The 144,179-nt window shown below is 38.0% G+C and overlaps 2 protein-coding genes and 3 long non-coding RNA genes across 9 annotated transcripts; 1 reads left to right on the forward strand and 4 right to left on the reverse strand.

The window, feature by feature from the left end:
- Positions 1-24,303: 24,303 nt before the first annotated feature.
- mei4 (meiosis-specific, MEI4 homolog (S. cerevisiae)) lies at positions 24,304-87,661 on the reverse strand. Of its 4 annotated transcripts, none has more exons than XM_042390781.1 (6): positions 87,376-87,661; positions 87,179-87,244; positions 85,221-85,484; positions 80,965-81,494; positions 62,958-63,089; positions 24,304-24,943 (listed from the first exon to the last, which is right to left on the reverse strand). In XM_042390781.1, exons 2-6 carry the CDS (start codon positions 87,204-87,206, stop codon positions 24,698-24,700), a joined length of 1,200 nt encoding a protein of 399 aa, XP_042246715.1. In that variant the 5' UTR covers positions 87,207-87,244; positions 87,376-87,661; the 3' UTR covers positions 24,304-24,697. The 4 variants fall into 4 exon arrangements, with proteins under 4 accessions (XP_042246715.1, XP_042246714.1, XP_042246713.1 ...); XM_042390780.1 differs by having other exon boundaries at positions 87,367-87,661; XM_042390779.1 differs by having other exon boundaries at positions 87,179-87,661.
- Positions 87,662-94,216: 6,555 nt separating this feature from the next.
- Positions 94,217-95,110, reverse strand: LOC121882502. The gene is made up of 3 exons (XR_006092099.1): positions 95,021-95,110; positions 94,785-94,887; positions 94,217-94,494 (listed from the first exon to the last, which is right to left on the reverse strand). It is a non-coding gene; the product is annotated as an uncharacterized LOC121882502 (long non-coding RNA).
- Positions 95,111-98,919: 3,809 nt separating this feature from the next.
- Positions 98,920-101,129, forward strand: LOC121882501 (5-hydroxytryptamine receptor 1B-like). Its single transcript, XM_042390806.1, has one exon. It carries the CDS (start codon positions 99,076-99,078, stop codon positions 100,222-100,224), a length of 1,149 nt encoding a protein of 382 aa, XP_042246740.1. The 5' UTR covers positions 98,920-99,075; the 3' UTR covers positions 100,225-101,129.
- An 8,325-nt stretch (positions 101,130-109,454) lies between these two features.
- On the reverse strand, positions 109,455-112,468 carry LOC121882736. Its single transcript, XR_006092155.1, has 3 exons — positions 112,152-112,468; positions 111,777-111,852; positions 109,455-109,677 (listed from the first exon to the last, which is right to left on the reverse strand). It is a non-coding gene; the product is annotated as an uncharacterized LOC121882736 (long non-coding RNA).
- A 5,273-nt stretch (positions 112,469-117,741) lies between these two features.
- On the reverse strand, positions 117,742-137,018 carry LOC121881872. 2 transcript variants are annotated; one of them, XR_006091950.1, is made up of 5 exons: positions 126,730-126,787; positions 126,598-126,635; positions 122,033-122,150; positions 119,054-119,365; positions 117,742-117,843 (listed from the first exon to the last, which is right to left on the reverse strand). It is a non-coding gene; the product is annotated as an uncharacterized LOC121881872 (long non-coding RNA). The 2 variants fall into 2 exon arrangements; XR_006091951.1 differs by lacking the exons at positions 126,598-126,635; positions 126,730-126,787 and adding an exon at positions 134,368-137,018.
- Positions 137,019-144,179: the final 7,161 nt, after the last annotated feature.

A 144,179-nucleotide genomic window follows, 5' to 3' on the forward strand; every position in this document is an offset into this window, starting at 1 on the left:
TCAATCAGTCCCCGCTGAGATTTTTCCTGCTTCGGCAGTGACAGGCTGTTCAGACTGGTAGGCTGTAACGGGCTCAATAAGGGTCCACAGCACACAGTGGTCCAGATGGATGCACTAAAGGTAAACAAGATGCTGTCAATAACGTCCATAAAACAAGAGGATGACTGCTGACATTACTGGGTATCTGCATCCTTAAAAAAGGTCTGCAGACGCTAAACAACTGTTTTCCATCAACATAAAGCTGTTTTTTTTTAACCTTCTAGCTTCAACTAGTGATTATTTTTATTATCCATTCATTCTGCCCATTATGTTCTGGATGAACAGTTTTGTCTATGAAATGTCAGAAAATCATAATTTCCCAGAGCACAAGGTGACATCTACAAACTGTTTGTTTCGTCTGAACTACAGTTGAAAACCCAACAAGGATTTAAAGGAGAGAAATGAAGCAAATCCTCATATTTAAGAAGCTGATAACATAAATGTTTTAAATTTTTGCTTGAGAAGTGACTCAAATGATTAATGGATTGTCAAAATAGTTACAGTTGACAGAAAACTAAGAGAAAACTATTTTGAAATTAAATAAATGGATGTAAGTCAGTTGTTGAGGAAAAAGTCAAAGCATTTTCTGGTTCCAGCCACTCAAATATAAATATGTGCAGCTTTTCTCTGCTTTATATATCATTGTTAATTGAATGTATTTGGGTTTTGGACTTTTGGTTGGACAAAACAAGCAATTTGAACCATTTTCTGACATTTTATGGACTAAACAACCCCAAAGCTCTAAATCCTTTGAGAACATGTATTCCCACATGTAACTGTAAACAAAAAATAAACAGACAACCATTGGCTAGATGTAGCTGTTCCTCAATGAAAGTGCTGATTGCTGATCGATTGATTCGAAAGACGTCAAATTTGAATTCTTTTAAAATGCCAAGTTATTTAATATAAGCAGAGACTGCATGCAACATTTATTGGTGTACAAAAAAACCCCAAAACAAAACAAAAAAAAAGGACTAGAAGCAGCATTTGTAAGACAGGATATGTGCAAACACTCACCATGTGACAACAAACCTCACCTATTGTCCTTAAAACGACAAGTTAAGGTTGAGGTCTGTTTGTAAAGTGACATCCACATCAGATGTAACAGTTTTAAGTTGTAACGGGAGAAGTAGTAAACAGGAAATGCACAATCTGAATATTAACAACACTGAAAGTCTATAGTTACAAAACTGCTGAATGGATGAAAAATGTAACCTTCACTTTCAAAAAATACTTGGCAGGTGATTGGATGAACCAGCTGTCTATCACTGTCTTATTTTCTGAGGCAGCTGGGTTTGGGAGATCATGCGAGAATCCACATAAGATGCTGATTGGACACAAGCACATAACTTGAACCCTGAAAAGATGGATGCTTGCATGATGTTGTGAATCCAGCTGCCTTGCAAGGTAATGACAAATGGAGACAACAAGGTAAGAGGACAACTTATGGCCTGGAAGAAAATCCTTGAGTCTTGAGTTTAAGTTATCACATCAGTAAGCATCCATCCTGCTTAAGAGTCCTTGAACAAAACGCTGAATTCCCACCTGCTGCTCCCTGTAGCAGATAAGACAAAAAACACCACCTCAGAATGACGTTATCTCAGTTTGGATCATTTGTTTGAATTAAAGTGAATCAATGTGCATTGTTGGGAAAAACCCCCAAAACAAAACAAATAAAAAAAACATGATGAAGCTTCAGGGAGAACTGGGCATTTAAAGGTGACAAAATGCTGAAAATGCTGAGCATTTATAATATATTGAGAATAACAACATAGCAGCACTCAAAAGTTTGGACACACCTACTCATTCAAGGTTTTTTCTTTATTTTTACTCTTTTCTACATTGTAGAACAATAATGAAGACATCAAAACTATGAAATAACACATATGGAATTATGTAGTAAACAAAAAAGGTGTTAAACAAACCAAAATATCTTTCATATTTATAGCGACTGTTTGCCTTGATAGTAGCTTTGCACACAACCAGCTCCATGAGGTAGTCACCTGGAATGGTTTTCTATGAACCGGTGTGCCTTGTCAAAAGTTAACTGAACTCCTTCAAGACTAATTATAAAAGCATTCCAGGTTACTACCTCATGAAGATGGTTACCAATAGAGTGCAAAGCTGTTATCGAGGCAATCAGTGGCTAATTTTGACAAATCTAAAATATGAAACATACTTTGGTTCGTTTAACACTTTTTTGTTTACTACATGATGTTATTTTATTGTTTGGATGTCTTTAGTATTGTTCTACAATGTAGAAAATGGTAAAAAAGAGAAAAATAAAGAAAAACGCTTGAATGAGTAGGTGTGTCCAAACTTTTGACTGGTTCTGTATATATGCAGTTTTGTTTTTGCATGTTTTCTTTCACCTTCCTGAAAGTCCTCCACCTGTGGGATGAAACTCGTGGCCACTGGGTCCTTGACACTTGCTTAAACGCAAATTGCAGATTAAACATCCATGTCAAAAAGGAAATTAAGCACTATTCTGCCCTGATAAATGAACATTTTGATCTGTGTATGAGTCTCTGCTTCTCTTCCTGGCTTGTATCTCTTGTTGCTTGCAGGAGGTGCTGGCATGGCAGGTTTTTTTTTCCTTGGGAGTCAAGGGAGAGGGATGACTTTCTATCTCTCATTAGTCATGTTACACACATGAAATAGCCCTGCCATAATGAGGTACGGCTGCATGAAGACCACCGCCTAGCAGCCAAGAGAACAGACATTATGATTCAAACACTGTAAAGGAAAGCGAGACCCCGGCAGAGACGACGTGGGACAACCACAACGATCTGTCATGGTTCTTCTTCTTCTTCTTCTTCTTCTTCTACAGCTAATAATTTACTTTTATGTTTCTCCTGGTGGGAAAGGAGTGCAGAGATACTTCACTCTGCTCTCTACACTGAGAGTAAGCTGAATTAAAAGGTGCAATAAGTGCTATAAGCAATATTTGTATGACCCAAAAGCACACCATTTACTATAAATTTCCTTTGATCCCTCAGCTGTTTTCGCATGGTTTTCATTTCCTTTATTTATACTGTAGGATTTTGGCATTGTCTCTACATGTCATATAATAATTTCAGGATCAGTTAGGCTACTCAGAAATTTGGCATGTGGGTGCTATTATACATACTGTAGAATGCTTTTATGACAAAATATTATAGAGGTGTCAGATAGATCAGAACACTTGATATGTTGTTATGGAGTTTATGAACCAGCCACATATTGTTTGTTTAATTTAGAGGACTTACTGGCGATATGATTTGATTAATTTATCACACTTAGAGGATGAGGTGCTATTTTTGGTACTAAATTGCTCAGTGAGGTGCTCAAGCAGACAGGTTAAAGGATGGATTCACAATTTTTTAAGTGTGTCTTAAAACAACAGTCAGGAGCCCAAATGAACATTGAAACATGTTTTTTTCTTGCTGTAATCATTCCTCCTGTCCATACTGACCATTAGAAGATCCCTTCATAATGTACTTACAATGTAAATGATGGGGGACAAAATCCACAGTCTATATTATTTGTATTGTATTTTAAAGTTTATCTGAAGCTAATATGAAGCTTCAGTGTCCAAAATGAGTCAAATCAAGTAGATATCTTTCAACATTACAGTCTTTTTAGTGCCAATGTCCCTCTTTTTGTTACTATACTTCCACCACAGCTCAACAGGGAAACACTGTCTGAGGAAACACAAAGAGGGAACAGCTGGGGACACCTGACTGTTGTTTTAAGACACACTAATCTGAGGGGTCACAAGATGATTGATTGATGACTAGTTATTTCTCATGATATTTCTCTAACTTTTGCTTTTTTCTTGTGAAATATTTGATACTTTCACTTCTATGGGCCTCTTAAAGTCCTTCTAATGAAACAATGAAAGAAAAATCTTAACCCATAAGCTTTTTTTAAAGTGGTTACAAGCCAGAAAGGTTGGGAAACATTATGCTAAGGGTTAATCTCCTTTGACATATTCTGTTTCAGAGCAAACGCTTCCTTCCACGGGAGTTAAAAGACAATCTGAATCTGCCTGCCAGCTCAGATTTTCAACTAATCTTCTTCAACTACTGAATAATGGAGGACTTGAGTAGGAGTTCCTTCTCCTAGACTTAGAAAGGTCACATAATAGCCTGAAAGGGTAATTTGTTATCCTTGGTTACTCAGAGCAGCTGTGCTCTCTTGCTGTTTTGAATAAATGCTTTCACCAAAAATGACGTGTGATCAATTAGTTATCTGTGTATCATGAGCGTGGCCTGTGCGCTTTCATCCTGACGATCTGCTGCTCTGAAAAAAAAACAAAGACACACTGACGGTTTCAAAATAACTGCCATGTTGCCATGGTTTTTGGAAACGAGGTTGGATTTTAAAAACACAAATTGAATCCTCCTGCTATCACTGCTTGATACGTGCATCTAACAGATTGAGGCGGTGCTGATCTGAAGGTTAGTGAAGTGGGTTTGTAATTGGAAAGCATGTCGATTTAAATCCAGACCAGCTGGGAAACACTCTGGAGTATTTTAAAAGAAATATTAATTTTTAAACGAGTTTATACTTTCAGATAGACAACTGATGAGACACTGATATTGACAGGAGGGGTTCTCACTCCATATAACCTGAAAATTAAAGGTCCAAATCCAAGACTGACCAAAATAATCCTGGCAGGCGGTTTGATTGTAAACACTCTATCTTCCTTTCATTGCAACTGCTGACTACAGGGCTGGATATTGTTGAATTTTACCAACACAATGCCCGACTTTCAGTTCTGATAACCAGTGTTAATTTCGTCAGTGAAAACAGACAATAACATATGTCGACTAAATAATTGTATACTTTGAAAACAAGAACTATGTCTTTTTCCTTGAGAAATAAAGACTAAATAACAGGGAAGACAGATGAATAGACAGATGAATTAATTACAGTTTTGCTGCAAAGTCTTCTTCAATGAGCTTCATGCATCTGCAGAAACACACACTGTAGCTCCAATGACCAACAAGCTGTAAGTGTCTTTAGTCTTTGTTGAGTAAAACCAAACCTAAAATCAAACGACTAAAAACTGACAAACACTAATCAACATTTTCTTAAAAAGACTAAGAAAAAATTTAAATCAGATGCCAAAATTTACACAGCTGATAAAAAACATATGTTTTCATTACCTTACTCATTACTTATTTAACAGAAAAATGAATATTATACAGTCTAAAATTAGTAAGTTTATACGTAAGGGAAATCTAGATGTCTTTTATTTGAGTGGATTTATTCATATATTAAATCAATTTTAAGAGTATAAATCTAAAGACAAATAAAAACCAGAATTATCAAAAGTGAATAGCACTCAATCCATTACAAGAACTTTAAACTAGAGGTGCAACACTCAGTCAATAAATCAATCAATCAATCAATCAATTTTTATTTATATAGCGCCAAATCACAACAAAAGTCATCTCAGGGCACTTTTCACATAGAGCAGGTCTAGACCGTAATCTTTAATTTACAGAGACCCAACAATTCCCCCATGAGCAGCACTTGGCGACAGCGGTAAGGAAAAACTCCCCTTTAATGAGTAGAAACCTCAAGCAGAACCCGACTCTTGGTGGGCGGCCATCTGCTTTGACCGGTTGGGTTGCAGCGATTAGTTGATAGACTAGAATATTAATCACTAGCTACTTTGATAATCGATTGATTGTTTTGAGTCATTCCAGCTTCTTAAATGTGAATATTCTCTAGTTTCTTTACTCCTCTATGACAGTAAACTGAATATCTTTGGGTTGTGGACAAAATGAGACATTTGAGGACGTCATCTTGGGCTTTGGGAAACAGTTATTGATGTTTTTCACCATTTTCTGACACTTTATGGACCAAATTACTAATCGCTTAATGGAGTAAATAATCAACAGATTAACTGATAAAGAAAATAATCTAGTTAATTAGTTGCAGCCCTACAAAATCATATTGATGTTGGCAACAGCCTCAAAAATCGCTCTATTACACACTTTGTTTTTTCAGTGTAAACAGCCACATGGAACTTAATAATACAAAGGAAGCACAAAGTCTGTTCCCACAGGCCAAACTTTGGAAAGACTCTGCAGGTATTTACATTTTCTAATTCGAGATATAACTGAGACACCACTGGAACCACATTGGTCCCCATTGGCCTTTCACTAAATCCTAGAAGACCTTTTCTTCCTGCGCAGCTAAAAAAACTGAAAACCTTTAAAAAAGTAACACAAAAGGTGAATAAACTACTTTCTCTCCTCCCTGTTAAGTCAGATTTTTACTATCTGACAGCACAAAATAACTTTAATTATCACTGACTTGTAGGAAAGGAATTGATATTGCGCTTTCACCTCAACACGATTGGTTTGACAGATGTCTTACTCATCATGTAATCCATGTTCACATGCATAAGGAAATAAATTGGGTTGAGCGGTGCTGCAAAATGCCATTTGTTTTTAGACAAACAAACAGAGACAAACACTGACAGACAATGCTAACGGGCCTTCACCGAGGGAGGTGTTGTGACCAATTCTCAGAGAAGCCTTGTTGTACAAACGTCTCAATTAGCTGACAGCCTGTTCGCCGCGAAATGTCAAAGTATGATGGATTCTGTAATGAGCTGGTGAAACCGAAACACTTCAATAGAGAGGACAGATTCATCAAAACTGATGAGGAGGAGGAGGTGATTTCCAAAATGTCGAATGTGGGAAACTGACCCATGTAACACCTACCTGAACCCGACGTGCATGAATTAATTTTCAAAAAAAGAGAGCCCCTGTCCGAGCGGGACCTGAGGTTTATGAGACCTGATCGAAAAAATCCTGTTGACACAAACAGACCCAAACAGAGAGAGAACTGAAAAACACCGGCAGCAGCATGATGCACTATCAATTAATCAATTAATTAACAGACATAGAATAGAATGCTTTTAGAGTTGTTGCACATTTCCAGTACATTTACTTTGCAGCCCTGAAACAGTAACAAACTATACATCAAGGTATGAATATAAATGAGAAAAAAAGAAGAAGAAATATGCATAAATAAAAAAAGAAAAGAAGCAGTAACACATTGTACATTAGAAAGATATACGAAGAGTGTATAAAAAGCCTAAAAAGTCATTTGTAAACAGCAGACTTTGTACGTATGAGTATGGTGGTGGGTAAAAAGCAGCAATATAATAATGATAATAATAATAAGAATGAATGTAAAGTCACAGAAATGAAAATAATTTGTTGACATGCTTCAAGGACAAGTTCATATAAATAACTGGAAGTCCTATTCCACCGTCTGTGCCAACAAGAAAACCTTTAAAACTTAAATATTTGTGAATCAAATTCCAAAATATAGACGACTGATTTTTCTAAAATGAGTTTGGCTTCAGTTCCCTCGTCAGAACTTTTTTCCTCCTCTTTGTCGACTATTTGCATAAAACATGAGCAAACAGCTGAGCTCTCGGTTGGTTTTACCTCGTTTCATTTTCCTTTAACTTGTTCCTCACACTGACAAAGAACACCTCTCCTCTCACCTCTAAACACACCGTTTTCTCCCTCAGTGATTGTGACCACATGATCAGAGCTGATACCATGTACACTTTTATCATCTTTTATTATTTTTTATTATTTATTATTTATTTTCAGCACTCGTAGTTTTAATTTCCCTGTTGATCTAAGGGTATATACAAGTACACAATGTAAATCTCTCTCAGATCTTTGCTACTCTTTTTCAATTTAATTTTTTAACTTATTATAAATTTCTTTACTTTATTATAAATCTGACTGAGTGAACCGCACAAGAATGTTCAAATTACACTGAGTGTCAATCCAGACAAAATGCATCAAATATCACTGAGTCATTTTGAATTTTCTGATTTTCATCACTGCCAAAAGTGTCAGAGAGAAATCACGACTTGAATGACTAAGTGTGATGACTACACTGACTTTTGTGGCACATGTCAAAGAAATGATTAACACCTGGTTGTAGCTGACAATCCACTGAGCGTGTTTTCACCTTTAATGCTATGATGATTTTTATTGATACTGTGATAAGTGTTTTTATTACCCTAATTTTCTGATGATGTAACTGAGACAGCTTCACACCTCCACCTTGACGTCTTCATCAAGGGCAAAGGTAGAGCGTCACTCAAATAACTTTGTGTTAAAGTGATAAAAGAATTTGATCAATCAAATAATCGAATGACTGAAAATCTTTGACATTGTTTTCATAATTTTCTCCTTTTTCTCTGTTTTATATCATTGTTAATTGAGCATCTTTGTATCTTTTAGAACAAGCAATTCTAGACTAAAAGTAAGCAACAGCAACAAAAACTATGGGATTAGCTGAGTGAATAAAGGTTCCAACAATAAATGGTCACCAAATGAAATTTTCCCAGATTAATTATGAAGCCTACAAACCTGCAAAGACTGAAAATCATCATCATATAATATAAGATTGATCAGTTTGTTAGTCAAAACAATTACACTGGTTAATTCACTTTGCAACAACCTTTATATATACTGTATATATACACACAGTACCAGTAAAAAGTTTGGACACGACTTTTGACAGGTACTGAATATATTTTATCTTCTTTTTCCACATCCTTGTCTGTACATATTAGCTATATGTCTATGTCTGTTAGCCTACTGTAATTACTTAACTATACGTCTTCTCTGTCGGTACATCTTTTCGGTACATTGTATGTGAGCACATACAGAGCCACTGGGAACCAGTTAAATTCCTATTGTGTTCAAACATGCTTGGCCCATATTGCTGATTCTGATGTTCATTTCCCTGAAATAGATTCACTGGCAACAATGCTCTGTGTTTCTCTGTATAAAACCACTGAAACGTCAAGGAGACTGTCAGGCAGCATAGAGGAAATTATACATAAAAATAGACACAGGTTTAGAATAAGTCCTGAACCATCACAGGTCTGTTGATAGCTCAACAGACACGCTGTGATGACCCCGTGGGTGACTCGAGTGTCTGCGGTTAGTTCACATGTCTGTAATAACAGAGAGGACTGAATGTTGTAGAAAATCTAAAAAGTTGAAAAATGACAGAGGATTGTGTTGGTGAATTTTAAACATATGGACGAAACCAAGTTACGATGATTTTGATGAGTTTTTTTCTGTCCTCACAAAATAATCGTTGTTTAACTTATTAAAATCACAAAGGTTTCAACTTCTGATAGCAGCTGCTGTATTGAACCAATCTGTCCTAGAACATGACAGGTGAAATAATTTCTGAATGACAGATTGCACTTACAGCAACTAGACAGGAAGTGACATCATAACTTTAGCTTTCTATTGACCACTGGCAACCAAGCTCCCACGCCCACGTATGCTGCGCTTCTGCCTCGATTCATATAAACTATTAAACAGAAACAGATCTGCTCTGAGTACAATATAATTATGACATTTTCCCTCTCAGCTTTTATTTCTTACATCTGAGAAAGGAAACAGCTACAAACAATCTAATAAACACGCTCTGTTTTTCGCCAGTTCTGTATTTCCACACTAAACAAATGAGCTTTGGTGCAATTGCCAACCTCGTTTAGTGATTTCATGATCTCTGACCCCCTCCAGCAGGAACAGTCCCACTTGGTGTCACAGCGCTCTCACACATACTCGTGCGCTGCTCTCCCAAGCAGCTGTTTTTGTTCTCCAAGTCTAATTTATGTATCTGCGAACAATGTTGTTGCTCCGTCAGCCTCCAGGGTCACTGCAGACAATGTCAGGGAATACTAATAGCATGCAAATCATTTTAATTATACACTGTTTTTTCCTCTTTCCCTCAAGCTATAGTTTAATTGCAAAGTCTGTGTGTCCTCTTTAGTTGGCTGAGGAGCAGATCGAGAGGTACAGCGAAGCCTGGATCAGGCCGGATTGGACCACTGGTTCTGAATCCAAACAGGGTTTTCATGACATTGTGTTCAGTGCCGCAGGTGTTTTATACAACACAGATGTAATGGCAGAAACATGTTAAATTCTTCCTGTTCAGATCAGTCATTTATGTTTTGAGTTTTATAATAATTTCCACGAAAGCTGAAAAAGTAACTGTTAGGATATTCATATAAACTCAATTAATACTTCACCAGTACCATAAATTTCATCATCAATGCTAATAAAAACTTGTTAGTATTCTGCTTTACTTGTACATGAATGAATGAATAAATAAATAAAGAGTTTACAGTCATGTGTGACAAAGAAAAGCATTAAATCATCACATTTGAGAAGCTGAAAACAGCAAAGTTTTGTCATATTTGCTTAAAATATTACTAAAACAATTAATCGATTCAAAAAATAGTTGCTGATTAATTATAGGTGGTTCATCCAATGGGAGAAGTTGAAACTTTAACTTGAATAAAGACTTTAGATCAAACCTTTCCTCGCTGGGCTGTCAGTGTCTACAACGTGTCTTCACGTGCTTATAGGACAGGTTCACAATTTGTCTTCAAACAACAGTCAGGAGCCCAGGTGAACACTGAAATGGGTTTTTCTTGCTGTAATCATTCCTCCTGTTCATACTGGCTATTAAAAGATCTCCTTCAAATGTGCTTTCAGTGTAAGTAATGGATGCCAAAATCCATATTTTGTGCACAAATGCATTTAAAAGTTGATGTGAAACTTATATGAGGCTTCAGCAGTCTGAGTTAGTCATATCAAGTGGATATCTGACACATTTACAGTCTTTTTAGCATCAAATTCCCTCTTTGTGTTTTCCTGTTGAGCTGCGGTGGAAGTATAGTAACAAAAAGAGGAACTTTGGCACTAAAAAGACTGTAACGTTGAAAGATATCTTCTTGATTTGACTCATTCGGACGGCTGAAGCTGGACAGGAGGAATGATTATGGTAGGAAAAACATGTTTTAATGTTCATTTGGGCACCTGACTGTTGTTTTAAGCAAACTGAAAAACTGCTAAGTGTCTGAGGGAGGACTGTGACAGTGTGTGCAGGTATGAGACTCTGACGAATAACATGCCTGCTCAGCAAGTCTTCTCTGTGAAAATTAATGTCAAACGAGCAACCAGAGACAAAGCATTCACAATCTGCTGACTCAGGCTCTCTGCGTTACTGCTGACCTTGGTCTACGCAGGGGGAAAGGCCACTTTGCAGATCTCACCTGAAGAGATGAGATTAAGTTGCCAATACCCCCAAGCAATATCTACTAACAGCTTTTACACAAATGTGTCATGCACTTTGTATAGATATTATAACAGTTTTCTTGCTACAGCTGCAGCCACACTGAAATCTGCAAAGTTAGACAAATTAAACCTGTAAAATACCCATAACTTTGAGTCTACATGTGCTGTTTAAATTATTATGTCTGGTTTGGAATTCGTTTATTCCTCCTCCTGTACTTTCAAGGACAATTGTTCTAGTTCTTTTAAACCAAGGTTGAAGACTTTTCTGTTTGCTGCAAACTTTTATTAAGTTAAATTTGAGACTGTTTATTCATATCACACACTGCACTGTATTTTTAGTCTACTGTTTAATCTGTCTTATTCTATTTTAGCTTATTTTTATCCTCTATTTTATTTAACTCTCTTAAATCCCATTTAAGTGTCTTTTTGTAATGTGTTTCTTTTACATCTTAATGCCTCTTATGTTTTATGTAAAGCACATTGAACTGCCTTGTTGCTGAAAGGTGCTATACAAAAAAAACTTGCCTACTAAAAGCTGTTACCACATAATTTTACAAATATGAAAGAATACTATCACAAAATCACAATAAATGTTGATCGTTTAAGGCCTGATCAAGATTAATGACTCATATTTTCTGGTTTCTGCCTCTCAGTTGTGAAGATTTGCTGCTTTTCTCTGTTTTATATCATAAACTGAATATCTTCGGGTTCTGGGCTGCTGGTCGGACAAAACAAGACATTTGTAGATGTCGCCTTGAGCTCTGGGACAACTGTAATGCAGATGTTTTACATTTTTATGACATCTCATTGACTGAATTCATAAAAAAAAGTACTCTATTAGTCTATTATTAAAAAAAAGCCATTTGCTGCAGCCCTGGCTCATTTATGCCATCTTCAACAACTGAATAGCAGTGGCTGAAAGCTATAAAACACAAGTGACTCTAATCATCTGAATGCTAATAATGTTGCTATTGACAGAGCAACCATAGCAACCGTGTTCACACACAGTACATATGAGCTGTATCCAAGCATATTAATCTTCCCTCGGTGCTTACGGAGCAGAAAACATTTGCACGCTCACACATTAACCAACATCGTTTATAAGGAAAAGCAAACAACCTTCTCGTGTTGCATGTGAGTCGTTTTCCTGCGAAGCCTCGAGTAATTTAAGTCTGTGACACAGATTCAGTCTAGCAGTGATTCCTTAATTCATTAACAATCCAAACAAGGTGATTAACACCTTAATTTACACAAAGTTCTCCTGCCTCACATTTATATTGTTTCACTTTTCAGAAGAAAATGTCATAGTTGGAGGATCTTTATGTGCACAAGAGTAGAAAATTAACGCATCAGATTTTGCAATTATTGCCAATCAAACAGAAACCTATATTCAGTGTGAAAAGTTTAACTCTGCATTTAGAGACTAATTTATTTTCATCAGCAGGCAGCAGTGTGACAATAATAATAACAGTAATAATAAGTTTTTGTTTTTTTTGTTTCAGTTTTTATTTATGCCATAAAATTAATAAAAATGTCCATTTTCAACTGTATTTTAGCTGTGAACTTTTCCATAATAAACACCTCATTAACCTTTCTTGCAATTGTTCTGTTTTTTAACATCCAGGCCCGTAATAAATGCGAGGTCTCCTTGGTGGCCACAACCCCTCCATCATAATCCTGAAGAGTTTCCATATTTAGTTCTGAAATACCTGTTTTTGTACTTCCAGTTGAACTCCCTCCAATTTGGACTGTTTGTTAGCTTATGACCAGACAGAAATGTTTTCATTTGTTTTCAGAAATTTCAGTGTTCAATTCCAGTTCTCCATCTTTTTTCACTATCCAAATCTTTATTCTTAAAATGGTGTTGCAATGCTTTATATATAATCTTCAAATAATTTGTTTCTTCAACTTTTCATCACATTTTATGAAAAGTTGTTCTATATTAGAAGATTCCCTTAATATGTTTTCCTATTATTTATTTTTCTGCAGATAAAGACTTGACATGTATAATGACCCTGTGCAGGTAGGTTAAATTCTTGAATGAGTAAAATATTTTTACTATTCGTCCTTCAAAAATGGGCCCAAATACACCAACCCCCTGTCCCTCCATTTCTTAAAGCCACCAAACTCTATATTTATTGCAATTTTACTAAGTCTTGATATTGAGCTTGAAATATTTCACTTATTCCATATTTAAGACCAGTCTAAGAAGATGACTTCGGGGGAAAAAAGACAGATCTTTTACCACTGACAACTTTACATTTGTGAAATAAAAGTGTGAGTTGTTTTTGTTTTTTATGGACTGTGTATTTATGAGGTGAGCCCCAAGTTAGAATAGCAAAGTCTCTTAAAATTTGCATTCATTTAACTGTTTTGTTTTCTGGTGTATTAAGAGCTTTACAGCCTCAGGAGGCTGCTGGCATAGTTGACTGGACGCCGCAGAAGGTTTTAGACGGCAGAGATTACAACTAAAAAGTTTGGGAAGAAAATAACATAAGGAACACAAAGGAAAGCGTTAGTGAGTTTTATGGATATGAATGAAACTAATTATGATGATGCAAGTACCGCACCGCCGTGCTGGAAGTTGATATGTTCAACTTGTTAGCATACAGTTGTTTATTTCCACATCCAGCATTTACAGAGCAACATTATCAATCATTTGGAGTCGTGTTTCTGTCCACCTGGTGAATGTAAGTCCAATATTTACTCTCTTTTAGCTCTATTTGCTCTCTACCAACTCCTGAGGGAAATATCTGGCTCTTTAGCTGTTAAATGCTCCTCTATGTTCACCAGCTGGTCTACAGCTAATGGTGTCTGTTTGCTGTTTGGTGCCGAGCAGGTAGTGTACAGTGGCTTTTTAAGGCTTGTTATCTTAGAAAAGCTGCCTGCTGCGGCCAAATACGACTCTATGGGAGCATTGAGAGTGAGCCAGAACTGTAAAGTTACAGCTGGACAGCTAAACAATGAGCTGACATTCACTATAACGCTCCATAAAGTCGAGGGGAGCTGCACTACAAGCCAAGCACAATATACTGTACACTGTCAGCTCATATGTTGTTAAGATATCGATTATAGCCACTTTAAAATCACCAAGTGCTGTAGTGGAGCCAATCTACAAAAGCACATGGACATCTGCAGCATCCATACTGGACCATGATCATCAATTCTCCTACTGAGAGCAATGAATGAGGCAGCTTCTGTGTCTTTTTAAAGCTGATTTTGGCAAGATATTGTTTGACACGTCTCTTGTTGTAATGGTAAACATTTTAATCATCCGGCTCTATTTTTTTAAAACCAGCGAACCTCATCTTCTCGCAGTTTCCTCAACCAAGTCAGAGCTTTGCGAGGTGCTGCTCTGTTTGGCTGCCTATCCTGTCAGGTGAAAAGTGATCAATAAAGAACAACAAAAGATATAAAGGGGGTCAAACCCACAGTGATTGTATGGGGGCATGCACGCTCAGCTGCACTCTGGACAAAGACGATCAATCTAAGGAGCTCCTATTACTGCACGAGTATAGCTTACTATTTGTTGAATATTTTAGAGGTGCTGCATGGTGAAAGGAAGGTAATGAAAATTTCACTCTCAAGTGAATTAAGAAGAGCCTTACAGAAGTTAGATCAAACCAACCAGTAACACAAGAAAATGAGAGCCCACACCATTCACTTTGCTCCAACGGCTTAATAAGAAATCCCCACAGGGGTCGACACGCAAAGCAAAGGCCAAAATTGCCCTAGATATATAGAAACTGAACTTTAGCGTTACCTGACATGCTAAATTGGGAGAATCTAATTATCATCCTGGGTTGAGATAATTTATTGACACATCTGGAGTGAGTAAAAGTTATTTTGCATCAAAAGAAAGTAGAAAATACCGCTGAAAGTGAAGCAACCTTTAAAGTTAAACCAAAAAAAAATGTACATGCTTTGGATTACAAAATTAGTTCAGTTATAAAGAAAATACAGCAATAAAACAAGCACAACAGCAGCCAAATATACTGTAAATTGCACAGCAGTGTTTCCCCCACATTCATTCTGAGCACCGCTGATAAACTTTCTCTTGCTCCTTTTCCACATTCTTCAAAGGACATCTATGTGAAAGGTACCGTTATAAGAGTAGCGTAGCTCCGTTAAGGAACAGGGCAGTGCGTAATGTGTGTGCATAGCGAGTGTGTATTTGAGCGGGCGGCAGAAAAATGACAGTGAACGTGAGCGAAGCAGAGAGAAAGGTTAGCAGGCTACAGTGTGTCAGTTAATAAATGCTGCAGATTCTCAAGACCAAGAAAAGACACAAAGTTAGCCCTGAAGTTAGCGACAATGCATTAGCCTAACCTCACCAGGCTCACTTACAGTCTGTTTAAAGGAAAATAAAAGATTTCTTTTAAAACACATTATACATGTTAGACAATAATTGCTGAAAACGTGAAAAGAAATGTGAACCATGTTGTACTGAATTGTGGAGTTAGACTGTTAAACTGCTTTTCACCATCTCTGTGTTCAGGATTTTTTGGGTGGGCGTGAAATGGTGGATCCATGCCGTAGAGGGATGACTAGTATGACCCCTCGTCTAACACTATATAAGAACTAGAAGGCCTTAGCATCAGCCGAGTTCAGCATGAGTGATAAGTTCAGAGGCTCAGGTACTGTTCAGTTTGGCCGTTGGGCATTTCAGAGCTCAGCTTGTTTTTCCATGATTTTGAAACCTAGTTTTATATACCTGGTGATTTTTATAATCAGTCCAATTTGGCTTGGTGTTTAATTACACATTTTTCTGAGGTGTGAAAAACTCAGGAAATATATTCATTATTGCTTTACACAGACTTTAAGGTGGACTGACCTTTAAGATGGTCCAGCAATTCTCATTTTAGTGTCAATCTCAGCTGCTCTTAAACAGAGAACGGAGAAGCGTCTAGCTGCTGAGTGTCTTCCAAGTTTTTGATGAGTTCTGATCTGTTCATCAGTTCCGATCCGAGTCTAAATGAGGTCCAGGTGCACAGTGGAGTCGAGACAATAACAACCAGCTCGGTCTGTTTCATTTGGAAAAAGTCAGACGGCTCTTCGAGTCAATCATTCGCTTGTAGTCCTCACTTGAAAATGTCCGGATTGATGAAGAGGTCATTGGATGGGGAAGCTTTTTAACAAACATGGAGCACCGTTCCCTGCTGGCTGTGTTATTGACAATGTGCATCCATTACTGCTTGTGTTCTTGACAAATGAAGGTCATTAATGAGAAGCCAAGAGCACCTGGTACTGATGGTCACTATCAGCCGTTGGAAAGCCTGAACCGAAACAGCAGCCAGCGGGAAGCCCTGGAGGATGCAAGCTGGCAGTCAAATTAATGTGAATTAAAGATAAAATCATCCATTTACTGGACCGTCTAACCAGGCCGGATACATTCACACATGCAAATCAGTCAGCGGCACAAAGATGTAGTCCTCTTTGCTATTCTTTTTCCTATTTTGACACACAAAAAAAAAAAAAAATCTGTTATCAATGTTTGTAATTTTGAAAATAAACTTTTCCTCATAAAGTCAATAAGATTTCCATCATCTCCAGGTCACACGCTGATAAACAAGAGGAACTAGAGATGTGTGCAGTTTCGCTGGCAGAAATCCTAACAGCACTCTGGTATTGCTCAGTAGAGCGTGTATTGCTGAGAAAGGCTCTCATTTCGTATATTGAGATTGATGGACGCCGTCTCTTGTGTATTTCCACTGATACGCTGAGATGCAATGTGTCAACTGAACGTGGCTGAAGTGAAAATAATGCTGTCATCTCCCCGTGATACAAAAACCTGTAAAATTAAGATGAATAAACAGAAGTCATCCTTAATTTACAGCTTGCTTAACCAGATTATATTTATCAGCCTGAATGCGCACTCGGAGAGCAACCAAGTGGATGAAACAGGGCAATGACTGGCTGTTTGTCAGACTATGACAGGAGGTTATTGGGGGTAAGAACCATCAGAGGGGTGCACTAAACACTTTTTGTAACTGAAGGAACATCAACAAGGAAACTAGGACTGCAACTAATGATGATTTTCATTATGGCTTATTTTCTCGATTAGGCGTTTGATCCATATGTCAGAAAATGGTGAAAAATGTTGATTGTTTGTTTTCCCGAAGCCCATGATGCAGCCTAAAATGTCTTGTTTTGTCCCAAACGATGATCCACAACCCAAAAATATTGTGGAGGACTTAGGAAACCAGAAAATATTCATATTAAACAAGCTGAAAGCAGATCATTTTAGAGAGTTTTCTTTAAAAAAATGGAACAAAACAAGTGATTATCAAAATAGTTGGCGATTCATTTTCTGCCAATCAACTAATCAATAAATCGCTTAATCTTTGCAGAGCTTAAGTAAACATACAGCTCAAAACACTCATTTTAAAGACAACAGTAGCCCAATTCTTTGATATCCATAATACATGACAAGTATTCTGTTTTCAATTCCACATTTTATTTGGCTTTTGTCCAAACAGAGAGAGACAAAAGGTTATTGCGGCATCTTCTCATTTGAATAAACATTTCTCAGACCAGTTATGAATATCTTTTCCAATTTAGGGTACTAATTGCTCTCCGGTGGTTAAATCATTAGCTGCCGTAGCAGTTGACTTCTGAAACAGTGATGTAGAACATCAGAGACAAAGCATCTGGAAGTTCAATTAGTTCCCAGGTCAATAAAGTTCAAAAAAACCTCGAGAAGTCATTGTCATCAGCTCAAATGTCTCAAAAACCACCCAGTCCTGATAGATAAAGAGTAAACGCTTCATATTGCCTTTTGAACTCTCTTTACCCTCTTGAATTTAAAGTGATTCGACACAGAGAGGTTTAATCCTCTGCTCTCGCTGAAAGGCTTGTGACACATGTTTCTTTAAATCAATTCTCCCGCAAGTTCAAGCAAATACAATTCTCTTTCATACAGTCTATTTTGATGTCTTACTTTCAGACTCCTCCGTTAAATCCGTCATACAAAGGTTCCACCAAGCGGTAAAAATCTCTACTTTGAGCTTATTTGACTGCTAAACCCCCGTTTTTGTCATCCAATAATATACAGAGAGGATGAAGGGCATGCTGAGTTTATTAAACTATTTTTTTCTAATCCTATTCCAAAAACCTGCAAAACCTTAGAATGATCAAATGTGGATCACATTTCACATTTTAATAGATTATATTAACTTCAACAACTCCTGACAACTTTTAGGACCAGCTATCAAAAAATCTTTCATCTATAAACAGCAGGGACTGAACATATGGAAAATCAATTTTCATATCAATCAAGGCTGTGTGGATTTAAGGAGTCAGAGAGCTCATAAATCATCCACTCCTGATAGGGAAACTGTGACTATGCCTTAGTGAAGCATTATTTACACAATCTACCTATGGTTTCTGCAGGCTTTGCACACTAAGACACTTCAAAGCCCTGCTGGACACTCATTTCATCTTATAATGCTTTTTGTCACTGCTACAGTGTATTTGATGGTACAGTGGTTCAAAGCCCTGCTGGACACTCATTTCATCTTCTCTAAAACTATTCGCTTTTCCCAACTCAGAAACATTTACGAAATTGGAGGCTTTCTTTCCAAATCTGACTGCATTTGTCATGCACCGGGCTGGATTATTGCAATTTTCTGTTTATGGGTCATCCAAACAAAACAATCAGCCGCATGAGTTCTAACTGGGATAAAAAGATCAGACCATATATATAACTCCAGTCCTCTGAAACCTTCACTGGCTACCTGTTGTTGTTTTTAGAATACAATTCAAAATCCTCCTTTTTTGGTTTACAAAGCACTTGCTGGTCTGGCACCACAGTACATATCACACATAATGTCAGTTGTAACCCCAGCAGATCTCTCCAATCACAAGGTGGAAATCTCCTTTATGTGCCTATAGAGCACTTTCAAAGTCTGGTGAGATGTCTTTCAGTATTTACGCACCTAAGAATGGAAAGGTTTGTTGGCTGAACTCCAAACACTGTTCCTTCAAATCCAAACTAAAGACCTTCCTTGTCACTCGAGCATTTTCTTAAATGAACATGCCCTCTTTGTACAGTATGTTTGTTTGTGTTCATGTATATGTGTTTTTATGTATATGTATGCATGGATGTTTCTGTTTATTTGCACATTTTTGCTGTTTTATTTATTTATTAGTTTTTATGTAAAGCATTTTGAACTGCTTTTGTATGAGATGGTGCTGTACAAATAAATTTGAATTGAATTGAATCATATTTACATATAGTATACTGTATTTATTCCGATTTTTCTTTAAATTGTTAAATGTCCAATACATTAAATAAAGCCTGGTGCTATTTCATATTTCTCTTATGGCCAAAAAATCCCAGGAAAAGACCAAAATAAACAATGTGTTAATCCGTCTCTCAATACTTTCTGACTTCCCTATTCTGTCTGGGGCTTTTGGCTCCAGCCTATTTGTTCCTAATGAAGACATAAATATTTAAAAAGCTCACAAATATATACCGAGTTGGCCCAAATGTAAGATGTTTTATTTTCAACTTCAGTTTCAATTTCAATTTCAGTTTATATAAAGTACACCCAAAGAGTCTCTGCACACTTTACAAGTTAAAAAAACAAAATAAACAAAAAAACACATAACTAACATTAGACTGAGGTTAGTAATTTAAATATAGAGATCATATAACCAGAACAGGGTTGGGGTAACTACTTGACTACTGCTGGAGATATAATGTTATATAACAAGATATAACATGTGCCTGCATAGTTCATGTAAATAAGATGATTTTTCTTATTCATCGTGTTTAAGGAGGTCTTTTACGATGTGTTTATCGTGCATGTTCGTATCGTGACGACGATGAAAATACGACGATCGTTCAGCCATAATTGAGAAGTCGTCTTTATCAGCTCAAATGTCTCAAAAACCACCCGGTCCTGATAGATAAAGAGTAAACTCTTCATATTGCCTTTTCAACTCTCTTTACCCTCTTGAATTTAAAGTGATTCGACACAGAGAGGTTTAATCCTCTACTCTCGCTGAAAGCCTTGTGACATGTTTCTTTAAATCAATTCTCCCGCATATCAAGTATCAAATACGTTTCTCTTTGCTCCATGCAGTCTATTTTGTTGTCATACAAAGGTTCCACCAAGCGGTAAAATCTCTACTTTGAGCTTATTTGACTGCTGGTATTTGTCATCCAATAAAATACAGAGAGGATGAAGGGCATGCTGAATTTATTAAACTATTTTTAACCAGAACAGGGTTGGGGTAACTACTTGTCAAAGAGGGAAACAGTTAGTGATTTGAGTTCCCAGCCTTTGAATTAGGAGAGGCCAGAGCTCACAGAGAAAAGATGTGTTTTCAGCCTAGATTTGAAAGTCTCAACAGAGATTGCCTCTCGAATGTGGAGTGGTAGTCCAAGGAAGAGGAGGTTGGGGGGGCAAAGGCTTTACCACCAAAAGTAGAAGATCAGGGATCCTTTTTTTAAAGATGTTTTTGATTATTATTGGACAGTTGTAAGTGAAGTGGTAGACAGGAAATAAGGGGAGAGAGATGGGTATGACATGCCTACAATGGTCCCTGATTGGAATCGAACCATGGGTGTTGCAGTTATGTAGCATGCGTAGTAACCATTTGGCTACCTGGGCACTCTGGAGAGATCCTCCTTGAATGGAGATAGTACTACTGTAACAGTGGCTCCTACAGAGAGTGTTGCATTATGGGTTGTTTGTAGCATTAGGCAAGGGTTAGGGTTAGGGTTGTTTGTAGCATTAGACAAGGGTTAGGGTTAGGCGTTAGGGTTAGGGGTTAGGGGTTAGGGTTAAGGTTAGGGTTAGGGTTAGGGTTGGGGGTTAGGGTTAGGGTTGTTTGGGTTGTTTGTAGCATTAATGTTGCTTGGTTATCGAGTTTTTTCCAGTCTATTAGAGTCAGTGAGCACTAAACGTGTTTGGTTAGCTCAGTTTAACCCGCAAGAGTTTCTGAAAGCTCGTATGACATGTTTTTCTGCCACAAAAGAAAAAAATCATGACGAGTAAAAACGTCTTTACTGCAGAAACACGGCGTGAATGATCTGTCAAACAGCCAAGAATTACTGTCGTCATAGATGAGGAGATCAAAAACACAGACAGACAGTCTGAAAAAAGAAAATAATTTCAACACTTCCAACAGTCTGACAGGAGAGAGTTTGTGACTGATATACTAGCTACATAAATGTGGGATACACTGTATGCTCTACATAAGCGGTGCTAATAAGAGGCTAGGGGATTCTAAACTCCCCCCCCCCAAAATGATCATGGAAACATTATGCTGAAGCTTTTTGTGAATTAGTTGGCTTGCTGAGACCAAGTGGGAGAGACAGAAACTCTAGTTACTGATTATAACGACCAACACAAGCAGCACCCTGACTGCTTGCCTGAATATGTTTTGCCTGTCTGTGTATTTTGGTGTCAAGCACAGCAGGCATGGTGCACAGGTGGGAGGAGAGGAACAATTGGGGTGAGGGGGGTTATTCAGAAGAAGTAGTGCAAAGCAAGTTGTTGGTGTTACTGTGCTGAGAATCCTGTGTGTCGTGAAGTATCTCAGGGAAACTTTCCCATCCGGACGAGTTTGAAAGTGTATCTTCAAATGTCTTTTTCCAAAAAGAAGGTGGGTGTTGTCTTATATTTGGGCTGATACGGGTATTTCATTTTTATAAAAAGGCTCAGTAATTTCTTAAAAGAGCTGGTCATTGTAGTTTTTAGCAAGCAAACAGGAGGAAATAGTGCATTTGTTCGGGACTATTTTCAGCGGCAGATGAATCCACATTTGGTTGACAGCAGGATGGTGTGTGTGGGACTGAGTCAAAATAAACTCCAGTGTATGTACATGGTGATGAAGGAACATGTCACCCAGTGCAGCAGTGTGGCTTATTGATATGTTTTTAATAGGTTTTGGACCTATTAAAGCTCTACAGCACAGAGGAATAAGATATATCAAGCTTTGTATACACACACCACACTGAATATCCAGGCCTTTAAGCATCTAGACACTCTCTGATTATTGCTGCAGCAGTTTTTTCTTTTTTTTTTTCTTCATTACCAAAATGTTAATCTCCCCTACTGATGAAACCGCTCATAAACATATGCTAAAACTCTTATTGGGGCTCTCTGCTGATGATGCAACCAGCCATGTCTGCCCCTGTCAATCCCACGCACGGTGAGACAGATTCACTTCTCCACCGAGGCACATTAACCATCGGTGCACGTATGAGCAGTCCATTTTTATTTCTTAAAACGCGGGCCTATCCCTGCTTTGCCTCTCAACAGGATATGAAAGATGAGGAGATCACAGACGGAGAGGGGAAGAAACCCAAAGCAGACACAATAGGAGTGATGGCTATCAGCCCAGCCGGGACCCATGAGCCTTTAGTAATTCATGACATTTCAGGAAACTTATTTAGCTGTGCTCATGCATACACCAAATAACCAGCAGGGATGGAGATCAGTGCAGTCGGTGGCACTCAGTTCGTTGATGAGAGAGAAAGACTAACTAGCTCTGATTATCAGTGAACAGATGTAGACACAGAATCCATAAATAGCAAAATTATTTTCCATTTCAATATCCAGCACTTGTTAAATCACCTGTATTTTGATAATCAATTGATTTTTCATACAAAAATGCCAAAAAAGTAGTTCCACTAGGTCTTTGTCTTAGTACTGTATGAGGATTAGCTGAATGTCTTTTGACTGTTGGTTGGACATAATTAGACATTTCAAGACGTCACATTGGAATCTGGATGTTATTTTTTTTGGCATTTTGTAGACACAACGCTCTACATAAATACTGTATTGAAGGGAAATTATATATATATAAAACAAAAACAAATATAATTCATGGGGGGGGGGGGGGGTGATCCTATACTACTCTTGCATTCACCTCCCCCCTTTCATATCCAGTGACATCACGATGGGATCTAATCGCCAAAGACTTTTCCATCTTCATCTATCATGCTTGTTCAATAAATATAATTTACTTCATAAAGAAATTGAGTCTCTCATGATTGAAGTAAATCCAAACTGAAGTCCAGAAGATTGCGACTTTTCAAAATGGAACAACTCTTGTATAAAGTCAAAAACAAATTAACACCTCAAAATAGTTGTTTCATGTTTTAAATTTAAAAAATCTTATATGACCTGAGAGAAATTTGCATGTTAAAATAAACAAAGGGTAAAATACAAATACATATATATATATATTTCAGTTGACAGGATGAATTTATGGAATAGTTTGGGACAAAATGTGAAGAACACATTGTAAGTTAAAACAAATAGAAAACTGTATGATCAGTACGGCATGTTTGCATTATCATGGTGTGGTTTGCTGTTACTTTTGATGGCAATAGATTGTATATTGTAAGCAGGTTTGGTGGTTTTTGCAGGTTTCACAAAGTTAAATTTAAGACTTTTGAAGACCTTTTTAATACTGAACAGAAAGCAATTTATCACTTGTTTCATGATCATACCGACTAAAATTATAAAAGTATGATGGAAAACCAGCAGGGAAGATATGGCCTGAGATGAAAAATGAAAAATGATGAATTAATTTAAGCTCATTAAAGATTTTGCTAAAATCCAATATGATGAGGTCCCCAGCTACTGAAACTCCACAGAGAAGGATTAACATCTTTCATAACATATCAGAACAGTTTTATCATCTCATTCTGTAAAGTTTTAACACTTTTCTCCAAACAGTTAAAAAGATGGAAATGATCAAGATCCTTTTATTCACACTTCTGTAGCATTTCAAGACGTGCGTTGAACCTCTGCAGGAAATAGAAAACAAAAGACATTTACTCGACATCAGGGCCTCTGATATAATGTTAAGAGCCTCAGTGATCACTCATAAATAAAATACAATGGGCTCTCTTCATTGATCCATTACAAGAAAGCAATTCCTTTGAAAAGAAATCAAAACTACTGGTGCTTAACAGGAATTAATACTCATTTGATAGACTCAATTAGAAACAGCACTTCAATGTCAAACAAATCCATAAAATGATGAAGGGATAAAACTTTTAGGATCTTTTTTGTTGTTTTGCTGGCAATGAAAAACATCAGTTTGACTCAGTTACAGATGTAATGTTGCGTTGAATAAGTAAACAACTATCAGAAGGTATTAAAAAAAGGATTTATTTTTCCACTCGGTTGTGCAGCTATGCAATTCATAGCACTTAGCAGGATGAACGAATGACAACAATCATGGGACCAAAGTACAAACATTTCACACATTTCTTGATGATAACATTTTCCCTGCTGATATGGCAGCTACTGGAAACATAAATACCATTAAGCCTGTAAAAAGGATTGAAATCTTCATTAAATATGCATCTGTGCTGTTATTTATATTTACGTAAATACTACTTTCTGTTACAAATCTTCTTTTCTCTACTTATGTGGAAGTTGAGTCCTTTTTTTTCACTAATCGGTGGAAGAAGCTTTGATGTTCAGCTTTTGACAGAATCCCTTTTAATTCTCAGCATGTGTTACTTTTCTTGTACACGCGGGATCTTATCTGTCCGAGCACGTGAGGAGACTTCCTATCCTCCACATGTAGATAGAAAACAAGGGGAACTCATCTGACAACAGGAAGACGTGTTGTTCCAGGTGACTCAGGAAGCCCGTCTGCTCCGACCCCACCTCCACCCTGCATGGTACCTTTGATTTCCGCAGTAGCTCCTCCACGATCCAGAACAGGTGGCACGAGTTCTGATACTGGTCCACGGGGAACTTGTCCAGCCCTGAGCTCTCCTGCCCCTGAGAAGAAAGAAAACATTGACTTTAAAACCTTTACAACTACATCTTGTAAACTCGGCCGACAGTCCTTCTGCACAGCCTCCCCAGACTTGGCGAGACGGATTAACAGATGATGGTGCAACATGCTGCAAGCAAATAGTTACTGCAGGAGTTATTCAAAAGCGGATGACAGCGCCGAAATATAAAAGTGAGGCACAAGTGTGATTGTTTTCAGAGCGCATACTAATTCAAGTAAGGTATAAAAAACACACAAAACACTTCAAACCAAATGTTAATTATTCAAACAAACAGAAGCTGCTGGATTTCTTCCAGGTTGCGTCTCAGTGTGCCTTTGTAAATGTGTGTGTGTTAGTGTGTCTGAATCTTTAGGTGTGAATGTTTGTGTGTGTGTGTGTATGCACCTGTGTTTGTGTGTAACTGTGAGATGTCAAGGAGGAAAAACAACCACCAGATGGCTGTCAGGTATTCCTCCAGGCTAAAACCTTCAGAGAGTTGACAGAACGTGACAACAACACCCCTTAACCTGTAACACACACACACACACACACACACACACACACACACACACACACACACACACACACACACACACACACACACACACACACACACACACCTCATCAGCATCAGGTCATTTAGCACTTTGCTCTAGAAACATTTATATGTCACTTCTGTCTACTTGGAAACTCTTTAAGACAGATTTACACTGCTGACACAATGGTGGTTAATGACTAGTCTTTCTAGTGTCCCGACCGCTCAAAGCACTCTTTTCTACACCCCAACATTCACAAACACATTCGTACACTGATGGCAGAGGCTGCCATGTAAGGTGCCAACCTGCTCACCAGGAGGAGTTTCTAATCATTCACACACACAAACAGTGACGGCACAGCCTTCGGAAGCAATTTGGTGTTCAGTTTCTTGCTCAAGGACACTTTGACATGCAGACATGAACAGGATCAAGGAATCGGAAGTATTTTTTATTCTATTGGATCTTTGCACAAAATATTCTGAGTGTATTATTCATATCGTACCTCAATCGCTGCTGAAATTTCAAGTTTTACAAATACTCCCATCCTCCAAGCTCCCTGAACTAACCACCATGTGTAATGCATTTGGTTTCGCTTCTACAAAACCAGAGTGCATCAGTGCAAGAAGGTTGGTCCAGCATTTGAAGCAGAGCTGGTAGTATATTTGTTGTTTCACCAAATATCATGCAGGTTCTTATTTGAAGCATAAGATTAAGGCTGCAACTAATGATCAGTTTTATTAATCTGTTGATTATTTTCTCAATTAATTGTTTGGTCTATGAAATGTCAGAAAATGGTGAAAAATATTGATCACTGTTTACTGAAGCACCGGTCATTTTTTCCTTATCGATTATCAAAATAGCTGGTGATTGATTTTTTACATAAGGTAATTTCCTGTTGCTCATTATGACGTTTCTCTCATCAAAACAAATGTCATATTTTAGAATCCTGCAGGACAATTGTTTGTCAAATGCTCACAAATCAGCCACAGGTAAGCAACCTTTGATGTAGTTCACATTAGCCACATGAGCTGTTTTTTTTAATGCAAGACAGTGACCGTTAGCTGTCCGCAGTCATTCACTAACATTTCATCAACATCCAGTGACATCCAGGTAATTTTATCGTATTAGCTGTTTGTCAAAATAAATAGATGAAACTTAGAAAGTAGTTTGAGCTAACTTTATTCTTTAGTCCCAGTGAGAGCAGTGAGGCAGCACTTAGTGAATGGTTTCATACATGCTAATGTAAATCTTGTGCATTTACATTAGCATGTATATGCACAAAATTGTGCATTTACACAATAAAATAAAGGTTTGGTATACTGAGGTGGAATTTTTTCTTTGTCTACACCTGCGCAGAGTCAAACTTTAAAGAGCAAATACACACTAAATTCATTCATTCATGTTAATATTGGTGATTTTTCCAACAATACACATACTGTGGGCGTAAACTGCCTTTTTTGCTCAAAATTAGCTTATTTCTGTCAGTTTGGATTTTAAAAAATTCAGTTCAGCCGAATTCTCTGCCCCTACCTAATCGTGACATAATAAGCAAGATTCTGAGGTAGATTTCGTATATCAGCTGCCGCACCAAGTATAAATAGTAGAACGTTAACTGTGGCCTGAGTTTGTGCAGACAAAGCTGCTGGTGACGTTAGCAAGCCTTCATAAGCAATAGTGGAGAGAAAATGTTGTAGATGAACGAGAGATTTATCTGAACACACGTATCTTTCTTGTGCAGGTGCTGAGTCCAAAAAATTTATAGGTAATTTCTGCTTCCAAAGGACTCGAGAAAAAAGGACTTTTTCTAAAGAGTTGTGAGTCCTTGGGAAGCAGAAATCACCAATAGCCAAAGCTTAACAAGATATTCAAGGCTGACAAACAATAACGTGAACTTTACCACCAAGTATTACTGATATCTGAACCATGGGGGACTCTCCAAGAGCTTGCCACAAGATGAAATCTCTGCTTTGTCACACATATCTCTGCATGACAGTATATTGATTCAAAGCGTCCAATCTGTAGTTTCTCATAAATTTAAGCCATAATAACAGACTGCATACAGTACTACATACAGTGAGTTATATATGGAAAATAAGCATTTTTGGATTTCTTTGGAACATATTTCACTTCTGTGTGTTTTATCATTACTAATATGACCAAATCTTTGGCAGGGTTATGAAACATGCATTACTCAGATTTATGTAGCTGTCAGTCAATCTGAGTGTGACAACAGGCTCAAATCTTTCTGTTTGGACTGTGAATTTAGGGTTCTTATATATTTACACATATTTGGTGAAGATTGCCAGGCAGCCTGACACAGACGCCTCAGACATTCACGCTGTCTGCTGCAGCAACTGTCAACAAGATAGAAGGAATATATTTCATCTGCGTGAACACGGGGGGGGGGGGGGAGGCTACACTGTGAGGTGGCTCTGAAAACCAGCATTACAAAGATGATTATCTGAGCTCTATCCATGCACGGACATGGACAAAGAGTCTTCTTGGAAATCAGTGCTGACCGGTGTCCCTTTGAAACATAACAAACTGAAGAAAACATGAAATGAAATGAAGCTGCAAGTGTGTGGATGAAAGCACACTGCAGTTATTTCATGAATGATTTGCTACATGGAGTATTATGATTTATTTTAAACACTGTTTCAGTTTAATTGACTATGGTATCCAATGGTATTTACAGGCTTTGCTATTAATTACAGCAGCAGCTCTAAACATATTGTAGGGTTTTCAGCTTACAGGGCTCAACAGTAACAAGATTTGAAAACATTTCCTGCAGTCTGGTTGCTTCTGATGGCAAACACCTCACTGATGTAAGATCCAGGACTGCTACTACTGATTATTTTCATTAATTATGAATCTATTGATTGTTCGGTCAGTTAATCAATTGATTGTTTCATCTACAAAGAAAATAATAAACAAGTGTCCTTCACACTTTCCCACAGCTCCAAAAAGTTGTCTTTAAGTCACAACCAACAGACAAAAAACTCAAAAAAGGGTTAAAACCAGCAAAAAAGGTCATTGCTGAAAGCTCCAGAAAATGATTTAAAACTTTTATTGAATGTTAGAGCTTCAACGATGAACTGATTAATCAATTAGTCAATTGAAAGAAAATTCAATCAGGAACTATTTTGACAACTGAATAATCATTTTACTTATCTTTTAAGCAAAAATGCCGAATATTTGTTACTCGCTGCTTCTAAAATGTAAGAATATGATGCCTTTCAGTGTCATACATGATAGTAAACTGAATATCTTTGGATTCATGATCGTTGAACGGACAAAAGGGTTGCATCTTGGGCTTTGGGAAACAGTGATCAAGATTTTTCACAATTTTCTGACATTTTATGGACTAAATAATCGACAAATTAATCGATAAGGAATATAACTGTTGGTTGCAACCCTAATATTCTTGTTATTTATCAGCTGATAGATAGGCGGATTACAACAATAAGCTAATATCAGCTGACGTACCATTGACTTATTCATCAGGCTGTATTGCAGAGTGACAGAACATGGGGATCCTGAGATTCAACACTAACAGAAATATACAGCTACATGGTGGGTTTGTTGGGCTGCGGGGCCACCAGAACATCCAAAAGTGGAGAATTTCTGAAAAGTTTGACAGCAGGGTATCCTTTCATTTTTGAAAACATGAAACTATACCGAACAACCTGTGTAATACACACCTCCATCAGGAGAAAACAAGTTTGCTCATTCATTCGGGAATAAATCATTTAGAAGCACTGAGCCGGATAAGCACTCTGATTCAAAGCAAAACAAGATGTATCTAAAGAAATATGAGGAGGCACAGAGCGCCAGAACTGCCAGTACACATTGTCCTCCAAAAATACAGCCAGCCACAGAAAATGAGGCTGTCCTGGAAAAAGTTTTCAACACCCTTTACTACAGTTGAAAACTGAAATTGTTTGCTGCTTCTCCGGATCAAAGGCTGCTCTGCTCTGACACAATACGCAGAAATATTCAGATATAACACTTTTGAATTTTTAATTTGTTTGGTATATAGCCAGTGAAAACATTTGGTGCAATGATGCAGAAATCTGCACAAAACTACACACCTACTTTAAACTCATGTGTGTGGTGTGATTAAACAACGCTATACCATCAGTTTCATTCAACGACAACGTATAACAGCGTTCAGGAGGGAGAGGTGGAGTATGTCAGTTAGGCTGGTAAGAGGAAGCCCAAGACATTATACTTTAATCTCCAACCTGTCGAGCACTCACATGGCCAAGGGAATTTATGAAGCCATGGAGAGAGATTCCAAGGACAGCAAAAATCAATAACAGGAAACAAAAATCAAGTGGGAGGTGTAATGGAGCATCTCTGAAGAACATACACAAACAGAAATGGCCACTTAAGATAAAAAAAAAACAACCTTAAAACCACAGAGGACTTTCAGTCCAAGTTTCTGGTGAGAGTTGAAACAATGCTTTTAAGAATTTTGGTTGTTCTGAGTGCAAAACTGTACTTCAACTGAGATCACATTGAAACATCCCTCTTTGCAGTCAAAAATAATGTCAAAATGTATTTAAATGTATTGTTAATAGTTTTATATTACTGGAATGAGGTCAGAAATGCTACTTTTTGGCTGGCTAAAGGGGCGTGTCAGTGTCTGTGTTTGGATGGCAGCAGTTGGGGTGGCGTGTCGGTGTCTGTTTGATTGACAGCAGCTAGCAGGCTACATGTGTTACACCATATGAACTGCTGTAGCTACAAGTCATGGACAGACAGCATGTTAATAACGGGGATTTTGAAGAGCAACAAACAAACCAACATCTAACGGGTCCGAATTGAAAGTTGCAGGATGTTTACATGCTGTTTAATGTGCTGCAGCTAATTAGCTACCTAGCTGCTAACTGATGATAGAGGTGCACTTTCCCCCGGTGAATGTTTATTTGGTGGCTCGTTCAACAACCTAACATGCAGGACAAGACATGCTCATGTTTGTGAGTTAGATAAGAAGGAGACTTTAGCAGGAAAGCTAATGTGGATTGTTGTTCAGAGTCTGTGGCTCTTGTGTTGTGTAGCAGGATGCAATCAGGCTCAGTGTGACCGTTTGCTCTGCTTATGATAGAACAACACATTATCGCTTTATACAAGATTTGATTTGCTGCATCAAAATGAGGTCTGATTGGACAGAAGGACAAGTGATTTACAAAACAGATATGTTGCTGTAGTAGACCAAAAAAAGGCACTTTAATTTCAGCTGGACTTTAAAAAGAGGGCGCACACTCGATGTAACATGCCAGTCTGTATGAAGACAATATGAAATCAGCTGTTACAATGCTGCTCCAAAATGGGATTCAGAGGAGCCGTTGACAGTATTCTCATTTTCTTTCTTTCTATTCTGTTCTATTTCCCTGTCAGTGAAAATCACTGTTTCTGGCATGAAGGAAGAAAGAAACACAATACAGATTGACAGACTCATCAAGCATGAGCAGAATGAAAATCACCACATCTCGGACTGCTTCTTGAGAACAGAGATTCTTAGAGAGACAATTCAATGAAGTGTGGCTCATCCATTAGTGGGTGATTGTGATAAAATCCCCTGAGGCAATATCCCTCTTTTTCTACCCACGGGGCTATTTAATAAGCAAAGCATCCTATCTAAATAAATCATCACTTTCATAATATGATTGGAAACGTTTCTGCCAGCACAAGAATTGACAACAACAGTAAAATGAGAAATACAAAGCAGAGACAAAACATAAAATTCCCTTTTGTGTTCATTCAGCACAATCACTATAACAAATAACAGGAAATAATACTTTACTGCAGCGTTTAGAGGAGAAATAGTTTGGAAAAATTAAATTTCTCTTTTTTAACCCTTCAATTGATTCATAGCCGTATACTGTTAAGAGTGAAGACAACATAAAGTGAGTCGAAGAAACGCTAAGTTATCTTCTCTTTTTCAGTACCACACGTCATTCGTCATGGCAGCGGCACACTGTTGAATCTTTGCCTGATGAAGGTCTGAGGACCGAAACAGTGTTCATAAAGTGAGTACAAGTGATTGACAGTGTGCAGGATTTTTTTCTAATGATGTGAGCTAATAACAATCAGCAAAGGCAGAACTCATCTGCTCCCGAACGGTGTACAGTGCACACACGCTAGAGTTGTTGTGTAGTTCATTTTCTAAAGAAAGACAAGTATTTGGGTGCACTTTGGACTGAATAGCTTAATAATTAGCTTCGTAAGACAAAGGTGAAGTATTTAGTGAACATTAGTGAAGCACCAACTTCAGCACAATCAAACAAGAGCGGCTGACCGACGCACACTGCAGCACTTTACAAAACTTAAATCGACTCTGGTTGGGTGAAGGAAATAACTCGGTCCATAGTCTGTTTAATTTCTAAAACCTTGCACCCGTACAGCACTTTGGATAATGATGGGTTTCCTTGGTACTGACTGGAGACATAATGTTAATAACACAGCAGAGTGCTCTGCTTATTTGAGCTCTCTCTCCACTCCAAAACATGCACACAGACATTGAAGCAGTAATGTTGGTGAGTAAATGACACTTTAATACTCATTCTTCTCATACAGGAAGAAGATGCTTTGAAATAAATGCAGTTCACTTTATCAAATCAAAAACCTGCATACTCTTACACACTTTTCACTGCTTTTTTCTAAATACAGTAAATTGCCCCCTTCCAACTGAAAGTCAGTTCTGAATGGAGAATAAAATTGGTGACACCAAGAATCTATTTGGATGTAAACATGAGATTCCCAAAGAGTCCCAACCCTGCTGGCTACCCATGTTTATAGTACTATAGTATTGGTGGCAACATAACAACAAAGCTGCATCAGACTCAAGACTAGAATAGAAATAAAATACAATAAAATGTGACAAAAAGATTTGGAGATGAGAATATAAGGCCAATCTGCATGTAGCCTGACCAGACTCCTTTTCTAAGTGAGAGAATGAAAACAGCAGGATGGACTGATTGAGTTGTCTGTTGGCTGCTCGTTAACGCTCCTCAGGGATCCAGCAGGCCGCAGGCTGACAGTGACAGGATTTGTTTCCGCCTTTTAATAATCCTGATAAACTACCCTCTGCCTCTGTGCCAGTTACAGGACAGCTTTTCACTTCCATGCCAAACCACAAAGTCAAAATGAACTTTACCTTCAACATTTCTGATCCCATTGTGAGTGAGCTAAGCTGAGGGTCGGATGTGAGGGTTCAGGAGAGGCTGTGGTTAAGTTGAGGGTCATTTCGTGATCAGCCATCCAGGCAAAAATTGAGGAGTTGTGGCTTTGAAGCTTGGCAACAGGATACTGTTGGAGATTGCACCTGTAACACAGAGGCTTGCGCTCGACAGCTGATGAACACAATCAGCTGTGATTACGTGGTGCAACATGATCACGGCTGCAGTTCTGAGGATCCAACTTTGGATTTGAGTAGCCATTTTTGATATTTTCTAAACATTTACTTGATTGTAAAAGTTGTAACACATCTTGTGCTTCAACACAAACAATCATAATCTTATCTGATCTAATCTGAGTAACAAAGTTCTTCACATGGGAAATTCAAGATAAAACATTTCAGCACAATCAAATGAAAACATCAAAGTCAGGCCACTAAACGGACAGAGAACAAAATAGAGTAAAATAACCGACAAATAAAATCATATAAATCAGATATAAACCATGAAATAATCCAACAGATCAAACATAACAAACAGGTGACATTCATAAAAAGCTTTTTAAGATGCCATTAATTTTGCAGTAGGACAGTAACCAACAACAATTTGAACTAAAGCACTTTGTGTTGGCAGTGAAATTAATCCTTTATAACTGTTAGTGTAATAACAACATCAAATGTACCTAGCAGCTGAAGAGACAGATATTTTTTCTCAGAAGTTGGTGGAAACCAAACCAGAGCTAAAATAAGAGTGAATATTGGACTTACATTTATCAGGTAGACAGAAACACGACTCCAGTTGGGGGCCTTAAAAAGAAAGGAGCTAAAACGGCCGAACTGAGGGGCTGCATAGAGGGCCGGTGTAAGATAAGTAAGGAGTTTACAGTTGTAATTCATGCAAACTGTTTGAGGCAAACACTGTTAAAAATTTCCAATTTTTTACCAAAAAAACCCAAAAGAATACAAATTTATGCAGCACAAGTATGTTTTTTTTTACATTTCCCTGTCTCAGATTTATCTTGTGACCTTTTGGAGGGGCCCGATCCCAAGGTTGGGAACCACTCAACTACACTAGCTAAATGTATATAAAGTAGTTGAAACTAGCTCCACCTCCAGCAGCTACAACAGTAACATGCTACTTACACACTAATGCTTATTTAAAATGTGATGTACTTACTATTTTTAATACTTGGAGTAAATTTAGCTGATAATTCTTTTGTACTTTTACTTATTAGGATTTTGAATGCAGGACTTTTACTTGTTTTGTTTTATCAACTATTTTGATAATCAGTTCTTTTGAGTCATTTTTTTCAGAAATCTTTGGGTTGTGGACAAAAGACATTTTTCATCATTTGCTGGCAACTAATTGAGAAAATAATCGTCAAATTAAAATTGAAACTAGTCGTTAGTTGGAGCCCTAATTTTTACATGTATTGGTACTTTTATTTGAGGATCTGAGTACTTCTTACTGTTTTTGACGCTATAGGGTGAGGCCAAAGATAATTTTACACATGTACAACAGTTCCTTACTAACTAACAAAAAAACTACTTAACTAAATAAACTAATAATAAAACTAACTAAAACACCTCAATATTTGATAGTTTTGACAGATTTTTCTCCTTGTAGAGGCATCTGAAAAAAGTTCAGTCAGAAGAAACTTAATTCCCCTGCTGGTAACTTTATCTGTCCAAACCCACAAAGGAACCCCGTTAATAATCACCAGAGGGATTTGGAAATTTAAAGTCCTTTTGCACCGAGGTGGATGAGGAGCTCGACTGTGGTAAGGAGTCAACTCTGGATCTGGATCTGTATGCAGCAAGGGAGCCTGAAGCACTATGACCCAGATAACATCAGCAGCCCTGAGATTATAAAGCTGTCCCCTGAATGGGATTTAATCGTCTATTTGATTAGACCAGGAGCTCGTTACTGTTCGCACTGAGCCACAGGCGAGGAGGCGGCCTACAACTGATGGAGGAAGAGTCAGCTGGAGAGGTATGATTGAAAGTTTCTCAAGTGGAAGAAAATACAAGAAATGATGACAGAGAAGAAGAAGAAAGGTACAAGGGGCTGACGAAAACACTTCATGACAAGAATTTTAACTTCAAAGTAACTGAATCATCATCACTGAAAACACCTGCAACTAATGATTATTTTCACTATTAATAATATAATTTTCTTAAGAAATCGATTCATCATTTAGTCTATAAAGTGTCACAGATATTCACAATGAGAAGCAGCACATCCTCACATTTGAGAAGCAGGAACCAGAATATTGTTTCACATTTTGTGAGATACAAATATTTGCATTCTTGCCGTGAGTCATGTCCCAAAATGTCAAAATATTCCTTTCTAAGGTTGTTATGGAAAATGTATTGGTGTGTTAGCAAACAGTTGATTATTTCCACATCCAGCATTAACAGAGCAATATTATCATTCATTTGGAGTCATGTTTGTGTCCACCTGGTGAATGTAAATCCAATATTCACTCTCTTTTAGCTCTGTTTTTGCTCTCTACCAACTCCTGAGGGAAATATCTGGCTCTTTAGCTGCTAAATGCTCTACTATGTTCACCAGCTAGTCTACAGCTAACTGTATCTGTTTGAAGATGGTGTACAGTGGCTTTTTAGAGCTTTTTCTCTGAAAACAGCTGCCTACGGCTGTTGGTAACAGGGTTGATGGGAGATGTAAGACTGAACTAAACTGTAAATGTGCTTTAAAAACTAAAACTAAGAGCTAAAAGAGGCTAAAATGCTCCACAGAGTCAGGTACATCAGGAAATTACTTATACATTACACATCACCATTGTTAATATTAAACACATTCGCCTTTATAATCAAATAAGCAACAATTAAAGGAAAACTTTGGACAGAAACATCCTTAATTATTATTCATTAAGAGTTTAACTCAAAAACTCAATTGCTTTGCCTCATCAGGACTGTGTGGGTGTGATTTCATTCAAATGTTAAAGTCTGATTGGCAGAAAGAGGTAAGTGACGTCACTTTTTGATTTTCGTGCCATACCACGTGGGATTACATGACATGCAGTAATACGACCAATAAATAACAACTTCCAAAGACTGACATTCATGTTCAAAGGAAAATCAAATCAGGTCTGCAAACCATGAACTGAAATGTTTATATTAAAAAGCATTCAAATATGCTTAGGAAAGTAATCAATTATCTAATTGACCCTCTTAATACCTTCAGTATCTGGTGTTCCCAAGTTTGTATTTTTGTCATGGTTTTCCAGACTGTTTCACTCAGCACAAGAGATATTAATTGTGGCGGAGGGGGGGGCAGTTTTGGCACAGATGATGTGGCTCTTAAGCTCTGGGAGTTTCCTCGCTTTGCTTCGAGAACTCACATATCAAAGTGCTAATTGCCAGAACTCTCTTATAGCTGATAAATGCTGCTAATTAGCTTTCAAGCTCCTGTGACTCACCGCTCTACCGCTGTTTATAATTCTGATGAAGTTACAGAGTTCACGTCAACACCTTTTTCCAGTTGTCACTTTACTTTGCCTACACCGTGTACCTGCGTAGTTATTTAAAGACAGATAGATACAGAGAAAAAATAAGCTGGGGAGACAATTTAGAGAAAATGAGACATCGAGGTAAACGGAAGGAAAGTGATGGAGGAAATGCAAAAGGCAGAGAAAGAGACTCAGACAGGAAAAGACTGATAAAAAGAGAGTGAGACAGTGAAAGCAGAGAGTGAAGGAGAAGCTGACAAAGAGTACGTAATGAAGCTGTGCTCGGCTGAGAGAGTGAAGGGCAGTAATTTACTGATCAAGGACAGATATTGATTTGTCACCGGAGTGGAAAAGTAAGCCCACAGCACGAATGAGAAGCTTCAGCCCTACTCTGCTCAACAATACTGTCGGTAAGCTGTCACAGTATTACCATCTAGATGCACACACCACAGCTCCACCACGGTCTGCACGCAACAAATGTCACATCCAGTTAGAGGTAAAAGGAGAACTAGTTTTTCTAGTCTGGCTTCCAAGTCAGCAGCACACATGGCGATTCATTCACACACAGCTGCTCTGACTGAAACAGATCAGATTTCATACAATTTATTTTGAATTTAGTGAATTCCTGATATTTCTGATATCCTTTATAACCTTGTCCAAAAAATGCTCATGCTAAAGAAAACAATGCTTGTTTGATTGATTTGTTGAAGACAAAGTTAATAATGACACAAAAGTCATAATGTACAGCGTCTACTACAAGATCCAGCTTTCAAATTCAATTAGAAGAAACATACAAATGAGCTTGTTTCTCTTACAAATATAAGGATTTATGTCTAGCTGCAACAATCAGTTGAATAATCAACATTAGTTGATTGATGGACAATTAATCTGCAACTATTTTGATAATCAAATATGCAAAACATTTGTTGGTTCAAAGCTCTCAAATGTGTAATTTAGTTGCCTTTCTTGGTCTTAGATTACTGTAGATTTAATATTTTGGGCTGTTGGTTGGACAAAATGAGACATCTGAGGACGTCACCTTAGACTCCCGGATGTTGTGTTGGGTGTTTTTCACCATTTTCTAAAGTTTTTGATGTATTGACCAAATGAGTCATCAGTTCATTGTGAAAATAATCAGCAGATTAACATCTTCTCATCTGACATCATAATAGTTTAATTATTTCATTAATCTGAAAAAAAACAAAAACAAATTCGGAGCCAGTGAATTTTTGGCATTTTTGCTTTAAAAAACTGCTTTAGAGCTACAACGTTTAGTCGGTCAACAGGAAATTCCCAGCTATTTTGATAAAATCGTTTTAGGTAATTTTTTAAGAAAAAAAATCCAAAATTCTCTCTCCAGCTTCTCAAATGTGAGTATTTTCTTGTTTCTTCAGTCTTCTATGACAGTAAACTGAGCATCTTTGGGTTGTGGACTGTTGGTCGGGACAAAACAAGACATTTAAAGACGTTGTCTTGGGCTTTGGGAAACAATGATTGACATTGACACAACAGATTAAACGACAATGAAAATAATCATTAGTTGCAGCCCTAAACTGCTTAAAAAAATTATTTGGTTGATTAATTTATTTTAATTAATTTTCTGTCAATCAACTAATTGTTGCAGCTCTACAAACAACATTGAGGAAAATGAAGAAAATTTAGCAAAATAATCAATATTTTCTGTTAAATGGTTATTAAATATGAAAATAAATGTATTTACTGGTACTTACTATTGATGACAAAATGTTTTTGGCCCTGTAGCCTTCCCTCATACAGGCTTGTACAGGTAGTAGTCTTATGACGTTCATGGTACGACACTCCTTTGAAGTGCAGTGTATAAATAAATCTTGGTGGTCTTCTACTAAAATGAGTCAAGCTTCAGGCTTTTGCACAACATGACCGCACAAAACCTTCCCCACCAGTTATCCCAGAGCTGACAACAACTCTCAGGAATTGATTTTTTCCCTTTTTCCCCCCTTCCTCTGCCTTGTAGACGTGTCCTCTCGCAGTGTTTTATTTTTTCCACCCTCACCATCTCTTTCAAGGCGGTCGGCTGACAATCCACTGATTCAACTGACAGAAAATCAATCCAATCTCATCTAAGACGGCGTTCTCTGAGCTCATATCTTGACATCTTGACTGCCCGAGGAAGTGGAGGAACACAGGTTTGTCTGTTTGACACACATACGTAATACAAAAAAGTATTTTATCCCCTCATTCTCTGGATGTTTATCTCAGCATCAGCAAACCAAAAAAGATGTCAACTGGGTTGGAAGATTACTTTCTTTTTTGTCAAATGGTCTCATGAGACCATGACAGTTACAGACAGCGGGTCAGTTCTGCCACATCTGTCGGCTGAAGATGACTGATTCGACGGCAAAGTTCCCCCCAAAGATCAAACCACAGTATTTGCAGTGTTCATCCACTTGAACAGTTGAATTGAGCCAACAAAAGAGTTTTATCTTTGACCTCACAACTCAGAGTCCTTTTCCTCTTTTCTCTCACCAAGCAGTCTGATTTATGACGCCTACCTGCCACTCCTCCCATGTTCACTAAAGGTGCAGCTATATATCACTTACACTTGTGAATCCTAAAACTGCCAGCCTTCTTTTACTATTTCACTCAAACGATTGAAAAAAGTCTCACACCTGAATATCCTACAGGAAAGCATAACTTGGAATAAAAATGAGAAAAAGACACAATAAAAAGCTGCACCAGTCATCCAATCAGAGGACCATAGAAAGTACTTAAACTGATAAGTGTAACACCTTGAACTAACTCGCAGCATATACATCGCCATAAATGGTACAATCATATAATCATACATAAAATATTACAGCAACATCCATTCCCTAAACTATCCAAAGGTCAAAAGTAGAAAATGATAACAAATGAATTCAGGGCAAAAGTACTGACATATCATAAATCATACAATGTTATCATACATATTGCAGCAAAAACTGTATTACCTCAAACTATAAAAAACTTAAAAAAGGGAAAAGTAAATTATCTCTCTGTTCCATTTGGCTTAACCGCGGCTTAGCTGCCGGCTTATTTTTGTAGTTTTGGCAATCATTTTGATCAGTAAAAACATTGTTCTTGTGAGGTTAATATCTGAGATCTGGAAACACAATGAAATTGCTAAAAGAAGTCCAACACACAACGAGCAACTAGACGATCAGATAGCTGGGAAACAAACCATGATTATTTTGAATTAAGGGAAAGAAAAGCTTGACAAGCATTGTAAACAGTAACTTAAGGGTTTACAGAAAACTGTCAATCAAATCCTCATGTTAATTTACTGTCATTAAAAGGAGAACTCCGTTTTCCACCTCAGCATGTGTTTCCAGGTGTGTAAAAAAGTAGTATAAAGCATCTCCAGAGGGAGCGTTGTGATAAATTGCCTCAAGTGATGTCACTTGAGTCAGCGTCAGTTGGAGCTGAAGACTATGACTGTGAAAAGTAAAAAATCTGGGGGTGTGGAAGTTAGAAAGAAGTGAGGTTACCAGACCTCTGTAGCCTGCATCTCATCTCTGCTGGAGGCTAGCAGCTCCAAGCTACATTAGCCGCTACTAGCATAACACACCGCAATCTGTACAGCTGAGTGAATCAAGTCAAACGTCGGGTTTTGAGAAGGAAAAACATTTGGAATAAAAAAGAAATTATATATCTGGTTTTACTGTATCAAAGGATTGTGAAATTGTCCATCATAAGTCTAACAATGTTATAGGAGTGCAATGATAAATCAGTGCACTACTCTTTAAAAACACTATGTGACAGGATGAAATATATTAAAAGTAACTGTTTGCTACAGTAATAATAATCCAAACAGCACTATCCGTATTCCTACAGTCTTTCCTGAAATCTCTCAGGTGCGGCAGATTTTATGTTCAATAACATGTTATTGCAAAATGTTGTTTTTTTCTCCTATTTTGCACTGTTCCAGCTATTTGCTCTAAGCTTGTCTTGTCTGTTGTTTTCTGCTTTATATTCCATAAATCTATATGACACGCACTAGATGATCCTCTTTTCATTTCAAAGTGAACACTACAGGCAAGAAAGAAAGAAGAAAAAAAGAGAAAAAAAAAAAATCATATGTAATCACAGACAGCGGTGGTACCGAAAAGAAGTAAGATCAAACACTCCCAATGTCATCTTCATATCTCTACATATGTCGCTTTTCTCTGTAAGCTTTTCCATGTAGAAACCGACAAGTTAACAAAACTATAACCTTTTGACAGACAAAATCTTGTTTTACAAATACTAAAATATAGATTCAAATAGTGTTTTTTCATTCCCCTGAACAGAGAATGTTAAAAAGGTATTTTGTATGTCTGCAGTGTGTTTGTGCATTAATGCATGACTTGGATCATACAGGTTTGTTTGAGAGGCTCCCTGCTTTAGTTTTATAAAGTGACTTTGATCCACCAGTCTCATTTTCCTTCCTAGTTAGACCTCTAATGAGAACGGTGGGCTTTGAGGATAGAGGACGGCTTTGATCTTTAGCTAATTGTCCATCAATTTCTCTGCCACACCGAGAGCAGGTCAACTTACAGAGACCACGTCCGTCATCAGAAATGTGTTCAAGAATCCGTCTACAAACGTGTACATTGGGGGTTACAGAATCACTGATTTTTGTCTACTAATTATTACATATTTAATTGTGTAGAGAAAAAACAGAAAGAGACACATTATGAACATTTTTTACAGCTTAAACCTGCATTCACTGATTTTTTTGTCTACTAGTTTTCAGCAGAAACTAGTAGTAAACACAACACTGACATATCATCAGTTTTATCAGTTGATATGTTGAATTTGTTAGCAAACAGTTGTTTATTTCCACATCCAGCAGTTACAGAGCAACATTATCATTCATTTGGAGTCATGTTTCTGTCCACCTGGTGAATGTAAATCCAATATTCACTCTCTTTTTTCTCTCTACCAACTCCTGGGGGAAATATCTGGCTCTTTAGCTGCTTAATGCTCCACTATGTTCACCAGCTAATCTATAACTAACTGTGTCTGTTTGCAGTTTGGTGCTGAGCAGATAGTATACAGTGGGTTTTTAGAGCTTTTTCTCTGCAACAGCTGCCTGCTGCATCCGAAAATGATGCTATGAGAGCACTGAGAGTGAACCAGAACAGTAAAGGTGCAGTCAGACAGCTAAACAATGAGCTGAAACTCACTATAAAGCTCCGTAAAGCCGATGGGAGCTGCAGAGTTGCTGATAATTCTCTGTAGGCTAATCACTACAAGCCACGCACAACATATCAGACACTGTTATTATAAAAATATAGATTATAGCCAATTTAACTAATCAATATTCATTATATTAACAAAGGATCATAAAACTGATGTGAAAGTGCGACTCATAATGATGAGAGATTTGTAGCTAACTCTGCAGCTCTACTGAGCTTTTTAGCCTACTTTAGCTCAAAGTTTTGGTTTTACAGCATATTTGCTGTTTAGGTTCAGTCAGTGCTCATATCAACCTCGTTTTCAGCAAAAAAACTCTACAATCACTGTACAACACAACCTGCTCAGTACCAAACAGCTGGCCGACAATGGTAGCGACTAGGTAATGAAGAAAGTGGAACATTTATTAGCTAAAGAGGTATTTGTGGAGACCAAACCAGCTAAAAGAGGAGTGAATATTGTACAATACAATTTATCAGGAGGATACAAGCATGACTTGAGATGATAATATGGTCAAAGAAATTGTTTTTCAGCTTGTCATTGCAGAGTTTTTCTGCCCAAAAGTGGCCAAAAATAATAATTTACTGCAGATTTAAGATAAAAACAGCAGGTGTGTTTTGGTAGAGTGGTAGCAAAAGAAAAAAAAAAAAAAACTGCTTTAGTGATTTTATGTTTCAGTTTCAAATACATATTTTCAGAAGAACATTTACCAGTGAGAACACTATGTGTGTATATATATATATGAACATAATGTTTTTCAAATAAACAAATATGGTCATGATGATTTCATAGATGCCTATTAAGTAAAACCATCAAATAATTTTAGCCAAATAATTACATAATATGCTGAAAACAGCAAGGATCACGAGAAATAAGCCGAAGACATTGTTGACTGTGTCTCTCTGCTGCTGACATGAAGTGTATTTAAAGTTGTAAAAGCTACATCAGTGGATTTTGGCAACAAACTAGTATACAGAGTCTGTCTCTGCATAGTCATCGTTTGGATTCATGTTCAGGTTTCGGCAGTTCTGCCAAAATTAACTTTGTTCTGGGCAAAATTCCTGCTCCTTAAATGTACTTGGCAAAGAAGTAGATTGGTTTAAATATTGGCTCAATTAATTTTACATTTTCTCCGGCAATGTCAGCCAGAGTCTAGCTGTTTTGCAGACTTAATACAGCTGAAACCCACAGTTAGTACATGTCTCTCCAAAGTGCTAAACACGATATAAGTTAGCACTTAGTGGATTTGTAGGCCAGTCAGATAATGGCTCAACCTAACATGCCAAAGCCATAATGACTTTGACTGTAAAGTGCTGATAACCATTATTCAAGATGTCTAAGAATGCAATGGTTTGCATTTACATGGAGCACCTTCAACCAATAAAAGCTGACATTAAATAATGCTTCTGTCTAGTAAAAAGTCAGCGTAAAGAGAGGAAGAAAGAATATACTGCCACCGCCTGAAGTCTGCAGACATGAATCTCATCATGGTGATCATGAAAGCATGTAAAATCAGTGCTCTTCTAGCATGCATCTAAAGCTACAAAGAGTGAGGAGACTAGGGGGATGCAGTGGAGTATTTTAGTAATGGTGGAGACAAGCGAGCGCAGTGGGAGTGTGATGAAGATGACAGATAGAGATGAAGACATCTAGAGAGCCAAAGAATGATAATTAATTAAGCCATAAACACAGAGCTTATACACAAAAGGTGTTTTTTAAAAAATCCCCCCAAAAAATGCCTGAAAAATATGAACAAGTAAAGAGAAGTCTTTATTTTTACACCTTAACTCTTCCACGAAATAGTTTTAGACATAAATACTGCACCTGCTGCTTACTGCGGATGTGGAGACAGACAACATCAGTCATCATTTTAAAGGGCATCTTGATTTGTGAGCTTCAACAATGGCTGAGTATAACGCAGTTCATCTTCCATATTATTCAGCAGAAGTCACTACATCAAGTAAAATGCCACCACTACTACAGAAAATGACATAAAAACTACACGTACGCAATACTAAAGGGAAAGGGAAAGTGAAAGCCCTACAACTTGTACACCGACTAAAACCGAACCAAATCAATAATGGATGTGGAATCAAAACCAGTTCTGCTACACGACCCGGGTCGTTTTGTCCCATAAAGCTTTGGGCTCAGTTTGGGTTCAGGTTTGGTTACTTAAAAAATTAATTTGTTAATACATTTTTCTCTTAAACTGTGCCAGTCGTCTGTGTCCATTTGTGTCATGTGTTGCAAGTAGATACACAACGCCCAGTGGGGAAGCTAAAGAGACAGCTAATGTGTTGCATTAGCTCGGTGAACCAACGGTTATTAATTAATGAAATAAAGCGAAAATGTAGCTTCAGGTCTCGGGTCCAGTTTGGGTCTTAGATTTGACAGTGTGGGTTTGGTTCAGTTGGGTTGAGTCTTAAAAGAAGCCAGATTCAGGTATCAATTTTAGACCTGTAAATATGGAAATGAAATTAATCTCAATAATGATGGCAAATTCTTGTTGTGGGATCCACAAATAAAAAGATTTTCAAATGTGCTGTCAGCTCTGGGGAAAGCCATCGTCGTCCAAGACACTGAAACAAACTGAGTTGTTTTCTTAATACCGGAGGTGGTTTAAGTTGTTTAAGTGCTGCAGTACGCGTGGTCAGCCGATCTTGTCTGTTACTGTTAAAATTCTCCCAACCGCTCGCCTTTTTTAGAGATGATATAGAAGATAACTCTAGCGTGTGCGTGCTGTAGACGAGTGCTGCACTGCCCTCACGGTTGGGTTCAACCTCTCTTGTTCTATCAATGTCACGTTATTAATTAACATTTAGAAAATCAATTTTTGGCATTTGTGAATTGATTCAGAATCAGAGAAGATCATAACTGTGATTCTTATGTGAATCGATTTTTTCACCCACCCCTATTATGAACTAACAAATCTCAATATAACATTAACATCAACATAACATTAGTTACATCTGCTACTTAGATGCTTTATTCATGTTACTATACTCCAGTGTAACAGCATCTGTTTCTACACCAGAAACTTAATTGCTAGTGAAGTTAATATGGAGACTGCTGTTGCTGCAGCTAGTGTGAAAGTACTCTGTTTTTCACCCTGATCATACACTCTGCAATCCCACAGACTTGCTTCTAGTGTGTCCGCAGCTTTGTCAGCACCTGAATGGTGCATCGATTGTTACAAGACAATGGCTTCTTTTTCCTGCTCTTTTGTATCAGGACTGACTATCTCCACTTCTCAATTTACCGCTGACTCGACTCAACATACCAGCCTCCTCCCTCCATCTGCTGCCTGCGTGGGTCATACAAAGCTGTACATTTGGGAAGAAAACTATCGCAATGCCGCTGTCATTTGTTTTCCTGCAAAGGTGTCCTATTGGATTTCTTTCTCCCTGAGGAACGGGAGCAAAGCTGGTGAGTAGGGATGAAACGAAGCAGAGACACACTGACGAAGCTCTTTGTAACAACTCGATGCAGAGGCGAGGGCTGTTTGTAATTCTCAGAGTAGATCTGTGTGAAAATTACAAAGCTCTCCAGAGTGTACCAGGACCTGACGATGACTAACAAATCGTGTCGGCAGTAAATGTATATGAATATTTATTTTGCCTTGCGTAGCCAGTTTCATACACATTTCATACATTGTAGTCTGGCTACAAAGTTTAGCACATACAAAGCATATTTTAAAACAGAGCTAGACTGATAAATCAGCTTGTAGATATATACTGTGTTGGTGTATGTAAACATGTTCATCATCCATCCATCAGACCTTATCACAGATGTAACAAATAACATTGTTAATTGCTTTAAAATTGCTGGAATGGAGACATTAATGTCATTAGTTAAAATGACTGATAAAGCTCTGTTGGAAATAATGGAGAAACAAGAATGCTCTGATGCTAAAAAGGCTATCAAGATTCAAGTTGTCAAGATTTATTCAGGCAGCAAAACGACACGAACAGTAATTTATAAGGTGATGAGATTTTTTGACAGAAAATAAAGAAAAACTAGTGATGCTCGTCTAGTGATGCTAATGAGAAACGTGTGAAAAGAAACACGCAGTTCACATTCTTGATAGTGTTACTTTAATAAAATTAAATGGAAACTTGCTACTTCCCTCAGTGTTGTTGACAGTTGCTCACCTGGACTTTTATCCATCACATCTGTTATATTTCAGATTCATCTATACATAATCTCTCAAGTACTGACTGTATATACTGTTACCATATTTATACGTAAATTATTCATAATATCAATGTACACTTAATTCTTACATCCATGGACAATCATGCAGTTTACTACCATAGTAGTGTCCACCTGACTTGCACTAATTTACAGTGTATTATAACATATTAACATCATTTAACAGTGTATACTCAGCAAGTAGTATATTATAGTTATGGTTATATCTCTGGTCTCTATTCTATTTTTATTTATTTTATTTTTGATAAACATTTGAGTTAGTCTATTTAGTTATTGTATATGATTTAGCCTTTACTTGTATTTGTTTATTTTACCTACCTCATTGTTTTTGTATTGCCATCCATCCATCCATACATACATATATCCATAAATGCAGTTTACAAACACTGTATGTTTACATACAAAACACACATATTGTACGTTTCACAATAACTAATAAGTTTATCAGTGAAGGTAAATGCAAATCTTTGTTATGTGCAATAAGCAGTGTTACTGCAACCTGATTTCAGCATTAGCGTTATACAACGGATAAAAAGAGGTCCCGAAATATTTATTTATGTGAGCCCTGTCTCCAAAAAATCACATTCATATGACTAATTTGCAAGAGAAAATAGGTTTTGAGAAAAAAAAAAACTGCCTGCATCTGCAAAGTTGCAAAATGTTTCTAGAGAATGAATCTGCAAAATGTAGACTGACATCATTTTTAATGTTTCCCTATAATAACCACTTGACTTGTAAAGCATAATTCAACTTTTTGATTATGTTAAGTTAGGTTATGTTTAGGCAACTCAAAGCAGTTGGTTAATTTTAAGGAAAGGCTGTGGTCTTGGTGGTATATATTAAAAAAGTAAACACTCAGCTGACACACAAGACCTTTCCTTTTTCAATATTCAACCAAAACCACAATTTTTCCCCAACCTGACCTTCAGTCCAACGCATTATGTTTCGCTGTACCATCCCTTACTAAGGCCTTTAAAATCTGATTTACAAAAGGTCAAATTTGTAGCAATTTCCATCACTAAAGGATTTTAATTTCTCTCAGGTTCACCACTAACACTGACAGTCTGTGCTTGTGAAACAGTCTACATACCTAGAACAAGAACATATGAGCTTTAAGGTACATGGAGCCAGTTTCTTGGAAATGTCATCCAGGTGTAAATCAGCTCATCTCACACCTTTCTCATTTTTCAAGACTTTCTCCCTAAAAAATACCACTGCAACTCACACAGACAAAGAAGTTCTATTAAACTCAGTATTTTTTGAGAATCAATTCACCTTTTCTGAGAGAAAGATTATCATCAGGCATCAGACGACCTAGCTCTCAAGGAAAATGTAGGACTGAGAGTATTTGAAACTTGGGAATCAGCCACCTCCTGATATTTAAAGATGAAATATGATGTTCGGAGCAGTTGTGAAGCAAAAATATTCCCTGAGCATTCACTGAGGGCTGCGCAGCCAAAGAGTGAAAATTGAGCTGGCACTGGCCTTTAGAGGCCTCAGCTGCGATGCTCATTTCCTCTGGCTTAGCCACCACCACTGAACCCTGCATGTCTGAAAACTCATTCATCACCCCAAATCCAGATTTAATATCCCCAAGCCAAACTTAATATCATTAAGGGCAATCATTCCAGACGCCGCCTGGATACCAAACTCATCAGATCATTCTAATGAGACAATAACAGAGAACTTTCATGGGATGTCATGCCAAATGAAGCTACAGTGGACGGTTAACAACCAAGGTCACCTCATGCACCTCTCTACAGATAAGCCTCATGTTTTGATCTAAAGGGTAATTCAATCCAGCAGGCTGCAATTAATGGTAATGATGATTACTGAATTTTATTAATTGTTTGCTCTGTCAGACAAAACAATTAATTTGATTTTGGGCTTGGGTAAAATATGGACATTTTTAAGTACTTTCTGACATTTTATAGACAAAACAGTTTGTCAAAAGATTAATTAGTAGTGAAAATAATCATTAAATTCAGCCTTACGCACTTTGAGCAGGTTTACATTAAATGATGTAAATAAGTGAAATAAATCATTAATGTTTTTTCTCTGGTTCTCTCCTTGACTGAGATTTTAAAGCTTTTTATCCAAATGAGCTCTCTGCTATCCATCCTCCAGTAAATCAGAGACTTTTTTTTTTTTTCCTGAGGAGGCAGAAGTCCTTCCACATCTGTAGGCAATGCATGCTGATGTCTGTTGTCACCAGCGTTCTCTTCAATACAGTGGTGCAGCACTAAGAAGAGAGACGCTGAGGAGAGCTGGCTCTGTGGTTGGCACGGAGCTGGATTCCCTTATGTCAGCGGCAGAGAGAAGGACCCTAAATAAACTGTTGTCCACCATGGACAATGCCCACCACTCTCTGCACAGCACATCCACTAGGCAGAGGAGTATGTTCAATGGCAGACTGCTGCCTCAGTCCTGCTCAACAGACAGACTGAGGAAGTCTTTTGTCCCCCAGGCCATACAGCTATTCAACTCCTTACAGCAATGGCCTTACAGCTCTCTGTAGTAGTTCTGGTGTGTTTTTATTCTTTTATTCTTGTGTGTATTGGTGTTTTGTACGCGTTGTGTAAGCCACTGGATGCCTAAATTTCCCTCGGGATCAAAATATTTTCTATTCATCTATATATAGGGGTGAGGATGAGATATCTAGCCATAGGCCTCCCACAGTTTGCATAAAGTGCAGACACTGGGACAGGTCTGATATTAACTATGCACACTCAGCTGTCAAGAGTGGCATTTATGCTGTCCAGTGGTTTAGTGTTATTGCTGGATTTCATGGTGGTTTTGTCCTGAGGGGCTGTGGCTGCTTGGTGTATGCCACTGACTGTCACGCCCTCTGACAGAACAACGCAGCGCCCAGATGGCAGATCTTATCTGTATGCTGCGCTGCTCCAAGGACAGTGGCACCGGGCTACAGCATCTCTGACGATGTACGACACACAAGAACACTGGCCTCAGCCGCTCCTGATAGCATGCTCATGACTTTAATGCATCCTCTCCCCACACTTACTGCGCAGTGTGTCCTTGAAATAGTGCAGGCAAAACACTCATTCTTTAAATGGTTCCTATGACAGCTCTGACACAAAAGGGCACACGAGGATCCATGGTTTATTTTCTAGCATTGAGGAGCATGCAGTGTAACATTGTATAAAATGTATTATATCATGACTGCGCTGCCTGCTTTAGGTCAGCCTAGAGCTGAAACAAGTACTTGAATAATCACTTATTACTCAGTCATTATTCAATCAACAGGAAACTAATCAACAATTATTTATAGTTGATTAATCATTTTAAGTCATTTGTTAATGTAAAATGTAAAAACTTTTCTGGTTCCAGCTTCTGCAAAGTGATTATTTGCTGATTTTCTTGGTCATCTCTTATATAAAAATTATCCTCTTTGATTTTTGGACTGTTTGTCAGACAAAACAAAACAATGAACATGTCAAGTTTAGGAAACTGTGATTGGCATTTGTCACTATTTTATGACATTTATAGACCAAAAGATTAATCAAGAAAATAATCAATAGATGAATTGCTAGTTGCAGCTCTAGTTCTAAGTTTCTTTAAGGATGAAATGATGACATTATTTGTATCCTTTAACCTTTTTATTACAAGAGAAAAACGTTTACACATTACGGTGATAAAATCTGTAATTCAGGTGGTGTTACATTTTTCTCTAAACATACAATGGTTAGGATCTGTGAGTTTATGTATGAGAATTCAAGCCTAAAAGTGACTTCTACAGCTTCCAATCAAAACTTAAGTAAGTTCTCCTGCAGTTTTAAATGCTGCTTTTAATTAATACCTGAAATATTTTCTTATTGTTAAGATGGCATTCAGCAAACCTATTATTATTGTATCCTCACATTTTAAAAGGTTTGTATTGTACAATTTCATCTAATAGGCTTAGCCATCTACAGGTTTTTATGGATTTATGGAAAAGCAATAAATCGACTGTTGTTAGCTTATTCCAGATATATCTTACCTGTGTATATGCAGACAAATATGTAACAAATAAATTAAAGAACAAAAATGTCAAAGATACGTTTGAGGTACCTTAAAAAACAGTAGTGTCATTGCAAAGTTTGTCAACCAGAAAAAAATGTACATTTTCAAACTCTCAAATATTGATATCAGTATCAGCCTCAAAAGTCCAGTATCTGTCACACTATAGCATATAGATATAAACATTTTTAAGACCTTCAATATTAAACCCAATGAGAAACAAAGTAAGGGTGGCAACTAACAATTATTCTCATTATTATCGATTTTCTTAATTCATCGTTTTGCCTATAAAAATGTATATGGTCTCTATAATGTCTATATTTTGTCTATAAATTAGTGAAAAATGCTCGTTATGCAAACAACCCAAAAATTATACTCTTCTTATTCCTTATGTATGACTTAAAGGCACTTATCTCTGTAAAGTCATGAATTGATCCTTTTAATGTTTCTCGACATGAACTCAAAGGACCTGAAAACCTCCAAACTCATTTCCTTACTCGTGTGTTCCCAGACGAATCCCCACAGGGGTGGTTAAGGTCCCCCCCAACTATGATGCCAATAATGACAGAAAATAAGGGCTGATGATGTGTGAATATGACATAAAGCCCTTCAACCATGTCCTCTCAACCTCTGGAACATAAAGGCCTGAGTCAGCGAAAAGTCCCAAGACAGATGGGACCGATCTGCTCTCTAATCCACCGGCTGGAAAAGAGTGAAGGCTTGTCTGGCAGTCACTAGAGTGGCAAGTGGTGTGCCGATGACCTGATAATTTAATATTCTTTTAACTATTACTTAAGAATTCAACTGTAACAATACAGATAGCTCACAGGTACAGGAACAATATGGTACAGAGTTCATGGTTCACAATATTTTTAACTTAATACGTAGAAAAATATATATGTATTCCCCCTTAGGCATCTCGTGCAAAAACTAGAAATGTCCCAAGTATGGGGCCAATCCGGGCATATTTTAAAGGATTCATATTGGATAAAATGCAGATCCTTTCATTATTGTGCTCTATAGTACTGCAAGGATTAGCTGAATTACTGAACAACAGAAAATTAGTCGCTAGCTATTTTTATGTTTGAATAATTGTTGAGTCATTTTTTCAGAAAGAAATACTCAAATTCTCTGGTTCCAACTTATTAAATGTGAGCATTTTCTGGTTTCTTTAGTCCTCTATGACAGTAAACTGAATATCTTTGGGTTGTGGACTCTTGGTCAGGACAAAACAAGACATTTGGGGTTGCATCTTGAGCTTTGGGAAACTGTGATCAACATTTTTCACCGTTTTCATTTTATAGACCAAATGACTATGAGAAAATAATCTAAAGATTAATGGACAATGAAAATATTTGTTGTTTGCAGCCCTAATACTCTACTGTATTGAAATCTGAGGTTGGCAAAATACATGTACTGTAAGTAAGTTTATTTTAAAAAGTCTCAGCACACCTTACAAGGAGGTAGTACACATTACACATAAAAACATTCAGATGCAGCTTCTCATTTTTAGCCAGAACTGACAGGCGCTTTCGCCAGTTAAAATGACAAATGTCGACTGCGACAGATAATCAGCTGTTAACAAACAGCTGTCAACAAAACAATAAACATTAATTCACTTGACAAAATGCCAAAATTAAACTTGGGTTGGGTTTTGGGTTTGTGTGTTTGTACTCAGCAAAAGAATACAAAGCATTTGTGAGGGAGGAACCTCTACTCCGTTTTTAAAAACATTTCATCAATTGATGGCAGTAGTGCACTGTAAAAAGTACCAAAGCATGAAAATGTAAGTTTCAAAACATTTTATCATGAAGGCTCTGAAAATGTTTTGTAATGTAGTAGGAAATATGTGTCATGTGTTTGTTGAGTCTTCAGGATACACACAATGTGTTTCGGTGAGAACTGTACAGTGTCTTTTTAAGGGCACGCCAAATAAGATTCAAAAGTAAAAGTTAGATGTGAGATATAAACGCACTGTGATCAGAAATATTCAAACATCTTAGGGAGCAAATATTGTCTGCACACAAATATTTTAACCTGACAGAAACCCACTTTCACGTTTTACTTACTGTTAAAGATATAACCTGTCTTGAAAGTGTCCGTAACTCTTCCCAGGGTTTAATTCTGGCAGATACAGCTAATCTACTGGGTCTCAGTTAGGAAGACAGCAGACTCCTCTCTACAGAAATATCTTGAATCTGGTGCCAGGGAGTTTCGTTGGGAATGAGGTAGTCTGTCACTCTTTATCCTGAGGGGCAATCCCTACAGTGATGGATGAACAAGAGGTTGGAGAGTCAGACCAGTATACCATATGGTTCTGTTATCAACAGGAGTGAAGGGTCAACTGAATCTAAACGCCCACATAAATCACTGACAGACAGACACAAAAAATGTACTGCATACAACATATAGAGGTTTGCTTTGGGTGAACCTCAAGTTCTACGTCTTAAGGCACCAGTATACTCTATCAAAAGTCGTCAGAAGTGCTTGTCAGATGGTCAAACCACTTCTAAAACCTGCTCTCACCACACCTTTCCAATGCTGGGATTAGGGGGCCTGTGTACAACCATTTCTGTAACTTATTATTTATTTTTTAAATTTGTTTTAACTTATTTTTATTTTTGTTATTTAGCTCTATTGTTTCCTGCTTTATGCAACTATTTCTGGCACTTTTCATTTAAACAACCAAGTACAACAATATGAATGCCTTCCTGGAGATAATGTCTGATATTGTGTGCCATTTAGGGCTGAAATGAACGATTATTTTCATTATTGATGTGTGGACTATTTTCTCAATTAATAATTTGGTCTTTGTATGTACATTCCAATCCTGTGTCCTCAGATATGTGTGTGTTAAGTTTTAAATTTTAGTTTTGCTCTTGTGTCTTGTAACTTGTGGCTATTTTCTAAAATAGCATAAACCGCTGCGATTTGATGTGACACTCTGACATTGCTATAGTTCTTTACCAAAAATTGCACAAGTGCGAGAAGATCACTGGTCTTCCTTCCTATTTTACTATTCTGGATATAACTTCTCACTAAATGTTCTTTCTAAAAAATTAATCTGTCACTCCCAGGGCATATACCCTTTTTTATTTCTTTATTGCTGTGTTGATCTCATCTGACGTAACTGGCAAAGTCAGGTTCGCATTTTGTTGATATATTATCTGCGGTAGTTTTATTCTGGATAGATATTCTTTAATTCTGTTTTGAGGGAGCAGATTATTGTCAGGGCTTTATAAGTGTTTGTGGTATTTTGCAAATTCTTGTGCTATTTCTTGTTTACCTTTTACACTTATATTCCTGGTTTGGTCTTTGATAGAAACAATGTTTGATTTTATCTGTTTTTTCAATTTATAGGCCAGGTTTTTCATTGCTTTTGCTCCACTATTAAAGTATTGTTGTTTAGTAAATATCAGTGATTTCTCTACCTTTTTGGTTAGTAATCTGTCGAGTTCATTCCTTAGTTCACTCAAAGAATGCAAACCAACAGTTTCCTGTTGCCTTGTGCTCCAATATCCTTATTGATTGTTCAATTTCCTATTTGAATAATATGATATAATTTCCCCTCTCAATACTGCTTTTGCTCCCTCCCACAGTGTGACGGGTTCAACTTCCTCTGTATCATTTATTTCTATATAATTTTTAATAGTTGATCTTATTTTAATCTTGAAGTCTTCCATTTGTAACAGGGAGTTATTTAGTCTCCAAAGAGTATGACCCACCTCCAGATCAAGATTCAATTTCATAGTTATCAAAGCATGATCATGATGTGATTTGATTTATATTACATTCTACCACCCTTGATATATGATTTTTAAACATAAAAAATAGTCTATGTTACAGAAATAGTCTATGTTATCTATCACGCTGTGTATCCATACTTGGGTCCATGATTAGGTTTAGGCCACCCGCAGTGATTGTTATTCCTTGACTTTCTGAAACTATCATTTCAACGATCTTTTTGATTAAGTCTGGCCCCCTTCAGGGGGGTTGTAGACACTCATAAATGAAACAATTTCCTCATCAATCTTTCCAACTACCATTACATATCTACCTTCCTTGTCTTTTATCGTTTTTCCACTGTAAAAGCTATTTGTGGCATTACTAAGATAGCATCTCCTCTTTTTGAGGACTTGTAAGATGAGTGATATACCTAAGCATTTGTAAGTTGCTTCAGTTTTTCATGTTCTAGTTTGACTAGCTGCACTTCCTGTAAGAAGATCATATCTCCTGTTTCTTTTTTGAGTTGGTGCAGTAACTTCTTACACTTAACTGGATTATGAATACCATTCACATTATATGTAAATATATTATTTTTAGTGTTTTCATTTCTTAACATATGAGATAATTTACCCCTCTAATCATATTCCATGTTATATAAGGGATCTTTGGACGCACTATTTTTCAGGCATCTAACATTATGGCTGACAGACGTAATTTTTATCATTTATAACCAAATGATTAATCAATTAATGATAAAAATAATCAGCAGATTAATCGATTTAAAAAGTAAAAAAAAAAGTTGCAGCCCTACTATTTTCGTGTGAACGACGCCATGTATGACACATCCATGGGGTAAAACTAAGAACAAAAAGTCAAATATCATCTCACCTATTGGCTGACAACACCTGAGTACAGCTCTAAATGACAACACCTCATTTAGACACAGTATGTCTATGTCAATGAGGGAAATACAGAAAAATGTAACAGAATTAATAGCAACAGAAAGTTCCTTGATTTTATGAGACACATTGAATAGTCCTCAGTGAGCACTCCTCTTAGTGAAATCAACCCAAACAAATTTCAAACCGAGGCTTCTCATTACGACTCCTGAGGGATTCATGTAGCTTTTTAATTTGCAGTTAGTGTGACTGATGCTGTGTACTGATCCCAGTAATCAATGTTTTTTCACCAGGAATAAATGGAGTGCATAGCAAGTCAGGGTTTGATGGATACTTGATGAAGCACACGGCTCACATTTTCAATTTTATATATCACAAAATCAGCACTACTGAAGGGGGAGTCAGGGGTCTGCTGCTTCTGACAAAAAGCTGAGGCAGGGGTCTGGTCATGGCTTTAATGCAGCCTGGGAGTGTATGAAAGCTCAGTTTTATACCTGGGGTGTGGTGGTTGCAGAGCTCAGTGGTTTTAAAACAGGGAACAAGGAACTCCCAGAGGGTCTTTGAAGAGTCTCAGCAGGTCCTTAGCGAAGTGACTCATAGTTTAATGTCAGTAGAAGTTAATTCTTAAGTCTGCCATGCAGTGAATTTGACCTTAGAAATGGCTAACTGTGTGCTGAACTGTGTGGGGCTATGTCTCCCACACAGTTCTTTCTATATTAATCTAAATCTACTCAAATTAAAGGTGAGACTTGGCAATTTAAAGCATTATTTGTCCCCATCAGTGGAGTGAGCATCACAAACGAAATTCCAGTCAACACTGTAATAATATTGGATGGATATTTCATAATTTGCACAAACTAAAGCCACGAAGCAAGAAAATGTTTTGGGTTTTTCTGTATTTGTTTAACCCAACCCTTTATTTCTCTCTCTCACTCTGTATCATTGCCTTATGTAGCATTTCTCTATCCTAATTTCTCAGGTCTTAAGAGTGTTTTGTCACATATAACCTCTGAGCAATGTAACTACCAACCTCTGACAGACTTAACAGTTTACTTCCAATGGTAGTGACTAGGGCTGGGTTAATTTTATTTTCAATTACAACGATTATGAAAACAACATAATTGAGATAAAACAATTATTGTGCCACATTCAGTTTTGCAATGATGTGCAATGATTTTGTCTTGTGTTATAAATCTAGCCCACCCCTTCCTTTACAGCGGTGTCCTTTCATCCCTCCCTAAAAGCCCAAATTCATTCTCACTAGGAATCCATATAGAAAATGAGACGTTCAGTCCACACAAACTCTGACCTGCGCTCAGTGTCCACAGAACTGGCAGTCTGTCAGCTGCAGCTCCTGGGGAGCTTGGAGGACAGTGGCCGGGCAAACTGCCTTCACCATGCTGACTGACAGCAGAAATTTACTGAACCAAAATAGTTTTCATGTCAGCTCCACGGGGAGAAATCGACAATGTTTGTATTTACTGATTCAGTGATTTTATTTCCCTGCCCACCGTAGTGAATGAATATGCCTGTAGTGAAACAGGCAGCTCACAGACAGACTGGAGGCCTTGATCAATCAATGTAGATACCATTAATAAGTTCAAGACACATATACAGCGGTATATTTGTGTGATTTAAACAGCTGTCTGTGTAGATTACGCTTCACTAAACGTGACAGAAATAGACTGGGAGCTTAAAAAAACGCAGGGTTTCTCAGTGAGATGCGTGTCACTCGTGCATGTCTTGGAGTGTGGATTAATATATTCAATAAAATGGAAGCATTTTTGTTCCGTGAGTCAATGAGTAATCATGTTAAATAATCATGATCAATCGACCAAAATAATCTTGATTATGATTTTTGCCATAATCAAGCAGCCCTAGTAGTGACTCAGGAATCCAAGGTTCAACAGTTGCACTCACTATCATTCACTGGGGACATCAGCAGGTGCTAAGTGCGTAAGGTGTTAATGCAGGTTCTTCTTCCTGCTGTCTTCCAGTGCAGACGCTCTGCTGCTTGCTCTCACCTCTTCTTGCATTTTTCTGCTGATATTTTTGTTTTTCTTATGTGAGAAACTACAAGCAGCAGCTCCTGGATACTTATAAATCACTAGGACTGTAATTTTTTGTATATATAGTAGGCCATTAGCATATTTCAACATTGAAATATGCTCATGAAATACTGACAAGGTCAGTATTTCATGAGCGTGGCCTACCAACAGCACAAACCTGTACTGCAGTGACTGGAAACGTGATCCTCAAATAAAGCTAATTAGCAGCAAGATGCCCCCTTTCTCCATGGACAACCACCACACACTTCTACAGGAGATTGCAGAGCTGGAATCCAAAATTCACTGGTTAGAAGTGAACTTGGAAGTGAATGAACTATATAGGAACAACTTCACTTTACCATGGACTCAAAACAGTGGACAAGTTCATGCTAACTCACTGCTAATAAGCACCAGCAAGACTACCAAATAACAGGAGGACTGTGTACCGGGTAATAAATCTACAAGTGGTAGTCCTCCCTGGAACTGTCCTGGTGCAAAGCCTGAGAGTAAATCATTTCCTTGGGAAATTGAAGGACGAGTAACAGGCAGAGCCCAGCGCCCAGAGGACTGTGTTGCAACCGGCTGGCCTGCATTATCATCCAGACAGAGCACCTCTTCAACCCCTGTACTTTATAGGACACAACCGTAGACAGCTGCGAAAGGAAGAGCTAGCAACAAACCTTCCCAACGACCAAGTGTGCAACTGGAGAACAATTTTGCTCGACTGTTGCAGGACTCTGGATCTCCGTCTGATGACCTGAAAAACTTCTCATCTTCACACAGCAGGATAAGGACTGAAAGTAACTCAGAAAGTAAAAGGCTGCAGGGAAAGCTAACAACTGGGCTTTAGACTCTGATTGTGGGTGACTTTACTGTAAAACATGTAAAAAGCATGTGAAGTAAAAACACCAAAATACTCTGTTTTCCCAAGGATATGGTCTCTGACATGACTGAGAGAGTACTGCATATCGTGGCTGTACATCCAACTGTGCAAAACGTCATAGTGCACATAGGGACCAATGACGTTGTGAAGCAACAGTCTGAAGTGCTTAAATGAGACTTTATTGATCTTTTGGACACAGTCAGTTCTCTGAATGCTGAGGTGTTTATCAGTGGTCTTCTACCACCAATCAGAAGAAGAGCTGAGGGATTCAGCAGACTGTTGGCACTGAAGACATGGCTCTCAACTGCATGTACTGTCTATTCAGTGCACTTTATTGACAATTCCAATTCTTCTGGGACCACAGACATCTTTTTAAGGCAGATGGACTTTGCCTGAACAAGTCAGGAGTAAAATTGTTCACCTCTAACCTATTTCACTTCTTGCATCACCCATCTGTTCCCTCTGCCAAAGACAAGAGACAAGAAGAATCAAAACGGGAAGAAGACATAGCACAGCCGCCTCAGCCCCCACCTGAGCAGAGCTTTGATCATGGGAGACATCTGAGCCAAGAGGAGGAGTCTTCACCCCCTTCACCAGCAACCACCTGTGAGGATCCACCTCCTTCACCCCCCCCAGGCCCTATCCAGGCCACCCTTTCTTCCTGCTCCCCCCTCTTGGAGTTCACTGACCAGATAAAAGAGCTGGTCACTGCTGGGACCAAACTTACCCCGCCGCCCTGCTCACATTTTCTCTCCCCTATATCTCCCTCGGCGTCCACCTCCACCACTGGCTTTAAGTTCTCAGCCCGTTTTGACACAATCATCACAGCTACGACACCCAGCAGTTGCCAGTGGATTTGCCATTTTGTTTGATGATTCCAGTCCAATGAAAGCAGATATCTTATGGAAAATTTTGCTTCTTTTGAATATGTGGCTCTTCAGTTGAATTCCTCTACTCAAGCTATGTCCCTAAATATCTACAGGCCACCTAAATACTGTGCAACCTTTTTTGATGACTGCTGAACTGCTGTCTGTAATCTGTATTGATTACTGTATTGATTATTGTTGATGATTTTAACATCCAAGTTGACAACACCCAGGACAAAGGGACTCAACATGTGATGGAGCCCACACACGACAAGGGGCACACTCTGGACTTAATCATCTCCAAGGGTCTGAACATTTCTAAGGTTGTGGTGACTGATGTTGCTCTCTCTGATCATTCCTGTGTTGTCTTTGAGTGCCCCGTGCATGCAAATGTTCAAACAGAGGTAATCACAAAACGGTATATCACTGAAAACACCAGTGGAATATTTATTCAGGCTTTCTCCTCCACACCTGGCCTCTCTTGGGTCTCAATCAATGAGATGTAGATAATTTCAGTTCTAAGATTACAAGTGTTATTGATGCCGTTGCACCCACTAAGGTGAAGGTTGTCTCTGGTAGGAAAAGATCTCCATGGAGAAATGCCACGCTGGTCAGAATAGAAAAAAGAGAGTGTTTTCCTGTGTCCACTTAAAATTAGAGATGCACCAATCGATCAGCCACCAATCGAAAACAGCAGATTTTCAGCTGATCAGCCATGAACGATGATCCGATTTTGTGCTGGTCAAATTTACACACATGTAGCTGCACTATGGTTAAAGTCACACACACAGCAGCATAGACAGTAAAGTCACAGCCACACACACACACACGCTAAAACTAAATGATATAAACTTCAGCAAAGACTCACCGTCGACTGGTAACATTACAGCACATCTGCTGCAATTTTTAATTTGTTTAGACATTAATTTACCCATTTTATTTACTGGCAACACATCGCACACCGTCATCACGAACACAAACAGGCGGGGCTCAGATGGCAGCTTGAACACCGGCTACAGCTGGACCATCCCGGGTCTGCTCAAGATGGGACAGATTGTGAGTGAGTCCCATCTTGAACAGATGGCCCCAAATAGCCTATATATAACACAGAGTTTACATTCTGGGACGTGAACAGCTGTTTAAATGCAGTTTACCTGAAACCAGGTGATTTTACCTTTTAAGGAAAAGTCTGACATTAAAGTTTTATTGAAAATCAACTGAGGTGTGGCTCTGCTGTTAATACTGCTGTTGTTTTTGTTTATATTATATTTAATTTAGCCTCTTTTTCATTATCTGACACACTGACATGAATTTTGTGGTGTTTTAATATGTATGGAAAAATATAAAGTAGAAAATTTGAATTAATACAGCTGATAAATATTATTAATCTAGATATGATGATCAAATAAGACGAGCAGAGTGAAAAAACTGTACTCTGCTAAAAATCACTATTAAAATGACATAAGAGTTTATATTTGCTATATGAGTAAAGTGCTTTTTGAGTACACTAAAAAAAGACAATATTTAAGACATTACAAAATATTATAGGTGAAAAATAGGGTGGGAAAGTACTTTGTGGTACCCACCAGGGTTTATCTGCACCACTGACAAATATTTTATCAGTATTTTACTTTGGATTGACTTAAATGAATTTAAGTTCAAGTTCATCATGTAGTTAGAAAACCAAATACTGTGTTCATGTTTTATGTTTTATGAACAATGCTTAATTATGAACATACAATTGAATTTTTCATTAAAGAAAAGTTATAGTTCTTGGAAATAAAGAAAATCGGAATCGGAAGGTCAGACTTTTCAAAAACCGGAAATCAAAAAACAGCCAAGAAAATTGCAATCACTGCATCTCTACGTAAAATCAATTCAAATACCATGACACAATTTTATCCGATCAACCATGAAAAGCTGGAGGACATTAAACAACATCTGAAATCCTCCTTCTGCCTTGATATTCTGCCAACATGTTTTTCCAAAATTGTCTCTAATTGCTTGGCCTCAGATCTTCAACAAATTGTTAACACGTCTCTTCTCTCAGGTGTCTTCCCACAAGCCCTGAAAAATGCCGTCATCAAGCCACTCTTAAAAAAGAACAATCTAGACACATCACTAATGAACAATTATAGGTCCATATCAAACCTCCGGTTTTTAAGTAAAATAACTGAGAAATCTGTTTATCAACAGCTGAACAACTTCTTGGCACTAAACAACTGTTTTGATGTCTTCCAGTCAGGATTTCAACCACACCGCAGCACTGAGACTGCTCTTGTTAAGGTCTTCAATAACATCCACTTTAACACAGACAGTGGCAGAATTTCAGTCTTAGCATTAGTGGATCTCAGTGCTGCATTCGACACAGTCAACCACAGCATATTACTAGACCAAGTGGAAAACTGGGTGGGATTTTCTGGCACAGTACTAAGTTGGTTAAGTTGTCCTACTTAAAGGACAGGGACTACTTTGTGTCTATAGACGAAAATGACATGCGGAGTTCCCCAAGGTTCCATTTTGGAGCCTCTTCTGTTCAACATCTATATACTCCCACTAGCTTAGATTATGGAAAACAACAAAATATGTTACTATAATTATGCAGACGACACACAAATTTACATAACCATATCACCGGGGGGCTATGGTCCAATACGAGCACTTAGTAAGTACACTGAACAAATTAATTATTGGATGTGCCAGAATTTTCTTCAATTAAACAAAGACAAAGCTGAAGTAATTGTTTTTGGAGCCAAAGTAAAAACCTCAAACCAAGCCAGAAATCTTGGTGTAGTCATGGACTCAGACCTGAATTTCAATAGCCACATTTAGACATTTGCAGAGTCAGCCTACTATCACTTTAAGCATATATCAAGGATTAAAGGACTTATGTCTCAGCAGGATTGGAAAAACTTGTCCATGTGTTTCTTCAGTAGACTCAACTACTGTAATGGTGTCTTTACAGGTCTCCCTAAATCAGACAGCTGCAGCTGATTCAGAACACCGCTGCTCGAGTCCTCACTAAGACCAGGAAAGTGGATCACATCACGTCAGTTCTCAGATCTTTACACTGGCTGCCTATCTGTCAAAGAATTTATTTTAAAATATCACTGTTGGTTTATAAAGTGGAGGGGGTTTAGGGTGGAAATACATTTCTGATCTTCTGCTACATTATGAACCATCCAGACCTATCAGGTTGTCAGGGACAGGTCTGCTTTCTGTCCTCAGAGTCAAAACTAAACATGGAGAAGCAGCGTTCAGTTTTCATGCACCACATATCAAGATCAAACTCCCAGAAAACTACAGGTATGCTGTAACTCTCAGTTCTTTTAATCAAAGCTTAAGACTTTTCTGTTTGCTGCTGCCTTTGATTAAATCAAATAATTATTCATTTCTTGTACTGCACTGTAACTTTTATTCTTGTATTTTATACCTGTCTTATTCTATTTTAGCTTAATATAGTTTTCTGTTCTTTCTGTTTCTGACTGTTTTTGATTGTATTTAAATGTCCTTTTTATTGTGTTTCTTTTGCACTTTGTCTCTATGAGTTTTATGTAAAGGACTTTGAGTTGCCTTGTTGCTGAAATGTGCTATATAAATAAACTTGCCCTGCCTTTCCTTCCCCTGAGACCTCTTCCCCCGAGAGACTGAACCACGGAGAGTTGCAGGCATGGAGCTACAAGCAAATAAGACAGTCAAAGGCTCAGTCTTCAAACACACTGCTCGTTGTCCCTTCTTCAGCCTTGAAAGAATAAAAACGAGTGGTGGGGGTGGGCAGGTAGTGGGTGGATTGAGACATTTCCATGAGAACACTGATGGCTGTTTGTGTGCTTTGAAATGTCAAACCACCACATTAATGGAGGTCTACGCTAACACACTGGTTAATTTAAGTTCGCAATTACAGGTCTCCTGAATGCACCGAGGCAGTAAATGGTGCTCCACTTGAGTCTGACAGTTTATGGAGGTATGACACTTGAGATTCTTTCTCACAAATACCCATTACTGCTGGTTTGTTGGAGACTCCATGGCAGCAAAAGGATATTTTACATCATCAGTATCTCGACTGAACAGTAGGTTCAGCTGTTTTTTTGGTTTTTTTTCCTTGAACTTGAACTCTCAAAAACACAGTGTTGATAAAATTCTCTTTTTGGCATCGCCCGGCTCGAGAGGCTCTCCAAAGGAGAAGGAGGGAAAAACAGGCGCAAGTGAGCGTGACAGACCCTGCTGAGTGGGAGGGAAGCTCAGCAGGAGGAGTGAAGGGGATAAATCACCTGTATCCTTTTCCTTTTTAAACACATTTCCATTTTGAAGGTCCCCCGTGGCTCGACACTCAGCTCTGCCTTTCACAGGAAGCTGGCCGGGCAAAATGCAGCTCTTGCCTGGCCTGTGACTCAGGTGGTCACCAAAGCTACCAAGACACATTTGAATACATGGCAGAGGAAACTGTAAGGTCACAGTATTGATTATCTTGGTTAAAGAAGTAACCGTGGCTATGAGTCAATAGGGCAAACTGATTGCACCTGATGCCTTGCATAAAGGCTGGCTCTATGAGCAAAAGGGTGACATAAAACAGTATGAGACAGAGAAAGACAGTGTGGAGGAGAAAGCCGGAGGGAGGCAGAGAAATAAACAGAGATAAAGTCAGTGAATGTATAGGAGAGATTCACGATCTCATTATGGTTTAAATGCATAAACCACAGTTTATTTGAACTGTAAAACTTCCATACTGCTTTGGCAACACGGTTTCTGATAAACAGTAATGTCAACAAAGTAAGAGAACTGAGCAACACAACACAGACTCAAACAGGGAGAATATAACTGCAGCTTTTCATGAGGCAGTGCAATAGAGAGAGAGAGAGAGAGAGAAATAGAAAGGGATCAATGCTGCCACTGAGCCAGAAGTGAAAGAAGCAGCAGAAGAGGAAGGAGAGAACGATGGGAATGCAGGAGCAGGTGTGGAGAAGCAGCGGATGGGTGTTTACCTGAAAGGTCTGCCACAGCTGATCGGCCAGAGCGTTGATCTGAGAGAGGATGTGACGGATGAGAAGGGACTTTGACATGCTGCTGCTCCCCAGCGTGATCAGACACTCCATCAGCCTCTCTGCAGCCCGGAGCTGAGGTGTGAAGAAGAAGATTGTGCTGAAGCTGATTCCTTAAAACCATATTTTTACTAAGCTTTATGACTAATTCTGTAAATTGATTGATTCTAACTCTACCAATCACAAACTGGTTCCAATAAATGCTGATTAATGACACCAAACAACTGTACACTGCATGTATGAATTACTTCAAAGTGTATATAATGCGTATCCAGTTCAGATCATTTTCATTATGGATTAATCTGCCAATTATTCTGTCTTTTAATCAATTCATTGTTTTTATCTGTCATTTATCAGAACCTAAAGTGACATCTTCAAATATATTGCTTTGTGTAACCTACAGTCTAAAAAAAAAAGTCTGGATATTAGCAACACCAAGCTCAGGGAATCCGTATTTCAAGTCTTCATATGTAGCATTTGGAACTGAAAAGTATAAATGTAATTGTGGTGAAATCACAATAAAGGTCCTTGAATCCTTGAATCCATAAAGTATTTCTCAATTTATCCTGTGATCTTAAATGTCTACATTCGACACCTGAGCAACACTGGCTGAATTGTAAACACATTTCGTGGTTATAAAGTTGTGTTGACTAAAGGATTTTTTTCTTGGGTGAATGCAAAAAGACTAAAACGTGGCACATCTATATTTTTTACTCCTAAATGTTCAAAACAGAATAATAAAATAATTCATAATTGCTGCTTCTTAGAATAATAAAATACCTGCACCACTTGCAAGGGCTTCATCACTATGCATGTTTTAAAAATATAAATGCTATCCCATCCAGCTACATTACTTTTTAACTTAAAATAAGCTTTCTGTGCATGTTGTAATAACTCGATTTCCACAAAGTAAACATTTTACACATCATGCAGCCCTACGTGAACCACTTACAATAAGTAACCACTGCTTACACATAACATTTAGCACAGATTTACAATTGTTTATGGAAAAAAGGCAAAAATGCAAAGATCGATCTTGGGATTTTAAAAATCAATCATTCAAATTAAAATCGTGATTGATAAGAAAACCTTTCTAGTCCAAAACCAGGACAAAGAAAAACAGACCCCCTATACACCTTACATTAAAATATATCCATATTGTATCTAGATATGATTTAACCTGATTACATTTACACCTGGTATCAATATGTGTCTCCAGTGTCCACACTGAGATCCAACTGAGATCTGATCACTCTGTTCAGCTCAAACAACTGAACGTCACACAAACACTCTCTCCGCTCCCCCTGAGCTTCCAGATGTCTCACACTCATTGTTTTATGCTCATTAAGAGCCTCTGAAATTGATTTTACTGCTGATTTTTCAGTTATAATAATGTGTATATCACCACAACTGACACAAATCAACGGACACAAGCAATACTAGCAATAATAATCATTTAGAAAGTACCATGTAGTTGAAAATAGTCAAGTACACACAAGACACTGTTTCCCCTAGACTGACTGGGGAGACAGCACTTGTTCTTTGCACTCGCTCAACTACACACTTGCTATGCACACAGCTACGCTACTCTTATTACAGAACCTTTCACATAAATGTCCTTTAAAGAATGAAGAGAGGGAGGATGACTCAAAAGAATTCCACAGTAATGTAGAGTGCTCACACAGTATGCAAGTGAAAATCATTAGTCATCATCAGTAATCATCATCTGACGATCGTGTGAAATTTTAGGAGCTGCGCGCACCGCTGCAGAATGAATATAGGGGTAACACTGCAAGATGACAAAGGAGCAGTAAAATGTTATTAGTCTTTAAAATCACTGACGCTGAGATGAATAGTGGAAATGTTCCTATCCTATGGTGCAAAAAAAACAACTGTAGCATAACTGTGTAGTGTGAAATAAAGATTCTCTGTAAGACATCACGAACAGAATGGACAAACAAACAAACAAAGGGACAGCCTTGATGGAGTCCATCATCCGTCAAGAACGCACTCAACTTATTTCTAAGAAAGTAAACACAACTCTGAGGCTGCTGTCAGGCCAACATTAGTTCTGTGTGAAAAATGCAATCTGTATCATGCTCAACCTGCTGCAATGCAACGTGACGTCATCCGGCAAGACTATGCTGGCCACTCATCACATGCAACTGCACATTATTGGTGATTATTTTGTCACATGAATGGAGTATTTCTACCGTTTATCTTGCGATTGTCGTGACAAAAGATAAAATAGTTGCCAGTGTGACAGCTTTCTAGAGCTGTAAAAATCTTTGTGAGTATTACAAACTTCTGTGAAGCATTTTGTCATCTGATAAGCCTTCAAATTCATGAATCTGTTACTCAAACTTGACTTCCTGGATATTATTTCATGTCTTGCAACACGCCTCCGCAAATGCAGCCCCATGCACTGTTGTAACACAGGGCTGTTTTCAGTCTGAATCCCCATTAACTCTGCTTTTACATGAACCTAACTGCATATTCCTGTAGTAGACCCCAGAAGATTTGCTAGGTTTCATATTTTTTGAGTGATTTAGAGAGGATTGGTGTTTTTACTCTTTGACAGCTAGTTTCCCTTGATTGGAGAAACAGTCAACCAATCAGAGCTTTGGGTACAGTAACTAGTTACTTCGCTATATCCAGGAAAAACAGTGATCAAAAAGTGGCCACAGCAATTGTGATATAAACTGTAGGTTGTAAGTAAGTAAACTTCTCTTGAATCAGCATATTTCTTCATCTCCTTGCAATCACTGTTGTAGCTTTAGGGTTGACTGAAAATGACTTTGGGAGGACGAGAAAAGTCATTTGTAACTGAATATGTAAGGTCAAAAAAAGAGAGAAGAAAATAAACCCCTTCCCAAACGAAATTCAGCTAACATGAAGATGATGTCAGGAGTGAATATGTTAAGTGAAGCGAAATGATAAACCAGTCTGACCATAAGATAGCCCAAGTGACATGATTGTAAGCAAGACACATGTAGCTGGACTGACAATCTAATTAAGGATATGGTTGGTGTTGCTCTGCTTTGCATATCTCAATACTTTTGTTTTTCTTTCACATTAATCTAAATTTGGTGCTTTAATGAGTTTTGTGGCAACAGGATGGTGTGTGTGGGATTGAGTCAAAATACACTACAGTGTGTGTGTGTTCATGAACGAACCCAGTGCAGCGGTATAGCTCACTGATTAGTTTTTGATAGTTTTTGGACAAAAACGGAGGTCTACGGCACAGAGGAATAAGATATATGAGGCTTTCAATACAATATTTGTTAGGAGACCAATTCGCTGTTGGTTTTGGTCTTTTCATGAGATTTGCTGATTAAATTAAGAAAAATAATATCACCAGATGTATCCTTCATCTACATCCTGGTGCCAAACACGCAGCCAACGGTGCAGCTGCTGCTACAGGTTTTAATTTTCCAGATCCTGGAGGGGATTTGCTTAGCATGCATGCTCACATTCAACAACAGCCTAATTCATATTCACTCCCATTTTTCATATTGTTGACTGGGAGCGGCCAAACGCATCCAAACTGTCCTCTGTTGTTGTGCCAACAGGCAGCTTCACGGCAACAGCTGGGGATAAATTGTTTGCCTCAAGGGCATCATGACTATTGTTGCTTTTCAATCTGGTCTGAAGAATTCAATCAGTGACCTTGCACACAGCTCTTAAGTGCAGATTTACAACTTTTTGATGCTTAAAGCTGATCAAATAGGTGTGTTGTTTGTGTTCCTCAGACGGACTGTCAGCAACTAAAAGAGAAAACGAAAAGAACCTGAAATTCAATTTGCTTTCTATCATCTCTGCTGCTGATTACCCCCGAGTGCTGAATGATACAAGGACATCATGTGAATTTGTGTGGAATGATTATCCTATCAAGAGATTAATTCATAATTGGAATCTATTGAAGTGAAGAGAGACTGACGAGGCCTTTCAGCTCTCCACTCTGACCTGTTGCCTTCTGATTGATGCACAAGCCTGATCAGACCTGCTGGTTTGGTTGTTAACTTGGAGACATACAAAGAAAAAGAAAAGAAAGTAAATGCTGTCTTTAGAGTGTTGGATTTACGTTCATCTAGCTCATCTCAACATTTCCTTTATCCTTTGCCCTATTTTGGTAATCCATGCAGCGGTGTTATCTTTGTCCTACTCCACAGATTAAGATTACAAGCCATTGTGATTTGTCCCTTAGTTACACAGTCCTCGATTATTGTTTAATGATAAATCCACTGTTATGACCTTTGCTGTTACCTTTATATTGCTGTGTTGTCATAACTGATGTCACTCTAGTTCTGCTATGCAAAGAGAGCTGTACAAGCCCTTGGATGATTGGTTCCTGCCACCAACCTGGGATTGAACTCTACCTCTCTGTCACTGATAGGACCAACGAATCCAACTTACATCCAATCAGGCCAACCTTCACCTTTTCATCACCCGCCCTGTCCACCAACCCAACGTCCTCGTTTTTGACACTAGACATGCCATGAAAAGCCACCAGGCTATACAGCGACAACGGTGCTGTTCTGTGTTAGCAGTGTTAACACAGTTAGCCATAATGTCTGTTCCACACAACTACTTTCTGTGTTTACTTTAATTCAGACTCAGAGACAAATGTTTGAAATGATTAATGTAAAATAATGTTTATTTGGAAAGCTGTCAGAGGCTTACGCAGCCTGTCCTTGTTTCCCCGAATCTCTACAACAAAGTTGGCCAGTGCAAAATTAGCATGTCCCATAGAGCCACAATGGCTGTATTTATGGGAAATACATCAGGTTGAAATAAACCAGAATTATCCTTTAACTGTTTGATTGATCTTGCTGCTGTTGAGACTGAGACACACTAGTTTTAGGCGACTCTAAACTGGGCAGGTTTAGATTGTATTGTTTTGCATTAGACTTTACCCTGTTGCAGCAGTTGTGGCGGTGTTAATTTTGTTGATGAATGATTTTTGGCATAGTTTTCGTCATTTTTTGGCGGATGAAAACGAGACGATAACTAAATAAAAACTAATTTATGAAGAAAAAAACTATGCCAAAATCTATTAACACTTTAGTCAAAGAATAAAAATGAGATGAAAATGTTAGGGAGAGACAAGTTGGGGATGGACGAATTTCACATTTGATGTCAAGGAAAACAAGACCCTTTGTAAACCACATGGAGCGAAAATCACTGGTGTTTTCACTAAACTTGTTGTGCAATACAAGCTAAAACTTAATGTCAGACATATGACGGGAGAAAGGAGCAGAAACGTAGTAAAGAGACAACAGGAGAAAAATAAGAACTTGATTTTTTCCCCCCTCCTTATTCAACCTCACAGATACAGATGGACCATTGAGTGCAAATAAAGCTAGTGCATTCCAGCAGAATATTTCAACAGCTCTTCTAAGTGCTTTTAAAGAACAACATATCAAGGAGGAGGGCATAGCTAAATGGATTCAGCGAACAGGATTACTGGTCACAACAATTGAAGATGAGGAGAGGAATTTGTTCGAGTGATGGAGACAATAGAGTATATCTAATTATTCAGGGAGAGTAGGCCTAATGTTCGCTGGTGTTATTTTGTTATTGTCTGAGATGGTCTTTTGCAAAAAAGCAAGGCCATATTCTTGTTTCTTTTATATTTATATTGGTTTTATTTGCAGTTGATTTTAAGATAAATAGAGACATGTGTCATACACAACAGTTAAAATTGTGTCTGTCTTGCACATTCAAACTTTAATACCATTCCGTAACAACAGGTAAATAGATGTTTCCTCCAGGAGTCTATAATGAGTTTGTAGAGCAATCTGTGTATATACAGAAAATTAATTGGAAATTCTAGAGAAACGTTTAAATAATGCATTAAACTTTAACTAAACTGTTAGATTTTAGTCAACTAAATATATTGTAGATCAACTAAAACTAGATTAAAACTAAAAAACATTTGGAGGACTAAAATTTGACTAAAATTAAATGGCATTTTAGTCAAAAGACTATGATTAAAACTGAATCAAAACTTGCTGCCAAAATTAACACTGGTTGTAGGAGTGTCTGCCACACCAAGTTTTGAATCATTAGGAAATTCTTTCTGTTATAATTATTTGTTGATTTTGCACCACCTGCTGGCCTTTTCTTTTGTTGCTCATCTTAGTTCTCCTTATCATTGTTTTGCCTCTAAAGTTGAGTATGTAAACTTATCTCTGCATCAGTCAACTAAACTATAATCGGCTGAATCTTTCTAAAATACCATAGAACTAGAATAAGCCTGTGTTACGTTGGTTCCCTTTCTTGGACTCCCGGGTTGTAATATCGATTAATTGAGTATATAAACTCACAAAATCACAATTTGTTGGAGGAACTGCCAATCCTTTAATTTTAGACAATAAGATCCAGATCCGATAAGGGTGCTTGTGGTTACTTCCTGTTTTTCTTTGGAACAAACTACCTTATGACCTCAGATTTGTCCCAACTTTGTCTACATTCAAAGTAAACTTTTCTCAGTTACTGTTAGGAATGCACCAATCCTCAACTACGGATATCTGTCAATACTGAGTGCCAATCTGACACCAGTGCTGTCTTTTTGCCAAAAGAGAAATCTGTATCCTTCACTGTATGGAACACATTGTAATCATTTTTATATAAGATAATATGAGGCTGGGGGATGCTGTGGCACAAAAAACTGATTTGGAAGCCCGCTGTGACTGAATGAATGTAGCTGATAACAGAAACACTGAGATTCATAATGACACCGACAATGAAACTGTGTTTATGTAAACTGGATCGGACACGTCATGGCCAATACTCGATTTGTTGTACCCCTGGTTACTGTGTTTATTTGTGTATTTGTTTGTGTTTTTTTCTGGAAAGTAAATGCAGAGTTCATCTTCGGGTGGGTGCTTATTATTTTTCTGTTATTTTTTATCTGTTATTCTCCATATTATTCCATAAAACTGCTGTGCAAAACAAGCAAGATGTGCTCGGATAATTGAGTAATAGTTGTCAGTATATAACCATGTTTTCGAATGCTGTAATGCACCGAGTTTTCATTGGTCGGTTAGTTGCAGGAAAAAAAAAAGTACGAGGATCCATCTATCACTCAGAATTTCATTCAAAAGTTTGCTACTTTTCAGCTGCTTCGCGGTTTCACCCAACAAAACATTTCAGCCACCATGTGAGCCACACGACATGGATGTTGAGATTTAACTTAAATTAACCTTGATTTTTATATTGTATGAATGCCGAACTGAGCCCACGATGAAGTTAACGTAATTTTACTTTATTTTGAATAGAGTCTGGTGTTGCTGTTTACAAAGGACCGGGGCTGGTGTTGAACCAAGCCAAGTCTGTCTACCTTTGACGTCCTGGGCCAGGACCCTCCATGTGCTGGAGTACTGGATGCAGTGTCCGCACCAGGAGGAGCAGAACTGGACCAGCCAGGCAGAGGATGAGTTACTGACAGGGGGGGGTTTCAGGCTGCTGCTGCTGCTGCTGCTCAGGATCACCAGCGGGTCCTTCTCTGTGTACAGCCAGGCTGCAACACAAACAGTCGCAGGGACGAGCCAGAGGACGACCGCCGTTTCAAACCAGAACTGGAGCATCCCACCTGCCATCCAGATAGAGACACACTGAGAGCGGGCTGTCAGAAAGCGGGAGTGTTTCTGCTGAAAACAACCACCGAGCCCCAGGGAGACACGAGAGTACCTGCTCGCTAACAGCTACGTGTGTTTACAGCAGAGAGCAGGAGGGAGGACAATGTCTCACTTTGAAGGAGTTTGGTGTTTCTGATGCCCCGAAAAATATATATTTAAATACTTAAATTAGTATCAATAATATCATAAACGTGCAATGACTAGTTGACTAATGGCTTGAACTAATGACTACCAGTCGACTAGGAAAATCTTTGGTGGGGGGCAGCCCTAGCTATAACATATGGAGTTGTGTAGGCGAAACTGACAAGTATCCTCTCCCCTACAGCAGTTGAATGTCAAGAGCATCTCACATAAAAAAAAACCTGACATCAAAGCTCTAGTTTAAATAACTTACAATCTCATTCTCATCCTTTCATCTCTGAGAGGCCGCAGTAAGAAGAATTAATAGAGTGATAAAAAGGTATACTTGAGCGTTCTGTTTGGGGTTGAAACACATGAGGCGAGCAAGATCCAATATATGAGAAGGTAATAAATGTTCTTCCAGTAGACAAAAGGATAGCACGGTAAGATGAAGCAGGTGTGAGGCTACATGAAGCCAGCCACACAAACTGTTCTCCTCTCTGAAAGGTTATTACATGAAATATGCCTGCAGTTGAACACAGTGGGAGAGTGACATTTGAATGACGCCACTTGGGATACGGGACGTGCAATTTCATTGTCTGGGCTCTTCATCTTGTCCAACGTCCTTCCTCCTAGACCGTAACAACTCCTCCAGGTGTGTCTGAAAAACGAGTAAGAGCTCTCGTCCCGGACGTGAGCGGCTCAGCAGGCAGGATCTCCCGCCGGGTAAATTGCAACTGCTTGAGGCATTACTTCTCAAGATGAAACACACTTAGACTGTGAGCACTTTGCAGACACTCCAAAACTCCCAGACAGGACTCTTATTCAGCCGTTCTCATTGTTTGAATACCTAGCTGGAGTTTTAGAAAAGGGCTGTAAAATGATGGTGGATTCCCTACACAACAAAAATGTGTAGAAGAGCAAACTAGCAGAAAAATTTCCTGTCTAGAACTTATACTGGGCAGCTTTTGGCAGGTAGTTTCCCAACATGCATGTTTTCAAACCTGCCATGTATTGTCCAGTCATCTCCGTTACTGACTTCTTGTGTCCCGTCCATTTTTTCACATCCTCCATTTCCTGTTTTGTCTCTTTTAGACTATAGTAAATACAAGTAAGAAGTCGTGGTCCTGATCAGTTCCGACAGCCTGCTATACGTTGTTTTATAAAGCTGGACAGGTATTTGCTAAAATGCATTCGCAAGGTGATCACAAGCATCAGATATCTATGTACACAACGAGAGATATAGCCCAACTTCTGTTGTAGCCAGGGAATTGAAAGACAAAATTACGAAGTACTTTCTTGTTACTGAAATGCATCAGGTCAATACAATCACGTTGGTGATCGGCACGTTGTTGGGCTGGGATGGAGTTAGCATTTCATCAAATTTGAGTCCAGTACCAAATCCACTTATCAAATCCTTTCCAATCCTGTATTAAAATTCAAATCAAATTCAACTCAATACCACATTATTTATCTCTGTGAGGGATATTGTGTGCAGCATCAAGATCAACAGATACACACACAGTTGATAGGAAACACAGCAAAAATAATATTAATCACAAATCTAAAAGCAATAAAAGGCTATAAGCTTACAGCACCATATGCGGACAACTCGCCCTTCTGTCTCCACAACCTAATGTCCTGTCTTTGTGATTCATGTACACAGGCGATCATAGACTGACTGGCTTTTCTCTTCCTTTGCAGGAAAAATGGCATGTCACATAAAAAGAGAGTTACAGTGTCATTATGTGGACACGCTCCCTTCTGATCAGCACAGTCATGGTTTCTATAACACGACAATTCACTCCAAATGTAGCTGCGTAAGCGTTGACTCCTCTGACTGACAACCAAGACAAGGTGAAAGAAAAACACCTTAAGTAAGTGTTGGATGAGTAATCATAGCGACTGCGCATGAGTAGAAACGTGGTTCCATTTGGCTCTGCACATGAGATTTGTTGACAGACAATAAGAAAAATATCGAAAATCACCAGCCAAATCCTTTGCTGCCAATTAATTTTCTGTCAATCAACTAATCAAGTAATTGTTGCAGGTCTACAATACTACCACATATAGTGGGCATCAGTTGGGGACAAGCAACAACTTTTGTTGTGGGCCCCTTAGGAGGTTAATCTGTCCATGACTTGAGTAAATAATATACCTAAATAGCTCAGACATCTACTTTAATAATCAGTTTGAGCTAATTCATCTGCTGCTGCTGTGTTTCCTACAGTATAAATGTGCTTACTTATCCTTTCATATTGTCAGTTATTGGAATTACACTGGAAATCCATTCAGTGGTTTGTGAGGACACTGTATCCTCGATGATATTATCCCACTATAATAGATAGTGATTAATCTGGTGTCAGAATGTTTTAGAATCGTGTCCCAGTGGCCGTTTTTTCTCTGGCACTCCTTGATCTTGTCAGGAGCCTTTCCAGTATTACAATTACCCCTACCCTTCATCTCTGACCTCCCCTCTATGTCTGAATTGTCTCCAACAATCAGTTTGACTGGCAGAGAGATGGAGTGTTCGCTGAACGTCAGAAATATAAAGACTCTGTTGACGGGTATCCTCAATGTCGTTTGTAATGTCCTTATTATGCAAGTTAAAGAGAATGCAAATTTGTGAGAGAAATGGTGAGAAGGTTATCTAACACTTCGTGAGGTTGGGAACATACTGTGTTCTCACCATGTCTGTGGTCAAAGTCAGAGCACTGAGTGACCACAGAGGCTTTGACATACACATGTAAGGTCAACTGTTACACTGAAATACATAAGAGTGTAAACCAAGTGGCTTGGTACTCATACTATTGAGTATTACATAAGATGCAGAAGGGCTTTAATTTAGAGGTAATCTCAGTAGAGCTGCAACAATTAGTTGATTAATTGATTAGTTGCCAACTATTAAATTAACAGCCAACTATTTTTATAATTGTTTTGAGTCATTTTTGTAGAAAAGAAGTCCAAATTCTCAGATTAGAGCTTCTCAAATGTGAAGATTTTCTGGTTTCTTTAGTCCTCCATAACAATAAACTGAATATCTTTGGGTTGTGGACTGTTTGTCGGGACAAAACAAGACATTTAAGACCATCATCCTAGGTTCAATCAATCAATCAATTTTTATTTATATAGCGCCATATCACAACAAAAGTCATCTCAAGGCACTTTTCACATAGAGCAGGTCAAGACCGTACTCTTTCATTGTTCTGGGAAACAGTGACTGACATTTTTCACCATATTCTGAACCAAACAACTAATTGATAAATTGAGAAAATAATTAACAGATAATCAAGAATGAAAATAATCTTTACTTGTAGCCCTTCATTTCAGCCACTTGCAGAGCTTCAGCTAGTCTATTTAAAGTGTAAAATAAGCTTGGAGGTGAAGCTGAAAGCTGGAAATTATTTTCTTCAAAATCTTCTTGGCTAAGTGAAAATTTAGGTGTAGAGCATTTCAAAAAGGGCTGCGTCTCTTACCAAGGGTTTCCAACAGTGTATTACAAGCCTGGCGGCCCGCCAGGCCTGTATCGACCCCCTGCCAGACCTAAGCATTGGGGAATTTTTAACAAAATGTATTTTAAGATGTTCTCTAAACTAAAATGTGTTATACAAGTAGCGTAGCTCCTTTGAGGAATAAGACACACTTGAAAAATTGTGACCCTGTCCTTTAAGTTATTTGGCCCATTTTATTGTTTGGTCGATATGTGCTACTGTGCAAAAGTTTTAGGCAATAAAAGTAAAGTGAGGATGCTTTCAAAAATAATGCCATGCCATGAATAGTTTTTTTATTTATCAATTAACTTCATACAAAGTTCAGTAAACAAAAGAAATCTAAATGAAATCAGTGTTTGGTTTGACAACACTTTGCCTTTAAAATAGCAGCAGTTGTCCTCGGTTCACCTGCACACAGTTTTTTAAGGTGTTTGACAGGTTTGTTGTTGCAAACATCTTGGAGAAGTTGCCACAGTTCTTCAGTGGATTTAGGCGTCTCGGCTGTTTCTGTCTCTTCATTTAATCCCAGACTGACTCCATGATGTTGAGATAAGGGCTCTGTGGGGGCCAAACCATCTGTTGCAGGATTCCTTGTTCTTCTTGTTGCTGAATATGACTCTGGCTGTATGTTTGGGGTCGTTGTCATGTTGCAGAATACATTTGCAGATGCCTACCTGATTGTATTGAATAATGGATAAGTATCTAAACATCTTAAGTGCCTAAAACTTTTGCACAGTACAGTATGTTTTCAGATTACTACTGTCAAACACGGAGAAAGTGATATGAGTCATCACAGAAGTCTAAAACACATCAGTTTTCAGGTTTCTCCTCAGAATCCATGTGCAAAGGCTTCTTTCTAAAGCTGCTATTTTAGACAATAGTTCACCCATCGCACAAGGAGCCATCCATAACAGAAAAGCAAAGAAATCAATTTCTCCAGGCGCGATACCATCAATATACCAGAATGCAATGCAGCCACAAGGTGTTGTATTTTGAGCAACGGGCACAGCGACCCGTATCACCCACAGCTGAATGATCACATTTTAAAAGCCATTTCTCTGCTCGTATAGACCGTCATTTGACTCGGAGTAACAAGTGCACACCCGGCCACTGACACCTTGTCAAATCACATTCTGGAAAAATAAAAATAAAAACTCACAAACATGAGAAGCCGAGGCAGGCTGAAGGAGAGTCAGCACATCAAAAACATTAATTACACATGCATTGAGCATCACGGATTCGTAATATCAAACAGCAGCAGTATCAAAGAGAGGAGTTTTACTTTAAACGGTGTTATCTCGCCCCAAACACAGATCACTCTTTAAGGTGCTACGATGAAAAGGGGAGAGAGTCTGCATAATTTTAGTAAAAACAACTTGTCAGAGTCTCAGTTTGTCACAAAACCTCCCATCCAGGATGAGATGACCAGAGGTGCAACAGCTCGGTTATTGAACAGCATGTAAAAAAATACAAATCAACATAAGTCGACTATTGATTAGTCGTCTCATCTATAAAACGTCAGAAAAGGGTGAAAGATGTCGATCACTGTTTCCCAAAGCCCAAGATGCAACTTAGCATTTCTTGTTTTGTCTTGACCACAACTTAAGGACTAAAGAAACCAGGAAAAAATTACATTTAAAAAGCATGATGACTTTCCAGTCCGCTCTGCAGAAAACAAACAAGAAACAGATTTTAACGCCTGTTTGAGTTTCCACATGTAAAACAGCAGAAACATCAACCCTGGAGCAGAAAATGTCCTCTTATCCCTAAAAACATCCTCTCTCTCTGTGCTTTACCTTTTTCACAGCTCATTGTCTGCACAGCTGCAACAGATTTTTGCCTCTCGATGGGATCGCACGTTTCATTTTTTTTGCTCTCTAGTGTTTTGGTCTTGAAAGCGAGTGTGACAAAACAGCCCCTCACTGAATGAAACTGATTGATTTTTGACAAAAAAAAATCTCAATTCAAGGTCCGCTCTTGACTGTATCACACAGTTTTCTTCTTCAGATGAAGTTGGCTCAGTAGTCATGGAGCTGCAGGTAGTTTTTTTTGCAGGTGCACTTTTAGGACTTCTCAAACTAAAAATGATTCTTTTTATTAATTATTACAGGCCGCCTCCAGTCAAAATCCTGTTCTGACTACAGAAAACAGAAAACATTCACACCTGAGGAGAGAGAGAAGTTTTTCTTTTAAAAAAACGACTCAAAATGATCAATTATCAAAATAGTTTTTTCTTCTTTTTTTTTCAGTCAACTTATAGACTAATTGTTGCAATGAAAAATATTTGTATATTCATAGATTAAGGATTTTTCAATGAGGGGAAGCAGGAGGTCATTTATTATTATTATTATTATACATAAATATTTCAAAGTAGAGTAAAATAATGTCGGGGGGTGTATTGGATCATTACTCAGACACTAACCTGCTCTACTGTATTTTTGTCATTTTTGGTGTTTTATGGTGCTCATTATTTTCTGATAGCGCTCTATAAATATTATATGTTCTTTTATGAGTTGTACACTTTAGTGCCCATTTTCTGACTTGGTGAAGTAAAGACAATTTTACACCGCAATGGACCAAAAAAATCTTCTGTATTCTTGTCTGAATAACTGTGTTTTTTTTTTACTTTTATACTCAAACATAACCAAACATTTCAGCAGGTCACAGAATCTCTGAAGCAACCCTCGACTGGCCAAAAAAGAAAACAGTTTGGCTGTGAAACATGACGTAAAATGCTTTTTCTCCCCATTTTCTGCATCTGAACTCAGAATGGAGTCTAACATTTGTCATTTCTGAATCTGACTATTACAGTAAATGCTTCCTTTAAAAAGCACTGATTCCATCATCATAATTAAATACTGTCCTTCCACAATAATCAGATACCGAGTCCAACTAATGGCATCCCTGCTTTTTAAAACTCACTCCATATTATTGTGATTGGTTGTCTGACTAGTAACCTGTGCTATAAGGCAGTAAGACAAGCTGCCTCTGTTGGGGCATTAAAGCTTCTCAGAGATAGATTGGTGCTGTGTTAATGGATGTCCTCATTACCCTCTTAACCACCATCAGTTTCATTGATAACTGCTAAACATTGTGGCGCCATTTAGGAAGATTTCTTCACTATTATGCATGACAAACAGAAACAGGGAAGTCGTTGTAAAGGGGAAATTGCCAGCAGCCATCTTGGTTGGGTGAACCATTCTTTGAACGTTTAGTAAGAGCCAGATGGGATAACTTCATCCTTCTCAGCTCAGGCTCACTTTCATCTCCATTTCCCAGCTGCTGAGCCCTGTCATGACAGCAACATGTGTGAGGCGGTGAGTGACTTTTACCAGCAGTTGTAAGGGCAATTTTACCTTTTATGAAATCAGTGAGCTTTGAATGAAGGTTAAACCTGATACAGGATACCGCGCCCTTTCTTTACTGCGATGGAAGTATTCTCAATGTCATTTCATTGAGTGATTAACTATTAAGTATTAATCAGCAACTATTTTCATAATTGAATAATCGTTTCAAGCAAAAATACCAAATATATTCTGGTTCCAGTCTCTCAAATGTGACAATTTGCTGTTTATCTTTGTCATATATGGCAGTAAATTGAATCTCTGAAGGTTTTGGACTGTTAGTCAGACAAAACAAGCTAATTGACGTCATCACTGTGGGTTTTAAGAAGAAGTTGTGAGTGCAATTTTTCACCATTTTTAAAAAGCTTCAGGCATTTTAGATGTTTAGATTCTTATTTATAATGCAATACTATCAGGGAGGCGTCTGATTGGTCCAAAATGTATTCAGCATGAGGGTCCTGCAATGAATATTGATTTAATTTAAGCTTCTGTTGACTGAACTTTGTGTGATGTTAACTGATGATTAAAAACTATTCATGGCATTATTTTGAAAGCATGCTCACTTTACTTTTAGTGCCTAAAACGTTTGCACAGTACCGCATGTTATTAATCCATCTATAATTCTGTCATCCTGTATTTTAGGGCTGAAACTAACAATTATTCAATCTGATGATTAGTGTGAAGGGAGCAGGTGTTACGATCCAGCCAGTATCCACTAGCAGTAATCTGTTTTACGTCAGCAGTCTGAGTAAGATTAGTACTATTGTTTGCTTTTTGGTTTGAACAGGTAATCAACCTGATTTAGCTCCATTGTGTTTATTTTGCTTGTACGTCATCCTGATCCTGTTCTGAAATCATTTTCTTGTACAGTAATAAAAAAGAACCAACAAGAGTGTTGCTTTATTGTTTTTCCCATGACTCATACGACATGTCTGGACCACTCATGAATTTCATTTGTACCTCAGAGAAAATTATTAAAAAAGTAAACAAAAGCAGCTTCTCATTTTTAGATGGCAACAGTTAGGTAGTGAACATTAACCAAGTGTAATCCAGTGTTTCCCCAATAATAGTACGAAGACACCCCCACGGCCAAAAAATATCTTTTTAAATGCCAACAATAACACCAAATATCCATTCATTAGGAAATCAATGAGCCAGGCCAAACCACCACTAGATCTAGACCTAGACCACATTCTCACATGTGAGGATTTGCTGCTTTTTCCTCTGTTTTATATCATTGTAAACTGAATATCTTTAGCTTTTAGACTGTTGGTCCAACAAAACAAGACATTTATAAATCACCTTATGATGAGTGTTTTTATTTTCTGTCATTTTACAGACCGAATGATTAATCAAGAAGCAAAAACAAAACAAAACAAAAAACAGATAAAAATAATAATTAATTGCAACCCCAACACATTTTCATCCTATTTGCTCTTGAAACTATCTATACAATGTTTATACAGAAAATGTAATCTATGTAATCAAACTCAATCATTGTTTAGCAGACAAATGATCAACTCCTGCATTTGCCGACCAGCTGCAGCTGCAGCTGCTGAATACATTCAGCTGAGTCAGCAAATGTTTTTACACAATCAGCAATAATCTCAATAATATTATGAAATGATTTAATGGTGCTCATGGGGAACTGGGTAATATTAAGGCTCCTTTTGTGTAAATTTAAAAAGAAGCACTCAAACTACTATCCTAAGCCTTGTTTGCACAGGATTAATGTTACCCAAGAGATGCCCAAGAGAAATAATTGTGACCGATATGGTGATTTTAATCCCACACAAATCTGCTGTGTCTCTAATTTATAGAGTAAAAGTTGGTGAAGACACAGGTCCCCTGACAACACTTGATCAAACCCAGTCACTGCAGCCAGAATCTGATCTGCTTCATGATTTTCTGTTTCAGGTTTATTTGCATATTTAATTTGTTTCTTGGCACCGACTGCAACAAGAGGATCATTCCAACTTGGCCCTGCCCGTGGTTTATCTCTTACTTTTAATTAATGTAATTATCTTGAAAATTTTACCTTGTATACTAGCTGTTTTTTCTGTTGGTTATGTTTCATATTTCATATTTTTACTTGCTACACCAGCTGAGGTGACTTTTCAACAGTGATTTCAGTTTGAAGAAAGATAAGTGAGAAATGTGTGTTTTTTTGCTTTGACATTTGCTTTTGTTATCTCCACTGAAGTACTTTTTTTCCATGAATTCACAATGTCAACAGTGGCGGTTGCCTGAGTGAAGGATTAAAACTTTTAACAAATTCAAGTCTTTAGTACAAAAGGTTACATTTGGAGTTTATAGTAAAATAACTTCCGTAGGTTCAACTTTAAACAGAAACTTTTGAGCTGGCAATATACAACTTCTTCTCTGAATTTGTGCTATGGCACAAACTTCTTCCTGTCATTTAATTCATTTATTTATATCATTTATTTCCTTGGATATTTGGAGCGATGGTCAGCACCTCGGTGGAGAAAAGTGGACATGAATGGAGAACCGAAAACAGTAAACACCAGACTGCTCAGATGCAGTCTCTTTCCGTTCTGGCCCCTGCAGGTCTGAGTCCTAGTCTTTATCAACCTACAATATGAAAAATTAGTCTAACTGGTTCACTAGTTTCTAAACGAGGAACTGCATTTTACCCGTGACAGTTTATGGAACTTCAGCTGTTTTGGTTTGAATGTCTGACTGTGTCAGTAGAATCTACGCGTCCACCTATCTGTGTTGTCTAGGAAAGCCTCCTCCGACCTTGGTGACCATGGCGATGCTGATTTACCCTCTATCAGAGAGGTTTCTGCTTTCCCCAAAACATCACAGACAGCTGGAGTCTCGAGGAGAGGAGAATATGTCCTCCGTCCTGCTTAAGAATTACAGTGTGACTTAAAGGGCCAGACTTGACCCAGTGTGACCCAACCTGTAACCCCTAAAGATGGAAAACTCCGTAACAAACCACTGTTTAGTTTAAGTTGATATTATATGAAAAGCTCAGTGAAAGCATTTTAAATTTCATTATTCTATGCATGTGCTTCGTGAAGGTCATTTATTATTTACAGTAAGTTCATACATAAAACTATGTGCATGCATATGTGGCTTTAGACTAGTTATGTTGATGAGGATGGAAAAAACATGAGCACAATAACTAGATTTTCCGTCTATATGAGCGTGTAAAGTCTAATTTCACTCAGTTTTTTGATCCTACATGTGTCAAAAACAAGCTGGATACTGATGCAGATTTGTTGGTTTGTTTATATTTCTAGGTGTGGGTGTTCACCGTCGCCAAATGAATATGTAAATATTGTGTGTATGCAGACATCTTCTCCCCGTGGATCCCATTACTCACCCTGCTGGGCTGATTACTATGCAGCAGCATCCCGGTCAGCTCCCTCAGTGACTCTTCCACACGTCTCATGAACTCCGCGGACGGCAGCCTCTGAGAGCAGAAGAGGTCCATCGCTCGTGCAGCGACCTGGCAGGCCTTCAGGACGAGGTCATAAGGTCCCGGCAGGGGGGGATCCCTGCTCGCTGCCACCACTGAGTCGAGAAGCTGGCACACGGTGTCCATCAACACCGACCCTGCATCCCCGTCGGGGCCGAGCCACAGCGACTGCAGGTCTTTATCGCTCCCTCCTACTCGGTGCAGGGTGCACAGCGACTGGAGGAACTGCATGTGAGGTAGCATGGCTTTTCCCTGAGGGTCTGCGTGGTGACTGGAGGGAAACAGCAGCGGAGGGAAAATGATGTCAGGCTGGGGGTCGTGTAGCAGGAGATCGGGAGTTTCTGAGTCGGATCCTTGTTGAAGGTCTGCGCTGTATACCTCGCTTCCTGGACCGAACAGATCCTGTGAAGCGTCCCCCATTGTCTCGTCATGACCTGGAAGATTTTACACAGAAACAGTGAAAAATAATAAGTCCAAACAAGTCCTGGATCAGATTCATCATATTATCTACATGCATACAGCTGAAATACATCTGGACACTGTATATATATATCCATTCATAGGTACTTTCAATTCAATTCAATTTTATTTATATAGCACCAAGTCATAACAAAAGTCATCTCAGGACTCTTTTCACATAGAGCAGCCTAGACCGTACTCTTTATTACCATACTGTGACTATTAAAAGTACATAATTACAGTTCATTGTTTCCAATATGATCACATGGGCTGCAGTGAAAAAGTTATTTTAGAATCAACCTTGAAAGTTAAGAACATGTGTCAGGACTTTATATGTTTTAGTCTCTGCTGCTGCCCCATTCTGCTTTTACTATTGAGAATTATATTTTTCTTAACACACAAAATCCTAAACATCTAAACATTAGGACCACTGGGGCTGAAACTATCGATTAATCTTTATTTATCTATTTTTACAAATAAATTGCACTGAATTGCAATGATGCCACATTACTGCTGAAGAAATATAAAGAAAAACAGTAGCGCTGTGAAGATTAGTCAATTCATCGATTGGCTGCAAACTACTGAATTAATCATCAGCTATTTTAATGATCGAGTAATCATTTGTAGTCTGTAGAAGTTCTCTGATTCCAGCTTCTCACATGTGAATGTTTTCTGGTTTCTTTAGTCGTCTATGACAGTAAACTGAGTATCTTTGGGTTGCAGACTGTTGCTCATGACAAAACAAAACATTTGAGGACGTCATCTTGGACTTTGGGAAACAGTGATTAACATTTTAAACCATTTTCAGACATTTTACAAACCAAACAACTAATTGATTAATCAAGAAAATAATCAACAGATTAATTGATAATGAAAATAATCGTTAGTTGCAACCCTACAAAACAATAAAGCCAAATCCAGAGAAGAGATGCATCAATAAGGTGAAACAGATACGCTTTTCCTGTATTTTCACACAAATATGCATTTAAGTAAAAGTCAGAACAAAAGTTTTTCAGACAAGTATATGTGTAGGTAAAGATGTATTGTTCCCTCTTTAAGGAATCACAGGCTTCTAAAATAGAAATTATACAGACACCAACTCATAATTCTAAGAGCAGGTGGACGTTGGTCATCATTTACACAGTCTGTACTCTTAAATGTCGCTCCTCAGTCCTTGAGCTTCTGAATTTAGGTTTTTCTTGGAGCAAATGCTGTCATAAAGGCAACATTATTTACAACTCCTTGTGTGTGTGTGTGTGTGTTTTTATACAGTGTTTTGTCAAAATGACATATCCAGTACTAGGAAATAGTGCCACCTACTCCTTACAAATAACTAATAACATGTTTAAAGTTTAAACCAGCAAGTAACTCACTGAGCGTGAGAAAGATAAACACTTACTTTCTGAGAGCCAATTGAATTAAATTTACATATTGTTAATATTGTTTTTGTGTAATAAGAAATCCATTAAATATTCTTTACATTATTCTTTATTATCAGTCGGGGGGAGGGGTTATCAAGGTTTGACCCTGCTCACACAAAACTAAGACAATGGTGAGCTATCTGTGGGCTACAAATTTGAACTTGAATTGTTGTTTTAATTTACATTTGTTGTACATTTTTGTCAAATTGTCTCCATTAAAAGTATGCCGAATTATCTATTCCTGTTTGTAGCCATGGATGTACAGACAACTATCACTGGATTACTTTGACACTGAAGAAAACTTAAAAACGTAATGATTCTCTGGCAAGATCCAGAGTTATAAGGAACGACTTTTGTCTACCATTTCTAAGACATTTATTTGTGATAGAAAGTACAAAATATTCACATTTGAGAAGCTGGAATCAGAGTTTGGACATTTAAATTAAAAAACAATTCAGAATGATTATTCTATTATCAAAATAGTTGCACGTTAATTCCATATTTGGCAACTAATCAATGAATCAACTGATTGTTTCACCTCTGCTTTACACGCTTACAAACAGACACACTATCAGTGAAACCCTGTAGTCATGTTGCTGCCTTCCTTTATGTCTGTCCTCCAGGAGCTGCCCATTAATAAATTTAACTGACAGTGGGACAAATTAATGTTTATATAACGATTGTGCTCACACAACGGAACTAGTGGTGTAATGGACCGTAGTTGATCTGTGATCCGTATGGATCGACCCCCACGGTTTGGCACCCATGTGGATTAATTGCAAAATTTAATGTCTCATTGGAGACAAAGTAAACAAACTGCCGTAGCTAAAAGTCATGGACAGACAGTGAGTCACTGATAGGGAGTTTAAAGAGTATGAAACCAGCATGTAACAAGTCCAAAGTGACATTTTCAGGTATGTTTACATGCTGTTAAATGTGCCGCAGCTGAGAATCTAATTAGCAGTATAAGGTCAGCGGTGCACTTTTTTTCCCAGTGAATGTTTATTTCATGGCTCGTTCAACAAGCTGCAGGACGAGATGTGTGTTTATGTTTGTAAGTGATCAACAAGTTCTGATGATGTTGACGCAGACTGCTGTTTCATTCACCACCATGTTTAGAGGAAGAAGGTATCAGGCCTCATGTTGCACTTTAACAATTGAATATTTTATATATTTTAAGATTTTATTTAAACATTTGACATCTTGAGTGTTGTTTCCATTTAAGACCATGGGCAACTTTTCCTTGCTTTGGATCCCCCTCCATTCAACTCCCCTGTCTCACCACACAGTTTGAAAACCTCTGGTCTGACCTGCTCTACAATACACCATGATCAGATAAAAAGGCAAACACATTCAGCTATAAAACTGGCAGATCAACATTCATAAGCATTATGTTGTCATTAGCAACTGTACAGTATGTTAGGTGAGGATTCATCCTTGAGACATCCTCTCCTCAGACTAAAGGCATCAGCAAAAAAGACACTCTGCGTTTGTGTATCTTCACAAACTGTCTGGACTTGTTCTGACACAAGCTCACCTTTCAGCAGCTCCTCTGCAACTCACTGTATGAATTATTCTGAAACTTTGACTTTTCAAGGGTCAAACTTTTTGAGGACAACATCACCTTTATGATAAATACAACAGTTATACTAAACAAGTCAAACTCTACACTTAGGGGCCACTTTATTATACTTTATAATATACACCTGTACAGTTAGATGCATCCTGTACAACAGCTCTGCCATAATCTGCAACTTTACTAAACTTTTAATGTTCACTAACAGGAAATTAATCACCAACTATTTTGATAATGAATGAATCATTTTGAGTCTTTTTTTAAAGGAAAAACAGCTGAATTTCTCTTGTTCCAGCTTCTTAAATGTGAATATTTTCTGGTTTCTTTAGTCTTCTATAGAGCTGCAACGATTAATTGATTAATCGAGGTACTGGGCTGGATGTTCAGTCTTGATTTTGAGAGTACATATGTCTGATAAAATATATTAAATTCACAGTTAATATACAAGCTTTTTTCCAGACCAAAGTTTAACTAAGTAAGTTTACAATATTTCATCAATTATGTTTATTTGTGAGGTCTGGATTGCATCGTATTGAGAGGCGTTTCTAGTAATCTGTCTGAACTTATGGTGGAGTTGCTGTGTTGGATTATATTTGATTGTGTATGTGTACCTAATAAAGTTACCAATGAGTGAACACGGTGACAGAAGTTGCTGTTCCCATCGTTCTCCTTATATGACTAACGTTCAACTTATTTTTATTCACCTATGTACATGCAGAAAGGTCTACCTGCCGCCTCTGTGGTGCTCTTCGTGGTTGACGTCACCCTGGTGATCAGCATCTCCTGTCGCAGCCTCAGCACCTCCTGCTGCAGCCCCTGCGCTTTATTCTTCCAGCTTTCATCCTGGCGCCGCAGCTTGGAAGCTAAAGCCTCGGCGTACTGTCTGCCACTCATACCCGGAGGCTTGCTCTTTATTACAGCCACCGCCAGAGCGACTTTGGCTTTCATGAAAAACCACTCCAATGGTCCTGAAGCAGAGAGAAGAGGGCGGATTTTTAGGAAGTTAACCGACAATAATTTCACAGTGACAGTGAAGAAGCACATGTACCGTTAATGAGTGTGAATAATTGCTCATGAGTATTATATTAACCAATCTGTTCCTCATCCATACAGCCCAGAGCTTTTAACTGTCACTTTTATCATTTGATACAATGAATAAGAGTTTAAAAGAAGATTAGATTTTAGTTTAGATTCAAATCTTTACAGAAAGTTCCTCACAAATCATAAAAACTTTTATCCATGATCATACTTTGTGTATTTAGCGTTGCAAGCTGTCATCCGTGTCAGATTTGGGTGATTCTTATTTTAAAATTAGACTTTATAGAGGAATTCAGTTGTTTTGGTTGCCTTTTAAAGATGCTTTAAAGTCATTGATACATTATTGGGACACTTGTACTTTACTTGAGTATTTCCATTTTATGCTACTTTTTACTTCTACTCAGTAGGGAACATTATACTTTTCACTCCACTACATTTATTTGACGCCTTGCAGATTAAGATTTTTTTAAGGATTTTCATTATCGATGAATCTGTTGATTATTTTCTTGACTATTTTTCTTTGAAAATGACTTAAAACAATTATCAAAATAGTTGTCAATTAATTTTCTGTTGATTGGCTTATCGATTAATCGACTAATCGTTGCAGCTCTACGTAAATCCTAGGCTGATTTTTAAAAAGAGTACTCCACTGATTCAGCATTGCACTCTAACAACATGGACTTGGAGCAGACATGGAGTTGGACTTATCATGATCAGTTTTTTATTTGAAAAGGGATCAAAATCCATTAGGTCACAACATACTGTAAATGACTCATCACTCCAGTTTTGGTAAATTACTTACAGTCTATGGAAGATTCATATATTATCTTTTTTTATTTTATTTAAAACACTTTATTAGTCTGACGCTAATTATTATGAATTATTCTGTAAAATCTCACAAGTGGAGAAGAAAACTGATTTAACCATTAGTAGATTAAGATAGGGTTAAGTAACTTTTTTTTAAAGAAAACTATAAATATTTTTTAATGAAGCAGTGATGCTTAGTTATCATAGTTGAGCCAAATTATAACAAGCAATGTTTCATATTTAAAAACTATGAAGCTGTACTGTTTAGCATATTACTGTCTAGCGCTGCAACTAAGGATTATTTTCATTATCAATTAATCTGTGAATTTTCACGATTAATCGATTAGTTGTTTGGTCCATAAAATGTCAGAAACTGGTGAAAATGTTGATGACTGTATGCAGCTTTAATGCTCAATTTTGTATTGATACAAATACTATTTAATTCATGTCAGATATTTTGCTCTTTGCTTGCCCCCCATTACAGATGCAAACAAAAACTAAAGTTAACTTCAGTTTTCATTTTCTTTTTATGTATAACTAACATAATCTGGCAGCCTGAATCAATATTTGTCCAAAAACAACAGCTGGTAAATAGAGCTGCTGTAAAAACAATAACTTAATGCTTTAAATATTAAACAATAGCAAACTGCAGCTAGCTAAAGGTACAGTGCTACATAGCTAAGTTAGCTTAATAAAGATAACTTACCTAAAAGCAACACAACTGATTCTTACAGTTCATTCATTGACTCTTAATCAAACAGGTTAAACAGTATTGCCACTTTGACAGTTAACATTAACTCTGAACCAAATTAATTACCTTTTAATTGGCTTTCATCGCTCTCCATTGTTGGACACCTGTTGTCCTCAGCTCAGCATTAAACAACTGAAACGTCAAAGATGCTAATTTTACCTTTAGCTTGTCGCCCCAGTCCTGCCTGTAGCCTACTTTTTTCTCTTTTTTTAATGATTTTTCATAAACCCAGCTGCTTTTTTAATGACACTTACGACACTTACGGACTTATTTTCCATCCTTTAAAGACTTTTCTGCCCATTTTGCCCGCTGCACAAAACAGCTTTTAATCAATAGTTTTACTTGTAAACCAGTTTCTCAAGTAATGAAACGTTTTTTGTGGTTAAAACGTACAGCCTGAAGTGTAATATCTTCTTGCTCTTTTGACTGAACCGAGAAAAACCTGAAAAAGTTTTAGTACAGCTTTTATACAGCTTAGCTCAACACAATATTTGTAAAATTGGGTCATTATTAATAGAGGATCTATAATAAGCTGCGAGGTTTGTTTGGCTGAGAAAATCAGCTGCAAAGTTGGAGAAATATTCTTTAAAGGGAGGCAAATATCATGTTTTCTGTTCCAGTTTGAGAAGAGTTTTTTTACGAATGTGAAATGGATTCAAAACTCAATTTTCTCAACAATTTTTAGTAGTAGTGGAAAGTAACTGAGTACATTTACTCAAGTACTGCACTTAAATTCAATTTTTAGTTACTTACTTTATGCTACTTTATACTTTCACTCCACTACATTTCAAAAAATAAATTTTGTACTTTCTACTCCACTACATTTATTTGACAGCTTTAGTTACTTTTCAGATGCAGATTTGACACAATGGATAATATAACAAGCTTTTTTGGCCTTTGAGCAAATAGTGATTTTTTTCCCCTCTAAACTTCTCACATGCTTTCATTTCTATCTAACTGTATATAAAGAAGTTGAAACTAGCTCCACATCCAGGAGCTACAACAGTAACATGCTGCTCTAACACTGATGCTTCACTATTAATAATCTAATGATGTCATATATAATAATATATCAGTCAGAGGGACCAAACCACTACTTTTGTCATGCAGGACTTTTACTCGTAATGGACTATTTTTACATTGCCGTATTGCTACTTTTACTGAAGTAAAGGATGTGAATATTTGTTCCACCACTTTCTGTAAGTTTTACATCCTTACACAATGGTCGGTGCCAAAAACATAATTCTAGTTGATTTTATTGTATTTTTTTGTCCTAAAAACTGTGAAATTAAAGATAATTGTTTTTTTTGTATTGTTATAGATAACCCCTAAATTCAATTAATTTTGTAACCTTTTACATTTCTTTTTTCTAATTCTTATTTTTTTTACACTAGTCTTTTAGCACACACTTTAATAAGTATGCCACACTGCATCTCACTACACATTTTGCTTGTGTTCATGACAAATAAAACCTTTGACTCCTTTGAATCCTCACAGCTACATCCATACTTTCATATTGAAAAACAGAGCTGTGATTTCAATATAATCAGTGCAAAAAATCTCATATATTGTACAAAATGAAGGTATCATGAGATACATAGGCCTGACGTGACTGGGAGGAATAAACAGCAGCTCACAAATAAGAGAAAACAGACTTTAATCAGCATGACACCAGAGAAAATAAACACAGCACCTCAAAACATCATCAAAATATTAGAATCGTATAGTTAGGAAGGCTCCAGCTGACAGGCAGAGAAAAAAAGTGTTTTTCCCCCTCTAATGGTAGTCAATTCACTGGAAATTGTCAACATTTGCATACAGCGATTGTTAACCTTTTGAAAGTTACCCGAATGACATTTTCTAGAGTCCTCAATATATAAAGAGCGTTGTTGTCGAAACATGTCAGACGGTTTCAACAAGCCTGACAAAATCACCGTCTCATTATCTGCAGCAACATGCAGCCCTATGCTGAATCTCAACTAAGGCAACTTGCTGTGTTTTATTTATTTTTACTTATTTATTTTTTATTAGGACTGCAGGCCATATTGGCATGTTATTTTCCTGAATTCATATCCCAAATGTGTTTGGAGATCCTGCAAGTTAATGTGCTTTCAGACTATGGTGAAAAGTAACATTTACTCAAGTTCTGTGCTTAAGTACATCATGGAGGTACTTTTACTTTTTATACTAATTTTTACCTCTACTCAGTTTTATTATTTCTTTTTACTCCGCTACATTTATTTTACAATTTGCAGATTAAGATTTGAGACGACCCTCTCTGAACAGACTCTTAGTCCTCTACCTGCAGGAGCCTGGTGGGGGGAGTTGGGTCGTCAGGAAGATTCAGCTCACCTGGACTGCCCAGATTATACAGAAGCTGGAGGCAGTCAAGTCATTTGTCATTTTGGTTGTGTTAAGTTTCATTTATCTTTTAGTTATTTACAATAAATCTATTTTTCGTTATAACTCACGTGTTGTCTCCCCTCCTTTGTCCAGCCATGAGCCAGGTTGTGACAGATTTTTCATATAAAAAATATTTTCATTATCAGTTAATCTGTGGATTATTTTCTCCATTAGTCATTTGGTCTATAAAATGTCAAAAAATTGTGAAAAATGTCCATCACTGTTTCCCAAAGCCCAAGATGACGTCCTTAAATATCTTGTTTTGTCCCGATCAACAGACCATAACTCAAAGATATTCAGTTTACTGTCATAGAAGACAAAATACACTAGATTATATTCGCATTTAGGAAGTTGGTATCAGAGAATTTGGACATTTGTTTCTTTAAAAATGACTCAGAATGATGTTTGTTGATCAACTAAGTGATTAAGCTACTAATCTTTGCAGCTCTACTAAAAACCTACTTTTTTAAAAAAAGACTACGCCACAGATTTAGCATTGCGCTCCGACAACATTTCTGGACTCATGATGGACGGTTTGTTTTTTAAAAAAGGATCAAAATTGATGTAGCAGAACCAGAGATATTTTCTTTTTTATTAGTCACATTTTTCTTCCTTGTCAAGACCTGGCGCCTACATTATCAGCAATGTTAATCAACCACCGACTGCTCTTTTGGATGTGTCAGTAGCAATATATCAGATTTCACACAGCTCCCTCTGGAGACACAAAAGGCTTTATACTACTTTTTACACACCTGGAAACACACGCTGAGATGAAAAATCTGTGGAGTTTTCCTTTAAGTGAAAAGAATCAGTCAGTTAAATCCAAATGAACTTGTTTCAACACTCCTGGAAGGAGCTCTGAGAAGTTGAGAAGAAGTTTCTTTGTAAGATTTGCAGTATATGCTGTATATGCACCATCAAGGAAGCCCGTGTTTTACATAATCAGGACTTTACATACTACATTTTGCTGATAATACTTCAGTACTTTTACTTGATCCACTACAGACACTTTGCATATTGTACTTGTTGAATCAAACTGCTTTGTCTGTTGAAAATCCAACAAAAAGATTTAAAATAGAATAAAAATAAAATCTTGAATGCAGGACTTTTGACTTGTAATGGAGTTTATTTAACCTGTAGTAGTGATACTTTTACTTTTAATGGTCTTAATACTTTCTCCACTGATGTTTTTAGAGGGGGCAAGGTTAAAGACTGACATTAATAATATGATGTAAATAATTAAACTCTCCCCGGTTTGGTATCTGTACACCTGCAGTTGTCCAATTCTTCTACTACACAGTATCTAATATATTTTTTTTATTTTCAAATAGGATTTCCTAGATAAAATTTCAGATTTTGTGTTCAGTTTTATATGCATCCTGAGTACTGTGAGAGTGTACACCTCTACAAACTATAAACTTGACATTGAATGAAGATGGACTGCAGCAAAGCTTCTGTCAAGAGAAATATCTTCTGAGAAACAAATATCTCAAGGTCTCTGCAGAAACAACCCGAGCAGCTCCTCTTCATTTAGAAGAGCAGCAGCTGGAAACAGAGGTCCTCCCGGGTCACGACCCTCTCGCAGAGAACCTCATTTCAGTGTCCGTGATATGATTCCCTCAGTCACTACGGAGCCTGCGGGCATACAGCTGAAGGTCAGCACAAGCTGGACTGGAAAATGGGAAACTTTGTGACTCGGCTCTGTGCTCATGATCGATACAGTGTCCGCTAGAGCTGCACAGTACGGACATGATGTGGAATGTGGAAACTGTGAGGGTGATAAATGATTTATGTATGAAATATGATTATTCTTGATGCAAGTACAGACTCTGAAAATGAATAGTGGTTGGTTAAAGAAGAGAAATCTGATTTTTCAAGTACCTTTGTCTCAAAAGTAATAAGTTGAAATTTGAATTCAGTTACTACGAAACTTATGCAAAGTTTAATTAAGTGCAGCTACTCTTCAATCCTGAGTTAACTGTTATTTTTTTGTTGTTTCATGATTTATGTTTTGTTTTGCCTAAAGAATAGTGAAACATTAGGTCACTCCTTTCACAAGATGACATATTGTAGCAAAGCTTGTAAATGCCAGAGTTTTGTCTCCATTACTGTTACACATTAAATTCTGGTCTCAGCCAAACCAGCACACACCATTTACCACTGCAATGCGCCAATGCAGGTGCCGTAAACCAAATCCAGACACACACGAACACATCACTCCTGTTTTAGCTGCCCTCCACTAACTACTTACTTTTAGCTTAGTTTAGTTAACTTATAAAGCCATCCATAGTCTTGCACCGCCATATAATAGTGAGCTCTTAACACCTGTTTGTAACCAGAGGTCCTTGGTAGCAGTTTTACTGGCTGTAGTTTCATCATAACTTACTACCAGGGGTGACAACTTATTGCAGTCAATGCTTTGGAATAACTTGCAGGACGATCTCAGGTTATTTAGCTATGTAAGTGCTTTTAAATCTCTTCTGAAAAACTACTTTAATATGTATTTTTGAAAAGCTGTTTAGCTGCAGCATAAAAATAAGACTCCCCACTTTTGAGCTCCTAAGAACCACCAGCACCAACAGCTTTCAGCCCCCAAAGTTTTTATTACTCAGAACTTTTTGGGGGGACATTTTGATTTCAGTGTGGGCTAACAGTAAAATAACAAAACTAAAGCAAACCAACCAAGTTAAATACCTAATCAAACAAAAAAGCAAACCAAAAATACACATTTCTTACCTACACTCCTGTCTTAAAGCTACGGTATGTAGGTCTTCCTAAAATATTAATATGAAATATGCTCCAAAGTAAAGTAAATTTTAATGTATATCCTATTTAAATGCTTCTTAATGCTCAAATTGAAGTAACTTACCATAAGTTGCATTTTGTTGCTTTAAGCATAGGGAAATGGATAAATAAAACTACTACTGCAGGAGCTGGAGGAGGCCAGTCTCATAGTAAAGACCCACTGAGCACAGCACGACACTATGCAAAATTTATCCTATTTATTCTCTATGTATCAAGAGAAAATTTCTGCACAAGGCATTGTGGGATTTCAGGTGCTGCAGGACTGACCAGTGACATGACAAAAGTTGACAATGTCATGAAAATTTAACGGCAATGCTGTGATTTGCTGAAAAACTGACCACAAAAGTAATGCAGTGATGGGCCAGTAAGTTTAGTGGATAAAGGTCTGTGGGAGAGAAGATTATTATTGTACTTTCTGAGATCTCACTTTTCTATGTCCCTTGCCTCTAGGATTACAGATACAGACAAAACAAGGTGCTGTTTGGCACAACGTTATGTAAATTGTTGGAGAAAGTTCAGGTTGCTGATTTACAAAATGTTTGCTATCAAGCAAGCTGGCTCTGAAACCTGTGAGCATTGACAAGTCCACGGTGACAAGTGAGATTTGGCAGAGGTGATGTTGTACGCTTTTTTCGCTTAACTGTTGTGGTGCAGTTAGGCCAAATTTTGCTTCCCATTCATTTCAGTGTGTAAGACGGGCGAGAATGGACCCTTTTTTGTTCTGTACAGAGTTCACTCTGATTGAATTTTAAGACATGAAATCATGCGTCAAAGTCCAGCCAGTTTTAGAGAGGGGGTGTGATTGACCTCTCATTCAGAAAATACTGTTTATTTATATTCTGGGTTTATAACTGCGAGGCAGAATAATACAAGCAGCAGGGAAGAAGCAATGCTGTTTGACTGCAGTGAGTGAAGAACAGTGAGAGACGTTAATAACAGTAAAATGTTTGATAATACATGTGTAATTTACAACTTTTTGGAGTGATGTAGCTAGCCCTTAGGCATACTAGCTCCAGCAGTTTATGTTGACAACCCTCCCGGTGCTATTTCCTGTTCCCTTCTGCTCTTCGCCTCAACACGAGTCAGTCATTAGTTATTCTTCATATATGTTATCAGTTTATCTATTATTTTGTCATCCTGTTTTTCCATTCTGTAATTTTGCCATCTTGGTCTAATTCTATGTCTATTTCAACATCTATTGCTGACGTTTTTCTCCATTAAAGGTGTTTTTTGGGGAGTTTTTCTTATTCTTATCGGGGGTCTAAGTATAGAGGACGTTGTATGCCGTACAGATTGTAAAGCCCCTTGAGGCAAATTTGTAATTTTTGATTTGGGCTAAACAAATAAAAATGTTTTAACGTGACTTGACTTAATTTCACCTGGTGAAAAAACTGCCAGCCTGAAACCACCTACACAATCATTCGCACAGCCAATCATAGACTCACCTTTACATTTTAGGTGATTATATATATCTCTCTACTTGACTCTGATGTCACTACAGATGTTACTGCTCTTGTCTGACTTGAGGAGACTTTAATTTATGTCAACTTAACACACCATGACTTGAAGCAGCACTAGTATTTATTGAGTTCACCAACATGCTTTCAATGCTCATCAGCCTTCAGGTTCAATTGCTTTCAAAATAGACGCATCTGCCTCATGCATCACAGCATCCTTAATGACAAATATTTACACTTCAGACTGTTAATTTGCATTGAGAAACAAAAGGAATGCTGGGAAAGGTTTCCAAACCCCTGTGACCCTGAAGGAGATCTACTGAGTGGGTGAAGGACTTCAGGAAAATAATAAATAAACAACGACATATTGTTCAGTAAGGGCTGGATTTTTCCCAATTTCCTATCCTTGCAAATGTTAGTGTGATTTTGAACATAACTCTGGAGTTCTGGTTCCACTTTATTTCTCTGTCATCAGATAATAAAAACATTAAAAGCTTGAGTTTCAGAGCTGCAGGCTCTTCAACTCTGCAGGTCAGGGAGCTGTCTGTGGTGCTGAAGCTGCTCCACTCAAAAGACTTCATTCATCAATCTGTGTCCAAAATAATGGACCCAGTTAGCCTGTTAGCCTCTCTGTGGACAAATCCCTCGGGCATTATGACCCTGCAGTGGACCTGTATGAAAGTACTTCAGACAGAGAGAGAGATATTAAGATGCTTTCTGAGAGAAAAGACAGAGAGAAAAAGAGAGAAAGAGGAAGGAAAGTTTAAGGGAAGTTAGAGAGAGATTTGTAGTAAATTTTTGGAGATGTTGATATATTTTTGATATGTAGATATGTGGTATTTTCACAGATATGTTGATATTGATTCATTATGATTGATAATGGGTAATAACCCTGTAACACTATAATACTCAAAGTACCTACAAATTATAAATATTTATATAAGTTTAAAATATAAAATGTGCAATAACATGTATACATATCATCCATAACTGTTAAATATACATACAGGGCTGTTGTTGGAGGGGCTGCAATGTAACCCCGTGTAGAACTTGGCTGCAGTGGAGAGGCTGAAGCCAAGAGATTGTGGACCAGGCCCGGTCAGGATCCAGCTGGCCAAAGTCCAAGATAAAGTTGCGTTATTGAGAAAGAAGCAGAAACATAAGGATGGTGATCGATATAACAAGGTGTATACTTGCTTGGAAAATTCACATCGGAGAGACTATTGGATTTTAACATTCTCACCATCTTAAAGGAGATGCCTTTGGGGAAAGACTTTGTTGTAGCAGGGAATGGGCGCATCGTGTAAAATCAGGATATAGGTTTGTTGTTTTCACCGGCTACCTGAAACATCAGTATGGGGAAAGGATGCCTCAGTCTTCTTTAATCATATTTTGAGTCCAATTTATTTATGTTCAGGAATTGAGGCAATTTTCGTCTGTGGAGATTTGAACAGCAGGATAAGTGCTTTTGATGATTATTTAAAAGAAGTGGATGAGATGCTCCCCAGAGCCTGCTTGGATGATTCTGTAAACAAGCATGGGGAATCAATGATTAAATTTTTAAAAGAATCAAAGTTATGTGAAGCGTATGCCCTTTGAATAACAATTATTCATCTGTATCTGACGAGGGTAAAGCTGCGGTTGATATTGATTTTGATATTGTGGTTATATACTTGTACCATATGACTGCTTACAAACTTGTGACTCCTTAGAAGTATTACCCCCAAATCAATTCATTAAATTTGCAAACTGTATGGATCTAAGAGAAAGATGTAGAATTCCAGATCATTCTTTACTGCTGTTCATTTTTTAAATAAAGACTGAGGTTCATTATTATGCAGCTCCTCAAGAGATTCACCTAGTTTCCCCCACAAAAAAGATAGTCAGCAGGACTTTACCAGCTAACTTCTTATCTTCTGGTTTACAACAATCAGCTTTTTTGAAATTGAAGAATGATTTACAATTTTGTTTTAGAGAGCAAGAAAATCTAGATAACTGGTATGGTAGCTTTTGCAAACTGATTGAAGATCAGTTCTTCTGATGAAGAAGAAATAGAAGGCGATAATAAAGCCGGAGACAACCATAATCCTAAATGGAAGTTATTTTATAAGAAACCTTATTGGAACAAGGAGTTAAAAGGATTATGGCAGTCTATGCATAAAGCTGAAAAAAAGTTTCTGAATTGTTCAAGTAATTATATGGGAAGGGAGAAATTCTTAGAAGCCTTGAAGAGTCAGTGCAGGTTTGATAAAAGACACAGATTCTATAAAAGATGTTTTTAAAGCAGACAGGTGTTAAACTTGAAGAAAATTTAAACATCAAATCCCAAGAGACGGGGCATGATGGCAGTCCTGTGATTGGGTTGTCTGAGGAAATTAATAGGTAGGAGAGAGACTTTAAAGGTCTCCTCTCCAGCAAGACTTTAAATTTTGATGATAAGCATTATTAAGACATATATGTATGAGGAAAAATGTAATAGAGAGACAAATATTAAAAGAAGAATAATGTGTAAATGAGGACTTTAATAAGGGTCTTACTCATAATGAAGTTCAAATGCTATCAATAAAGCAAAACCAAATGAGATATTAAAATCACCCAAATTATTTGATATTTTGTGGAAATTATTTAAAACATGTTTTGAATCTGTTAAAATACCATCTACTGTATGTGGCTTAAATCTATTATAAATCCAATACCAAAATCCTAAAGTGAGGACCTGAGGGTGCTATTAAATTACAGAGGGATCAGCCTAATGAGCACAGTAGACAAGCTTTATTCCACTGTACTTAATGAGAGGCTCATGTTGTATTTAGAGAAAGAAAGGCTCCTCATGGAGGGGCAAGATGGGTTTCGTAAGTCATAGCTTTGTATTGTCTACAATTATAACAAATGGAATTAGTGAAAACAAGTCATCATATGCATGTTTTATTGACTATCAGAAGGCTTTTGATATGATCAATAGGGACCTTTTAGCTTATAGACTTATTAAGTGTGGGGTCAATGGAAAAAGGGCTTTAAAAGCTCTCTACAATGAGCCCATAGTGTGTAAGACTGAATGAGTCACACAAACTGCTCCCCAACCTCATCAGAGGTGAAACAAGTTGATCCTTTGTCCCTCACAATGTTTGCAACTTATATAAATGATTTGGCCAAATAAATTAAATCTTTAAATTGTGGGCTGATGTGTGGGAGGGAAATGATAAGTATTCTTCTGTATGCAGATGATGAGATGAGATGCTCATTGGAAGATATGTGCAGCTCAGTTATGGAATCTGTTACTTGATATGGAAGAAAGTAGGTTGACGAGACAAATATTTAACTGGGATAAACAGGTGATTGGTTCTTGGTTTAAAGATGTGTGCACATTGTTCTGCAACTCTGGTTTGGTGAGGCTTTTTTTAATAATGAAAAGATCAACATTTGTTTGTGTAGAGAATCTGCTCAGAACAAAGGGCAGTGGGCTGACGATATATGGACTAAACTGAAACTGTGTATCTTTACGATGATAAAAAGTGAATATAGTATGGACAATTATGTTGTAAAAATTTTGTCTAGAAAGCAAAGATCTCTATTTGCCCAGCTGAGATCTGGTATTTTACCTCTGACTGTTTAAACTGGACAGTATGTTAATCTAGAAGAAGACAAGCAGATCTGTCTAATGTGCTGCCTAAATGATATAGAAAATGAGTTCCATTTTGTTTTCTACTGTCCTTTTTATTGTGAACTGTGCAATGCTTTGTTTGGTAAGATAAAAATAGATATTGATTTTGTAAATATGGATGATGCATAAAGACTGAGTTGGCTGTTCACATATGAAACAAATTAGCCAGTTATCTGGAGAAAACCTGGGAGAAGAGGAAAAAAAGCCCTTTATCAAGATAATCTGTAGATATGTAACAGTTCTTTAAGTGAACAGTTCATTTGGGATTTTTGTTTTGTTTTTATTTTCTTTGTGTTTCTCTTCTTTTCCTTTATCTACATGCTTTGGATATGAAATATCGGAGGCTGCGTGTTTTGTAAAATAGTGGTGTCTTGCATCCCAAGTGGGATGGGTCAAATATGTTGTGTCTATATGTTGTAAACTTTCAATAAACTGTTATTATTAAATTAATCTCGCTGGACAGAACCATTTTGATAACAGTTTCAGTTTTCAGTCACGCCAACATGGATGCAAAGTCCTTAAAGTGCAAACTTCCATGACATCTGGACAAACTCCATCTGCTTATGAAGATCACATGATCTGAATGAAAGCTCGGGAACAGCTACTATAATGGACCTGAGCTGGTTTTCCCAACTGATGGTCAAAAATGAACTTAAAACTCGATTTTTTCCATTTCATAGTTTGTCCACCAGAGAGCAGTGACACGTTTATTTCTACACTGTAAAACATCAGCACATATTTGGACCCAAATTCATAAAAAATGAATTTAAAAGATCCTAAAAATGTTTAATATTATGGATTTAAGTTTCACTCACACACATACTCACACACACATCTATCTATCTATCTATCTATCTATCTATCTATCTATCTATCTATCTATCTATCTATCTATTTATCTAATCCAGTATGTGTTGGGCTTTAACAGAGAGCAGCATTGAAAAAAGGTGGAAAATTGTTTAAAAAATTATAAAAATCAAGAGTCCCCTTATCATCTGAGACAGAAAGAGGGAGAGAGAGTATTATAGGAGGGAGGAGAGAGAGGGAGAGAGAGAGAGGGACAGAGCGAGAGAGAGAGAGAGAGAGAGAGAGAGAGAGAGAGAGAGAGAGAGAGAGAGAGACAGAGAGAGAGAGAGAGAGAGAGAGAGAGAGAGAGTATAAAACCAGGAGTCAGACTTCAGCAGCTCTGAACTTGTGAGGAGAGACACACATACACTAAGAGCGGATTAAAAACTGACAATTTAGACATTAAATCATTTTTTACTGTAACATTGGATTGTGAAATGATTTGGAAGATGATAACAGTGACACTGAAAATCTTTGTTGGATGATGGAGAGGCCACTTTGCGCGCAGTTTTATTTCTTTTTAATGGATATTTAAGTTGATTAAACAGTTTTTTTTTAATGCAGATGAAGTGAATAAGATGAAGAAGAGGAGGCAAAAATGTGTCTTCATGGAAACACCTGTCGTCTGACTGCTGGATAACTGCTGTTGGAGATGGAGCCGCTTTTATTTTGGGTTTAAAAAAAAAAGGAGAAACGCGCGTCATGGATGAATATTTGACTGATTTCAGAGTGATCTCCAGGCTTTCCTTTGAGCTCAATGACAGGGGGATCTGACGAGGGAAGGTGGAGGGATGGAGAATGCCAGTCAGGTCAAACCAACGCCTGTCATCTACGGAGAGCTGTTGAACATCTCCACCAACGACACCCATGTCAATTTCACGTCGAAAGCGGAGGCGAATGACACTAACTTGGCTTTCCAGGCGGGTCTAGCTGTGACTTTATCCCTCATAACTTTCGCCACGACGCTCTCAAACGCGTTTGTCATCGCCACTATTTACCAATCCCGAAAATTACACACCCCGGCAAACTTTCTGATCGCCTCTCTGGCTGTCACGGATCTGCTGGTGTCCATTTTGGTGATGCCCATCAGCGCGCTGTATACTGTGAGCCAAACGTGGACATTAGGGCAGGTGGTGTGCGATATCTGGCTGAGCTCGGATATAACGTGTTGCACCGCGTCCATCCTCCACCTGTGCGTAATTGCGCTGGACCGCTACTGGGCCATTACGGACGCGGTGGAGTACTCCAAGAAGCGCACGCCGGGGCGCGCAGCCGGGATGATCGCCACCGCTTGGGTAATCGCCATCTCCATCTCCCTGCCGCCTTTCTTCTGGCGCCAGGTGAAGGCAGAGGAGGTGACGACCTGTAACGTGAACACGGATCACATTTTCTACACTATCTACTCCACCTTCGGCGCTTTCTACATCCCCACGCTGCTTCTCATCGCCCTGTACGGGAGGATTTACGTGGAAGCCCGAAAGCGCATCCTGAAGCAGTCTCACAAGACGGGGAAAAGACTCACCTCGGCGCACCTGGTCACCAACTCCCCCGGCTCGGTGGCGTCCACAACCTCCCTGAACTACGGGACGAACGACACCTCCTCCTGTGACACTACCTCGTCCGCGAACTTGAGCCAAGTGAAAGTCACTGTGTCCGACGCGCTGCTGGAGAAGAAGCGGATCTCCGCCGCCAGAGAGAGGAAGGCGACCAAAACTCTGGGAATAATCCTCGGAGCCTACATCATATGCTGGCTCCCGTTTTTCATTTACACTCTTCTAGTGCCTGTCTGCGAGTCCTGCTTCCACCCGGAGTTATTTGACATTTTCACCTGGCTGGGTTACCTCAACTCCTTAATCAACCCCATCATTTACACCATGTCCAACGAGGACTTCAAACAGGCTTTCCACAAACTACTACGGTTTAAATGTTGCAGGGCATAAACGATTATTACCAGCCACAATTACCCCCATTAAATCCCATCTCTAGTCATCTGTATAATGCCAGAATTGAATCAAACCCACCACAAATATTTCACTCCCCAGGTTTCCCCTGAGGGCTACAACGCCAATATCCAGATTGTTTATGATAATGTGGCTCCAGAATGAGCTTTGAGCTGATAGATGATACAGAGGACTGTGGAAAATGTATTGACCTGCCATCCAGTCTGCATTGTATTCTCATGGCTCTGTGTAATGAATGACAGCCATTTCTTAATCATTGGAATTTTTAGAGAGAAATAGCCTGCTGTTGTCAGTGCAGAAGAGAAATCTCGGAGGGTGTGATGATGATGATGATGATGTGGAAGCACTGTGCCTGGTTTGCAGTCAATAGTCTTATAATAATGACTTGGAGAAAGCCCATAGCCCCAGATGCAGGGGCCCCGCCTGTATGTGCTGCACTGGACTGTGGCCTACAGACTCACTTTGCCATATGAGTTTGACAGTCAACGTCAGTTGGCTTGTAAGCACAAACAGCTTAGGACTAAGCTACCATGAGCCCCAAGGGCAAAAAATTACATTTGTGTTTCATTTTCCTGACTCAATAAGGGGAAATACTGGTGCCTACAAGTTTAGTTTTGTTTCTCAGACGTGCCTGGCCCAGATAGAGATAAAAGCATGATTTTAGTTTGCAGAAAAGATACAAATTTGGTTCATTCTTGTGGCCAGTGTATGTTTTTTTCTTTTCTTTTCTTGCTGTGACTGATGTTCACTTTAAACAAGGCTCCAAACTGAGTGTAAATGTATGAATCTGTATGCATCAGTGTGATTTTTATCTTGATTTTGCTGAAGAGGATTTTCGCTCAGATGAATGAGTATCGTACTGTAAAATAAGTGACAGAATGAAGAGCCAGTATTGTAAAACCGATTCTATCTACCAGACCTCTTGTTGATGATACATTCTTAATTGTTAATATTAGCTTTGATGTACCATTTCATATCAGGCTAAAGATCTACACCCAATCTAGACACACAGGGCTGATATTCCAGGGTTCCTACAGTCTCTATAAACCTGAAAACTCATGTTATTTGGCATTTATGTCTTCCACACCTGCAAAAAGTTGTGGAAGGTGATAAATAGTTTTTTAAACGCTGGAAAATGTCATGGTATTCTGATCAAAATCACCCTTTTCCCCTCAACAAACCTATGTTAAATGTCAAGCTGCACTGTTGCTGATCCCTTAAAAGAAAACACCTGAAAAAAAAGGAAATCCAATTGGAAAAACCTAATCTGTTTGCTCGCAGCTTGACAGAAAAAAAAATACAAAAACTGTAAGAAAAACAAAGTATTGCTGATGGTAATTGTGTCAAACATGTGCAGAGTCGTAGCTACTATTGAGAGCATATGAAGACGCGTCTTCATTTGTGTTTTTTTTTACAACCTGATAAGAGCTTTACATTTATAGTTATAGTACACAAATTACACATGGTGACTCTTTAAGGCAGATTCTGCTTTTTTTTAAGAGTCAAAATTCTTAAATTTGACAGTTTTATGGCCAAAAATTAATTAACTTAAAGGGATAGTGTTTCTCTATTAGAATTATAATTGTAGAGAATGAAAAATTAAGTCTAGGGCTGCAACTAATGATTATTTCCATTATCGATTAATCTGTCAATCACTGTTACCCAAAGCCCAATATGCAACCTAAAATATATTGTTTTGTCCCAATAAACAGTCCAAAATCCAAAGATATTCAGTTTACTATCATAGAATACTGAACAAACCAGTAAATATTCACATTTAAGAGGCTGAAACAAGATAATTTTGGCAGTTTTTTCTTTAAAAAAATGACTCAAAACTATTCAATTATCAAAATATGAAAAATCAACTAATTGTTGCAGGTCTAATTTAAGGTGCAGAATGTAGGATTTAGTGGCATCTAGTGGTGAGGTTGCAGACTGCAACAAACTGAATACCCCTCCCCTCCCCCTCCAAGTGTGTAGGAGAATCTACAGTGGCTGTAAAAATTGTGAAAAATGTGAAAGGCCCTCTCTAGAACCTTTGTTTGGTTTGTCTGTTCTGGGCTACTGTAGAAACATGGCGGTGCAACATGGCGGGCTCCGTGATAGAGGACCTGCTCACTATGTAGATATAAAGGGCTCATTCTAAGGTAATGATAACACAACGATTCTTATTTTCAGGTGATTATACACTAATTAAAACATGCGTATGAATATTATATTTCACTTCTGCCAAGTCTGTTCTGCCTAGATGCCACTAAATTCTACACACTGCACCTTTAAGATCATCATGAAAAGCTAGCTAGTAGAGGTTTCTTGGGGAGAACAAGGATGTTTTGGAGGAATTTGCCATCAGTATTTCTAAAACCCTGGCTACAGCATGTCACATGTCATGCAATAATTTAGGAAATCTCAAAATGTGATCTCAAAAACGTGTAGGAACCCTGTCCTGTGGATTCAGAGGAATACTTTGGATGAATGAGTTTTTGCTTTCTTGCTGAGAGTGAGAAGATGGATATAAATATCATTGATGAAGTAAGTACAGAAGTGGAGCGATTAGCTTAGCTTAGCATAAAGATTGGAAAAAATTAGCCTGGCTCTGTCAAAAAAAGGTCTAAATACACCAACCAGAACCTCTAAATTGTACTAATTAACACATTATGTCCTGATTGTTTAATCTATACATGAAGCACACTGCCAGCACTATTTTTCTGTCAATGGACTTTGAAATACTCTTTTTGCATGTTTAATCCATAAACAAACACAACTGAAAGTTGTGTTACAAAGAGGGGCCCATAAATCTTTTAGTACCTTTCTTATCCCCTTCAAAGTACTCCCTTTGAGATATAACAACACTTCCTATAATCACTGTGTCCAGAGCCTCCTTCAATTTGTCCTGGATTTCTTCCATAGTGACGAATCTTAACCCTTTAAGTCCCAATTTTAGTTTCACCAAGCTGCAGGCATACACTACACATTAAACATCACTCAGTGTAGCACCAACACAGTATTGGGTTAACTTTAGCAATCTGTTACTTTGACCCAGTGTTACACACAACAAGGTTGAGCTTAAAACCGTCACAAATGTATTGTTTCTTGTACAAAACAATGTGCGTATGAAATTATTAACAATCAATAAGAAACCGTGACATGTAAGTTTAAAAAGAGTAGATTATAACAAGCTTTAGTTTGGGTAAATAACCCAACAGTAAAATAAAAAAGAACACTAAAACTGGCTCAAAACAACGCTTTGTCTTGAGTGGCTTTCTGGGTAACATTAACCCAATATTGACCAAAACTGGGTAAAATTTTAACCCTGTGCTTTTAAGTATGTAGCGGCAAATCTGATAACTAGTATTTCTTGGATCCCCTTTCATATGTGCTGGAAGTATTTCTTGGTGAATCTACTGCAAACATTTACACCACGAAACTCAATTTCATTTTTCCATTTCTGTTTGTGTACAAATTAAACAAACAAGATATGTGTTAATTAGTGAGTTTTAGAGGGGTTGGTTGGTGTATTTAAAAAAAACAAAACAAAACAAAAAACAGAGCCAAGCTAGCTGTTTCCCCCTGTTACCAGTCTTTATGCTAAGCTAAGCTAATTGGCTCCTGACTCTAGCTTCATGTTTAGCATACAGACATGACAGTCGTATTGATCTTGCTGTTTTTCAAAGACTTGCAACACTGTGAGATCAAATATTCTTCTTTATTACATTCAGAAAGAACGCAATGTTTCGAGCCCAGATTGCACTGATCGATCTGTACCTGAAGAAGAGCTAATCTGTGCTCGAAATGGTGCACTCTTTCTTCATGAAATAAAGAGAAACAGAAAGTATCTACATTTTTTGTTAAAACCTGAAAAAAACATGAAAGATGTGCACGTGTTCTGCACACTGATTGAGTGGTATTGATCTTCCTCTTCATTAAACTCAGCAGGAATGCAAAAGAGCTTATTTCCCATAACTGTATCTTTAACACAGATCTCTTGAACTTAAAAAAAAAAAAAAAAAAAGAGAGAGAACATACATCTGTTCACAACATTTAAGAGGAAAAACCGACTATGAGTCAGCTAATTGTCCCTGAAAAATGCAGAAAGTTTCACACAGATTGGCTGCAGACAGTTTGTTGGCACCAGAGTCTCTGTAAAATAGAAAAAAAAAGAAAAGAGAAAAGAGAATCATACATGACAGGAAGTCCTGGTGTTTGATGGTAATTTCTCTCACTGCATCAAAGATTACTGCCGGAATGGTAAATGTCATGTAAATGTCTTTTTCGGCAGCCATCTTGGACGTTTGAGCCAGATTACGGTGTGGATGTAACCATCACGCTCTGCTCCAGCTCTGTGATGAATAACCTCTTTGTGTACAGTATTGATCAGCTCAGTGTGAAACTCATCTGGTCGCTCTGTCAGTCCAATGGAAGTTGCATTTCATCTGGGTTAGCTTCTGCTGTACAACGCTTCTGCACGCATAAAGCGATGCACTGTAACTGCTCTGCTCTGGAGGATGAAATCCAACCCATTTGGAGCACAAAAAAGCACTGCTGCTGTTGTGAAAACTGAAAAAAATATCAATAAAAAGGTCTATGGCATCATGAGGTTATGATAGTTTGCCCACATGTTCTCATTCTTCTAATTAAACATCTGTTTTTAATGTGATTGGGAGACACAAGTGTTGTACTGTAAAGATTCATAACACAAGAAGTGTTGACATTTCTTTTATCGCTGTCAGAATCTGCCGTGGTATTTGGTTTGCCTGGTGATGATGAAACATTTCACACATGTAAGCTGATGGATATCCTGTGTGATGGCATTAATGGTTTGTAACTTAATTAATCAGCAGGGGAAAAAATCCAACCACGAGGAAAATGCCAGTTATGAATTCCTAATGAAACACATGCATGAAATTTGGTTTCCCTCTCCATCAAGGGGATTATATTTTATATTAATGTGCACAGTGCAGCGTACATACAGTATAATGAGGGTGGCTTCACTTCGCAGTGATTGTCTATTGTGTTGCAGATTGTTGGTTTTTCTTATTTTTGCATTTTGGACCTTGTGTGAAGTGGAGAGTGTGTTAAAACTGAACAAAATTGTACTGCAAAAATAATCAGATCATCCTGTGCCCCAATTCCACACCACACACTAATTCTAAAATGGTTTTAAAGGGGACGTATTATACTTTTTAGGATTTTCTGTTATTTTTATACTGCTAACATGCTAAACATGGTCAAAGCTCCAAAACTTGAGGTGAACATGTAGAAATACTCCCTGCGAATCAAAGGCCAAGACTTCAACCTGCTCTGAATGTTTAATTTTAGGGATGCACAATATTGGATTTTTTGCCGATATCCGATATTTCCAACTCATTGTGGCCGATTGCCGATACCGATACCGATATATGCACATATTTTTTTCCAGCTGGCTGAGGACTACTATGTGAGCAAGCATAGATTGTACTAAGTATGATCAAGAAAGACAATATATGAAGGAAGAATTTAGGAAGACTGGATTCAGGAGCTCAGCATTAAAACTTTAATGAACCTGCAAAGTGGGTGGAGCAGTAGAGTTTTCTTTGAGTTTATTAGACAGATAGGATTAATGTGTAGGATTTAATCTCTGGTCCATCACTCCAGAGCAGAAGGTGGCGGTAATGCACCTAATATGCTGGTTGCCAACTGTTGTTCTAAACCAAAAAGAAGGGTTTTTTTCCAAACAGAGTGGTACATTCTGACAGCCGAAGTGTTTCCTATCTGTGCAGCCGAACATAGAAGCTCCTCCACGGACTGTTTCACTCTGACGGTCCCAGTGCTTCATCCGCAGACTCCACTTCACTCAGCTGCCCGTCAGACCTGCTGCTTCTTCCCACTTTAACCTGAATAACAAACCGGTGCTCCTGTTGGATACACATGGAGAGCCGGGGCTAACGTTAGCTGTGAGGCTAGCGGAGGGTTAGCCGCAGCATGACCGGAGGGAAGCACAGCCAGCTAGCCTCCCGGCTAATGTTAGCGTGAAGTGGAGCCTGCGGAGGAAGCACCGGCGGGACCGTCAGGGTGACACAGTCCGTCGAGGGAAGCACAGTCAGGTGGCGGAGGGGAAGGCAACATATCAGCCTCCCATAATCAACAGAATTCACCGATATATCATTTTAGAGCTTTTATCGGCCGATACCGATGACGTGCGGATAATATCGTGCATCCCTACTTCATTTGCCAAGTTATCTCTACTTCCTCCTCGTGATGACATCTGAATGTTTGCACCGTTGTTGCTTGGGTTGTTCACGTCGTCCACTCTCATGTTTCAGATCTCTTACAGCTCCAACATGTAGGGATGTATTTGAAAAGTTTCCATGTCGAGTAAAGAATGAGGAAAAGAAATGAAATCAATATACTTTATTTACGAAGCCTCCAAAGCCGAAGGAATCCAATCAGACCAGAGTGGGAGAGACAGGAGCTAAAACAGCCTGTTTCAGACAGAGGCTGAACTGAGGGGGCTGCATAAAGGGCCAGTTCAAGATAAATAAGGAGTTTTAAATGGTAAATCATGCAAACATATTCCAGTAAAGCCCTAGAATATAAATGTAGACCTGGAAATGAGCAGAATATGTCCCCTTTAAGTATATAGTGTTCATACTGGATGAGACAAAACAATAGTCAGTATGTTGACTAAAAAACACCTTTTTTTTTTCCAAAACTTTGAGTTTCTAAACAAATAAAAGATAACAAGTAGAATTCCTCTATTGAATGGTGTTCCTAATATTTTGTCCACTCCATTACCATACATAAGGGGGGAAAAATATTAGGAACACTTTTCAATATAATGTACTCCAGTACATCACCACCACCCACTACGACCTCAATAATAAACATAAAGTAGAATTATCACTTTCCTGACAATGTCAACATAAAGTGACCAGCAGATGACCCTCTTAGTGTAGATGATCCCACTTCATTCTCACACCATAATCAGTATTGCATAATATATCCTTTCCATACAAAGAAGGTTTAAGAGGTAACGTGACCAATTATACCATGAACAGCAGTTAGGTTTCTGAACTTTGCAAACATTTTGTTATGTTCATAACAAATTAAATTAAATGACAAAATATGTCAGCGGTCGATGCAATCGAGAACGACGTTTTCTGATCTTACATCAACTTCTATCATTATTCCTCTCCAGAGCTCTCTCTCAACGCTCAGTTTCAGCCACATTTCGTTGACCAAAACATCATGCCACTGGTGAGCAGTGAGCACATCACTTTTTACAAACAGTAGATATCATATATAATTTGCAACCAAAGTCCGTTTAAACTGAGCAGCTCTGACTGTCCTCTTGATTGTGAAGATTTAAAGGATCCTATTCTCTTCTTAACAGACAACGCTGCTCTGATGTCATTCCTTCCTTTTGTCAATAATTAATATTATTGTCTCTCTTTGAAATCAATCAGCGCACTGTGGCCCCCTGATTATTGTTTCCATGGTTTGATGCTTTGCTAAACCATGGCAACACTACGCTAATGTGTCATGCTGCAGAAGAAGCCCGTCCTCTCGATCAGAACGACAGTATAGATCTAAAATTCAGGCTGGCGAAAACAACCTATAGTTACATTTACGCCATCTAGCGGACGGAAGTTCAGATGACGTCAATATAAGATGATTTTACCTTATTGTGAGGAAGAGGCGGGATGGGTGGATGGCTAGCGGGCTTTGCTGCAGGAGACCGCTGTTCGCTTCCCGTTTCCAACTGCATGTGTCATGCTTCCAACCATGAATTGGGACTTTTTTTTTTTAAAAACACATTGTTGTGGTGTTTACTGTTGCTATGATGACGAAGGTTGTGTAAATTTAAGGAGGTATAAACCATGTTTCAAGTGACCATTTTAACCCAAACCATGATCTGTGCCTAAACCTAACCAGACCTTAACCACAGAGTTATCACATCATAAAACATCTGTTAATATTTTTTAACAGTGATTTGTTTTGGAAAGCAGCATATTACAGAGTATGGAGTACGAAGTATGGAGTGGAGTGCATTACTACATCCACTAAATAGCGTAAACATAACTACAGGTTGTTTTTTGCCGGCTGAATTTTAGACGTATACTGGTGTTTAATCATGAGGATGTGTTGTGCAGAAGCCAAATAAACACATTGACTGAAACATAGATGAAGGCAGAGAGGTGATGTCATGTCTCTGTGCCTGTTAAATTTAAAGCAAGATGCTTCATTTGTTATTTCTGTACAGAAAATAGATGATTTTTAAAGGAAAAAACCTGGAAACACAAATCTATGACTCGCATATCATAACACGTCACTTTCCAGTCTGCTCTGCACAGAATGATAAGAAACTGATTTTAACTCCTGTTGGAGTTTCCACATATAAATCAGCTTCATTTCACAGTAGAAATGTCAACCCTGAAGCAGAAAATGTCCTCTTATCCCGAAAAACATCCTCCATCTCTCTGCTTTACCTTTTTCATAGCTCATTGTCTGCACAGCTGCAACAGATTTCTACATCTTGATGGGATCACATGTTTCATGTTTTTGCTCTCTGGTGTTTTGGCCTTGAAAGTGAGTGTGACGGAACAATCCCTGACTGAACGAAACTGATTGAGGGGATTGTAAAAACGTCTCTTTTTTTCTTTTTCCTCTGTTGTTTTCATGTACACGCTGCAAAAAAAATCTATATCAAATAATGTCTATTTTTGAAGCATAAAACTCTTTTTGACAAAGCAATCTCAACACAAGGTCCACTTTTAACTGTATCACACAGTTTTGTTCTGCAGATGAAGTTGGCTTAGTAGTCATGGAGCTGCTGGAGGTGTTTGTGATTATTTTTAGGACTTCTCATACTAAAAATTATTCTTTTTCTTCATTTCTAAAAGTCATCCACCACTTTTTCTTCTTGTCCCTTCAGTCGGATGTTGTTCTCTTCTTCTCTGTGCAGAATGATGTTTGTTTTCACGTTCATCTGCTAGAGGAGGAAAGTTTCAAGTGTACCTATGAGCATGATTTGTGACATCACAACTAGTGGGGAACCAATTGTGGTCCAGTATGCAACCTACACAAGTGTGGAAGGAAAACCTTTGAAATGATATATATTAACATAAGCAGAGATTTTGGATTTTTCAAGGAGAGAGAAGGAGACGCCATTATAAGGATTTTAATGAGGTAATTGTAAAAAACACATCAAACAGAAATTATTGGTCCAAGCACATTATTTGTATATGTCTTAAAACATGAGACAGGAAATGAGGACATGCCTGCATTACATACAACAAAGGGGTTTGTTTACAAAAGTGATTTGTGAGTGGAGCTTACATGCAGATTGCAAATGAGGGCGGCTTCATGTTTCACAAATGATTGTCACTCGCAAATTGCAGATAAATTTGCGAGTCCACGTCTCTCCTCTCTCTTCATCACGTCCTTCACTCACTGGAAATATAAAAAGCTTCCATTTTAAAAATCAGTGCATGAAGCAGCTCTTTAACTCACTCGCAGTTAATTACAGCAATTGTGAATTAACAATTGAATGTCAAGGGAACGCAGGTGTAGGAGGACAGCTTGTTTGTTTTGATTTGTTTTTTTTTTCCTTTTTAACTAATGTTTTTTTTTTATTCCTGAGAGAGGAAGACAGACTTGTTTTCATATTTCAGGGACCCATTGAGATGAACAGACTTTTCCAACCCTCCCAAGTGGGGGTTTTGAAAGAAAAGAGGCTAACCAGATCTTCCTAAAAGACTATGGTTAACAAAGCAAAAATTATCACCTGAATTAAAAGTGTAAATGATCTTTGGGGTCATTCAAACTGGAGAAAAGACTAAAACAATGCTACATTAAACATGGACAGGAAACTCCCCTTTTGGGTTCAGCTTATCACCAGACCCCTGTCGTAAATTTGAAGGACATTCCTTAGTGAGCTTTCACTAAATAAACACTTCTTATAGCAACCCAGTCGCCAGAAGAAAACGCTGGCATTGAACGTTTCTGCAAACCACAGAAACGTTGAATATATGCGTTTCAAAATGTGAATTTTTCTACATTTCTACAAACGTAGCATATTAACAATTCTACCTGTTGAATAATGATGTTTTATGGTGTGAAAACGCTGTGGTTAAGGTCTGGTTAGGTTTAAAAATAAATAAATAAATAAAAACGGCCGATGTCTCACTAAAAAAAGCCAGTTTTCTCGCCAGAACGGCTGCAAATGTCCTGACGTCTCATTAAAAACACCCGCTTTGTCGGTTGAAACGGGAAGCGGACTTTGGTTTCGGTTTTGAGGTGGTCTCGAACCAAGAAGCTTACTTCGTCCACCTGCCCCTCCTCCTCCTATATAGGAAAAATCAACTCATATAGATCACATGTGAACTACGTCACTTTAGAATTGTTGAGATGATACATATTTTGGAAATGTTGGTATAATACGTATTGTTGAAATGTCAATATGCTAAGTATTTCACGTGTTGAAACGTAGATATCCAACATTTCTGTGGTTTGCATTAACGTACAATGCCAACGTTTTATTCTGGCGCCCAGGCTGCTTATAGCCGACCCTGTTATTAAATGTCTAATCATTATGCAAATTATGTAGTGTTGTTTGTAATAAAATTGCATAAATAATTATATAATTTTGATAGCCTTATGATAATCTATGCATAGACTATTAAAATTCAGTTTTATTACATTTCTTATCATGTAACAACACTGCCCTCTGTTGACTGGAATAGTCTTTTTAACCCTTTAGAGTTTGAACTGTTTTAAAATTTTATGGTACAATCCTCTAAACTATTTACTACAAATATTACCCAAATTATATTTTGATAGTTAAATTAGACAAGAAGTCATATTGAATGTTTTTATATTATGAAGTAGGAGTTATGTTGAATTCACGGTATGTTTGAATCCAGGTAATACTGGATGTGTAATCTAGTCACTACAAAAATGTTGTTTACAGTCATTTAATTGTAGTTTTAATTTTACTTCACTATAGAAGCATGCTCAATAGTTATATTAATCAGGAATGGTATGTTGAATGTGAACTTTGTTTTCTGAATAGTGTTACACTGATACCAACAATTCTGACATGAAGGTGGGACATAGTGATGCTTGAAGTGTGATCATATGCGTAAACCCTAAGTTTAATTCCCTAAAAATAAGGTTTAGTACGTCATAACTCTGCTATTTTAGTAACAACTCATTTTTCCTTGGAGAACAAAGAAAATTAATATTCATCAGATCTTTGGCATGAGAAACTTTTCAACACAGACTCCAGAAACTGAAAAAAGCCAAACGTTTATTCTTTTAAAGTTTTCCTAAGACATCTTTTTCTTTTATTTCTTTTGTTTTGACTAAAGCACGCAAAGTTTTAAAGGTGCAATGTGTAGAATTAAGTGGCCTCTAGTGGAACGGACTTACAGAAAAGAAGTCGTTGTGGTTTCCTTTGAGCACAGCAGAGGTCACTGTTTTTGATGACAACTTACAATTAATTTGAGACTGATCAATTAAGCAGTATTACATGAGAGCGTGTGCTTTACCGTCATGGAACAAGGCACTTGTACCAGGTTTCGTATGCATCACTGAAGTTGCTACCAGCTCACTTGCGAGGGCGGACTAGACAGAAAAAGAAACCCCCAAAAAACAAACAAGCAAACAATGTAAATAGACCCACAGCAAGAGTAGCTACTGGACTGCTGATGTTCTTAAGGGAAACAAATATTAATAATCTTAAAAACACTTAATTACATGAATATTCAAATACATACTAATTAAATGTTAAAAATTACATGACTAAACTTTAAAATACCTGGCACAGACTACCAGGCTCCTTCAGCCCAGCAGGGAAGCAGGTCTGAAATACATAAAACCTGACAGTATAAAACACTATACACAGAAAACAGCCTTAGGCATACCAGTTGTTCCTGCACGCTCATCTTTCCTGCACGCCAGCATGGATTGAGGCGTGTGCCTGCCTCTCTACACTAGACTGAACCAACAGTCGCAAACCTGCGTTCCTCCTGCAGGTAGCCCTATATCTGCTAAACCTCACTAATCGGTGCACCTCTCCTTTATTACTCCGTGCCACCTGCCACAGTAATTTCTATGAGACAAGGTTGTCTGCACAGATGTTTGTGGACATTAGCAATATGTTGTTGGTCCGTGAACTCCACGTCTGTGCCTTCAGAAACCGTTACTTGCTGTAATGACTGATCCTGTTGTTTTTCTTGGGGTGGACAGTCTCCAAAATGTACGTCAAGCAAATCCTCACACAGCAAGTTTCTAGCACTTTTCTAGCATTTCCCTGCTTCCATAAGAAAAAAACTATCATCTGGAAGAAACTTTTAGGTATTTTGATTCAGGTTATCTGTGCTACTTGTGTTTGAACTGCATCACTCTTACCTGCCCTCCAAAGAAATCAGAATATGTAAATAAAAACACCAGGGTTTCCATAGATATTGAGAGGCGATAGATGGATAAAAGCTGAATGACAATAAACACAGGGAAGAAGAGGACGAAAATAAATAAATATGTGATGAAGTGTGTAGGCGAGGTAAAGCTCCCAAAGTCTCTGTGAAACATCCCACTCCCAAACAAACAAAAACACACAAAAAGAATCCGAACAGAATCTTTTCAACACGAGCATCGAAGTACAACAAAGGAAACAACTAAAACACGACATTAAAAAACAACAAAGAAAAAATGAAAATGAATTCACACACGGACGGCCTGGACGGAGAGGAGTGTGTGTGTGTGTGTGTGTTCCTGAGTGGGTGGGTGTATGTGTGTGTGTGCACTCAGCTCCTCCAAACTGCCTGCATCTGTCAGCGTGCCCTCATCACCGCTAACATATGCCCTCCTCCTTGAATTTTGCATGAGTTTTGTTATGCGATGAACTGGTGATAAAAACACTACCATGATAAATAATTTACCCCGAGCGTAGAGTATCCTCCTCCGACAGTGTGCTGAGCATCATTCCTATTTACACGAGAATCCTGATGAGCTGCTGCGAGTGTGAAATCATTTCTGCATGCCTGAAGATTCAAACGTGTCCGTAATGAACATGGACTGAGGTGGAAGCGGTATTCAAATGGAAAGGAAACATCCCCCCATTAAATTCCCATATGTATTCACATTTTTACTTGAGTAAAAGCAGGTTGTTAGTTATATTTTCATGCTTTAAGACATGTTAAGGAAGGAAAAGGAAGGAAATAAAGAAGTAGGAAGGATGAAAGGAAATGAGGAGGATAAAAGAACAGAAAAGAGTGTAGGACAAAAGAAGAAAAATTAAGAATGACAGCAGGAATGGGGGAAAAGAAGTAAGAAAAAACGAGTGGTATCAAAAGGAGAAAGTAAGAAAAGAAACAATGACAAAGAGAAAAAGAAAGATAGGATGAAAGGAAATGAGGAGGGTCAAACATACAGAAAAGAGGGCAGAATGACAAAAAGAAGAACAAATGAAGAAATAAGAGGAAGAAAGGGGGATGAGAAGCTTGAAATGAAAGAAACAACTGGTAATGAAAAGAAAAAGTAAGGAGGAAAAAAGGAGACAAGGGGAATGAAAAAGGAAAAACAAGAAAAATGAGACAAGAAGGAAGAAAAAAGGACAGAAAAAGGGGGCAGAGGTAGAAAAACAAGAAAAATGGAGAAATGACGGTAGGAAAGAAGAAGGAAAAGAAGCAAGGAACAAAAGAAACAAAGGAAGGGAAGAGAAAAAGAAAAGGACAGAGAAAGAAACAAGACTAGGTCAAAACCTTGTATATGGCTGGATCGTGTATGAAATGCTAGAAGGCTTTAAATGTGTATGTTGCCTGATTACCTTCGGCAGCATTTTTAAATGTTTGTTTTAAGTTTATTTATTTGTACAGCACCTTTCATACAGTAGTTTTAACTCAAGGTGCTGTACACATAAGAAAAAACATACTTAAATTACATTGCACCAGACTTTGGGTGGAGACTATAGGGTTGTAAGAAGGGTTGAGTTAAGACTATTTTAAGGCTATTTTTTATGTTTTACATATTATTTCACTTACACACAACTCGAAAAATAGTATTAATGCTATGTGTAAATGACCAATACTGTGTGTTTCATGTGTGTAAAGTTTGCATTCATAAATGTATTTGTTATATTGCTTTTATTTTATTTACCATCAACACAGAATTGCTACATTTTAAAAAGATAGTGGACGCATTTAACGTGAGGAAGGCAGCGCACACATCCTCTGTTCTCACGTAAATGTCACACGATTTGGATAAACTGACCACATTCTGGGAACTAAATGGTTACTTTCTCGTCTGAAAAAATATTAAAACTTATTAAAGTGACATATTAACAGTCCTACAGCACCCTGTTTATGAGTGCACTGGCAGGCTGAGTGCCTGTCGACATGACTGTGGAAGTACTGTTAATGCTCCTTGATGATGTAATAGAAAACGGTTTGCGCTGAAAATTTTTGAAAGAGTAGCAGCCAATGGGGAAACTCCAACACCGGGCCGTCCGACCAATGGCGTAACTTCATCACTCAGTCAGTGACTCAGTGGGTACATCTCAAGTCTCTTAAAGTCCCCATGAAATGGAAGTTAAAGTGTCTTTAGCTTCTGTACTGTGACGTATTTCCCAGTGAAACAGAATATTTAAGCGGTGTACAGTTACAAGAGGGATTTAAATAAAATCCTTCCATTTGATTGGACTGCTAAAGAGTGGGCGGGGTTAGAGTTAGAGCGTGATACAGAGCTGCAGAGGACTGTTGGTTCCACACACACCTCCTCGCCTGTTGTTAAATCGGGAGAAGGAGGAAGAAGAGATGAATGAATTAGAGTTCACTCATATCCAAACACAAATCTCTCCCTATCTCCATATTGCTCTTTTAGCTACTACGGCCCACAAACCAGAGAAATGACAGGAATTTTGATGGAAAAATACCCTGATACTGATTTTTGACATAAGTTTGGCATATAACAAGAGATAAATTAACAATTATGACAGGGACACAGGATTAAAACTGGGAAAATGTATTTTTCATTTCATGGGGCTTGTAATTGCATCCACGTTTCTGTCACTTGTATCCTTTCCTTGCGTCTTAGTCCCTCCCACCGAGGATTCAAGGAGAGACACAAGGAAACCATACGAGGAGAGAGGAGCCAAGGAAACATGTTTTTAGAGAAAGGTTGGTGCTAGATTGGATAGGCTGGAGGGATGATTTGTGAAACTCTCATGAGATTTGTACGCTAACCTTAACCTTAACCTTAAGCTAACCCTAACCGCACTTGCAAGAGTTCAGCCCTCCCTTAGAGAAACGAGACGTACTTTTCTCTGAAGCGTCACGTGAAGCTCCATCCATTTCTGATGATGCCGGCATCCGATCACAGTTGTATCAACTGTCAGTTGGCTTTACCAGCTGTAGAGATTTTTGATGGTTTTTGTCTGCACACTGTGCACTGTGCAAATACTAATAAAGGTACACAGTTATCACTGCCAGCAGCTGTTTTCTCTCTGCAGCCTGTTATCTGTTTGACAAACACCTGCAGATGAATAAAAACCTGATTTCTGTATTTATACTGTTCACTATGTCCTGCTCAGAGGCACAGGAACCATTTCTACTCACAGAATGATTTTATATTATTTATTATTTGCATCCGTATTTATTGATATTCTGATTGTGAATTGAGTATTTAATAGCTCAAAATATGATTAGGGTGTCTTTTGAACACTGGAAATGATTCATTAGGGAAAATGGAAATTAGGTAACTCATATCAAAACCGACGCTCCAGAATTTTTTTAGTCTCACACGTCTGAATGGGAATGACGATAAATGATGTAAAATATAAATGTGTTTAAAATGTGTCTCTTGCTGAGAGACAGACTCTCCCTTACTTTTATTTCATCCATAATAAAAGTTAATGGAGGAAATAATGGATCATGAAAAAAAACTTTCTAATAAATGAAGAAAGTTGTTTATGGTTCTTTTGTTCTTCAGACCAATTAACAGATTTTTAACCAGATGGTGAATCTGGGCTCTGAAACCAATTTGACATAGCGGCCAAACCATAGATTTACAACTTCTGTGTCTGAGGGGCCAGAAAAAGCATTTTTCCCGCACACAATCATGGGAAAAGGAGCAGCTGTAAAACAGTGGATACATTTTTTTGGAGTGTCACAACCCCTGCAAAATTATTTGGTCCATTTCAAAAGTCCAGAAGAGCTGCACGATTGAATTGTTTTATACCCATTCAAATTAGACGGAGGGCTAAACAGGAAGTTGGCTGTCAGCTGGCAGAAGTCTCTAGTGAGCATGCTCTCTGGGCGCTTAGGGCCCATGGAGCATGTGCAGTATGTTTTCATCCGGGTCATTTCTTCACAGCTGGAAGTGGCTTTTTTGGCTTCATGTGCCACTGAGCAACTGAGGAATGAACACTGTATCCAGTTTTCTTTATACATCCATGGTGTATTCTTGCTCATGGCTCCTCAGAGAGCCTTCCTCACTCCACGATACTTGCTCCTAAGTAAATACGTACTTTGAGACGGCCTTCAAAATGGCGGACCAGAACGACTCACAGTTTAAGTGAGGATTGAGGAGCGAGGAAAGATCAAATAAGAGACTTGAGATGTACCTAGTGACTCAGTAACGGACAGACATTCAGGGTTACAGGGCCGGTCCAGTCAGAAACAACAAAAAAAGAAAAAGGAAGAAATAAGATGACAAAAGAAGGAGGAACAGAAGCAAGGAAAGAAAGAAACAAGCAATATTGAAAGGAAAAAAAGCAAGAAGAGAAGAAAACAAAGAAGGACAAAGAGAAAGAAGAAGGAAGGATGAGAAGAATTAATGAATGGCAGAAGGAAAAAAGGGCAGAAACAAGAGGTCAGAGTGACAAAAAAGATGAAAAACAAAGAAAGTACAGCAGGGAAGAAGAAGGAAAAGAAGCAAGGAATCAGGTATCAAAAGGAAAAAGTAAGAAAATAAGGAATTAAAGGACAAAAGGATGAAAGGAGAAAGAATGACTGAAGGAAAAAAGGAAGAAAATAGTCCCAGAACTAAAGAGAAAACAAACTACAGTAAAAGCAAACCAACATTAGTGAGTTAAACTTGTTCTAGTCGGTCTCTTTGTTCTAACTAAAGGTTCTTGAGCAGCCAAACAACCACATTCCTGCAGGCATCAATATCACTGCATACACAGATTTTGGGGATTATGCATTCATTTCCCAACTCTACCTCCAACATGAAAATGTTGGCAGCTTGGCAGCTTGTTGGCAGCAAAAACCTCCCTGAAGGTCACAGTGTCTCTAAACCTGCCCTGTTCCTCGTGTGCTGTATATTTATGACAATTACAGAGATGTCACAGGTGTGAAGAGAAGTATAAAAAGAACAACTGAGCAGCAGTGCCAGCGTAATAAATTGCTGTAATAGTTCCTCTCATTGTAGGACATTACTTAAAAAGGTGACAGCGGGCGAGCACAGCAATGATTAAAATAATAATTCAGATTCAGGACAAGACAGGAAACTCGATTTCTCTTTGAGGTCCAGGCTTTATTGAGATAAGTTGATAGTTTTATCTGTGCTTTGTGTTTTTTGGAGACCACAAAACATCAAACTGTCACTTCTCGATATCTGAAAATGAGCAAAAAAAGCAACACAATAAGATTAACGAAATAGAATATTGTCTACAACACTTACCTGTTATTTCATTAAGATTAAATATTCAGGAAAACATTTTAAACATCTGACAGATATTTGTAGCATAAATGAGAGCTAAAACCCTCAGAGAGAGAAAAAGCAGACTGTGATGACTTAGAGGAAATACTATACATCCATATTTAATGAGTTTTGTCTCTCAGCCCTGAACAGAAGTGAGAGAACATGATAAATGCATTACGATGGAGCTGGTTTGAACTACTTTATATACGGTTTAGTCCAGCGGTTCCCAACCTAGGGGTCAGGCCCCTCCAAAGGGTCACCAGATAAATCTGAGGGGTCGTGAGATGATTAATGGGAGAGGAAAGAAGAAAAAACAAAGTTCTGACACACAAATCTGTTTTCAGTTTCTGGACTTTTTCTCTCATCTTTGATTTTTGCTGAAATATTGGCTCATTTGATCATTATTGAAATGAAACCATGTGAGAAGTTTAGAGGGAAAAATCACTATTTGGTGGAGCTGTTAACAACTCATAGACATGTGAAATGTGACCCCAACTACACACTGCTTTTTGTAAGACGTCAAAAGCCAGAAAGGTTGGAAACCACTGGTTTCATCTTTAACAATGTGTTGTATTTTAAAAGCTTGTTATATTATCCATTGTGTCAAATCTTCATCTGACAAATAACTAAAGCTGTTAAATAAATGTAGTGGAGCAGAAGTATAAAGTTGCATCAAATGGAAATACTCAAGTAGACTACAAGTACCTTAAAATTGTATTTGGTTACTTTCAACCACAGTTAGCTGTAGACTAGCTGGTGAACATAGTGGAGCATTTAGCAGCTAAAGAGCCAGATATTTCCCTCAGGAGTTGATAGAGAGCAAAAACAGAGCTAAAAGAGAGTGAATATTGGACTTACATTCACCAGGTGGACAGAAACACGACTCTAAATGAATGATAATGTTGCTCTGTAATTGTTGGATGTGGAAATAAGAAAGTATTTGCTAACAAATTCAACATATCAACTTAAAAGCTGATGATATGTCAGTGTTGTGTTCACTACTTGCAGGCTATTTTTTTCAGTTTCTTATAATTTAGCAGTGATATGTAATGTCATGTTTATTTTGGAGAACAGTGACTGCTGGGTTTCAGATGTAGATGACTCAGACAAACAACCACCAAACCTGTTTGCATAACATTCTCTGCTGTATCGCTTCGTGGCAGCGTGACCGTGGTAGCAGAGGAGTGGTATGCTGATGGGTGAGAGGAGGCGATGTGCGAGTCAGACCACTGGCCTGGCGGAGCAGTAACGGGACCGCTCTGTCTCTCGTTGCAAGGCTGCTGAGTGGGTGTAATGATACCCTCATCTCAGCAAAACATGTCCTCCTGGCAGGAAAAGCTGAAGTTGTTGTCAGCAGCAGCCTGGGGCTTTTGGGAGAGAGCCTGTGACTGACGGAGAGGTTGCCAGATCACATTTAGGACCAGCTGGGAAAGATCTGGGTAGAGAGAGGAATGGGAGGACTCAATTAAAAAGTGGTATAGATCATCCTCATTTTAAATAATTGGATAAAATTACTCATGTTTATGTTTTAATGAAAAGCTTAGATCAGTTAGTATTATATTCGTGTAAGGATTAAACAAACAAAACACAAAATGTTAAAGTCCAACTGAATCAAACTGCCTTTTTTTGTCAACAAGCCCTCCAAATTAAACGACCAAATACTTTGTTTGACCATGTGACTCCAGAACGACACATAGGAACGTTTTCTAATCTGGCAGCTCTATCGGTAGTAACTGACGATGCTGTTGATGATGTTTTATGATGTGACAACGCTGTGGTTAAAGGTCTGGTTAGGTTTAGGAAAAGATCATGGTTTGGGTTGAAATTATCACTTTGTAAAGGTTAGAGAAACATGTGTTGTGGGTTAAAGTTACTACCTCCTTAAAATTAGGCCACCTTCGTTGTCTTGGCTACAATAACCATGGGGTTAAGGTCAGGGGACGATCATAGTTACGGATTTTAAAAAAACTGTCTCATGGTTGGAAACAGGAAATGAACAGCGGTCTCCCGTAGCAAAGTCCATTGTTGGGTTAATGGCTCCATCGACCTCTCCTCCTTTGAATGAGGAAATCTGTCCACATATATAGTAAATGCGTCATCTGAACTGCTCCACTGCTCCAGGTCACAATTACTACGGCTGTTAGATGGCATCTGGCAACGAAACATAATTATGTGTCGTTTTTAGGTGACTGACATTAGGACCTATTGTATTGTTTTTCTTGGTAGGATAGTCTCAAGACACAAAATGTTAAAGTCCGACTGAAATTAAATTACTTTTTTTTGTCTCCTACAGCTAAATATTTGCTCCGTAAATCTTGTCCTCTCCTTTGAGAAAAAAGCAGAAACCAAAAAGGGTTAGGGTTAGTTGTTCTCTCTCGACCATTCAACCATTAATAACTACTGTCTGAGATCTGTTAGTGAGAAAATTCATCTGATGAGTTGATGATCTAAGTGGAAATAAGATATGAACTTTTTTAAAGATGGACGTACAGTAGCAAGGTGTGATGTCACCCATTGGTTTGCATTGGAGTTGGTTTGAAGCTCAGAATTGAAGTTTATGATTGGTGGAGCCAGGACCATAGCTGCAGGAAGTGGGTTTGCATTTATGTTGTTGCAAGATTTAATTTTTAATCTATCACATGCGAGCTAGTCCAGCAAAAACAGACCCAGTGAGTAAAGATAGTGGAGCAGGGAAAATAATGATATATATATAAAATAACACTGAAATTCACGTCTGTGTATAATGATAGGCTTATCTGCCCAAACAGACTATAACTACCATAACTTATGGTCGGCTGCAGTAAAAAGTTTTTTCTTTAACGATTGACTTTAATGATTAGAGAAGCTGCTTTCAGTAATTGGAAACATTTCAATGCACACAGTAATGTCACTGCAGCCATTATCGTGGGACTTTGCATTTACGCAGCAAAACCAGCCCTTATAAGTCTTCAGATCTTATTAACAGAGCAATAATTACCAAATTGACCACCGGCACACTTATTAGAGGGCCTGAAGTTAGAGATTGAGACCATAATGACTCACTGAAAACAATGACTTACTTAGTATTTCAAGAGAGAAGTTGAGGCTTTTTGAATGGGAGTCAGTTGGAGCATCTAACAGCCATCGGTGGCACTTTAAGGTACTCAAGACGTGGTAGCTGCTGCTTGCTCCCAATCCATACGTTTTAATCATTAGTGGAAGCCCTGAGTTTGATACAGGTACCCTTTCATCTACTAAAAATAATGGACAAAAACCCTGGCATCACTGTCACATACTGACAAGATACAATCTACTTCGCTTTGAGAGCTCATTTTTTGTTTTCTCAATACCATGCTCAATAAAGCAGCATGGTGAATGGCAACTGGAAAATATCACATCGTAGATCTAAATTTGGACAGTCAGCTTTCTCCATAAAGGGCCGTCAACGTTAGAACACATTACCAACTGAAATCAAATTAATTACAGATATAATATCTTTCACAACAAAGCTGTGCTGGCTAAAAGCAAACCAGAGCTGTACCCATTTTTACCTAATTGTACTCTAAATTACTATGGTTATTATTATTACTAAGGTTTTTTATGTGTATTTAATTGTACTTCCACGTAGTGTCTTGTGGTTTTATGATAATGAAAGCTATATATTTTAATTACACTGTTCATGTAAAGTGCAACTAGAGAAAAATTGAAAATTAGCAATAGCCATACAGTAAACTCTCTGCAGCACATCAGCTTCATGCTCTTTATTGGAACTATGTTAGATTGCATCGTCCCTATCAAATAAAATTCAAATACATTTAAGTCAAGTGACTCTACTTCTACTTGAGAGAGGTTTTCTGGCACGAGCTGCAGCCAGCTGTCATGTCGCTTTCCTTTAAACAAGCACATCCACTTCTTCTCTCAACAGCTGTCGTGAGTTTGAGAGACTCACAGTTGTGGATACACCAGGCAGCTTCTGAATTATGAATTCATGCACCTTTCTTAATAGTACTGTTGAGAATATGTGAAAATATCAAGGAGTATGTGTGTGCCGAGTCTCTGGTGGGGTGAAAAAAAATGATCAGCTGCCATTTTAAAGCAACTCAGCCTCTTGGTGCAAACTCACCTCATTCCTCACAATTACTGTGCACGGCTGGTTCAAAGCACCGTATTGATGTGAGGGTCTGCTGTGGATCCATCAAAGACACTTTCCCAAGTGTGAAGGCTTAATCAAGTGTGTTTGCCTGTGCAGCATTCACAAAAGAGCAAGAAAATACAAAAATCAAGCAGATACAAAGGACACGGCTCAAGTTCTTTAACTGTTCGTTTACCAGATGAATTTGTTTTTATTCACAGTTATAGTATTTTTAGATTATTCAAAGACAAAAGTCATTTTAACCACCGACAACTGGATGTTTGTATCTCTCCTACATGCATTATTTATTAAAAGTTGAACATCATCGATTCTCTTGAAACCATTTGACTTTTTTTCATACGTACTCTATGCACAGCCTGTTCTCACTGACGTTTTTCAATCAATTTCCTCTTTTAACCAGCAGACGTTACTGAGTTATTTTTTCATTACATTTCAGACACAATCTATAACAAGTGGAGGGCACACCAAATTACATTCACTCTCATTACTGAGACTCAGCAGTTGCTAACGGATTGTATAAAAATAAAGTCCTGGATGTCTCGGTGCCTGAGGTGAACTTTCAGTCGACGCCTGGACTTGAAACTGACTTATATCTGTTGCATTTGGTATTTAAAGCTGTAGTCTGGGACTTTTACATATAAATGAACGTCCGTTACATTCATCCTCTTGCCACATGAGTTCACAAAATGCTGATTAAGCCTATCACCACCAGGTAAATCTTTGTATCTTGCAGTATCCAGAGTTTTGAAATCTGGTGTCTGTGGCAACACTCCATGCTGGTGCACCAGTAGTGAAAATAAACATCAACCAATGATTGCAAGCAATGATTGGTTTGCCTTGCGGTCCGACAAAGGTACCTGAGAGATGAACACCCATCAGGATGGGTCAGGATGCCAAACATGAAGTAATTTTCCCGGCAAATCTGATGCAACAGGCTAAAAGCTGTTGTAATTTTCAGTGTAGGACTGTTAATATGTCACTTTACTAAGTTTTAATATTTTTCAGACGAGAAAGTAACCATTTAGATTTCCAATATATGGTCAGTTTATCCAAAGAACACCTATTTGGAAATTTGCTCCAATGTTTTCAGTAACCATAGAGCATGCACACCAGAGACTTCTGCCAGCTGAGCTGGCTAACTTCCGATTAGCTCTCTGCTAACTTAATAAAATAATTTAATTGTACAGCTCTTCTAGACTTTCCAAATGTTATCGGACCAAACGGATCAAATTCTGATACTGAAATAAGTCATTTTGCGGGGGTTGTGTGTTGCTCAAGAGTATACGTGTGACAGATGGAATTATGTCCATTACCATCATTTTCATGCTATATTTTATCTTGTGTTTAAAATGTTTGTTTTCAGCTGCAATAGTTAGAGAATAGTGGTTTTTGTGTTTCCTTGTTTTATGTTGATGATCATCCTAACACCAGCAGTACTAAAAGCAGTTGTAGTTACCAGAGGGCTCCAGCAGGGGGAATGTAGAGCCATTGGGCTACGTTAAGGGTTTTACATATGCATACAAGATAATACGTCTACATTGTAGTTGTTCAACGGAAACTGATATAAATTGACTTTTATTCAGTTTTAAGCCACATTTTTATGATGAACCTTTTAAATCTTGGTTGTTTTTAACTATATCTCTTAACCGGATGAAAGATTTTAGTCATCAGACGTCTGGATCTTAAGTTATCAGAGAAACACTCTGAGCAAACATTAGCAGCAGCGCGGCTAGCAGTATATTCAGTATTTTTACGGTTTTAATCCCTGTGTATGTTTGTTTTTGGAGAGGACGAGACCTCTGCGGATAATTCGGCTCCCAGTAAAAACCTGCTAAACGTTTGGATCTTAAGTTATCACAGAAACAAGCTAGCAGCCCCTACTGGACGTCCTGTACCTGCTGAACAGCGTCAGAGAAACACTGATTTTTAACATGAAATTGCTTATCCAGTGTTTTTACCAGTTTTATTCACTGGGTCTGTGAATGTAAAGTACAAGTACCTCAAAATTGTTCTAAGTACAGTACTTGAGTAAATGAATTTAGTTACAGTTTGGAAACACTGTGTTCTTCCTGTGTGTTGATGCAGGTATTTAATCTACTGAAAGAAAACGAGACTAAACAGATCATCAGTACTGACGTTTCTACAAAACACCACATTACGTCATTACTTAAGACTCAGCTACTAATATACTCTGCAGCCTTAATCACATTTCAGTCTGTAGTAAAGGAGAAACTACAAAGTTGAGTATGATTTTGGAGAGTTTTGTTTGTGAGGCAGGGTTCCTAATCTATAATGAAATATAGATATTTACTGAGTGCTTATATTGGTGCCCCAGGCAGTAGCCTATGTCACCTATACCACCACTGCTAAAAAAGCTTCTTCCAAACTGATAAAAATCAAGTCATTGTTGTTTGCAGACTTTGCTGTGAGGCAAAGGTGCAGATTAAAGAGGTTGTGTTTTATTGCCAAAACATGAACCCCTTTGACATTAAAAGGATGGTCTTTAATCAGTGTGTCTTTGAATCTATTGGAAGGATTTTGGATTGCAGCCTTGTTTTGCACCTTGAGCTTCAATTGATATGCAGACTGTGGAGTCATGGTGGTGAAAGCCAGCGAGGTTACTGGTGTGAGTCAGGAAGTGAACTGGGTAACTCCATCAAAAGAAATACTAGAAACACACACACCTACACCACAGTCCTATAAATATATTTTGATATTAATGTTCAAACATGTTTAACCTGGATCTGGGTCCACACCTGCATCAAAGTACACATGATTTTTAGTGAATACCTACAGTAAATCCAGTCTGGAAATATTGGGAATATTAGAGCTGTGTGCAAGGAAGAACAGTTAAAGGATATCTAGTAATATATTATATTTTTCTTATCATCAGCAAATCTTATGAAAAGACCTAATTGTGATTAATCAAATTGTGATACAGTCATTTCTTTCAAATGAAAAACGATTTTGGGCCAGAGAGCTTCACGTGACCTGCAGTTCAGACTGTGGCCACTATGACAAAAATTGCCACATGGTTCAATCACATCATTATTTTTTGTAAACTCCTGCCCCTGTGTAACCTCCCGCAGATCGAAGCACTGGATTATATTTATCTATAAAGCCATTCATGGGTTACAACCGCCTCATTTTATGTAAGTTCATACTACAAAAGTATTTGTTCCCAGGACTCACATTTATCAGGGTTCCCAAAGTCTGCAATGAATTAGGTAAAATAGCTTTTATGTATGCTGCACCTTCTGCCTGGAGCCTTCTGCAACTTGATATAAAACAGCAAAATTTGATTTCTGTTTGGTAATTTAATTCATTGCTGCATAATCTGTCTGCTCTCTCATCTGGCTGTTGATGTTTTTAGGGGTATTGTTTCAGATTGGTCTTATTTAACTTGTTTTTATCGAGACAGCTATTGGGTTGTCTTCAGGATGTAATATTTTTTATGACTATGATTTATACTGCAGTTTTTTCACTCTGATATTGTGATGTATTCTTGAGAGGTATATTATTGTTGCTGTCTATTTAGTGAAGAAACTCTTGAAAATAATTTTTTAAAGGGGACATATTCTGCAGATTTCCAAGTCTATATTTTTAATCTGGAGCTCTACTGGAATATCTTTGCATGATTTACAGTTAAAAACTCTTTGTTTAACTTATACTGGCCCTTTATGCAGCCCCTCATTTCAGCCTCTGCCTGAAACAAGCCGTTTTAGCTCCTGTCTCTTTAAGGCCTCTGTCTTGATAAGCCCACTCTGTTCTGATTGGCCAGCTTCAGGAAGCTTCCTCCGGCTCCAGAGACAACAACAAGGCTATGAAACGGAGGGCCGTTTATGGGTATGAGTGATGAGCCGATGTCAGCTTGTTGGCAAGGTTAAAAAAAAAGAAAAGAATTGCAAACGAAGTTTTCGGACCCAGTTTACACCCTGAATTTTGACTTGCAGGGGGCATATTTACATACATTCACCTCAAGTTTTGGAACTTTGACCATGTTTAACATCCAACATCATAGGTTTTCCTGGTTAAACAAAGGTTAAATAAACAGAATAATAATAAAAATAAATATGCCACTATAGGGGTAAGGGTTAATTATGTCAAGGGTTTTTTGTGTGATTCTGTCTTCTAAAGTGATTGTAAGTACAAAAGTTCTTCAAAAGTGTTTTCGGTTTAAGTCAACACTTGCAAGACTGTGGGAACCAATTACAAGAAAACCTTCAGTATATTATGAGCCAGATTTTAGTATGAAGAAGACTGAATGGAGTTTGTAGAAGTGCTGAAATAAACTCTATTTATCTATCTATCATTGCAATCTATGGTTAAAGTTTTTCACAAAACATCAATTTAACAGACAATTTAATTTCCTCTTGAAATTAAGCAACATGCCTGCATACCATTCTTCTGATTAGCAAGTGACTTAGCAACTTCACGCTCTGCCGAGCTATTGACTTCCTGTCTGCTGTTATTATTTTATACTGATTCTCCTAGTTATTGATCGTGTTATGTACTTGCCCATATTGCTTCCCTACCTTCCCCTCCATGTATTCTGGGAAGAACTTCTGCAGCCCTGAACAGGGAGATAAACGTCAGTGAATGAGACTGTAAGTTACATGCTGTAAACTCTAAAGCAAACTCTCCTCACAAAACATCACTTAAATTACCTTAAATTGCCTTTTTCTGTGCTTTGCTGTCCTCGAATGCTGTACCAGCGGGTCTGTGGAATTAGACGATGATACTCTTTCGGCATCACAAAGCCAGCAGTTGTTCCCTCAACTGCAGTTGCAGCAGTGAAATTATGATCATTTAATGAAAATCATTAAATTGGTTTTGACATTTCACTTCAGCGGGCTCTCGGCAAGCTTGCTCAGTGAAAATTAAGGGGTCAGGTCCCACAGCTTGTTTTATATTCATCTCCTACAGACCTTATTATACTAGAATATATACAGTGTTATGTACATTACAGTGTTTGGGCTCTTCTTTAATCTTTATTTGTCCAGTGAAATAAGATGTAGAGAGACAGAGCAGGCAAATAACACACTGTATACTAATGGACACAGATTCTGCATAATAATCCAAATTTTAGTCCCTGCATGTAAATGTTAATTGTACAAACACATGTAAATACAGTTCTCCTCTTCCAACCCAACCAGCATCACACTATTTTAAGTTAAGTCTCATCAGAAACAAGTAGTAAACACAACATACATCCATGATACATCCAGCAGCTACGGAGCAAAATTATCATTCATTTGGAGTCATGTTTCTGTCCATCTGGTGAATGTTAGTCCAGTATTTTTTACTCTCTACCAACTCCTGAGGGAAATATCTGGCTCTTTAGCTGCTAAATGTTCCACTATGTTCAACAGCTAGTCTAACTAGCTAACTGTGTGTGTTTGGTGCTGAGCAGGTAGTGTTCACTGGCTTTTTAGAGCTTTTTCTCTGAAAACAGCTGCTTACTGTGGCTAAAAAATGCTACGAGATGCTATGAGAGCACTGAGAGTGAATCAAAACAGTAAAGTTGCAGCTAAACAATAGGGAAACATACACATATTCTTATTTTTTTGTTTCTTCAGGCCCCCAACTATGATTCAAATAGAAAAAGTGAAAAAACAAACCAAACAAATGTAGACTATAGCAAGGGTTCCTTCCAAATTTAGAGAAAATTTTGACCGAATTTCCAAAATATTGGCAAAAGAAAATTTAAAATGTGCATTTCCATCCACAGTCGTTTTGTAAATATTTGAAGTTGTTTCATCAAGATAAACAGCTGGTGGTGTTTTTTATCCAGTCAAAACCACTGCAGAAGAACTAGGCTAAAAACAAGATAACATGCAGCAGTCAAACGTCAAATTGTGAAAAATAATGTAGAAAATGTGATGGTAATATGACATTTCTGTTTGTTTCATGTATTAATTTGAGCAACGTTACAGTCTCCTCCTCATCACTCCACACAGATCTGATGTTTTCGTCTCTTCAGTGGAAGCTTGAGTGACGTTTACATGCTTCATGTACGTCATCATTTATTTGCTAAGTCTATTTACATCGCACTTTGTTGCATTTTGCTTTCATTAATATGCCAGGTTTTCCACCTCAGTCAAGCATAAAAACTTTTTTCGAGCTTTCAGTATTTCAACTCTGGTTTTTTATATGCAAATAAAACAGCTGGATGGAAACGCATCTTATGTTGAGGTTGCAACTTGACATTCCTTTTGTTTTAATAAGCCAAAAAAGGTTGAGGACCACTGATTCTACAATTTATACTTAGTACAGAGGTATTTATCTCTATAATATATCTGGGTGTATTAGACCATCATATGTTGCGAATCAATAAGTCAGACAATTATATGGCGAAATTGAATTTACAGGAGTTTTGATGATGAAGCACAATGATTTGTCGTCAGGTATTAAATTTACCAGATTATTCCAACACATTCCTGATATAATTTCCAGGTTAACTATATCATGATATATTGCCATCAGTATAAGGAATGACATATCTAGTAATATATGATTTTATCCATAATGCCAACCCCTAAGACTACTCTATATGATAAATTGTACTCAAACAGCTTCATCACATGGCCATCAGTCAATTTAAACTGTCTGAAGCAAAACTGACACACAACTCCACCTCTGATCTCAACATCTGATTGAAGTTTTACCAACACGCTGTGCACACCTCGCTGTAATATTCATCGAGAGCCTTTACTCAGTGGTGTTTTGGAGATAAGAAAAACCTTTGCTGTGGATCGGTGGCAGAACATTATGTGTCGGATGAGTCCTCGACGGTACCGCAAATCCGTGATTGTGTCTGAGTGTTTCAGCCTCACACATCTACCCTGCAACTCCATTTCTGTCACGGCAAGGAAGAGGAATGGGGGGCAAAAAAAAAGGAAGAAAATCAATTGCATATTGGCGTTTTCCAACCATCACTCTTGAAATCATGCATTTTTTTGAAAGCTTCAGAGAGCAATTTCCTCAGCTGTTTGAGGTATAGATATCTCACGGGCGATTCAGCGTGGCTCCACAATGGCAGCAGCCCAGTCCTTCACAGCTCTTGGTCGGGAATAAAGACCCGCTCAGCTGATGTGTCTACGCCAGCTTATCTGTCCGACTCCACTCAGGAGCAGGGCTGCCGTGTGATTGCAGCGCGCCTGAGATTCTGCACGGTAAATGTCAAGATATTGCAGGGTGCCTCCGTCTGAGAACATGCCTTGATCGAGAAACTTTTATCTGGGAGCGGCGCTATAAGGTGTGCTAAATGGGTGCTTGAGTTGGGGCTGAACAGAAATAGATAAAGGAACGAGGCAAGGGAGAACGAAAACATGCTAGCAGGGTGAACACTCAAGATTCTCATTAGCTTAGATCACCAAATGGTTTTTCAAGTGGTGTTCACTTTATTTATGTGTTTATCGACCTTGGAGAAAACAGATCATTCAGTTCCACAATCCCAAACTCTAACTGCTGAAATAGTTCAGCTTCTCTTTTTAACCAACAGGCAGTGATGGAAGAAGTATTCAGACCCTTTAATTCAGTAAAAGTACTAAGACATTCATGTAAAAATTCTCCTTTACAAGTAAAAGTCCTGCATGAAAAATCCTACTTAAGAACATAATTATTAGCAGCAAAATGTAGTTGAAGTGTTAAAGTACTGAATTAAAATTAAAGTACTTTATATACAGTTAGCTAGTTTAGTCCAGTGGTTCCCAACCTAGGGGTTGGGCTCCTCCAAAAGGGTCACCAGATAAATCTGAGGGGTCGTGAGATGATTAATGGGAGAGGAAAGAAGAAAAAACAAAGTTCTGATACACAAATCTGTTTTCAGTTTTTGGACTTTTGCTCTAAGCTTTGGTGAAATATTGGATCATTTGAACATTTATTGAAATGAAACCATGTGACAAACCATTGGTTTCATCTTTAACAATGCGTTTTAAAACAATTTTAAAAGCTTGTTATATTATCCATTGTGTCAAATCTTCATCAATCAATCAATCAATTTTTATTTATATAGCGTCAAATCACAACAAAAGTCATCTCAGGGCACTTTTCACATAGAGCAGGTCTAGACCGTACTCTTTAATTTACAGAGACCCAACAATCCCCCATGAGCAGCACTTGGCGACAGCGGTAAGGAAAAACTCCCCTTTAACGGATAGAAACCTCAAGCAGAACCCGACTCTTGGTGGGCGGCCATCTGCTTTGACTGGTTGGGTTGAGAGAGAGAAAGAAAGAGGGAAAGGGTGAGGGGGGGGGGCAGAATAACAACAATCATAACAATAACAACAGCCGCAACAGCAGCAGCAACAGTCAGGGAAGGATGCCAACAGGACTGCGAAGGACTGCGAAGGCTCGGCCTGCATCCCAGGGTTTCATGCGAGATGAGAAAGCACAAAAAACTCCGGGGAAGAAGCAAAGTTAGTGACATGCATTGATGTTACATGAATGCATACAGATGGAGAGGAGGAGGAGGAGATAGGAGCTCAGTGCATCATGGGAAGTCCCCCAGCAGTCTAGGCCTATAGCAGCATAACTAAGGGATGATCCAAGGCGAGCCTGGTCGGCCCTAACTATAAGCTTTATCAAAAAGGAAAGTTTTAAGCCTACTCTTAAACATAGAGAGGGTGTCTGCCCCCCGGATCGAATCTGGACGATGAAGGCTCTGCCTCCCGTTCTACTTTTAAAGACTGTAGGAACCACCAGTAAGCTGCATACTGGGAGCACAGCATTCTAGTAGGGTAATACGGTACTATGAGCTCTTCAAGATATGATGGTGCCTGATCATTAAGGGCTTTGTAAGTTAGGAGAAGGATTTTAAATTCTAGATTTTACAGGAAGCCAATGTAGCAAAGCTAAAATGGGAGAAATGTGATCTCTTTTTCTAGTTTTAGTCAGTACACATCTGAAAAGTAACTAAAGCTGTCAAATAAATGTAGTGGAGTAGAAAGCACAATAGTTCTCTCTGAAATGTAGTGGAGTTGAAGTATAAAGTAGCACTGAATAGAAATACGTCAAGTCAAGTAAAAATACCTCAAAATTGTAGTTAAGTACAGTACTCGAGTAAATGCACTTAGTTACTTTCCACCACTGCCACCAGGGAATCTACGCTACTGTTTATGAGCACAATAACTCAAAGTGGTTACACACATCACATGTTAATGGAAATAAACACATCACAATCACACAGAAAGGAACACATTAAGAAACATGATACTATAATGAAAACATTCAGTTATTTGAACCCAACATACACGGAGTGAAGTTCAGGCACTAATGCCAAAAGAAGCATACTTTACACTTGTACAACACTCTGACATTATTATGGTGCTTCTGAGTGAAGATTTATGGTCTTGGCTGATGACACACAGCATGCTGCCAGCTTGAAGTACAACTTTTCAGCTATTTTTTTAGTGCAAATAAATTTTGACTTATTTTGGCCCCACATATATTCTGAACAAGTAATAACTGTGTTGTCAAGGTGAGAAAAGACAGGCAATAATTGTGCCACTGAGAAATTTCATGGTCCCTGTAACACTGTGTAGTCAATAGTCAATCACCTTGGTTGAAGCAGTAGTGACTTTCCACAGCTTTGGTAATGAGGTAATAAGACTGTGTCGTCTGCTGTCTGAGTAAAAGCTTTGTTACTTGTTAGTTAATTACTTCATCTTTGTTATTAATGTTTAGATTTTTAGCTGCTCCGGCACTTTGTGACATGTTTCATGGTAATTCACCCTGGACCAGACACTTTTGGTCCACATGGACAGAACAAATTTTCTACTTATCAACTTCAGCTGTTCTTTGAGATGTTAACGTAAACATGCTGACATGCTAAACAGTAGCATGTTTCACTGACATGCTTAATACGTAATGCTAATAGTCAGTGTGTTAACATGCTTAACATAAGTACGTTCATGTGCTAACGTTTCACAGACGTGGCCTTTCTCAAATACAGCATACTCAAAATCTGGACTTGTATTGTTGTGAATTTGAACTTTATGAAAGGAGACATATGCTTTTTGCAATTTTCTGTTATTTATGTTCTATTATCTATGCTCAACATATTCCAAAACTTGAGATGAATGCATGTAGAAATGCTCCCTGCAAGCATGCATGTTGCCTCATTTCAATGGGAAATTACATTGTGTAAAAGTGACGTTTTGTGAAAAACTTTCATTCCAGTTTGCAATTTTGTTTGTTTTTTCCAAGATTCCTTGCCAATAGTGCCAACATGTGACCATTTCTAAAGTTTTTTTTTTGATAGTTTGGCTCATAACTGCCTTTCTGCTATTCAAAACAGTTTGCAAAGTAGATTAATTCACCACTCCAACAAATTCCATCCATTCATCACTAAATCTGGCACAAAAAATACAGGAAAAAAGATTTGCTTGTAATTGGTTTTCAAATTCTTGCAAATGTGCCATTTTTTACTAAAACTTTCAAAACTTACAATCAAATTTAGAGTACATGAACATACAAGATGTCCAAATTCTATTTGAGGAACTCAGTCGTGCGGTGGAGATCAGTATCTGGTACCTGCAGATAGAAATGTTAGCAGAATGAAATAAATAAAATAAAGCACTTAATATTTAATCCTGAAAAAACAACCCCATAACAAAGTCTTAGAGAATAGATGGAATTCGTGATTGGCAGTTTAAAGGACCTCCTTTAGGATTGTGGTAGTGTACCATCTTGTCGACAAGTAGAGGATTTTTTCCAAGAAAGACCTCGAGAGCCAAATTGAGACTGATAAATGCCTAGAAAAAGAGGATGTCTTGAATAGTAGGGGGATCTTGAGCTTAAGAGGTTCATTCTTTTGAAGAAGGAAGGATACAAAAACTTATTAACACTTCTTCTGGGTGCTACAGAGGTCTGTCTGAGTTAAAACAACACAATTTTTATAGAAAAATACACCAGTTTATATCACAAGAGGCTGTAATGTGTAACTGAAAGGAAATGGGAAAACCTAAGAGTAAAAAAATGAATTAACTTCTTCACAGCAGATACTACAGTGCATTTCAAATCAGTGTGTAACTTTTACAAAAAACAGCATTTAATTGCAAAATATCCTGAAATATGTCTGTATACACAAAACCTGAATATCATAATACCTTTAAGGAGAACATATTTCAGAAGCTATGCATTCGTTTTTCATAAACGGGGAACAAAATATGAGCCAGAGGACAAGACAAAGCTGCTGCAGTTACTGACAGAATACAGAAAAGGTTTTGACAGCTGCCGTAGGACGGAGACAGAAAATGTAAATTTTGCGTTGGTATTATTAGATGTGGTGTCTGCTTTGACTTTTGTTTTTATGAAATGCAGGATTAAACTGAATCCTTGTGTGAGGAAATATTTATTGTTCAACGTCTGCTCTTATTCTTCTGTTTTTCACATCTCTCTCATATAATAAAGGTGTTTTTGTAAAGACTCACTGATATTTTTAGATTCATATTTACATACTTACATGTAAATATTCATGAACACATTTCATATTGTACATTTACTCATTCATATCTTTTGGGGAAATACAACTGATCCATATCTTCTCTTTTCTCAGAGATTTTTGGGAAATAAAGGATGTGGGAACACAGCCTGTCACACAAGGAGAAGTTTCAGAGAGTTAGATGTTCTGATTGATACCTTTGTGATGTCTGTCCACTAAATAGAATAATATTAGGATCTTAGGATATTAGGGTTTTTACTGTGTTTTTGTGCGGATTAAACAAACGAGTTGTAACATTTTAAAATTAGTGAGGTTTAGAGGTGCTGATAGGCAGATTTTTGTTTTGATTTTAACCAAACAGAGCCAGGCTCGCTGTTTCTGTTTCCAGGCTTTGTGCTAAGCTAAGTTAGCCGGCTGTAGCTTCATAGACTGACGATGAATTGTCAGTGTCAAACTTTTTCTTAAAACGAGATAATGTGATCATACCTCTGCCTTCTACTGATGACTGGGATGACAACATGAAGAAGTGGCCTCAGATAGCAGTAATAAAATAAGTTAGCTTAGCATTAGCTAAGTGATGTGGGACTAAAACCCTGACTTGGTTCTATGACTGCTTGGAGATAGATGAGGTTCTGTTCTGCGTCCTTTAACAAAACACACCAGACTTTACAACGGAAGCACTGATGAGCCTCAGAGCTTTTCAGATTGTTCATCTCTTCACTATCAGCAGCTAACCTGGCGGCCAGCCCTCATGACAGAGTCAGACTCATGATGAACTGATCAGGGGTCGGTGCTGATGCTCGGTCGTTGAAAACACATCTATGTGAACATTTTGTCTTGGTTATATGTTTAAACTCACCTGGGTCACCGCGCAGCTGAGCAGGCTGCCATTTTACATGCAAGGTAGTTTACCACCAATCATACAATCTAAAGATGCCTCCAGCCAGACCTCCATTCATAAATCCCAAGTTATTTCCTGCCTGTTACGGCTCTATGTATTCCCTGTGCTGTTTGTCCTCTCCTGTCTCCTGCTCCGCCCAGGTCTGCTACACCTGATCAGTCCTCAATGAGGTGCACCTGGCCCAGGAAAGGAAGTGGTTAAATGCTCCAGGTCCCTGTGGCAGAGAGAGGCTCCTGGTTTGTGGACCGCTGCTCTCGCTGCCTCTCAGCCTACTTTCTTTTGACTGTTGTTTATAGTCTTTATTTAGTGTCTTGGTTGTTTTTGATGTCTTTATATTAATAAATCTCATGGTTTGGGTATTTTTAAAAAGTTGTCAGTTTTACTTTGGGTTTTCCATGTTTGTCAGGTACTGCTGCTCCATTCAGCTGAAAAAAAAGGGTGCTAATACCACATAGACTTCATACTGCACTGTTGAACCAACCTGAATCAATCCTTCACCATGACAGCCCTATCCGTTTTGTCTATTATACATATGCAGACTCACATGTATCAACATTATTCAGAGCTCTGACATCAGCTGTGAATAATCTCTCAAGTGTCTCCTAGAAAGAAACGAAATGTCTCCTCAAAAACATTTGGCAAATGAAGTGATTCCTATTCTTATTTTACCCACATCAAAAGCAGGATGGCAGAGAAGGTTCAAGTATTTCAACGTGCACGGCACTAATTTCCACCCTGAGCATCAGACTTGTCAGGCTTCAGCTCTTCTCCCAGCACGGACAGCCTCTCATGACATGCAATTTGCAGGAATAATGTAAGTGTGATTATCCTTTGACCCTTCTCTACTTTTGAGGATTACAGATACTCGTGCTAAACGTGCTAATGCTGTGCGTCCGGGGTAACGATATATGCCGTCCAGCTCGGCTGATAAAGTGGCCTTTTTAATTTGCCTGCATGTGAAAGCAAAATTAGAAATACTTTGAGAGAAAATGTCACATTCGCATCCTTGACCGCCTTCTAATGCACAACAGCAGAGGCATCTGTAATTTGCTAAGCCATTCATTTACGTCTCTGCCTCTTGTCTGTGAAGACTTAATGTATGTGCTGATCTATAGGTCGAGGCTTTTCAGTGTAGGTGTTTTACTTTTAAAAAAAGGGAGCTAATGTGCAAGATCACTACTGAGTGCAGTCGAAAGGCACAACAACACGTTCAAACTGACCTTTTAGGTTGTCATTTAACGTGTTATTTTGCTTTTCGACCTTTTATGTCGTTAACTGGCTCACACATCCAGAGTGAAGCTTTAGACCCTCGATCGGTGATATCACAGACAAACATTTGAAGAAAATCATGGGAATAATATTCATACTAATGTTTAATTCAAGGGGTTAACAGGAGTCCCACTGTACAGTCCAACCTGTGGCTTGGTTTTGTGTGACATGCTGACATCACAAATTGACATTTCAAGCAGCAACAGTGGAGTCTGATATCTGAAAATGCTTCAGTGATCTAAAATGACTTTCACACTTCGGGATCAAAATTCTCTCTTGAGCCTCCAATTTGTCCTGACATTCGCCAGTCATCAGGGAGAAATCCATCAGAGAGAACAAAACACAGAAACCAATTCTACACCCACAGGAGCGGGAAATAGGGCGGAATACATTTAACCTACAAGACAATTTAAAGAGGAAGGCATTCTGGAAAACAGGAAGTCACACACTAAAAGAGAATATTACAACATTTTATCACAAAATTACCAAACCAGAGAGCAACTGATTTATAAATTTCAAGTCCATTATCTTGATAAAAGTATTAAATTCTAATATATTCAGTTATTACATGATTTTTCATCTCTTTGTTCTTACCTGATCATGTAAATGTCTCATCTCAGGCTTTTGTGCGTCACAGTTTTTCAAAGTCATTTCATCATGAAATCAAAATGACAAGGTCATGCGATAAGTGAGGAGCTTTTGTTATTGAGAACATGGAAAATGAAGTCATAACAACAAGGGAACAATTTCTTATCTGGAGGTAACAAGATAATTAGGTCTTGATCTCAAGATGAGAGGCATAAAAAACATATTAGCGACCGTGGCAACTCGAGGCTGCTGGACAGAATAATGTCGGGAATGGACTGACATTTCCCAAATGATGATATCAAACAGTGTTTAGTTTTGCCAAATTACTGTCGGGATTCTCACTTTCTCGCATCCTTCATTAACTCCATCCATCTGGTACCTAATGAGGTGATAAGAAATCATAAAAAGTTTTCTTTTGAAGTGCTGTTTGGTCCAGTTTTCTGGCATTTCTTTGTACACTGACTCCATTAGTTCACTCAGTCATTACACACCCGTCTTTACCTCATAGATATCTTGACTCTTCTTTCTTCCACCCTCTGGCTGATGCCTAATAACACTTTATACTGCTGCTGCACAAAAAACTAAAATGAAATGCTTCTGCAAAGTGTGGAGAGGTCTTATACAATGCAGTTTCCTCTGGGGGTTAATAAAATATTCTTATCAATATGCATTAAAACATCAATATGTACATCAAGTATTTAACTGGTTTGAAGGCTTCTGAAACTCTGTCATACGGATTCTGGAGTGTGCCATTGCAGCAACTAGTGTTTATAAAAATCCTCTATTAAAATATCATTAAATTTGCCAATTAACAATCCTGTTTCCTTATTCTATATTTAAAGTTTTCAGTCCTAGTTGATTTTATTCTTACAGTAAGTTAACACAGCCTGATATTTCTTTGCAATTTGAATCCTGTGTGAGGATGTTGAACTCTGCCACTAACAATGAAAACGACTATATATAGAGGTAACTACAGAGTGTCTATACATTGAATGACAAATGGAAAAATGGAGACCATACATAGTATCAAACATTGTTTTTTATAATAAAAAGCAATTAAATTTAATTAGTAATAATTTTGATTTAATTGCAGAATTTAAATTGTGAACTTCATTTCTATTTCACTAGTGATTTTTCTTCTGTCACATTTACAGTTTCCAATTAAAAGTCACTTAAATTTTAAGCCAGATCTTTTCATTTAAAAACTTGTAAGTAGTGCACCACCTAAAAATACACCCACAGAGCAGCAGGAGGAGGTCTGACTGGTCCGTTGTTAGTTAAACTGTCTTTATATTTATCCAGACCTTACCTCAAGATTTGTTTTACAAGTGAGAACAGGTTACATATACACAAGATCACAATAAGACTGTTCATTCACATCACAATCACAAAACAATCATCACGCACTGATTAACAATATTTTTTTTAAAAATCAGCTAGTAAAACTTTAAAAAACAGTTTTGCTTGTGTTGAAGGGAGTCATGTGTGGAGTCAGGCCAATCAGAGCTCCTGTTACTTTACTTTTTTGAACATATCAATTTAACCAATTTATTCAATTGGCATGCTTCACTCTCCTTACTCTTAAGTCTCTGCTAAATATGTAACCTGTCAAAATAGGAAGCTAAAACTTATAATAAATAATATAATATAATATATATATATATATATATATATATTATAATAAATAATATGTTCCATATGTGTCACCAGTACAGTAGCAACTTTTTGTTCCCACGCTAATAGTGTTTACAGGCCCCTGATGCACACGTAAATTGTTTTTTTTAAATCATTTTTTAATTGGCCTGTTTTTGGTCTTCACCACTTTGGCGCCTTGTTATATTTTCTTCAGCTCGCCGTCTAGCAGTACCCCGGAGGGATTTGCTGTGCAGAGCAATTTCTTCCAAATAGCACAGGAGAGCTATTAATAAAGCGCCTATCCGTCTGTCCACTTGTCTGTCTAGGTCTGTGTTCCTATCAGTACGAGATCCTCTCCATGTGTTCTCCGCCGTGCGTCTGTCAGTCACGGCAGAACAAATTGATTCTTGTAAATTGCATCTCCTTTGTGCAGTGTCCTCAGCAAACCTTTCATTTGCATTTCTTGGCAGAAACTAGCTTTACCTTTCCGTTTGACAGCTGTCTACCTGACTGGCTTCCAATATCCACATTACAAATCTGTGATGTCAAGATATCCACTTATCACCTGATGTTATTAATCTGAGCAGCAGCATCAACCAGCTTGTAATCAAAGTGATTTATCTCTCAGGAGCAGCAGGATTAGCAGCAGGTCTAATCCTACAAAGTGATATTACTTCCCTTATTAACCCTTAAAGAACTATTTAAGTGATTGATAAGAATAATTCTTTGCTGTTAAATAAGTGTTGACGAGCTGCGGCACTGCTGAAATCAAAAAAAGCTGCTATATGAAGTTGTTATAATAACTAAGTTCAGGAACAAGACCACACCTCGCTCCTTCTCACCAATTCACAACACCTGCGCCTCGTTAACCCAAATCACCTGTGCCTCCCGGCCACATACCTGCGCGCATATATAAACACACCTAGCCTCCACCTCTCTTGTTCGTCTCAGTTCTCTCAAACCCCCTTCTCCTCTCTCCTCTCAGCGGGCGACACGACGGCTCAGTGATTAGCACTGTAGCCTCACAGCAAGAAGGTCCTGGGTTAGGAACTCAAGCCGTCCTTGGGCCTTTCTGTGGTGAGTTTGCATGTTCTCCCCGTGTTTGCGTGGGTTTCCACCGGACACTCTGGTTTCCTCCCACCATAACAAGACATGCACGCCAGGGCCTATACTTCCATCCCAGTAATCGGGGGATGATGAAGCAAAAAATTGCTCATCGAGACGTGCCCCCACCCTGAGTCTCCATCCCCGGGTTCCTAGACACTCCAGCCTCTACTCAACTCCAACTGGTCACTATCCATCCAATTCGACTCCTCCATGACGGCGACCCACGTCCGGCGTCCATCGCCTTCCCTTGACTCTAACATCCATCGCCCCTCATCTTATTCCTTCCTGAATCATCTTGCTTATCAAATAAACTATTTAAACTATACACAAATGGCATGGTCTAAGTTAGTGAACTGCTTTGTAAAGTTTGTGACTTACAAATTTTTACAAAATTTGCAAATAACTAGTGACTGTGGCTGTTAAGTAAACGTACAGTGTTTCCCTCTGGATTGCTTCAAACATTATTTATTTATTTATATAATACCTCCAAAATTGTATGTAGTATCATTTCACCACTGGGAATGTGTCAGAGTTAGTAAACAGAGTCACATTAGTAAAATTTACACGGTATTTCAGATACTTCATTATCACACAGTGGAGGAATCCTGAAGTAGAGAGAAGAGAGAAAACCACATGAGGTTATTTAAAATGTCTGATGACTGTCTGATCAACCTGGAGCTCATTTCTGATTCAGTATGATTTCATTAACTGTCAGCTCATTTGAATTCTCTGCCGCAGCTGTCTTGTAGTCTCAAGCGATTCAGTCTGACAGAGAAATTAAGAGATTAATTTGAAGTAATAATGTCAAAGATTTTAATTTAAATAAATGTCTGTTGAGTCACTATATTGAGTTTTAGAGAAAATTCAGTCACGAAGACCATCTTTTCCATGCTCAGGTTTGTAGTTTTATTCATCAAAAATCTGTCAATCATAATTTCCTTGCTGTCATTGCCTTCAGCTGGTCACATTGTCAGCCTATCATCTTGCAGCTGCTTTTTAAATATGTTTTCTCCGTCTCTGCCTTAGTGTTTTCATGCTGTGTTATTCATGCCCCGCCACCTCCCCATCACCGCCCAGTCTTCACAGATTCATCAGTGCATCACTCCATCAACCTCATCAGTCTTATCAGCCTCAGCAGAAGTCATCAGCGACCACCACCAGTGTCTGTTCTCCATGGGGGGGATTTATCTTGCTGCTGCTCAGGACTGATGTCCCTCGATTCAGAATCTCCCTGTAGAGCCAAAGGCTTTTGACAAGACTTAATCGTCAGTATCATCTGTATAATAAACAATTCTTTTTGCTTCATTCACTTGTCTCTCCTGACTGAACTATCACCGAATGAGGTAACACAATGGTTAATGAGCCTATGGCGCACTGATTAAAGCCCTTGCATTTGCAGTACTGTGATTATTGTGAACTGGGTGTAGGTGGTGACATTCCAGGGAAACAGTTAGTGATGTGTTTTCCATCACCCAGCGGTCTGCTAGCGTTGCAAGTAAATGGTTACTGACGTCACACAGGCGACACTGCTGTTTGGATCTCTGGGAGGTGAGGTCCAAAAACACACTTGCAATTACCACTTATCACCATAGGTGTCACCAAAGAGAACAAAACAGATCTTCAAGATTGTTACTTTAAAGCTCTGCTGGTGTGGCTAAAATTATAACTCTTATCAATCAGTTATTAACTGTCACATCCTACCTGGACTTTGTTCTTGGACTCTTTGGGTACATCTTTAGTCTCTTATTTTATGGCTCCTCGCCTGAACCGGAAGTTGTTCCTGATGCGCCATTTTGATGAGCGTCTCAAGTCTCTTATTTCTGCTCCGAGGAGCGAGGATCGAGCAGCAAGGAGCGAGGAAACATGAGAGCAGCTTTCACGGAAGTCTTTTGCCAGCCATCACGCCCCTTTATTGGATATCAGTTATTGATTGGACGCTGCAGCTGATCTGACTGATCTGATACATCACTGCAGTTTCATATTGAAGTGGAGACAGATTACAGATTAAATTTAAGTGTATCACTCCCAAGTTTTATGTTTCATTTGTTTTCTGATTCATCATATAGTTAAAAATCTGTTGATTGTCGGTCTGATCAACAAAAGAACCATAAACAACTTTCTTCATTTATTAGAAAGATTTTTCTTTTCATGAGCTGTTTCCTCCATTAAACTGTTTCTTGCTGACAGACAGACTCTTCCTGACTTTAATTTTATCCATAATAACAGTTAAACAAATTTATATTTTACATCATTTATCGTCGTCATTTCCATTCAGTCACATGTGAGGCTGAAAATTCCTGAAAATCGGGTTTGACATGAGTTTCATAACTTCCATTATCTCTGAAACATTTAGCCAATTACATATTTTCCAGTGTTCAGAAGACACTCTGATCATATTCTGGGTTATTGAATAATGAATTCACTACCAGGATTATCAAAAAATACAGATGCAAATAATCAAATACTATAAATGCATTCTGTGAGTAGAAATGGTTCCTGTGCCTCTGAGCAGAACACAGTATAAATACAGAATGCAGGTTTTTATTTAGGTGTTTGTTAAACAGGTAACAGGCTGCAGAGAGGAAACAGCTGCTCTAGTGATGATAACTGTACTTTTATGAGTGTCAGCACAGTGCACATGTGTGCATACACTAGGGATGTGCAGAGCCCAGTATTTGTATTTGTTGAGGCAGCAACAAATTATTATTTTTATTTGTATTCGAATAAAAGTGGACAGAGGCTTAAAAATGTTTTTAGAAAATTTCTAATTTTAGAAAATGAAAGTGTTACAATAAAGAAGCTTGTTCATGAAGCGTGTGTCAGTAGCTCAGCTTTATGTCTGGGGAACACTCCCAACTCTGGGAGTGATGTCCAAATTAGGAAATATGCATCATGTAGCAGGTGGATGTGACCCCCCTCACTGAGACCTGCTGATAGACATCACAGCAGAGCAGAGGAGAGACACTGAGATAGCGACGTAACCGACCTGCACTCTGGTATTTGACATGGTTTATTTTTCTTCCTGAAAACAAATCATTTTTGAAATATTTGTATGAAACAAATATTCGTAAAAAAAAAACAAAAAAAAAACAACACTATTTGTGCTTTGCCGAATAATGTATTTGTATTCGGGCACACCCCTAGCAGACACAAACTCCATCAGAAGTTTCTACAGCTGTTAAAGCCGACTGACAGCTGATCCACCTGTGATCAGCTGTCGCCGTCATCAGAAACAAACGTCGCTTCAGAGGAAAGCACGTTTCATGTCTCTAAAAACACATTTCCTCGTTTCCTCTCTCCTCGCTTGGTTTCCTTGCATCCATGGTGGGAGGGACTAAGACGCAAGTGAGGGAAACATGGATGCAATGTAAGAGACTTGGGATGTTTCCTGTGTTACATTGTCAAGTCCTTCTTGTCATATGGTTTTGCTTGTTATGATTTGAGTGGTGGGTTTAGAGGACTGCATTATTAGTTAGCTTGTAGTGTTGTGTGGTTAAATTTCTGTAATTCTGGGAAGGTTTGATTTATGCTGGGTTGTGATTTAGAGTATTGTGTTTTCTGGGTTTTGGTTTTTTTGTTACTCTGTGTTTCCCTTGTGTGTTCATGTACTCCTCCTTAAACCTGCCCTGCATTCGTCCTTGTTAGACGTGCCCTTGTCTCAATGTTCTTCCCCAGTCTGCTGTCACCTTCACACCTGCCCTATATCAGTCTCGTCAGCCCTGCTCTGCTCTCAGTGTCTTCCCAGCCTGCACCTGTGTCTTGTCACCCGTTCCTTGTTGTCTGATTAGTTTAGCTTGTATTTAAGGTCTGGTTTTCAGTTGAGTTTAATTGGATCATGGTTCTGTTTTGTTCTCATTCTGCATCTGCACTCTTCAATAAAGAAGTCTCTTCAGCATTGCTTGACCTGCTGTCCTGAATTTGTGTCCATTCCTGTGACTCCACATGACATTCTCTGCTCACATAATGTTTTGCAGATTGTATAGTGCATAATGATCATTTGAAAAACTTAATGCATAAACATTGTTTGTATACACAGTTTCAGAGGACACTTTGACTTTAAATATTTTCTCAATATTCTGTAATAAGCAACCATGGAAAAAACAAAACAAACATTACAAAGACCAGTAATTACACACAACAACCACAGAGACAAAAATGATTTGTCATACAGGTTTATACACATACTTGTATAAATTTAAGTGCAATGTTGGTGTTTTTTAAACAAAAAAGGATCAGGCTGTGCCCCGAGTAAAAGTTTTGAATAACTTTTTTTTTTCCTTTTGGCATTTCTTCGATTTCCACATGTTAATTTTTGGTCATCGACGCCCTCGTCAGTTACAAAAAACCCCATATAGATTTCATTGAGTATTTGGATTACTGTTCTATAATTAACTATGGTGCAGTGGTGCAGCGATTAGCATTGTCACCTAACATCAAGAGGGTTTTGGGTTCGAACCCACTGGCCAGCCGAGACCTCTCTGTGTGGTATTTGCATGCTCTCCCTGTGCTTGAGGGAACCGTGGGTTCTCTCCAGTTACTCCGGCTTCCTCCCACAGCCCAAAAACATGCAGGTTAGGTTAAATGATGACTCTAAATTACCTGAGAGTGTGAATGGTTGTCTAACTCTATACTATAGCCCTGTGGTAGTGGATTTGTAGTCCTGAGTGTGTCTTTTTCTAACATAGCCTGTAACCCCACAAAAAATATGTTTGACTTTGGAAGTAACAGGTTAGTGTAAGTAGTAAGCTTGTTAGCCAGGCATGCTAACGTTGGAGGAGACACTATTAAATCCATTCCTAACCCTCGCTCTTATATTTTTTGTTTTTCTCCAAATTCTTTGGAAACCAAATGTAAGTCTTATTATTGGCCCATACACACAAGTTTTAGAAAAATCCAAAGTTTGACAAACTGGGCGTGTCTAGTTAGGGTTGCAAAACTATTGAACAACTCTGAGACTCCGTTTTCTTCTTTAAAATGTTAGATTTGTCTCCCTGCAAACTCTTCCACACTGATGAGAATAATGTGTGTGTGTGTGTGTGTGTGATTGAATCTTCTCACAGTTGGAATAATAAGAACACAAGCCTTCAACTCTCCAGCAAATCTGACTGTCATCAAGTATTTATTTTGCCTGCGGATGTGTTTGGTTGTTTCCAGCTGCTCTGGGTTCTCTA

This window comes from Thunnus maccoyii, chromosome 17 (assembly GCF_910596095.1).
Source record: "Thunnus maccoyii chromosome 17, fThuMac1.1, whole genome shotgun sequence".
Classification (NCBI taxonomy): domain Eukaryota; kingdom Metazoa; phylum Chordata; class Actinopteri; order Scombriformes; family Scombridae; genus Thunnus; species Thunnus maccoyii.

Excerpts from the sequence above, each read along its gene's own strand:
- LOC121882501 (XM_042390806.1), top strand. The coding sequence starts at position 99,076 with ATGGAGAATGCCAGTCAGGTCAAACCAACGCCTGTCATCTACGGAGAG.
- mei4 (XM_042390781.1), bottom strand. The coding sequence starts at position 87,206 with ATGGAGAGCGATGAAAGCCAATTAAAAG. Across the intron at positions 85,485-87,178 it reads CGATGAAAGCCAATTAAAAG|GACCATTGGAGTGGTTTTTC; the intron begins GTAATTAATTTG and ends TCTCTGCTTCAG. Across the intron at positions 81,495-85,220 it reads ACCTTTCTGCATGTACATAG|GTCATGACGAGACAATGGGG; the intron begins GTGAATAAAAAT and ends AAAATCTTCCAG.